The sequence below is a fragment of the Choloepus didactylus genome, chromosome 3 (assembly GCF_015220235.1).
Source record: "Choloepus didactylus isolate mChoDid1 chromosome 3, mChoDid1.pri, whole genome shotgun sequence".
Lineage (NCBI taxonomy): Eukaryota > Metazoa > Chordata > Mammalia > Pilosa > Megalonychidae > Choloepus > Choloepus didactylus.
Genome location: NC_051309.1, coordinates 49,681,482 through 49,825,660, shown reverse-complemented (window position 1 = coordinate 49,825,660; position 144,179 = coordinate 49,681,482). Strand labels below are relative to the sequence as shown.

The following is a 144,179-nucleotide window of genomic DNA, read 5'->3' as shown; positions in this document are numbered from 1 at the left end:
TCAAATCTTGTTATAAGAAAAAAATTAAAAAGCAAGATGATTGCTCAAATAGCACCGTTCACTGTGTTTGACAGCATCTTTTGCTTTCTTTTAAAGAAAGGAAGGAACAATCTATTGTTATGAAAGATTTTCACCTTTACCATCACAACTCTTCTTCCACAAAAAAATTAAAATATAATGTTAGCATCAGCAACAAAATTAACATTTGTACAATATAATGTACGTTTGGAATAGGAAAATATTCCAAAGGGAATGTGGCTTCAAATACTTTAAACTTTCCCTAAAAACACAGAAATAATCAAATCCAGACAGAATATTTGAACAATGCCTAGAAATATTTCTTGAAATTCCTATGGTTACAAATGGTAGTACCAGCAGTTAGTACACTAAATTCTGATATTGTGGAGAGGAAAGGTTGAGGACCCCAACCCCCAGATCCACAAAGTCATTGCTCAGGAGACACAAATATTTGTATTTTTATTTTAATCTCTCATTATGTATGTTTCTTTGTCTCTCTGTCTTTCTGTCTCTGTCTCACTCTGTCTCTCTCTTGAATTTCTCTGTGTTTCTCTTTCTCTCTTTGGTTTTTGTAAGCAAGGTCCTTAATGGGAAAACTTTCATTTTTTTAATAGAGAATAGGTTTTTTGTATCAACTTTTTTTTAATAATTTAAAGAACATTAGCATTTGTATATATTTTTAAATATAGGTTGGTGTATTGACTGTATTCATTTTCAAATTATGGCTTAGTTCTCAGCCTAAACATTATATAATCCCTATAAATTGTCTTTCAAAGATCAAATCCAGGCACTGGTCTCACTTGCTTGCTACTATCATGTTATCTCTCTTTGCACCGAGTGCTTTGTCTTCCTTAGCTTTAGCGTCTCCTCTTTACTTTTATGTCAACTTTTATTTCTGTTATGCTTTACAGTTTTGTCATATTTGTAATGTCTGGAAAAGAAAGGCTATTTTCTTTTGTGTTCCAGTGATATATTACTATTTTTTACTTAACTGTATTCAGAAGTATACAAAATACTTCCTTAGAATATGCAAAAGATTTTCTATTTAGACAAAAAGGAATTTTGCTAAATCTACTTTGTTCTCCTTCCTTCATTGCACTTTTTGAAATTTGTCTGTTTTTATTATTCTAAGTATATTTAGACACCCTCCTATTCTTCTGGTCTATGCATGCATTATGTCCCATTTTGTTTTTCTTTAAACTCATGTCTTAGACTTGGAAATTATACACAGGTTCACTCTGGAATTCTCTTGTTTCCAAAACTTCATCTGCTGAGAATATTGCTAAACTTTCAAACATTTTTTGGCCAATCTAAATTGCAAAACCCACTGTCATTTTACTTTATTTCTTTTATTACCTTTCAGTTTTAGAGTCTTTCTACAAATTGTACATTATTTATATCATTTAGCTAGTGAATTGTCTGTATCCAATTGCACACTGAATTTTTTTTTTTAAATATTGAGCTCTGCATGTATTTTTCTATGAATGTTTGGAAGTCTCAAATTTCTAGAAGCTCTATTCTTCATATCCTTTTAGGCCCCAACACATGCACTAATAAACCTATTTAGGCAGCTGCTGTAATAAATTTAAGAATAAGTTTACTATACTTAATTATGAATTCCTAGAATTGCCTCAGAAGTCCTTCTTGATCATTTATTTCTTGACTCTAATTTTGGGATATTATGAAGTTACAAAAATCTCTGCAGTAGCTTACTCTTGCACATTTTGCATTGTGGTGAGTTTTATTCCATTTTGCTCTTCATCCTTATGGTCTCAAAGGCTGTCCCCTGGAATCCCTATTCCAACTTCCTTCTGGTGTGTCTTTCTTTACTACATTTCCTAGAAAGCTAAAATTGCATTTCCCACATTTCTATGGTGCTAGGGTCCTGGAATATTTTCAACATTGCCAACCAGATAAATTAGTATGAAATTTGAATTTGTTAATGAGTTAAGTGGGGAGAAAATTGGTCAAAGAATCTAGTTTTACTTCTGGACAATCAATGACATTACTCTGGATCCAACATTCTGGAAAAAGATTCTTAATTCCTGGTTATTATCCCAAGGCAGTAGTTCTTGGAGTTGATAATTGCTGTGAGGGCTTCCTGATCCTTGAATCTCCTGATTGTTTCAGGGATCACCATTCCCTTGACAGATCAATTCTGTTTACAGCTTCACCTTAAGACAGTTCCTATATCTTTTATGTTTCACATCCTTAAAAATTTTGGAACAGTGCCTGGCACAAGTTAAGTACTTAAGAAGCTTAAGTTACTATTATTCATTTTTGTTTGTTTGTTTTTTGCTTTTGTTGTCTGCTTACTATATAGATAGTCTCTTTGAAAGCAAGAACTATGTCTAATTTAATACTCTGTAAAAATGTTCTTTGGGTGAATACAGAAACATAGAAGGAATATATGAAACTTAATCAGTCAAAATAAGGGTATTTATTCACAAATTTATACCATAAGATCCATCTTGGGTTTAAATTATTCATTTGAAATATACCACAGAGACTTTATACCTCTGTAAGTTATAACTTTGGAAGAATGTTTACCTTCCATTTCCATAAAAATGAAACAATAGTATGAAATGTATTCATCAGGACATACTATTAGTATAAGAGGCAGTACTTGAGAGGAACTACATATGCATGATTGCATTCATGCCAAGATTATAAAATAATAATATTAAACAGAACCTATATCATTTTTTAAGTAATGCTGAAACAGCTGTTGTGATTTTTAAATAATTTTTCATTAAGAATTTAAAGATATTTTTAACAGGAAATATTTACAATGCAACTTTCGTTTGCATTCATTAAATTTCTTACTGGCAGCATGAGTGTAGCACTATTTTAATTAGGTTAAGAAAATTGTCTTTATGAGGCAACTGAAGAGTAAAATACGGAATTTAAAATGAATCACACTTGAGAGGGAATTTTTAATATTTAATCAACTTTCTTATTTTATATACCTCTTTAGTCATTAAAACTCCATTAGACATTAAAAAGAAGGCACATTAAAAGGAGTCACACAGAATTGGAAGATTAAAAGCAAGTTTGTTTACTAAAAAGAAGTAGAGAAAAATTTTCATTCCTAACACTTTACTGATCATTTTAATTGTTTACCTATACATCAGTTTACTCAAGAAAGCCTGAAAATAGTTCAATCATAGCAAGACAGACATACTTAGAGCAGGACATGGTGATGGTATGCTCTTTCAAATCTAAAATATTTTATCATTTTCATATATTTAGTAGGATTTTTTAATAGTGACTCATGGATTAAGATAATATACTACATAACATGTTTGTTTGTTTGTTTTTAGGGTGCTATGGGATGAGAACAAAACAGTGGTGGAAGAAACAGGCAGGATTCCATAAACCATGCCTCTAATTCAACCAATTCAGGTCTAATTTTCCTGTTTTGTATATTGGGATTTGTGGCAAATTTTCATTTCAGAATAAAGCTCTTTAACTAAAACTTAAAAAAAATACAAAACACAAAATAAATGAAAATGTTTAAAAACAACTCATCTAGTTCAAACTCTAAATGTCATGTGCAAGAACTGAAACCTCAAAACATTCAATTCCAGCCAAAGTCACAACTCAAAACCAGTTCCTAATCCATGAACAGTCTTCTTTATGCAATGCCACATTGCTTGTCTTTTTGTTAGTCTTCATTTATGCATACTTAATTCTGTTCATTTCAACAAATATATTGAACCTCTCCTATATTCCAGGAACAGTGGTAACACTGGAGACATGAAGATGAATAATACATGATCCTCTCAGTTTATTTAGGAGACAGGCAATAGGCCTTTGCAGAATACAGGGGAAAGGCTTCTGTGTGGGTAGCATACCCAAATAGAATTAAGACTTGCTAAGGCAGAATTACTTGAAAAAGAGCTTTTATTTCTGGTTTTCTTCACTCTGGGTACCTAAATCTTCATTCCTACCCTCAGAAAATGTCCATATGGTTCATACGTATTATGGAACAGTATCTGGATGTTTAAATTTTTTTAACGCAGGAATTTTTGAAATTGGCAAAAGGTTTTATTGAGCATAAATCTATACAAAGTCTACTAAACTACACTCATTTATAAAAACTATATGGAATTAACTATACCATTAAGAATTATAAATAAGGAACTCAAAAGGATAATAGCTTTTGTTATCATTTCTAGTTCCTCTTCATTAAATAACAGGTGATAATCTCTAACACTTTAATAAAGGAAGAGCTCTGATCCAATCTGTTACACACATGCACACACATACTGGTTTACACATCTGCCAAATCCTGGAATGTTTATGTCTTGCTTCAAGGCCCTTGTTACTAGATTTTTGTCATTTATTCCCATCTGTAATGACTGTTCTTTCCAATCTGAATACTTATGTCACGGAAGTCTTCATTGGATTCATGTGTTCCCACAGTTATCAGTGTTCTTCAGTCTGGTAGCAAGATGGGTTGTACTTCAAAAATCCCTTTAGATACAAGACTTCCTCTGCCCAACTTAAAATGGAGCCCCTTTGCACAGATGACTCTCTCTGTGCATCATCTTCAACAAGAGCTGAGGGTGAGACTCGACTGCCAATATCACATGGATCATGCACCAGGTGAGGCTTACTGTGAGCTTAAATTATAAGAATTGGTGGGAGTCTCCACTGGAAACTATGTCCTACCTGGAAACGATGTAACTTGACAGGACTCTTCTCTGCCAAATTTAAATATCTTTGAGAAATTACCAAGCATCTATTTTACTATGGAGGGTGATTTACAGCTTCCGAGACCATGGCTCAATATTTGCTTTTGTGAATGATTTTTATTTTCTAGTATTTCGCTGTGGCCATCTTTACTGCTTATAGTTCTGTACCTGATAAATTATGCTCACCTCTATAAAACAGTAATCATTTAATCCTGTTTTTGAGCAAGCCTATGTTTTCCTTAATGAGAAGCCATAATAAAGATGCTTGAGCTGAACTCTGTGAGGCTGATTTCTTCATTAATAAATTCTGACATCCTGAGTTTAATTTGTAATCATAAAGTACTGGAATGAACCCATGCTGGGAGGATATATTTAAATTTAGGTGGGAAAAGTGGTTTTAGTTATTTTGGATATTCAAGTCTCAAGTCTTCTTTATGATTAGAGAAATTAATGTTGTGTTTTTTTTTTTTACCATTGTTTCCATTTGCAGTTTCCTTCTCTGATGTTTTGCCAGCATCAAGTTACTTAAATGAACCAAATATGTTCTTAAATATAGGCAGATATTTAAATCCTTTTGAAGTAGAGTAGAAGGATCAGGATTTGGCGGTTAGTAAGGTCTAACATTTAAATGCCAGATCTGCAATTCAGTAGCTGTGTAATCCTAGGCAAGTTGTTTAACTTCCCTGAGTCTACATTTTTCTATCTGTAAAATAGGTGTTAATACAATAAACTGGAAAATTTCTTCCAGGGATTAAATTAAATAATAAATCTATGCAAAAACACTTTTAACAGATCCTGCTAAAGAGTAATTGTTCATTTAATGGCAGCTCTTATTAATTTTATCTACTGGCACACTCCCAATTTTAATAGTTTCCTTTGCATATATAAATATTTTAGAATACTATTGTCAAATATTAACTATTTTTTGTTTAAAAAATTCTAGAAGTTTTCAATTAGTCATTAAGATATTGTTTCATTTCTATGTCTTAACCTTTTTTGTCATCTCTGCATGGACAGATATTTGACTAAAAGTTCAAAACTCTTAATGCTAAATCAGTGTTCCAAAGCCACTGTGTGTTTATGGTGACATGCAGAGAAGACATTATAGGCAAAGTGACTCTTTCATTACAGTAAAAATTGCTTTCTAAAACAGGTACTACAGAATCTTTAAACTATGAAATAGTCTAGAAACACAAAGCAGAACAAGCACAACACAACAAAACAGCAACAGTAAAATGGAGATGGAGATCCTGTAATTAATATTGAATATTAGCCCCCTTCTTGGACATTCACCAAACAGTCACTTCAAGAAATCCTATAGGAAAAAATTCTCCCCAAGTCTCTTTAGTCCAGCATTTTTCATAGTTATGAGACTCAAAGAACAATTTCTTGGCATAAATTTTTGACATCAGTAAATTCTCATGGAATTATTATTCTTTGTAAACACACTGGGAAAAACTGTCATAAGGCTTTGACAACAGTTCCTTGTGTGGAAACATGAGTTTTGATTAACAGGGTAGACTACCAATATTTGTGTCAAGTCTCCATGTACACCTTTTCTAAGATATTCATTAGCTGGACTGATTGACTTCTTTGACCCTCCTTATAAACCCATAAATCTCATCTTAATTTTCAAGATCTTAATGACAAGAATAAACTAATGGCAAATTTAAAGAAAAGGTGACTGGCAGGATAAGGTATGTTTATCTGTTGTTTTTGTTGTTTTTTTATTGAGATTGTTCACATGCCATGCAATTATCAAAAGATCCAAAGTGTAGAATCAATTGCCCATGTACCATCATACAGCTGTGCATCCATCACCACAATTATTTTTTTTTCAACTTTTAGAACATTTTCATTGCTCCAGAAAAAAAGTAAAGACAGAAAAAAGGAAACTCAAATCCTCCCATACCCCTAACCACCCCTCTTCCATTACTGATTCATAGTACTGGTATAGTACATTTGTTACTGTTGATGAAAGAATGTTAAAATACTACTAACTATAGTATATAGTTTGCAATAGGTATATTTTTTCCTATATGCCCCTCTCTTATTAACTCCTAGTTATAGTGTCATACAGTTGTTCTAGTTCATGAGAGAGATTTCTAATATTTGTACAATTCATCACAGACATTGTCAACCACAAAATTCACTGTTTTATACATTCCTGTCTTTTAACCTCCAGCTTTCCTTCTGGTGACATACTTTGACTCTGAGCTTACCCTTTCCACCACATTCACCACCATTCAGCACTGTTATTGTCATAACGTGCTACTATCACCTCTATCCATTTCCAAATGTTTAAGTTCACCCTAGTTGAACATTCTGCTCATATGAGCAACTGCTCCCCATTCTTTAGCCTCACTCTATATCTTGGTAACTTATAGTTCATGTCTATGAGTTTATATACTATAATTAGTTCATATCAGTGAGACCCTGCAATGTTTGTCCGTATGTGTCTGTCTTATTTCACTCAGTGTACTGCCCTCAAGATTTCTTCATCAACCCATTTTTTTTAAGATGGTTTTGTTCATACACCATACATTTTGTCCTAAGTAAACAATCAATGGCTCCCTATATAGTCACGTATTTATGTATTCACCACCATCTCCACTATCTATATAAGGACATATCCGTTTCTTCCACAAAGAATGAGGAAGAGTCAAAGAAGGTAGAGAGACAAGAGAAAAAGAAAAACGAAAGAGAGAGAAAAACAAAACAAAACAAAACATGACAGCTAGGAAGCAACAAAAGGAAAGATAACATTAAACTAAAGTAGCAGAATAAAGAGTCAGACAACATCACCAATGCCAAGACTCCCACACTCTTCCCCTAGCTGCCGCCTCCCTATATGCATTTAGCTTTGGTATATTGCCTTTGTAACATTTAAGGAAGCATAATACAATGTTTCTGTTAACTAGAGTCTCTAGTTTGCATTGATTGCATTTTCCCCCCAATCCCACCCTCTTTTTAACACCTTGCAATGTTGACATTCATTGGCTCTCCCTCATGTAAAAACATATTTGTACCTTTTATCACAATTGTTGAGCACTCTAGGTTTCAGAGTTATACAATCCCAGTCTTTATCTTTCCTCTTTCCTTCTGGTGTCCCACGTGCTCCTAACCTTCCTCTTTCAACCATACTCACAGTCATCTTTTTTCAGTGTACTTACGTTGCTTTTCTAGTATCTCCCAACATTACAAGGTATGTTTTGATATGAGAAGCAGATACTAGATTTATATTTTTGGAGGTAGAGGAATTGAGTACAGGAATAGTGATGAGTCCCTGAATTTGAATGGAGGCAGAGATCAAGAATCTGAGACCTAAGTTAATGGAATTGCTTTTAAATCACAGTGAGACTTTATGAATTTATTTTAAATGGGTAATTTATGTAAAGTATATAACAGTGTACCCAGCAAATAGTAGGCATACACTAAAGTATAGATTCCTTCATTGTTAGTAGCCTCAATTTTTGGTAATGACGATAACATAATTTTAGAGCAAGTTTCAAATTACAAAATGCTTTTGAATACCAATCATTCAACGTGTGAATGTGATTTTTATTGTCTCCATTTTACAGATGTGTATATTGATTTCTGCGAGTTTAAGTAATTTGTTACATTCACACATCTAGAAAAGTAGAACTGAGAATCCATAAACAGCTGTTTACAAGTACATTCCTCTTTCTACTAATTTTTTTTTCTTTTTTTTTTGAGAAGTTGTAAGTTTACAGAAAAGTATGAGAAAATACATAGTTCCCATAGACCCCACTCCACCCTGTTCTTCTTTTTTTTTTTAAAAGAAAAATAACATGTCATACAGTACAATATACTAGTAAGGACAGCAAATAACACCACTACCAAGAATCCCATATTCCTCCCCTATATCCCCCTCTCATATACATTTAGCATTGGCATATTGCCTTTGTTACATTTAATGGAGGTATATTACAATGTTACTGTTGACCACAGACTCCAGTTTGCTTTGATTATGTTTTTTCCTGAATACCATCCCCTTTTCAAATTTCTACATGGTTGACATTCATTTGCTTTCCCACATGCAAAAACATTTTTATATTTGTATATTTAGTAACAGTCATTGGCCACTCCAGTTTTTGCCACGTTATACAGTCCCAGTCTTTATCATCTATCTTTACCTCTGGTGTCATACATTCTCCTATCCCACCACTTTCAGCTTTACTCACAGACATCTTTGTTCAGTGTACTTACAATACCGTGCTACCATCACACAGTATTATGCTATCTATTTCTGGATCTATGCAATCAATCCTAAACATTCTGTAGTCCTTCAGCATCAAATGGCTGATCTTTGCCTTCTTTCTATCTCCTGTCCACCCTGTTCTTAATTAACACCTTGCATTAGTGTAGGGCATTTGTTACAAGTGATGAAATAATATGATAATTGTACTATTAAATACTAGCAACTATAGTTTATGGTTTAACGTAGGATACACTGTGTTGTACAGTCCTAGGTTTGTTTTTTTTATTTTTATTGTATTTTTTATTAACTTTATCAAAAAAAAAATCTTCAAACAAAACAAAGGAATAAGAAAATATCCTGAAATAACTTCATCGCTTCCAATATTCTCCTACCATGCCACAAGAAAATTAATGAACCATAGTCATTCCTGAGCATTCCCATATCATTAAGATTACCCTCAATATCTTATCTGTTCTTATTAGATTATGGCTCCCTGATTCACTTGCTGCTGTCTATATCTAGGTCCCCTATATTCTACAATAGAAAACAGTTGTTTAACATTTTTCACAGAGTTCATATAAGTGGTAATATATAATGTCTCTCCTTTTGTATCTGACTTATTTCACCCAACATTAGGTCCTTGAGGTACTTCATGATCTCGTTCCTTCTCACTGCTTCATTGAATTCCATGGTATATATGTACCACATTTTGTTTATCCACTCATCTGATATAGGACATTGCTTCCATCTCTTAGCAATTGTGAACAATGCCACTATGAACATTGGTGTGCAAATATCTGTTTGTGTCACTGCTTTAGGTCCTCTGGGTAAATACCAAGAAGTGAAATTGCTGGATTATAGGATTACTCAATACCTAGTTTTCTGATGAACTGTCAAACTGTGTTCCAGAGTGGCTGAACCATTATACAGTCCTAACCACAATGAATAAGAGTTCCAATTTCTCCACATTCTCTCCAGCATTTATTGTTTCCTGTTGTTTAAAAGCAACCATTCTTATTGATGTGAGATGATACCTCATTGTGGTCTTGATTTGCGTCTCCCTAATAGTGAAGATGAACATTTTTTCATGTGTTTTTAGCCATTCGTATTTCCTCTTCAGAGAAACATCTTTTCATATCTTCGTATTTCCTCTTCAGAGAAACATCTTTTCATATCTTTTGCCCATTTTATAAGTGGGCTATTTGTACTAATGTCATTGAGCTGTAAGATTTCTTTATAGATACAAAATATCAGTCTCTATCAGATAGATGTTTTCCAAATATTTTTCCCATTGAGTTGGCTGTCTCTAACTTTTGACAAATTCCTTTGAGGTATAAAATTTTTTAATTCTGAGGAGTTCCCATTTAACTATTTTTTCTTTAGTTGCTTGTGCTTTAGTTGTAAGGTATAAGAAGCAGCCTCTTTTTTTTTATGGACATAGAAAATTTAATGATTAACAAGCCTGACTTAATAGATATCTATAGAGCACTGCACCCATAAACTGCAGAATCAACATTTTTCCAGTACACATGAAACATTTACAAAAATCAAACATATACTGGGCCATTAAACAAGTCTGAACAAATCTCAAAGTATTAAAATCATATGAAATATGTCTTCTGGCCAGAATGCATTTATGATATAAATTAATACAGAAAAGGTAACCAGAAAATCTATTTATATTTGGAAACAAAGAATAATGCTTTCAAATAACCCACGAAATTAACTGACTATATACAACAATAAAGTAATGTTTTCTGTGGTTAAAAAGAAAAAAGAAGATAAAGTTAAAATATACAGCAACAACAGCATGTAAGTTGGCGGGTACTTCATTTTTTATTGAGATTGTTCACATACGATACAATTATCCAAAGATCGAAAGTGTACAATCAATTGCCCATGATGTCATCATACAGCTGTGCATCCATCACATTTTTTTTCAATTTTTAGAACATTTTCATTACTCCAGAGAAGAAATAAAGATGAAAAAAAAGGAAACTCAAATCATCCCATACCCTTAACCACCCCGTTCCATTACTGACTTGTACTATTGGTATAGTACATTTACTATTGATGAAAGAATGTTAAAATACTACTAACTGTAGTGTATACTTTGCAATAGGTATATATTTTTTCCTATATGCCCCTCTACTATTAACTTCTAGTTATAGTGTCGTACATTTTTTCTAGTTCATCAGAGAGATTTCTAATATTTATACAGTTAATCACGAACATTGTGCACCACAAGATTCACCATCTTTAACATCTTTTAACTTTCCTTCTGGTGACATGTGACTCTGAGCTTACCCTTTCCATCACATTCACAGACCATTCAGTACTGCTAGTTATTCTCACAACATGCTACCATCACCTCTGTCCATTTCCAAATGTTTAAGTTCACCTTAGTTAAACATTCTGCTCATAATAATCACTGCTCCCCATTCTTTAGCTTCATTCTATATCCAAGTAACTTATATTTCATGTCTATGAGTTTACAAATTGTAATTAGTTCTTATCAGTGAGACCCTGCAATATTTGTCCTTATGTGTCTGTCTTATTTCACTCAATATAGTATCCTCAAGTTTTCTTCAGTAATCTATTTTTATAAGACAATTTTGTTCACACATCATACATTCCATCCTAAGTAAGCAATCAATGGTTCTCTGTATAGTCTCATATTTATGTATTCACCACCATCACCACTATATATAAGGACATTTCCATTTCTTCCACCGGAAGGAGGAAGAGTCAAAGAAGCTAGAGAGACAAAAGAAAAAGAAGAAAGAAAGAGGAAAAAAAAAAAGACACAAAATAAAACCAAAACCAAAAAACATGACAGCTAGGAAGCAACAAAAGGAAAGATAGCAGTAAACTAAAGTAGAATAAAAAGTCAGACAATATCACCAATGCCAAGTATCCTATATCCCTCCCTTATGTCCTGCTCTTATATGCATTTAGCTTTGGTATATTGCCTTTGTTATATTAAAGGAAGCATAAATACAGTGTATCTGTTAATTATAGTCTCTAGTTTGCATTGATTGTATTTCCCCCCCAATCCCACCCTATTTTTAACACCTTGCAATGCTGACATTCATTGGTTTTACATCATGTAAAAACATATTTGTACCTTTTATTACAATTGTTGAGCACTCTAGGTTTCACTAAGTTATACAGTCCCAGTCTTTATCTTTCCTCTTTCCTTCTGGTGTCTGACATGCTCCTAACCTTCCTCTTTCAGCCATACTCACAGTCATCTCTGTTCAGTGTACTTACATTGCTGTGCTACCATCACCCAAAATTGTGTTCCAAACCTCTCACTCCTGTCTTTTCCTATCTGTCTGGAGTGCTCACTTCAGTATTTCCTCTAGAGCAGGTATCTTGTTCACAAACTCTAGCATTGTCTGTTTGTCCAAGAATATTTTAAGCTCTCCCTCATATTTGAAGGACAGTTTTGCTGGATATAGGATTCTTGTTTGGTGGTTTTTCTCCTTCAGTATCTTAAATACATCACACTACTTCATTCTTGCCTCCATGGTTTCTGTTGAGAAATCCACAAATAGTCTTTTCAAGCTCCCTTTGTATGTGATGGATTGCTTTTCTCTTGCTGCTTTCAGGATTCTCTCTGTCTTTGACATTTGATAATCTGATTATTAAGAGTCTTGGCATAGGCCTATGCAGATCTATTCTGTTTGGGGTATGCTGAGCTTCTTGGATCTGTAATTTTATGTCTTTTTTAAGAGACAGGAAATTTTCATTGATTATTTCCTCTATTATTGTTTCTGCCCCTTTTCTCTTCTCCTTCTGGGACACCCATGACACACACATTCCTGCATTTCATGTTGTCCTTCAATTCCCTGAGATGTTGCTCATATTTTTCCATTCTTTTCCCTATCTGTTCTTTTGTGTCTAGGCTTTCAGGTGTTTTGTTCTCCAGTTCCTCAGTATATTCTTCTGCCTCTTGAGATCTGCTGCTATATGTCTCCATTGTGTTTTTCATCTTTTGTGTTGTGCCTTTCATTTCCATAGATTCTGCCAGTTGTTTTTCCAAACTTTTGATTTCTACCTTATGTACACCCAGTGTTTCATTATAGTCTTCCTCTCTTTTGCCATATCTTCCCTAAACTTTTTGAATTGATTTAACATTAGTTGTTTCAATTCCTGTATCTCAGTTGAAGTGTATTTTCCTTTGACTTTCCTTTTTTTTTTTTCGTAGTGTAGGTTGTATTCTGTTCTCTAGGCATCTGGTCTCCTTGCTTACACCAATCAGGTTTTCCCAGACCAGAATGGGCTCAGGTGTCAGAAGGGGGAAATAGTATCAGGTTTCCCTGAGGGTGTGTCTACTCAACTGTCCATACACAGGATAAAGGGAGTGTTAGCCACAGGTTTTCACAAGAACATGGTCACAATATATAAGCTATATAGTTATACACTTGTCTTCAAGAAACAAAGTTATTGGGTTGCAGTTCAACAGTTTCAGGTATGTACTTCTAGCTATCCTAATATACTAAAAACTGAAAAAGGACAGCTATATGATAACCTCCAAAATGACATCTTGACTCAATTTGAAATCTCTCAGACCCTGAAACTTTACTTTCTTTCATTTCTCTTCACTCTTTTGGTGAAGAAGGCTCCCTCAATATCATGATGCTGAGTCCAGATGCATCCCTGAAGTCATGTTCCACATTGCCAGGAAGATTTACACCCCTGAGAGTCATGTCTCATGAAGGGGGGAGGGCAGCAAGTCCACCTGCCAAGTTGGCTTAGAGACAGAGGTCACATCTGAGCAACAAAAGAGGTTACCTGGGTGTGACTCTTAGGTACAATAATGTAGGCTTAGCTTCTCCTTTGCAGTAACAGACTTCACTAAGGCGAGTCCCAAGATTGAGGGCTTGGCCTACTAAATTGGTAGTCCCCAATGTTTGTGAGAATTTAAGGAATTCCTGAGGTGGGTAAATTTAATATTTCCACATTTTTCCCCAGTCCCTCAAGGAGGCTTTTCAAATATTCTTTATCCTCTGCCCAAATTACTCTGGGATCTATTGGTGCTTCACACTAATGTGTACGAACAAACCAGATCTCATTCCCTATCAAGGTCCCATGTAATTATGGTGCTGGAATAAACTGACCATAGAAATTAAATTATATAGTGTGCTACAAAAAATAAAGATTTTATACCAAATAAACATTTCAACCTTTGTTCTCTTTTTCAGCTTCTTTAACATTTGCTGTATGGGGTAATACCGACATTCATAGCTGATCATAATTCTAGCTCTGAGTCTCAGGTGTCACACAGATACCAGGGACTGACCAGGTTATACACAAGAGCTCAGCATTTCAGAATCTGGAAATAACCATTACATTTCAGGAATAGAGGTAACTGCTGTAAAACTTACAGTCAGGGAACCATTGCAATAAGCCTCCTGTCTTCCCGTGATAACCTATGCCCTCAGATTCAATTCTCAGAGTTTACACATTATAGTTAGTCCATATTAGGGTGATGTTATAATGTCTGTCTTTTTTATGTCTGGCTTATTTCATGCAACATACTGTCCTCAAGGTCCATTTACTTATTTGTGTTTCTTCAATTTTATTTTTTCTTGTAGACACTCAGTATTCCATTGTATGAGTACACCATAGTTCATCATTGCATTCATCAGTCAATGTATCCTTAAGCCACCTCCATCTACTGTGAATCATGAATACTGCCACTGTAAACACCAGTGTGCAAATGTCCATTCATGTCCCTGATCTCAGTTCTTCCAGGTATATAGCCAATAATGGGGTTGCAAGACTGTATGGCCACCGCATACTTAGCTTCCTGTAGAACCACCACACTGCCCTCCAAATGGACTGCACCATCCTACTCCTTCACCAGCAGTGGTTAAGTACATCCCTCTCTCCACATTTTCTCCAGTGCTTGTACCCCACAGTTTATTTTTTAAAAGTTCAATCCTAAGTAAATAATCAGTGGTTCCTGGTATAATCACATAGTAATGCATTCACCACCAAATCTATATGTGGACATTTCCATTTCTTCTGCCTAAAAAGAGGAAGAGGAGAAAGGAAAAAAAGACAAAAGAAAAAGAAAGAAAGGAAAATGATGCATAAAATTTAAAAGAAAAAATAAAAATAACAAAATATATTAAAAAGTTTGGACATAAACACCACCATCAAGAATCCCATACTCTCCCTTGTATCCTCCTCTTATACACATTTAGATGTGGTGCATTGCCTTTGTTACAATTAGTGGAGGCATACTACAATGTCACTGTTAACTATAGACTCTAGTGTGCATTGACTCTATTTTAACTCCAATACCATTCTATTCTCAACACTTTGCAAAGTTGACATTCATCTGTTTTCCCTTATGTAAAAACATTCTTATATTTATACATTTAATCACCATCACTGACCACTCTAGTTTTCACTAAGTTATACGGTCCCCATTTTTACCTTCTGTCTTTCCTTCTGGTGTCCTACATGCCCATAGTCTTCCTCTTTCAACCATACTCACACTCATCTTTGTTCAGTGTACTTACAATATTGTGCTACTATTGCACAGTATCATGCTATCTATTTCTGGATCTAAACAATCTGTGCTGTGGAACATTCTATATTCCTTCATCTTCAAATGCCTGCTCTCTACCCTCTATCTTCTGATAAGCTGTGCTCTCAACTTTAACCCTCAATGTTTGCTTATTAATGTTAGTTCATGTTACTGAGTCCATATAGTATTTGTCCTTTTGTTCCTGGTTAATTTCACTCAACATAACACTCTCAAGTTTCATCCACATCATTTTATGCTTTGTGACTTTATTTTGTCTTACAGCTGCATAATATTCCATTGTATGTTTATACCACAGTTTGTTTATCCACTTGTTTGTTGATGGACATTTGGGCTGTTTTCATCTCTTGCAATTTTGAATAATGCCACTATAAACATTGATGTGCAAATGTTCATTTGTGTCCTTGCCTTCATTTCCTTCAAATATATACCTAGTAATGTGATTGCTGGATCATATGGCAACTCTAAGCTTAGCTTACTGAGGAGCTGCCACACTGCCCTCCAGAGTGGTTGCACCATTCTATATTCCTACCAACAGTGAATAAATGTGCCTCTTTCTCCACATCCTCTCCAGGACTTGTAATTTTGTGGGTTTTTTTTTTGTTGTTGTTGTTTTTGATTATGTACCTTCTAGCAAGTGTGAGATGATATCTGATTGTGGTTTTGATTTGCATTTCCCTAATACAAGTGAAGTTGAGCATCTTTTCATGTGATTTTGTATTTCCTCTTTGGAAAAGTATCTGTCCATGTCTTTTGACCATTTTTAAATTGGGTTGTTTGCCTCTTTGTTTTTGAGTGTAGGATCTCTTTATATATTCTGGATATTAAACCCTTATCTGATATGTGTTTTTCAATTGTTGTCTCCCATTGTGTAGGCTATGTTTTTCCTTTTCTGGTAAAGTCCTTTGATGAATGAAAGTGTTCAACTTTTTTTTCCATCTTGGACTCTATAAACTCTTAAAAATTGAGGACTCCAAAGAGCTTTTGTTTTTTGTGGGTTATATTTATGGATGTTACTGCATAAAAGTGTTCAATTTTGAGAAGATTCCTTTTATCTATTTTTTCTTTCACTGCTCATGCTTTGGTTGTAAGGTCTAGGAAACCACTTCCTATCACAAGGTCTTTAAGTTATTCCCCTACATTTTCTTCTAAAAGTTTTATGGTCTTAGCTCTAATGTTTAGGTCTGTGATGCATTTTGAGTTAATTTGTGTATAAGGTGTGAGATAGGAATCCTCTTTCATTCTTTAGGATATGGCTATCCAGTTCTCCAAGCACCATTTATTGAAGAGGCTGCTCTGTCACAGTTGCTTGGCTTGACTCTCTTATCAAAGATCAATTTTCCATAGATGACAGGGTCTATTTCTGAACACTGAATTTTATTCCATCCATCAGTATATCTATCTTTATACTAATACCATGATACTTTGACCACGGTAGCTTTGTAATATGCTTCAAAGTCAGTTAATGTGAAACCTCCCAGTTCATTCCTCTTTCTCAAGATACTTTTGGCTATTTGGGGCAACTTGCCTTTCCAAATAAATTTGGTTATTAGTTTTCTGTTTCTGCAAAATAAGTTGTTGGAATTTTAATTGGCATTGTGTTGAATCTATAAATCAATTTAGGTAGAATTGACATCTTAACTACATTGTCTTTCAATCCATGAACATGGCATGTCCTTCCATTTATTTAGGTCCTCTGTGATTTCTTTGTTGTTTAACTTTATTTCTCAAAAAATTAAAAAAAAACATTCAAACAAAACCTAACAAAGGAAAGAGAAAAACAAATAACCTAAAATGACTACATTGCTTTCAACATGTTCCTACCATGCCCCAAGAAAATTAACAAACCATAGTCATTCCAGAGCATTCCCATATTGTTAAGATTACCCTCAATATCTTATCTGCTTTTTTTGGATTATTGTTCCCCCTTCACCAGTTGCTGCCTATCTCTAGGTCCCCTACATTCTACAATATCAAACCCTTATTTTACATTTTTCACAGAGTTCATATTAATGGTAACATACAATATTTCTTTTTGTGTATGGCTTATTTCACTCAGCATTATGTCTTTGAGATTCATCCATGTTGTCATATGTTTCATGACCTCATTCCTTCTTACTGCTGTGTAGTATTCCATCATGTGTGCATACCACATTTTGTTTATCCACTCATTTGTTGAAGGGCATTTGGATTGTTTCCATCTCTTGGCAATAGTGAAAAATGCTGCTAGGAACAATGGTGTGCAAATATCTGTTCATATCCCTGCTTTCAGGTCTTCTGAGTAAATACCAAGGAGTGAAATTGCTGGATTGTAGGGTAATTTTCTAAGGAACTGCCAGACTGTCCTCTAGAGTGGTTGTACCATTATACAATCCCACCAGCAATGAATCAGAATTCCAATTTCTCCACATCCTCTCCAACATTTATAGTTTTCTGTTTTTTTTTTTTTAATGACAGCCATTCTAATTGGTTTGAGATGATATCCCTGTGGACTTAATTTGCATCTCCCTAATAGTTACCAAAGATGAACATTTTTTTCATGTGCTTTTTTACATTTGTATTTCTTCTTCAGAGAAATGTCTTTTCATGTCTTTTGCCCATTTTATAATTGGGTTGTTTGTACTACTGTCATTGAGTTATATGATTTCTTTATGTATGCAAGGTATCAGCCTTTTATCAGATACATGGTTTCCAAATATAATTTAATTTCCAAATATAATTTCCAAATATAATATTTATCAGATACATGGTTTCCAAATATAAAAATATTTATATTTACATTTATATTTATCATTATATTTATATAATATTTATATTTATTATCTTTATATATGTTTATATTTATCCCATTGACTTGGCTGCCTCTTCACCTTTTTGAAAAATTCCTTTGATGCACAGAAGCTTTTAATTTTGAAGAATTCCCATTTATCTATTTTTTCTTTCATTGCTTGTGCTTTGGGTATAATGTCTAAGAAGGAACTTCCTAATACAATGTCTTGAAGATGTTTCCCTATATTATCTTCTAGAAGTTTTATGGTACTGTCTCTTATATTGAGGTATTTGAGCCATTTTGAGTTAATTTTTGTGTAGGGTGTAAGGTAGGGGTCCTCTTTCATTCTTTTGGATATGGATATCCAGTTCTCCCCGCCCCATTTGTTGAAGAAACTGTCCCAGTTCAGTGGGTTTAGGGGCCTTATCAAAGATCAGTTGACCATAGATCTGGGGGTCTATTTCCAAATTCTTAATCTGATTCGATTGATCAATGTTTCTATCTTTGTGCCAATAACATGCTGTGGCTTTATAGTAAGCTTCAAAGTCAGGAAGTGTAAGCCTCCCACTCTGTTTTTCTTTTTTAGAATGTCTTTAGTGATTTGAGGCATCTTTCCATTTCAAATAAATTTGATAACTAGTTTTTCCAAGTTTGCAAAGTAGGTTGTTAGAATTTTGATTGGAATTTCACTGAATCTGTAGATGAGTTTGGGTAGAATTGACATCTTAACAACATTTAGCCTTCTTATCCATGAATGCAGAATATTTTTCCATCTTTTTAGGTCGCCTTCTATTTCTTTTAGTAAAGTTATGTAATTTTCTATATATATATATATATATAGGTCTTTTACATCCTTTGTTAAGTTTATTTCTAGGTACTTGATTTTTTTAGTTGCTATTGAGAATGGATGCTTTTTATTGAGTGTCTCTTCTATTAGGTCATTTCTAATGTACCGGAACATTACTGACTTATGTGCATTAATATGTGTGATTTCTTTTAGCAATTTTTTTGTAGTTTCCTGTGTTTAGGTTTTTTTGTCCTTGGTTAAATTTTTCCTAAATATTTTATTTTTTAGTTGCTCTTATAAATGGAATTTTTTCTTGATTTCCTCCTCAGATTGATCCTTATCATTGTATTGAAACACTTGATTTTTGAGTGTTGACCTTGTACCTGCCACTTTGCTGTAATCATTTATAAGGTCTAGTAGCCTTGCTGTAGATTTTTCAGGATTTTGTATATATATAGGATCGTATCATCTGCAAATAGCGAAAGTTTTACATCTTACTCTACAAATTGAATACCTTTTATTTCTTTTCCTTGGCTAATTGTTCTAGCTAGAACTTCCAGAACAATGTTGAATTCAATTTTCAGATAATAACACATAGCTGTTACTAATGTTTCTGATGGAAAAAATATCACTGAGATAGATTAGTTAGAAAGATTTGTAATATCAATACTATTAATCCATTTGGGGAAAACATTTACAATTTTGTATGTATGTTTTATGTAACTCTGTAGATGCTTTCTCTTTTTCCTCTACTCTATTTGAAAAATGTTGTCACACGAATTTCACCTCCCTTGTTTCTTTCTGGTTTATGGACCTTGAAACCTGTTTCAGAGATTAATTACCCATAATCCTGTTCTTGTTTACTACCCTAATTCTTGATTATGTATTTATGACTAAAATGTTGTTCCTATTCCTGAAGACAGATAGATAGATCACAAATTCATTTTTTTTCATTCAGCAGTCACAATGTGCATACTATTGCTAGGGATTAGAGACACAAAGACAAAAGAAAGGGTCCTTGCCCTAGATAGCTTACTATGTAGTGACAAACAACACCAAAATATAAAATATTAAATGCTATAAGTGAAAACCATATATAGTGTATTAGGAGTACAGAAAATTAAATGTAGATATCTGATGATGATTACTACATATATGTAGGACCTGTCCATAAAGATTTATTTTAGAATACTTTTTATATTGTGAATCAAGCAATGAAGTCTTACTTATTCTCAAATATTTAGTTATTAATATTCTTGGAGACTTTTTTATTTGGACAGCTTTCAAACCACCCTTAACCTTTACAAAAAAGGAGATATCCTTCTTTAGATCTCTGTGGCTGGTGGGGAATCCAAAGTCATGATGGGTCAGCAGGGAAAACAGTTGAAGAGGAAAGTTGGAAATGAAGGGGTAGAAAATAAGGACAAACTGGAACCAGGTGTGTCTTTCATAATCTCCAGTCTTGACATCTCAGGTGACTTGAGAAGAAACTGGCATCCTTGGAAGTGGTCTTAGAACCTGGCATCCTTAGAAGTGGTTGATTCCCTTGGGGAATGTAACTGTATTGAGAACTAAATATTAGTCTCCGCTATTCAGAGGTGAAGCATTCATCAATTCAGACCAGACTTGGTGAGTAAAAGTTCATGTTAATGAATCCACGCATAATGTTCATTCCTGCTGCCATGCCCACTTTGTGTAGGAGCACATTGTATAAGCCCAAGGATGCCTGGAGAAAGAGAGTAACTGATCTCCACATATCAGATCATGTTGTCTACCTGACTATTCTTCCAAGGTTGCTCTTTGGTGGGAATTCACATACGGAATAAAGGTGTTTTCATACTCTGTGCCCATTAAGAGATATATATCCAAATTTCTCTTCCCCAGTTACTTCTTGTCATACATTTTCCAATTGTATGCTTTCCAAGTCTCTGATCCTTACCCATAGCCTGTGAGTCTATATAGATCCTACCTATGCTTTCCGGCCCACTCAGGAGTGGTGTCATATGCATCACTTTCCTTTAATGGTAGACTTCTGTCCATATACAATTTCATGGTTTCTTGGTCAGATAATACCAGTTCATGGTGGGCATCTCAGGTTGCTTGGTAATTTGGGGACTCATGGAAAGGGTTCAGTCTCTATCGGATACCAGCAGCATGCCACAGCTATTTCTCAAGAGAAGAATATTAATTTGAAGAGGATGGTATAACTGCTCTAAAATATTAAAAGTCTGTGCTTTGATTTGCCAATAAGGGTCTGCCTAAAAGTTCCATACAGGATCCCTGTCTTCTGCAATAATTGTAAGCATAATTGGATCTGTAGTATACTGCTGTCGAAGTGGTAGAGCAGCTTGTGCAGCAGTGTTCTAGTTTGCTAATGCTGCCAGAATGCAAAACACCAGAGATAGATTGGCTTTTAAAAAAGGGGGTTTATTTGGTTATTCAGTTACAGTCTTAAGGCCATAAAGTGTCCAAGGTAAGGCATCAACAATCAGGTATCTTCACTGGAGGATGGCCAATGGCGTCCGGAAAACCTCTGTTAGCTGGGAAGGCACATGGCTGGCGTCTGCTCCAAAGTTCTGGTTTCAAAATGGCTTTCTCCCAGGATGTTCCTCTCCAGGCTGCAGTTCCTCAAACATGTCACTCTTAGTTGCACTTGGGGTATTTGTCCTCTCTTAGCTTCTCTGGAGCAAGAGTCTGCTTTCATTGGCCATCTTCAGACTGTCTCTCATCTGCAGCTCCTCTGCTTTCTTCAAAGTGTCCCTCTTGGCTGTAACTCCTCTTCAAAATGTCACTCTCAGCTGCACTGAGTTCCTTCTGTTTGTCAGCTCATTTATATGGCTCCAGTAATTTAATTCAGACCCACCCTGAATGGGCAGGCCAACACCTCCATGGAAATTATCCAATCAGAGTCATCACCCACAGTTGGGTGGGGCACATCTCCATGGAAACACTCAAAGAATTACAATCTAATTAACACTGATAGGTCTGCCCACATAAGATTACATCAAAGATAATGGCATTTGGGGGGACATAATACCTTCAAACTGGCACAAGCAGTCTAGGTCTGTGGAAGAGTTTTCTCCTTTTCTGAGTTCTAATAAACTGCCAAAATAGTCAGTAAATGAGTCAGAGTAATAAACTCAAATCAGGTACAACAGTCTCCAAAATCCAGAGGACTAAATATTGTGCTTCTTCCTTAATATAGGAAAGAAAAGATGTAGCAAGGTGTCCATCTTATAAGGGATATCTAAATATTTCCAGATCATTGAATCCCTATAAAGTTCACCAACATGAAGGGATCCTGAATTTTTGTTGGGTTTATTTCTTAATGTATGCATCTTACCAAGTGTCTAGAGTAGTCCCTTTTTCCTGCTCACCAGGTCTAATCAACATGTCATCAAAGTAATGGACCAAAGTGATGTCTTACAAAATAAAGAGCAATCAAGGTCTCTGCAGACTAAATTATGGCATAAGGCTGGTGATTTGATTTAGCCTTCAGTTATGTCAGTGACTGTGTAATGCTGGTCCTGTTGGCTGAAAGCAAACATCTTCTAATGGGTTTTACCATTAAAATATTTGCTGCATATCAGGTGTCAGGAGATTGTTGATTATCTAAGCACTAAAACCACATCTGGAACACCAGCTGCAATTAGAATAATTACCTAATTAAGGCTTTGATAATCCACTGTCACTCTCTCATATCAATGGGCTTTCTGCACAGGCCAAATAGGCAAATTGAACGGGTATGAGGTAGAAAATACCACTCCTGCATCTTTCAAGTTCTTTGATGTTGCAGAAATGTGGTAGTTCTTATGTTGGTCAGTAAAAGTACTTTTTGTGGCTTCCACTTGCTTTTTCTAACATAATAGTTCCATGGGTTAAGGAACCAATGCAATATTTTGCCAATAGCTGAATATGTTTATTAAAACTATGCACTTTTAAACCTGGATATTAATACATGGTAGGTTCATGGACCCATAGTTCTATTGTGGAATAGATTCAAACCGTAATTCCATTTATCACCTTGTCTCCATAAGCCTCTCTTCTGACTAATGTACCACAGTGGCATTTTGAATCTACAGGGACTGCTGTCAGAGCTAAGGTGTTATAGTTTCAAAGGGTCTGGTTATTCCCCTTCCATGGTTATTCCCCTTCCATGATGCCCAATCACCCTGATAAATGGTGGCAGGATTCTTTAGGGAAGTCTGGGAGGTAGAGTTACAGTATAAATGTTTGGTGATGTATTAAAGTCCTTCCTTAAGGGAAAACAATCTTTTCTGTATTGAAGAAACCCTGGGTCCAGGAACTGGCTCAAGTCTGCAAACAGGTTGAGGGGCCAGGATTCTCATGCAGTGATCCAAATCACATCTCTCTTTACCAGACCAAGTGTTTTTCCTCTTATACAACACAGTAAGATTCTATAGGCTGCCTGTCTACTTCTGTTCTAAGGACTATTCGATCAAATAGCTAACACCAAGAATCTCTGCAGATCAAACTATGTTGATTACTTGGTTCTGCTGCCCATTACTATAACGGTATACAGTTTAACTGTGCTGAGTAAGTGCTGCCACTTGGCTTCTGCCACTCTGGGATCTCATTATGCCCATTGAATAAAGGGAGTCCCTGGGAACCCATTAGCCTCAATAAATTTAGGGAATCCAGTTTTATGTCCAACTTTCATCTTTGGCCTACAAAAAATAGCCATCACAGAGCTCTTCAGCATTGCTGAAACTCCCCTCAAGAACTCATTTCTCATTGCTTTGATTAAGGAAATGTCCTCGGACAAACTCAGGCACATAACTGAAAATTGGTAAGAGGTTCTTTTGGCTTAAATCCACTCAAACATTCACATCTTCTAAAACTTTAGATTCCTTTCTTTGTAGTACCAAGGATATTTCAACTTCATTATTATAGGTTATCCTTGACTAAAAGTTTTAGTCAACCATCCATGAAAATTTTTGGAGACACATTTATACTTGATTTAACAAACTGACCCCAGAATTTTTGCTTAGCGCACCCATTTCAACCAAATTTGTCCAATCTAATATTGTATTCCTTCCACCAGAATCCAACATACTTACAATCCATTCCCATGTAGGTTCCCCTGATTTCTGTTGATAACACCTGGCAATTATTTTGCTGTGCATGGCACTTTCTCATGGGTCCAATAGGAAACCTAAGCTATAAAATGGTTTCCCAGGATTACATGTAGAAGCTGTGTGCTTTGGCATAAGACCCACGGTGAGACAGATGAAAGAGGGAATATGCAAGTAGAAGGACGCTCTCTCCTTCAGGACCCTAAAGGCCATAGGAAATGATATTATTCTTTAGCTGCTAGTCAAAATCACATAAGCAGACTTATCACGTGTTATAAACTAGGTGAGCAGGGAGTTAGATGCTATATGGGATCCACTCAAAGATGCAATTGGAGGCACTACTTTAATGCCAGTTCTGCTAGCAAGGCATTTTAAAAATAAAAAATATTAGGCTATATATGAGGTGAATGAGTAATTGATATAATAAAGCTCTAGCAAGACCCTTAGAGTTTTCATTAAATGTCAGGCTTCCATAAATCTCCAGGTGCTGGACTTCCTTCCTCTAAGTATCTCATATCCTAAACAGGACTGTATTCATTTAAAACATGACTGCTTAAGGGTCATTCTTCAAAAACTCTTTCTCACTTTTGACATTTTTATGGTATGGGTCTTTAAAGTTAAGATATGAAATGTTTTCACACCAATGATACCCTACATAGTCCCTGAAATTATCCTCTTGGCTAACCTGAGAGGGAAAAGGTGGCCTTGGCAGAAGTGTGAACAATTTCCTTTAAATCAGAAGCCATGACTCATCTGCTATCCAATCACATATTGTCTGAAATATGGGGTCTGAAACCCAACTCTCTAGCTTCAAATCCTAGTCTAGCCATTAGTTGCTGTGATAACTGGGTAACTGGGAAAGTTACCGAATACCTGTTTTTAAGTTTCCTCATCTGGAAAATAAAGGAAAATTAATAATAACTGCCTTCTAGGTTGTTGTAGGATTTCAATAGTTTCAGACATCCAAATCCCTTATGATATCCAATGTCTGACAAGCTGTGAGGGCTATATAATTGCTAAATCTTGGCATTTTGTCTTTTTTTCATGCCTTCTCTAATTACTATCCTTTTGTACTGATCATGGAAAAGTAATAACAATAATGTCAGCACCTAACAATTCTGTATTTCTTAATTGTTTGCAACTAGCTATATGAAAGTTATTTTATTTGATCTTGCTGCTCATGCATTGTGGTAGGAATAAATCTGTTATGTAACTGAGAAATCTAAGTTTCAGAGAGATGTTGTATTTTGCTAATATCATAAAAATAACTAATATTAGCAGGATTTAAATTTATGTTACCCAACTCTACATTCCTTCTTTCCCCAGTATAACTCAATTACATGATTTATGATCAAAGGTTTACACTGCTGACTACAAATCCCTACCATTGATTGAAACCTGTTATGTGCTATGTATTTTATTTATAATATCTAACAATATCACATCAACTATGAAAATTTCATATTTATATCCTGCCATTATATAGAGAAGAAGCTTAAACTTATAGAAATGAGGTATAATGCCCAAAGTTTTAGATATGTTAAATATATAAATGGTGCAGGTTAGTCCTTCAATAATATATTCAAAATTGCTGTGACATTGGGGGCAATGTGAAAAAATTAAAAAGACAAGATCATTTGCAATCAAGCAGTGAACATTCTGAGAATAGACAAAAGTTAAATAGATGATTATGAAAAAATTGTTTAATGCAAATAGAATTTATATTATAGAAAGTTCAATAGAATGCAAGCTTCATGAAGACCAAATAAAATAAAGCAGAAACAACTGCCTGATTTGTTTACTCTGGTATGTTTAGTTTGTAGAAGAGTGCCTGAAAACCAGGTACTCACTGACTATTTCTTAAATTAAATAAATAAAAAAATATATAATATATGGTACGTGCCAGGAAGGAAAAGTCCAGAATACCATTAGATAGCATAATTGAGGACTTAATTTAAATTGGTGGACTTAGGGCTTTCTTTGACACTGTGACAGTTAATGCAAGACTGAAAAGAAAACAAGGAAATAGCCAGATGAAGGGTAAAGAGTGAAGTGAAGAGATTCAGACACAGGAAAATGCTCTGCCATGCCCTAAGTTAGAAAGGGGCATGGCAATGAAGGAAATGAAGGGTCATCATTCTGGCTGGACCACTGAAGAGGGAGAATATTGAAAAGATGGAGCAGGAGAGAGAGAGAGTAGAGGCCAGAAGATGGAGGGTCTTAAAGATAATTATAAGAGTGAATTTTGATCTAAGTACAATAGGAAATCATTGAATTGTTTAACCAGAACATAATAAGATTTCAGTTATTTAAAGACCATTCTTATAGACATATTAAGAATAAATTAGAGGTAGGCAAGATCAGAAATGAAAGATTATTATAGTTATCCAAGTAAGAGATAATGAGAGATTGGATTAATTGACAGTAGACATAGAAAGAAGTTGGATAATGAGAATAACAATACTAACAACTGTTAAAATTAACTGGAGCAAGTTGCTACAATACTGCATGGTGGGAACACATGTAAACTTTCAGCAAATAATCCCTGTATTGTACAGAATAAACAATTTAGAAGAGGCAATCTCTTTGTCACTTACATAGCACAAAGATTCCAAAAGAGTAAGGAAAGGAGTGTCATTAAGGCCAGAATCCCAGGGTGGCTGAAAACTGCTCTAGGTAAGGGTTGATAGATAGCAGCTCCATGTGCCCCACTTTGCTGCAAAGAAGAGACCCAATTCTACTGTTTGAGTGTGGCTTTTATCCACCTTGTGGGGTGAGGGTGGGTGGTGCAGGGAGCACTGCCTTTGAGAATTCTTGTTCTGATAAGCCTGAGTTTAAGGTCTGGCTAGTCCTTTTCTTTAGACTGACCATCTCCCCCAGGTTGTGGAATAGCACACAATTAAAAAAAGAGTTGGGGAGAGTGGAAGATGGGAAGATGGCCACTTAGCATGTGTCTGCGGCTTCCCCAGAGAATGAGGTGGGGTTATGTGTGGTCTAGGCAATGGTCACTTAACAGGTGTCTGGGATTTCCCTAACACTTACTACGTGCCAGTCACTGTTCTATGCTTTATATAAATTAGGTAATTTAATTTCCATAGCCAAGATATAAGAGCTAAGGCACAGAAAAATTAAACAAATTGCCTAGTTTTAAAAAGCTAGAAAGTAGAGTATCTTGGTTTTGAAACAAAGTTCTCTTATTTGTGAGCTCATGCTCCAATATATTTACACTGAGTAGATGGGAGATACATTTTGGGAAAATTGAAAAGAGTCAGTGAGGGATTACATAATTCAGGTGTCTAGAATAACTGTGAGTTCTCTGGTTTGACTGACTAGTATTACTTGGATATATGTGTCTGAAGCTCAATAGAAATTCCTGGACTTATAATACAATTTGAGGAGCTATCACTCAGTTTTTAAAATGTAATATATAGTTTTGAAAACAGATAAGGTAAAAAGAAGAGAGGTCAAATCAAATTGATTTTTAAGGAGCCCCAAAATATTAAAGTTAAGCCAAAAAAAAAAAAAAAAACAAAGCCTAAAAAGAATTAGAGATGCATAGGAAAAAAACTAGGAAAGCATATCATAACATCCAGGAGTGTTTTGAGAAGGAAAGATTGGTCAACTGCATCACATGCAAATGAGTTTCATATAAGGTTTGTATTGAATTTAGCAACATGGATGTATTGGTGTCATGGGGGCAGAATCCATATGAGAGAGTTTCATGAGTGAATGGAAGGAGCATAAGGAAGGTTGGCTGCTAATGGTAGAGAAGTGATAGGTATGAAAGATAGAGGGGGTAATGAGATTAATACAGTATATTATATTTTAATGTCAGACATTGGAGAATATTTGCAGGTTTGTAGACAAATCATGTAGAAATGAAAATGAGGAAGATACCATAACTGTGGAAATGACCAGTGGCAAAAGTTCTTTAGTAAAAGCTGGTAGGGATAGAATTTAGAAATTATCATAATAAAACAAAAATATTGGAAGGGATTCAGGGCCAGAGACCTAGATCCATTACTGTCTTCCCATCATGCACCAGCTTCTAGACTCACTCTCTTGGCTGCACTCTGAAGGCCAGGTACAGAAATAAGGAGGTAAGGCAGAATGACAAGGGAAGTGTGTCTTCAGTCTTTTAAAATCTCTCTGTGCTGGCCCTTATCTCTGTTTTATTTGTATAATAATCTGCTTGCCTAAAACAGGTGTCTGGATTTGTTAATTTTGGTTTGGGTAACCTGTAAATAATATAAAAATTAATTTCCATGGTGTGACAATAAGGAATAAGTCAAGTATCAAGATTGGGATTTTGGCTATTTAGAAACAGGCACTTGAGACCTGGGCTGTTGCATAGAGAACTCCATATCTCCAGAAACATACAGAAAGATTAAAGTATTTATTCAAGCATACATTGAATACTACAGATATTTACTGAAGGCCTCTTACCTGTGAATCATTGATTTGGACAAATGGGATAGAGTGGGGATGAAAAAAATGAAGTGCCTCTTTTTGTGGAGCTTCATTCTAGGGTAATAAAGATATTAATCAAACATGCATTTAATAGAATGCATAATATAGAAACACATAATAGAATATCAGGATTGGTAAACACTGTATACCCTTAGTATACAAAATTTAAAAATAGAGTTGACAGTTTGAGCAGAAACAATTTCCAAAATTTGATAAATTCTATGATACAGATATGAAAATGGTTGCTTTAAGAGGAAAGGCGGCTAGGTACACCCATAATCTAGAACTATGAAGAACAATGTCTGGGGGCAGATATTAAGCCATAAATATTAACTATCATTATGATAACCCTGTAATATAGACTAGCATGTAATGAAAGCTCAATAAAGACTTCATGGAATAAATGGCCCTTAAATTTAATCATGAAGAATGAAGTATTAGACAGATAAAGAAGAAGGGAATTCTTTATTTCTTACTTCCAGGCTGAGGAAATAGCTTGTGAGAATATGAGAAAGTATGATATTGAGTGATAAGTATAACATGGCTCAAAATATGTCCTTTTGGTGGAGGAGGAGCAAACTGGCAGCAAAGAGGTGTGTAATTTAGTTAGTCCCCTGGAGCAACGAATAAACAACCAGAACAACTAGTAAATAATCTGGAACAACTGCTGGGGGACAACTGTGACTGTCCACACATCGTACACCAACCTGAATTGGGTGGAATGGCTGAGATTGCACTATAAAATCTGTAAGTAAAAACTGTGGAATTGTGCTGGGAGCCCCCTGCCTCCATGGCAGGCTGAGCTGCAAGACCTCGCTGTGGGAGAAATCAGCATTCCTGGAGTGAGCAAATATAGCATAACCTAGCTCCAACTGGGGTTTTAATTAACAAATGTGGTCTGTTGAATACAAGCTACAGACAGACAAACCCCTAACAAGCAGGAAAGTACCCTGAGGTTGCTCCCAGTGGAGAGGAGGTGAGGCTGATGGAAAAGAAATACTTAGAAGAAAAAAAATACTGACCTTAGAGAGCCAGAAATACCTGTTCCCCAGGAAAGGTAGCCCAGAAGACTGGGTGCTCTCTCTGACTGACAGGGGCTGTGGACTGGTTCTGAAACGGGGCTTTGTTTCCCCTTTTCTCTTTCTCAACCAGAGAGGCTCATGGAGAAAGCCTCAGCCATTTTCAGTTCCCAGCACAATGGCCAAGAGAGGGGTGGAGTTAACAGAGTCAGAGAGACAAAGGAGTAATTCAAATGCAAAAGATAACTCCATAGGGGGCATATCTTCCTGAAGAGGAAGGAGGTGGGGCCCAGCTCTAGTGCCTGCTCTCCCTTCAGAACTCAGACCCCAGGGCCTGGGGGAAAATAGTCAAAACAGAAACAACCTAAGCTGAGCATTAAAGGGAACATACCTCTTTACACCAGTCCAGAGAGACAGACTGACAGGCACCAGCTGCTGGGCAGGTTAGGAAAAGCATAGCAGCTAGAGGCCTCACAGGAAAGTCTGTCTATTTTCTAAGACACACCCTCAGGGAAATTTGACACTGAATACAGCTCCATTTTGAGACCTGAAACTGTTCTGGTCTGGGAAAATCTGATTGGGATAACCAAGGAAATCAGATGCCTAGACAATGGAAAACTATAAATTACACTAGGAAAAATGAAGATACGGCCCCATCAAAGGAACAAACTTACACCTCAGTTGAGATACAGATGAGATTTTGCTTCACTTTCATGAAACAATCAATTAAAGATTTTGTAAGAAATATGCTAAATCAATTCAAAAACCAAGTAAATGAGTTCAGGGAAGATATGGCAAAAGAGTTGAAGGATATAAAGAAAACACTGGGCAAATATAAGGTAGAAGTCAAAAGTTTGAAAAAACAACTAGCAGAGTATATGGAAATGAAAGCCACATCACAAAAGATGAAAAACACAATGGAGACATACAAGAGCAGATTTCAAAAGGCAGAAGAAAGCATTCAGGAACTGGAGAGCAAGACACCTGAAATCCTACAAACAAAAGAACGGATAGGAAAAAGAACGGAAAAACATGAGCAACGTCTCAGGGAATTGAATGACAGCATGAAGGGCATGAATGTATCTGACATGGATGTCCCAGAAGGAGAAGAGAAAAGAAGGGGCAAAGCAATAACAGAGGAAATAATCACTGAAAATTTCCCATCTCTTATGAAAGACAAAAAATTACAGATTCAAGAAGAACAGCATACCTCAAGCAGAATAGATCGGAGTACACCTACACCAAGACGCTTAATAATCAGATTATCAAATGTCAAAGATAAAGAGAGAATCCTGAAAGCAGCAAGAGAATAGTGGTCCATCACATACAAAGGAAGCTTGATAAAACTATATGTGCATTTCTCAATAGAAACCATGGAAGCAAGAAGCATGTGGGGTGATGTATTTAAGATACTGAAAGAGAAAAAACACCAACCAAGAAACCTATATCCAGTAAAACTGTCATTCAAATATGAGGGAGAGTTTACCATATTCTCTGACAAACAAACAATGAGAGAGTTTGTGAACAAGGTTCCTATTATAAGGGAAATACTGAAGGGAGCACTCCAGACAGATAGGAAAAGACAGGAATGCGAGGCTTGGAACATAATTTTGGGTGATGGTAGCACAACAGTGTAAGTACACTGAACAAAGATGACTGTGAGTATGGCTGAAAGAGGAAGGTTAGGAGCATGTGGGACACCAGAAGGAAAGAGGAAAAATAAAGATTGGGACTGTATAACTTAGTGAAACCTAGAGTGCTCAATAATTGAGATAAAATGAACAAATATGTTTTTTAGTTCAGTTTTATTGAGATATATTCACATATCATATAATCATCCATGGTGTACAATCAAGTGTTCATAGTTTCATCATATAGTTGTGCTTTCACCAGTCCAATCTATTTTTTGAACATTTTCCTTATACTAGAGAAAAGTAAAAAGAAGAATAAAAAGTAGAAGTAAAAAAGAACACCCAAATCATTCCCCCAATGCTATTTTTCATTTCTCCATTTTTCTACTCATCCATCCATACACTGGATAAAGGGAGTGTGATCCACAAGGTTTTCACAATCACACTGTCACCTCTTGTAAGCTACATTGTTATACAATCATCTTTAAGAGTCAAGGCCACTGGGTTGCAGTTCCACAGTTTCAGGTATTTACTTCTAGCTAGCCTAATACATCAAAACCTAAAAAGGGTTATCTATATATTGCATAAGAAAGCCCACCAAAGTGACCTCTTGACTCCATTTGGAATCTCTCAGCCACTGAAACTTTGTTTCATTTTGCATTCCCCTTTTGGTCAAGAAGATATTTTTTCTCAATCCCATGATGTTGGGTCCAGATTCATCCCCGGGAGTCATATCTTGCATTGCCAGGGAGATTTAGACCCTTGGGAGTCAGGTCTCACATAGCGGGGAGGGCAGTGAGTTTACCAGCTGAGTTGGGTTAGCTAGAAAGAGAGGGCCACATATGAGCAACAAAAAAGTACCTAGAGGGAGACTCTTAGGCACAATTATAAGTAGGATTTGCCTCTCCTTTGCAGTAACATTCTCTATAAGGGCAAGCATCATGATAGAGGGCTGGGCATACCAAACTGCCAGTCCTCAATGTTTGTAAAAACATCAGCAACAATCCAGGTGAGGAAGTCCAACACTTCTGCATTTTCCCCCAGCCCCTCAGGGGGGCCCTGCATATATATTTTTATTTTCTGTCCAAATTACTTTGGGATGTGTCACTATTTCTCACTAACCTGTACAAACCCACCAGGTCTCACTTCCTTATTCAAAGTGCCATGTAATTATGGTATTTGAGCAAACTATACAAGTTAAGTTGTTTAGGAAATATAGATCCTGCACCAAATAAACATCTTGTCCCTTGGTCTCACATGGAAGTCAAAGTTCTAAAACATAGTCAGTAGCACCCGTACCCTTTGGCCCAGTTTGCCTGAGTTCTAACTAGATCTGCTTCATTCATATCTCTAATTGAAGTCTGGACTCTTTTACACCTTTTTTAACAGTTGCTGTATGCGCTAATACTGACAGTCATATCTGCCGAGCTCTAGCTCTGAGTTTCAGGTGTCGCACAGATACCCAAAGTTCCAGGGAACCATCATGTTATATACAAAGGGATCAGCATCTCAGAATCTGGAGATAGCCACTACAATTGAGGAACAGATGTGAACAATAAGCATTCCCCTGATAACGTGTGCTCTAAGATTCAATTCTGAGTTTACACATTGTAGTTAGTCCATATCGGTGAGGCATTATAGTGTTTGCCTTTGTTTTTGTCATATTTCACTCAAAATGCTGTCCACAGGATCCATTCACCTTGTTGCATGTCTCACAGATTCACTCCTCACAGTTGCTCAATATTCCATTGTATTCACACGCAACAGTTCACCACTCTGTTCCTTAGTTGATGTACCCTTAGGCCACCTCCACCCATTGAAAATCATGCATATTGTCTCCATAAACACCAGTATGAAAATGTCCATTCATGTTCCTGCTCTCAGATCCTCCAAGTAAATGCCCCCTAATGTGGTTGTAGGACCTTATGGTATCCACATACTTAGCTTCTTGTGGAACCACCACACTGTTCTCCAGAAAGGCTACAACATTCTGCCTCCTTATCAACAGTAAATAGGTATATCCCTCTCTCCACATTTTCTCCAGCATTTTTATCCCTACTTATATTTTTCCTACAATTTTATAGAGCTATGTTCACATACCATATAATTTTCAACAGTGTACAATCAGTTGTTCACAGTATCATCATATAGTTGTGCATTTATCACTAGAGTCAGCAATTGAATGTATTGATTACTACAAAAAAAAGCTGTCTTTTTTAACAAATAATAAGATAATAAAAAGAAAAATAAAATATCATAGAATACTTTATATATATATATAATAGTAGGGCCAGACAACAACACCACTACCAAGAATCCCATAGCCCTCCCTTATATCCCCTTTCATACACATTTAGCTTTGCTCAATTGCCTTTGTTACATTTAATGGAAACATATTACAATGTTACTGTTGACCATAGACTCCAGTTTGCTTTGATTATATTTTTCCTCCCATACCTTCCTCTTCTTCAACACTTTGCATTATTCACATTCATTTGTTCTCCCAAATGCAAGAACCTTTTTATATCTGTACATTTGGTCACGATCGTGACCACTCCAGCTTTTGCTAAGTTAAACAGTCCCAGTCTTTATCTTCAATCTTTACCTCAAGTGTCATACATGCCCCTATCCCACCTCTTTCAGCTTTACTCGTGGACATCTTTGTTCGGTGTACTCACAATATTGTGCTACCATCACACAGTATTATGTTATCTATTTATGGATCTATACAATCAATCCTGCTGAACATTCTGTAGTCCTTCAGCATCAAATGCCTGATCTCTACCCTCTTTCTATCTCCTGGTAGCCTGTATTATCAGCTTTTAACGCTCAAGTTTTGCTCATTAATGTTAGTTCATATTAGTGAGACCATACAGTATTTGTCCTTTTGTTTCTGGCTAACTTTGTTCAATGTAATGTCCTCAAGGTTCATCCACATTATTATATGTTCTGTGTCATTGTTCTGTCTTACAGCTGAACTGGGACATAACAGTCTTTTCAACAAATGCTGCTGGGACAACTGGATATCCATATGCAAAAGAATGAAAGAGGAACCCTTCCTCATACCTTATACAAAAATTAACTCAAAATGGATCAAAGACATAAACATAAGAACCAGGGCCATAAAACTCCCAGAAGAAAATATAGGGAAGCATCTTCAAGATCTTGTAGTAGGCAATGGTTTCTTAGACTTTACACCCAAAGCACAAGCAATGAAAGAAAACATAGATAAATGGGGCTTCCTCAAAATTAAAAACTTTTTTGCTCAGAGGATTTTGTCAAGAAAGTGAAAAGACAAACTACTTAATGGGAGAAAATATTTGGAAACCACATATCCAATAAGGTTTTAATTTATAAAATATATAGAGAATTCTTTCAAGTTAACAACAAAAAGACAAACAGCCCAATTAATAAATGGACAAGGAACTTGAATAGACATTTTTCCAAAGAGGAAATACAAACAGCTAAAAAGATCATGAAAAAATGCAAAACATCACTGGCTATTAGTGAAATGCAAATCAGAACCACAATGAGATATCATTTCACACCTACTAGAATGGCCAGCATATTAAAACACACACACACACAGAAAACTACATGTGTTGGATAGGATGTGGAGAAATAGGAACATTCATTCATTGCCAGTGGGAAAGTAAAATTGTGCAGCCACTGTGGAAGACAGTTTGTGGTTCCTCAGGAAGCTAAGTATAGAATTGCCAAATGATCCTGCAATACCTCTACTAGGTATATACCGAGAAGAATAGAGGCAGGGACTCAAACAGACATTTGCACACTGATGCTCACCGCAGCATTATTCACAATTGCTAAAATATGGAAGCAAACCAAGTGTCCCATGATGAATGGATAAATAAAATGCAGTATATAATACGATGGTATATTATTCAGCTGTAAGAAGGAAAGAAGTCCGGTTGCATGCTACAACCTGGATGAGCCTTGAGGACATTATGTCAAGTGAAATAAGCCAGACACAAAAGGACAAATATTGTAAGATCTCACTGATATAACTAATTATGTTAAGCAAACTCACTGAATTAGAATTTAGAATATAGTTTTCCAGGGGATAAAATGGGGGTAAAGAATGGGGGGCTGATGCTTAATTTGTGCATAATTTCTATTTAGGTAGATTTTTTTGGAAATGGATAATGGTTATGATTGCACATTATTGTGATTTTAATTAACCATGCTGAATTATGTTTGTGAATGTGGCTGAAAGGGGAAGTTTGGGGTCATGTATTTTACTAGAAGGAAAGCTAGAACATAAAACATGGAAGTGTATAAGATAGTGAACTTTGTGGACAATGAACTGTAGTTAGTAGTACAAATATAAGAGTGCGCACTCATGAATTACAAGAAATGTACAATAATAATACAAAGTGCTAATAATAGGGAGGTATACAGAAAAAACACCTAATGTAAACTATGGACTATAGTTAACAGTAATATTTTAATATTTTTAATCTATTTTATCTAATTTTTACCACACTAATTCACAGTGTCAACAGTGGGGGGTATATGGGAAAATTGTATTTTTTATGTCTTTTCTGTAAACCTACAACTTCTCTAATTAAAAAAATTTTTTTTTTTAAAAAACACTCTGCTAAGTGAAAGAAACCAGACACAAAGTACTACATGGTGTACGATTTCATTTATTTAAAATGTAAATATAAATAAATCTATAGAGAAAGAATTAGATTAGTAGTTGTTTAGGGCTGGGGAAAGATAAAGGGATTGAGAGGGGACTGCTAAGGGGTATGGGTTTTTTCTTTTTGGAGTAATGAAAATGTTCTAAAATTGATTTTTGATGATGAATGCACAACTCTGTGATTATACTAAAAGTGACTGTACATTTTGGATGGATTGTATGGCATGTGAATATATCTTATTAAGGCTGCTTAAAAACAATGCAGGGATGAACCATGGTGAAATCTAGCTTTGCCAGGGCCATGACTGCACATAAATAATCAGGTTATTGTCCCACTGGCCATTTTCTGAGATGATGGAGGGCAATGATTCTCAAGCTTTCTGATGCATGAGAATCTCCAGAGGTTCTTGCTAAATTTTATGACTCATTAGGTCTGGAGTGAAGCCCATGAGTGAAGCATTATTTATAGGTAACCCCAATCATTTTAAGACGATCTCTGGACAGATATTGAGAAAAAAAGAAAAACCTGCTGTGCATTATGAGTTGATAATCATTACAGTTAGATACAAGACTAATGGATAGTGGTTGTGGCTCAGCCTGCCAAAAGAAGGAGGATGGCAAAGTCAATGAGAATAGAAATCTATCAGCTGCAATGGAGTCTGTCTACTTTTCTTTTCACTCAAATTACAGGACTTCTCAACCTTGACACTATTGACAGTTTGAGCCCTGTCCTTCTTCTCATGGGAGGGCTTATTTTGGGATCTGTAGGAACAACTCTGGTTTTGATTTGCATTTCCCTAATAGCCAGTGAAGTTCAGCATATTTTCATATGTTTTTGAGCCATTTGTATTTCCTCTTCAGAAAAGTGTCTGTCCATGTCTTTTATTCATTTTTTAATTGGGTTATCTTTCTGTTGTTTAGTTGTAGGATCACTTTATATATCTGGAATATAATATATCTGATATGTGATTTCAAAATATTGTCTACCATTGGGTAGGCTGCCTTTTTACCTTTCTGACAAAGTCCTTTGATGTACAAAAGTGTTTTATTTTGAGGAGATCCCATTTGTCTATTTGTTCTTTGGTTGCTCATGCTTTGGGTGTAAGGTCTAGGAAACCATCTCCTATCACAATATCTTTAAGATATTGTCCTACATTTTTTTCTAAGAGTCTTAAGGTCTTAGCGCTGATGTTTAAGTATGTTCTAGTTTGCTAATGCCTCTGGAATGCAAAACACCAGAGATGGATTGGCTTTTATAAAAGGGGGTTTATTTGGTTACACAGTTATAGTCTTAAGGCCATAAAGTGTCCAGGGTAACATATCAGCAATTGGGTACCTTCACTGGAGGGTGGCCAATGGTGTCCGGAAAACCTCTGTTAGCTGGGAAGGCACGCGGCTGGCGTCTGCTCCAAAGTTCTGATTTCAAAACGGCTTTCTCCCAGGACGTTCCTCTCTAGGCTGCAGTTCCTGAAAAACGTCACTCTTAGTTGCACTTGGGATATTTGTCTCTCTCAGCTTCTCCGGAGCAAGAGTCTACTTTCAACGGCTGTCTTCAAACTGTCTCTCATCTGCAGCTCCTGTGCTTTCTTCAAAGTGTCCCTCTTGACTGTAGCTCCTCTTCAAAATGTCACTCACAGCTGCACTGAGTTCTTTCTGTTTGCCAGCTTATTTATATGGTTCCACTGATCAAGTCCCACCCTGAATGGGTGGGGCCATGCCTCCATGGAAATATCTCTTCAGAGTTATCACCTACAGTTGGGTGGGGTGCATTTCCATGCAAACAACCTAATCCAAACGTTCCAACTTAATCCCCACTAATATGTCTGCCCTACAAGATTACTTCAAAGATAATGGCATTTGGAGGACACAAACACTCAAACTGGCACAAAGTCTTTGATCCATTTTGAGTTAATTTTTGTATAAGGTGTGAGATAGGAGTCCTCTTTCATTCTTTTGGAAATGGATATCCAGTTCTCCAAACACCATTTGTTGAAGAGACTGCTCTGTCTCAGTTGCTTTGGCTTGACTGCTTTATCAAAGATCAGTTGTCCATAGATGCGAGTGTATTTCTGAACACTCAGTTCAATTCCCTTGGTCAGTGTATCTACCCTTATGCCAGTATCTTGCTATTTTGAGCACTGTAACTTTGTAATATGCTTCAAAGTTGAGTAGTGTGAGATCTTCCACTTTGTTCCTCTTTCTCAAGATATTTTTGGCTATTCAGGGCACCTTGCCCTTCCGAATAAATTTGGGTGTCATTTTTTCTATTTCTGCAAAGTAAGTTGTTGGGATTTTAATTGGTATTGCATTGACTCTATAAATTAGTTTAGGTAGTATTGACATCTTAATATTTAGTCTTCCAATCCATGAACACAGTATGCCTGTCCATTTTGTTAGGTCCTGTTTGATTTCTCTTAGCAGTTTCTTGTAGTTTTCTCTGTATAGGTCTTTTGTGGCCTTCATTAAGTTTAGTCCTAAAAACTTGATTGTTTTTGGTTGCTATTGTAGATGGAATTTTTTTCTTGATTTCTTTCTCTTGTTGTAGATTACTTGTGTATAAGAACACTACAGATTTTTGTGTGTTGATCTTGTAGCCTGCCACTTTGCTGTATTCATTGATTAGTTCTAGTAGCTTTTCTGTAAGTTCAAAACCATTGCGATAATGGAAGACAGAGGAGCTTTTTCTATCTTTTTCCAGTTGCTCTAGTACCTATGGCAAATTCTGGTCTTCTAAACTATAGTTGCATAAAACACCTGAGCTGTTTTCCCATGAATGTGCCCCTGTGAGACATTGTGGTGTATTTGATGAGTACAGGTCATCTTCTTGGCTTTGTTCAGAACTCAAAACATGTGTCACCCCCACCCTCACCCCCAGCTGGTTAATTATACAAATGAGACAGACTGTCAGGGTCAAGACATGGCTGCTATCCAAAAATCATTCCTTCTTCAGATTCTGGATGGCCCAAATCCCTTTTACATAGTTTACAAGGAATTATAATTAACTCTGACAGCAGATGAGGATCAGATTCTCAGAAGACACAATTTTATAAGAAAAAAAAAATCAAAGGAAGAGAGATAGAAATTTAAAAATCAGATAAAAATGCTTGAAAGAAAGGAATGGAGCATGATGGAAAATATTTCAGCACAAAAATACCAAAAACTGAAATTTTGGAAAATAGAGGAAAATTTCCCTTACTCCTCTCCTTTTCTCTTGTACAAGAATAAAGAGGTAACTTGTAACTACTGTAGAATTTATCTTTCACCTTTCCTCTCCATTAATTTCTCTTAATTGTTCTTAGCATCTTTCAATTGCATGTGAGAACAATAAAGAAAACCTTGTTTGGAATTATTGATGGAAGAACTAACAGTTACTACTTTATAACATTATGCAGAATTTTATTCCCACTAATATATGCAAAAAACCTTACCTATTCTTAGCAAAATGCAAGGGATAACTGGAAAAATTATTTTTATTCACTGCATACTGCCGGTGATTTAATTCCTAATTCACTGGCTGATCAGATCAGTGAATTGGTTTGCAGCCAGTGAAACAGTTAAATAGCTAGCCAATGCACATTCTTAATTGAAACAGGGAAAAAAAGGATTTTTTCTGATATCAACGTTTACCTAAAGTTACTTACCCTCAAATCTGTTATGATAAAACTTTAGTGTTACAAAAAATTTTTTGGTGTAAACTATTTTGACTAACATGCTTTGAGGAAGAGAATAATGCTGTCTAAGTGTAGTGAGAGAAGAAAAACAAGAAGGTCAGTATGTATTTTCAGAGGAGACTTAAAGGATGAAGAATCAATCAGAGAAGGGAGGAAAGTCCAACACTGTACCATCTGTTATTGCCAGCAAGTAAAGATCTGTAACCTTGATACCCCTATCCAGATCCTTTAAGTGATTTTGGAAGGTAGGATATCAACAGTTACCTTATCGCCATGCACACACACAGTTCTGGCTTGCACTGTTTGCCAGGAGACAAATACCCTCAGGTACCTAGATGGTGAATTGCAGTTCAGCTCGGAATCTTGACAAATTCCGGGTGGTTAAGGAGTGATTAATGAGTCAGCCAAAGATCCCCATCCCCAGGTGGCATGGGTGGGAAGCAGGGATTTAGGAAGGCATAAAGCTAGATGATGGTTGGGCAGAGCGAGCAGACACCCACCGCCACCGTCTTGGTCTGTACAGTTGTTCCAGCTACCAGGAGGCTTTCTGGTTGCCATGGCAACTGTTGGGCTCTGCTGCAAACTCAAAGCAGAGCCTCTGAAGTTAGATACAAAACACCGGAGCTCAACAAATACAAAGGCAAGTGGGGAGGGAAAAGAGAAGAAGAATTACCTATGTAATAGGTTACAACTTCTGCGGCAAGAGGGCCTTGTTAAAACCGGATTTTGTTTTTGTTTTGTAAAACGATGTAGTTCTTGCCTGGCATTATTCATTAGTTGCACAGAGGGCGAATGAGACGCAAAACCTCTCACTCTTTATAAAGGCGGCTGCAGGGAGGAAGAAACGTGGTTACCAGACATGTACCGAGCCTGCTCATTCATTCATTTATTATATATTCAATATCTTTCGACGGCCCCTTTGTGCCGGGCATTGTGCCAGGTGCTGGGTCTGAGAAAATGAGACACCGCCCGGCCCTGAAAAATTAACAATGATAATTAACAAAAATTAACCGATCCTTCTCGTGCCTGGGTAAAACAACCAGGTACTTCCCGTTTCCCTTGGGTTTCTCTTGCAAGACAGTTTCAGAATCCTAACACGGCAGTGGAGATAGGCTGTGGCCCCCGAAATAGAGTCAGGCAAGAGGAAAGGGTGGGGGGAGAAAGAGAGGCAGCTTTCCCTAGGGAGGGAATACGTCAAGACCACTCTAATGTTTCTCCGCGGCTTCACGGTAGAAGAGGTTTATTTTCCTTTTAGAAAGACCGAGCCCTTTTCCCTACTGGGCTCGCATTCTAGTAGGGGAATCCCCGCCTCTTTGGGCCACTGATTGGTCCAAATCTCTTACAGCTAATTTATGCCACCATCCTCTGGGTCTGATTGGCTCCGCTGCTCAATTCCGCTGGGAGTCGCATTCTACCTGGTCTGGAGGTGTATCGCCTTCCCACACTCCCTTCTAGTATTCACCCGGCTACTGCTGAGGTGGGAAAATAAGTCCTGGGTTGGAGAATTGAGCTATTGCAGCACAAACAGAAAGAGCGAAACAGCAAGCCTGATGGGTTCTTGGAAAGCTTTTGTCTTCTCGCCTTTTCTTCTGTGGAGTCAAAGTAGAGGGGTGAGGTTGATGTTCTTGTTACTAACCCTGCATTTGGGAAACTGGTGAGTAAACTCAAGGATCTAAAACTATTCGTTGGTATCAAATCCTCTCCCCTTCATTTCCCTTTCTTTTAAAAACATTGTAAGTTAGGTAATTTGCGTTTCGCAGGCACACGTGTGATATTTCACCATCATTTTATTTTCTGACTAGATGCATTTGCTTTCAGATTGAATGGAATTAGCCTATTTCTGAAGCAAGGAAGTTAGCTCAGCTGCTTTTGTATTCAAGCAGAGTATAAGCAAAAAAAGGTTCAGTTACTTTGGGGGTGGGAGGAGGTTTGTAGGAATAACATTGCTACCAAACGTAATGAATGAATGCCCATTAATGAACTCTAACTTTCTGGACGATCTTGCATTTTAAAGACAAAGTTATTTCAGAAACCTGTTTTCATACAGCCTGGTGTATATAATGCTTTTTTATACTAAAAATTCTTTTTCCGTTAACTTTTTTTTTCTTTTTACAACTTTGCTTTTCTGGGGGAAAACAATGTTTTACATCAAAAAAGATTATAAATAGGGCAAAAACAATCTATTACGATTGAAAACGTGTAATGTTTAAGTAAGAAAATAGCTATGTATGTTTTATTGGACCAGCTTTGAACGATATTTATTTCAATTCTGTCCACTGGAAATTAAAAATTGTGTGGTGATATGAATGTCCTGGATGTGTGTACGTGTGTGTGTGTGTGTGTGTGTGTGTTACCAATCCCAAACCCCGATTTAAGAGGAAGAAGATTGGGGTTGTAGACTTTTCAATAAAACTTTTAAATCTAGTAGAAAATTAAAATGCTCAATTATCTCACCGGGATTGTATTTAGAAGTAACCTGTGAGTAGAGTTAAATATATGGATTAAGGCATACATCTAAAAAGGTTTCAGACACACTACTCATCATGTAACTTTATTTTAAACAAATGTTCATTTAACATAACATATTCCATTATTTGTGCCTGCTTAGAATCAAGGGTCAAGTACAATCACTATGCAGTTGGAATCATGCCTTTACAACTATTGTATTATTGCTTAAAGGAAATATTGTTCATGATTTGATATTACCATACAGCTAGAGTGATTTTTTTTTGCCTTTACCAGCATATAGAACAACTATATTTTCTCTCAGAAAACAGAGAATTGCTTAAAGTAAGCTAAATAGTATTAGATATGCTAGAAAAATTTGACACTTAGTCTTTTTTTAAGTATTACAGTTTTAGTCCTTTCCCTTAGATTCTTAGATGTTCTGTATGGGCACAAGCAAAGTGCTCACATAATTACTTCTTGTGCATAAGTTGCATCATAATGGCTTATTTTTGAATTCATTATATATATATATCATAGAAGATACAGAGAAAATGTTCCAGCATTCTCATGCATCTTCATAATGTTACAAATGAATTTGTGCTTTCATAACTAACAACAGATTTGTCTAGCGGTTTTCTGAAATGACAACCTATAAGCTCTTTTATCATTTTACGTGCAAGTTTCCCTTCAACAAAATAGACAAGCTACTTTGCAAAGAATGCTTTATCTATTTAAAGAGATATTTTGTTTTGAAGAAATATATTTTGTTTAAGAGGATATTTGTATTACCATCATTCTAATTGGCTCCCAAACTTTCTTCGTGCTTCTCAGAGATATGGAGCTGTGTGGTATAGTGTACAGAGCATGGGCTTGGGAGTCTGGAGAGAGAGAGAAAGAGAGATAGATAGATAGATAGATAGATAGATAGAGAGAGAGAGAGAGAGAGAGAGAGAGAGACTGTTACACAGTTAAAATAGATGAATAAATCAATTTATCCCAGTAATGATAATCTTGATTATTTTTGCCAGTGAGTAAGTAATATTAAAAATAAAGTGTATGTTGCTGTTTTGATTAGCTCTCAGGACTTTAATTATGAGAGTCTCAATTTTTTAATGTAGTTACAGTTGTGGTAAACTCTACACCCTTTTTTTATGGACAATATTTAGCTAGAGATAATTGGCGTCAATATGTAAAAATCATATACATTCACATTTCCCTCTCCTCTTTTCCTTCCTTGGAGGAAACTTTCCAAAACTAACCACAGATGGGTTTGTTTATAAGAATTTTGGTATATCACACTGGTTTCTAAAATAAATCTTGCAAAGTAATCTATTTTGGGATTTATCAAATTGAAACCTATTACTCCTTTCACCTGATCAGAAGAAATGCTCTGTTTCCTCATTAGTTTCCATCAAGAGCACAAAGAAGAGTCACTATATTGATTTTTATATTGCTGAACTATGGAAAACTCTTCCATTGTTGGAACTAACAGCTGTAGTTATGGTTTCTGTGTTTCATTGTCCATGAGGCTCTATGACGTCTTGACAACTTAGTTAAAACCTCTTAAGCTTGATTTGACTCATTTGTAATGTTGAAAAATATGTAACTGTAATCAGGCTTTTAAGAAGAGTTGAAAAAGTGCTTTGAGATTTTAGCTGCTCTAAAAAATAACTTACAATGTGCTTTGGTTAAAAGTTGTATCTTGAGTGATCTCAAGGGAAAAAAAAAACTTTTTACTTTAAAAAAAACTTTTTTAATCAATCAAATAATTATACAATTTAACATTTAGTCATCTAAATGAAAATCTTCATTTTCAAGTAATTTCAATTATATGCTTATTTTGTGGGGATGGTAATGAGTAAATGATTTTTCTTTAGCCATTGAGTCTTGTTTTACATTTCTAGTAAAATACTGATGAAGACTATGCAAACTTGAGGACAAAATAGCTAACCAATGGTGTTTCACTGATACTTACATAATCAAAGAAGGACTGATAGACAAATAATTTTAAAACTAGAATGCAAATATCATTATTAATAAACCTATTGTGCATAGATTCTCTTTCATGTTATTCAACTAAATGATACCCTTATTCTATTTTATTCCATTATATATTATGAGACATAATTTTGGCTAAGCAACAAAAGAAAATGATAGGCATTTAACTGAAATATTATATAAATTAAACTATTTTATATTCATATAAAGTTGTTAAAATTTGTCTAAAAATATAATATTGAGGGAGGAGGTCCAAAGGCATATAGACAAGGCAGGCATAAAACTGATTAATGGCTCTTGAGATACTGAGAAAATGATGATTAAAATATAATAAATGACTGCCATAGGGAAGAGGGAGGAGTGGGTATAAATTTACTGTGTAGGAGGAAAATTCATTTATGGCAAAGATACCCAAGTGAGAAAACTGGCTTTACCATCACATCTAGGTTCTAGTTGCAACTGCACAATTTCCCACTAGGGTCATCTCAGGCAAATTATTTTCTGTCTTGGAGATTCAGATGCCTCATTTATGAAAAGTGTTTTCAGACCAAGTGAGAAAATTTCTGCAGAGTATGAAGCACAGAAATTTTTATCCAAAAACACATAATAAGAGACATGTTGTGGAATCACAGCAATTCATGTATTATTTATCTGGTTAAAGTGGCTTCAAGTGTAATAGAATGAATTCCTTTGGTCTTGGTATGCCATTAAATGTCTTTTGGATTTGGGATATATCATTCATTTATTGAATACCTTCTATGTGCTAGACAAAGTACAATAAAATGGATTTATTGTGATGAGTAGAATAGACATGGGTAAGAGTTTACAGTAACTGTTACAACCTAGATTTATAGTTGCAATCAAAGGAGTTGTAATCTATGCTTAGAATATAGTGTGATTGATATAGATATTTTAACAGTGGTGTGCTCATGGTGTGATTTGCTTTCCTGGATAGCTTTAAGGCCACTAGAATCAATCAAGGGTTCTGGCCATCAAGTTAAGGAAACATACTTTTAGAACCCTGTAAATAGAAGAATCTAAAATTTTCAGGATAGAGGATACTGATAGAAAAGATCACAATCAAGGAAAGAAAACTGGAAGGGTATAGACTTCTCATTAGCAATACCAGAAGACTATGGGGAAATACCTCCAAAATTCTAAAGCCAAATATTCAGCCTATAAGTTTACACCTAGCCAAGTACCAACCAAGCATGAGGGGAGAATAAAGCCTAGTTACTCTTATTCTCTTCGTTTTACAGATAGGGAAATCAGGTCGCAGAGATTTTTAGGAACATCCCAGAGATTATATTACTGACAAGTGCTCAGTTAAAGATTCAAAACTATGTGTTTTACATCCAGAGCCTGCATTCTTCACCACCACACCTCCTAGATTACAAATGCAATATAAAGCATCACAATTAACATGACTGCGGATGAAGGAGATAGGTGTAGGGAGGGAGAGAACAAAGGAAGCAGAACAAGAAGAAGAAAAAAGAAAGGGAAGGGAAGGAAAGATACTGTAACCTTGGATTAGTTGATAGAAACACAGTAAGTAGAATTATGTACTCTATACCTACCATATAATTTCTGGAACATTATCGCAGTGCTAGATTGTTTTAAGAGAAGCTTTACATGCTGGAGAGGTTGATTTAAAAAACACCATAGGGTAAAGAGTTTAAAATAAGAAATTTTAGTTTAGACAAGTTTTTTTTCAAAGAATTGAACAGCTACCTCATTTTAAGGATGCCCTATAAAATCGTGGTTGAATTTGTTATGGATAGCTGTGTCAGACAAACCATAACCAAGTAGTGAAAGTTACATAAAGCCATATTCTCTTTATATAAAAGTCTTCAAAAAGATAATGGATTCCCTCTGTGGGAGGCAGATGAGTTTTATGGTTTCCTCAAATTTTAAACATCTTAGCATCTAATTCTTTTAGTACTAAAATAATTTAACCAACTGAAATGCCATGTTTTAGGAAATGGTCTTAACTTTTAATTCATTCAATAAACATTTATCGATCATTACTATTCATTCAGCAAATATTTCCCCAGTACCTATTACGTGCTAATCAAGACTTCAGGAGCTGAAGAAATAGTACTAAGAAAGATGAAGTCCTTGCCTTAATAGTATTTGTATAGTTTTCTAAGACAGTGCATATGTTAGATACACAGGATAGAGAAGGCAACTCCCAGGGAACTAAAACTCTAGTAGTTTATGGGAAGATGGTTTAATAATGTAAACATGTAAAGACAATAAATTGCTGTAATTGCTAACTACAATTTTAGATGAGGTAGTGTTGGGTCATAAAGAAGGCTGTTAACAGTTGCAGCTCTGAAAAAGATTGTATGACCCCAGTTTTTGCATGTATTAAGTTTGGGTCAGTTTTAGTGAGTGATGGAGAGAGACAGGTAAAGTTACTATGCTGAGGTCAGAGGTATGGTCTCACAGTTTTATAAGCCTCTATAAAACTATGTTCCTATATCCATAAGTGATCCTTTACTTTGGTCATCTACTGTGTGGCTTTAAAACAGGAATATTCTATGAAAAACTTTTACATTAGCTTAATAGTGAACTTCTGAACTGTATGAATCCTTTCCTCCCAGATACAGTGTATTTAGAGATTTAACATTTTTCCCTGTATTTAGATGAACATATCAACTAACTAAAACGCAGTAGAGACTGCTAAGCACCAAAATTTCAGAGATAAACTAAATGTGAATCCTGCTTTGCAAGCTGAGGCTGGGATGGGCAGATCATAAAATCTATGCTTAGAATATAGTGTGATTGACATAAATATTTTGACAGTGGTGTTCTCATGGTGTGATTTGCTTTCCTGGATAGCTTTAAGGCTGCTAGAATCAATCAAGGGTTCTGGCCATCAAGTTAATCTTTGGCTATTTTTCTAGAACTGCCATTTATGGTTGTACAAGTTATGAGTTACACATGCCCAGGGACACTATTGACCTCTCAGTTATCCTTGATGTGTGTAATTATCAGAATAATTTTTCAACAAATGGAATAGAGTGTCTTTAGGAAGGCACAAGACAGTCATGTAGAATAGCACAAAATAGCTGAATTGACTGGGTTGAATTTAAGTGTTACTCAGGTGTCTGCATTCTATAAACTCATTTGTTACTCTGTGTAAATGGCTTATGAGTGTATATTTCTGTCATTTTCTTAGAAACAATTATTTTCTGAAAATCTTCACATTTTCATGACTGAAATAAGACTAGAAATAGTATTTAGTTGTTTCTGTTCTACTCATTTGTTATTCCCTCCCTTTTGAAGTGAATTGTCCTGGAGGCTCCCTTTGTCAGTGAGAATATATTCTCTCTGATTTTATGCTTCCAAGACATAAGAAAACTGGTGTATCTTCCTGTATTCAGAGGTATTTCTTTCTTCCATTTATTTTTAAGTTCTTTGGATATCTTTTATAAATTAATGGAACTCAATATTATGCCTCCACTTTGCAAAAAATTTAGCAGCCTTGGGGACTTTATCTGATGCATGTGAACATTTAATTCTTAGAGATTGTACATATCACATAGGGTTGTATTTTTTCTAAATCTAATTGATGTTCTCTTAGGCTGCATGGATAAAAACTGAAACAGTGGAAAATTTGATATTCACTAATATATGCTCAACTAAGTGGTCTCTTTTTTATAAAATGTAATGAAAATTATTATCTCTTTCCCTCTCTCCCCCCACAATACTCAAATGGAAATGCTCCTAAAAAATCATATACAATTTTAGTGTATTTAAAAAATATATAAGCCTGAAGCATATTCATTGGATGCATAGACCTTAGTTTTCTGAACTCTGTTTAAAGAACAGAGTTGCCCTGTCAAAACAAAGCAAATAAAACAAAAACTAAAATTCCCCCCGAATGACAAATTATTGTTTTATTAGTGGTATTTTTTGTTATATAAAGGAGCAAACAGTGAACTAGGAAGATTTAAAATCTGTGACCAAAGATTTTAAGAAAAAATCTCTACATTGTTTTATAATTTCTAAATTATATTCTAATTTATAATTTCTAACTCTATTTCTAAAAGAAAGCCCCTATACAAATTAATTTTAAAAAAAAAATCTGTTCTGATAACTGTTTCTTTTCTCATTAACCATTAAATTTTTACTTTCTTAGATCTACTTTAGTTGCTTCTATGTTCTAAGCCTTTTAGGAATTACCCAGATCCCTTTTATGTGATACTGACAATGAGTACTGTCTGCCAAAAGCAATATTTACTGCTGTTTATTTTCTTACTTCCTTATTGTAATATAAGTTTGGAATGTTCTATCTCTTCTACGTAGGAAACGATACAGAATTGATCATGTTTGAAGATGCCACATTTTATTTTTCTCTTGCAAGTCAATATTCCACACTGCAAATTGTGGAATAATTACCATAAAGTACAATTTCTTTTTGATACTGTAGACCTAAAATACTTAAAATTTTAGTGTTTCATCACCAATTTAAACCTTATCTTCCTTGAAATTTTTTATTTAATCATTACCCTGTTGTTCTTCTCCTCCTCCTCGTTCTCCTCCTTCTCTCACTCTCTCTCTCCGTAAACACACACACACACACACAAATATGAATATGTTACACACATACACATGAATTGAGTTGAAATTTTTGTTGAAATATATGGAAAATCCAAAAACTAACTTCCTCCCTAATGCTATAACATTTGTACTCATATAATGTAAATGTCAATGTTTCCTATTCCATTCCACCCCTCGAAAGCATTCAGCCTTAGCTATTTAGAGCCTCTTTTTCCAGGTATTTTCCTAAGTTAAGACATGTGTAGGTATTTATGTTTGTGTGTATACAGTCTCTTTTAAACAAATGAAATCTAATACTTGTTTTTATCTCATGATTAATATCAGAGATGTTTCTGATATAATTATTATATAAATATAATTATTATATTTAGTTTCACCTCCATTGCAATGATGATGTGCTATTCTACAATATAGAAGAATCATAATTTATTCAATTATTCCATATTAGGTTCTCTGTCTCTTCCTCCCATATTGCCTATTATGAATACAATTTTTGGGAATATATACATGAATTTATGCATGTCCTTTCAATTGCTTAATGAATATTACAAAATTATTGACCACCAAGCAATTTAGTTTCTCACTAATGGTTGCAAAAATGCATTTTTTTTCCATATATTCACCAGTTCTGGATGCAATGAAACTTTTTAAATATTTTGCCATTATGATGACTAAAAACAGTAACTTGTTTTTTTTTATAAGAGAAGTTGTGGTTTTACAGAAAAATCATGCATAGTATACAGGGTTCCCATATACCAACCTATTATTAACACTTTGCATTGGTGGGTACATTTGTTACAATTGATGAAATCACATTTTTATATTTTCACTATTAGCTAGAGTTCATGGTTTACCTTAGGTTCAATGTTTGTGTTCTGCAGTTCCATAGATATTTTAAAAAATTTTTATTCTAAATAACGTATACACAACCCAACAACTCAATTATATATTCAAATATATAATTCAGTTCTATTTATTACAATCACAATGTTATGCTACTATCAACCACAATCCGTTACCAAAATTGTTCTATCATCCCAAATATAAATTCTGTACATTTTAAGCCTTAATTCCCTATTCTTTACCCCCACCCATCCCCTGGTAAACTATATGTTAGATTCTGACTCTTTGAGTTTGCTTATTCTAATTATTTCATATCAGTGAGCTCACACAATATTTTTCCTTTTGTGTCTGGCTTTTTTTACTCAGTACTGTATCTTCAAGTTTCATCCATGTCATCTCCTGTATCAGAACTTCATTCCTTTTTAGGACTGAATAATATTTCATTGTGTGTATGTACTACATTTTGTTTATCCATTCACAGGTTGATGGGCCCTTGTGCAGCTTTCATCTTTTGTCAATTGTGAATAATGCCACTGTGAACATTGGTGTGCAAATATTTGTTCGAGTCCTTTCTTTCATTTCTTTTGGATATATTCCTAGAAGTGGTGTTGCATTTCCCTAATGGTTAACAATGTTGAGAATCCTTTCATGTGCTTTTTGTTCATTTGTGTATCTTCTTTGGAGCAATGTCTAATTCGAATCTTTTTCCCATTTGTTGTCTGTCTTCTTGTTGAACTGAAGGATTTCTTTACGTATTCTGGATATTAAGCACTTATTGTATATGTGGTTTCTAAATATTTTCTCTTACTGTATAGATTGTCAATTAATTTTCATGATAAAGTTCTTTGATACTCAAATTTTTTTTTCATGTATTTGATGAGGTCACATTTATCTAATTTTCCTTTTGTACCTGTGTTTTGCTTGTAAAGTCTAAGAAACCATTGCCAAAAACAAGGTTCTGAAAATGCTTCCCTATGTTTTCTTCTAGGAATTTTGTATTTTTGGGTCTTATATTTAGGTTGTTAATCCATTTTGAGTTTATTTTTATATATAGTATTAGGCAAGGATCCACCTTCATTCTTTTGCATATGGACATCCAGTTTTCCCAGCACCATTTGTTGAAGAGACCATTCTTTTCCAATTGAGTAGCTCCATTGTCACAATTATTCCTGTAAGCCATAAATGTGAGGGTTGATTTCCAAACTCTCAATCCAATTCCATTGTTCTTTTATGTTTGTTCTTGTGTCAGTACCATACTGTTTTGATTACTGTGACTTTGAAATAAGTTTTAAGATTGGAGACTATGAGTCTTCAAAATTTGTTCTTTTTCAAAATGGCTTTGGTTGTTTGGGACCCCTTTCCATTCCATATAAATTTGATGATTAGCTTTTCCATTTCTTCAAAGAAGGTTTTTGGAATTTTGATTGGGATTACATTGAATCTGTAAATTGCTTCAGGTAGAAATGAAATCTGAAAAATATTTAGTCTTCCAACTCATGATCATGGATTTATTTCAGTCTTCTTTGATTTCTTTTAGCAATGTTTTGTAGTTTTCTGTGTACAAGACCATTACATTCTTGGTTAGATTTATTCTTGGTATTTGATCCTTTTAGTTGCTATTGTAAATGGAACTTTTTTCTTTATTCTTCTGATTGTTCAATACTAGTATATAGAATCACTAGTGATATTTGAGTATTGATCTCTTACCCCACCATTTTGCTGAAATCATTTATTAGCTCTAGTAGTTTTACTGTGGATTTTTCAGGATTTTCCCTATATAGGATCATGTCATATCATTTGCAAACAGAAAAAGTGTTATTCTTGCTTTCCTATTTGGAAGCCTTTTATTTATTTTTCTTGCCTAACTGCTCTCGTTAGAAATTCCTGTGCAATGTTGAATAACAATTGGGAAAATGAGTATCCTTCTCTTGTTCCTGATCTTACAGGGGAAGATTTCAGTCTTTCACCACTAAGTATGAGGGCAGCTGTGGATTTTTGATATATGCCCTTTCTCAGATTGAGGAAGTTTCCTTCTATTCCTGGTTTTCAGAATGTTTTTAACATAAATGGGTGCTGAATTTTGTCAAATGCCTTTTCTGTATCAATTGAGATGAACATGTATGTTTTTCCTTTGTTCTGTTAATGTGCTGTATTACGTTAATTTTCTTATGTTGCACCACCCTTACATACTGAGATAAATCCCACTTGATCATGGTGTATCATTCTTTTAATGTTGTTTTGGAATCACTTTGCTAGTTTTTGTTAAGGAGTTTTGCATCTATATTCATTAGAGAAATTGGTCTGTAATTTTCTTTTCTAGTAGTATCTTTTTCTGGCTCTCTTACTAGGGTGCTTTTGGCTTCATAGAATGAACTATGTAGTGTTCCCTACTCTTCAATATTTTGGAAGAGTCTGAACAGGATTGGTATTAATTCTTCTTGGAATGATTGGCAGAAGTCATCTGATCCTGAGCTTTTCTCTTTTGGGAGGTTTTTGATGAATGATTCTATTCATTTACTAGTAACAGTTTGTTGACATCTATTTCTTCTTGAGTCGATGTAGGTTGTATGTTTCTAGGAATTTGTCCATTTAATCAAGGTTATCTAATTTGTTGGCGTACAGTCACACATTGTATCTTCTTATGATCCTTTTATTTCAATGGGGTAGGTATTGATTTAGTTATTTGTGTCCTCTTTTTTGCCTTCATCAGTCTAGCCATAGGTTTGCCAATTTTATTGATCTTTTCAAATAACTAACTTTTGGTTGTGTTATCTCTATTGTTTTTTGTTTTTCTCTATTTCATTTATTTCCACTCTAATCTATGTTATTTCCTTTCTTCTGCTCAATTTGTATTTCATTTGCTCATTTTTACTAGTTCTTCCAGTTCTGAGGTTAGGACTCTGATTTGAAATCTTTCTTTTTTTTTTAATGTATGCATTTAGAACTCTAAATTTTCCTCTCAGCACTGCCTTTAGCACATTCCATTAAGTTTTGATATGTTGTATTTTCATTTTCATACACCTAAAGATAATTTCTACTTTCCCTTGTGATTTCCTCTTTAACCAATTGGTTATTTAAGAGTACATTGTTTAATTTCCACATATTTGTAAATTTTCCATTTCTCTCTCTGTTATTGATTTCTACCTTCATTCCATTGTGGTCAAAGAAGATACATTGTATGATTTCAATATTTTTGAATTTATTGAGATTTACTTTTTGACCTACATACAATATAGTCTATTCTGGAGAATGATCCATGCACACTCAAGAACAATGTATCTTTGGTTTTTGGGGAGATGATGTATCCTATGTATGTCTGTTCAGTCTAGTTTGTTTGGAGTATCATGCCTTCTATTTGTTTATTGATCTTTTCTTGATGTTCTATCCATTATTGAAAGTGGTGTATTGAAGTGCCCCTCTATTAATGTAGAACCATCTGTTTCTCCCTTCAAGTCTGTCAGTATTTGTTTCATATATTTTGGGGCTCTGCTGTTAGATGCATATATATTTATAATTGTTATACTATAAAATATATATATATATTTATAATCTTCTTGTTGACTTGACCTCTTTGTCAGTATATAATGACTGTCTTTGTCCCTCCTCAGAGTTTTTTAGTTAATGTCTATTTTATCTGATATTACCATAGCTACCCTAACTCTCTTTTGGTCACTACTTGCATGGTATATATATATTTTCCCCATCCATTCACTTTCAACTGACATAGTCTTTGAATTTAAGATTAGTCTTTTGCACACAGCCTATAGTTTGGTCATCCTTTTTTGTCCATTCTGCCAATCTCTGCCTGAGAAAGGACAGTTTAATCAATTTACATTTAAAGTCCCTACTGATAATGCAGGACTATCTTCTGCCATTTTGCTTTTTAGCCTTTTTATGTCTTAAACCTTTTTTGTCCCTTAATTCTTCCGTTAATGCCTCCTTTTATATTTATTTGAGGTTTTGTCTTGTACCATATTAAGTGACTTCTCTTTTCTATCTGAATATATTTTTCATTTATTTTCATTATCATTACCATGGCGATAAACATTAACATCTTAAATGCATAGCAATCATATTTGTTTTGATACCAACTTAATTTCAACAGTATACACATAGATTTTCCTGTACCTTTCTGTTCCACTTTTTTTTTTGGTACTTATTACAAATTGTATCTTTGTACATTGTATGCCCAAAACCATAGATTTATCATTAATTTTTATGCATTTTCATTTTAGCACCTGTAGAAAGTAAGAAGTGGAGTTACATGCCAATAAATACAATACCATATTATTTGCATTTATAATTACCTAAATGGTTACCTTTCCTGGAGGTCTTTATTTCTTAATGCCACTTGAACAACCATCTAGTGTCCTTGCCTTTCTGTCTGAATAACTCCCTTGGCCCCCATAATTCTGAGGAAACACACCTTCTTTAAGTCTCTTCTGCCACTGTCTTGGCTGATTGCCACAGTGGCCACCTTCAGAGCTAGATCCCCAGTGATCAGAAGTTGCTAATCAAAAGCAGTGATTAGTAATCAGATCATGCCCTCTCCACCTCTCCCTGCCAAGATCTTGGAGAACTGGAGTTTTATGCTTTCTCTGGTGCCAGGAAGCTAGCCAGGGGCCTGACTCCACTGCTCCCTGCTGTGAGAGTGGGGGTGGGTGATGGGAACTGATGCACAGAGATTGCAGTTTGCTGGTATTAACTATAATTCACCAGCCTCTTCCCCCTCTTTCCTGGATGCTGAACAGTGTTCCCCTGGACTCTGGGGTTTCAGAATAGCTCATTCATATAGTTCCTGCCTTTGTTCTGGTGGAGGGATTGATTCCTGGAACTTCCTACTCTGCCATCTTCCTACAATCTATTATTGATTTTTAACTTATTTTTTCCTTGCTACAATAATTGTTAGTATGATTTTGCATAATTATTGACCTTTTTATCCTCTGAATGAATCGCTCAATCTTTTGTCTCTAGTCTTTGTCTAAAATGTCCCTTGCCATCCTGAAGTTGCTTCTCCTCCTCCTCCTTCTCCTCCTCTTCTGTTTTGCATTTTTTTCCTTTCCTGCTTTGGTTAACATTCTGTATAGAACGTCCTTCTTACTCCAAAGTTTGAAAACATATTTCCCATCTTTTCTTTAATTTTATATTATTTTATATTATATTATTATTATTTCTTGAAGTTAGATTCTAATACCTTTTCAATTTATTGTTTAAGATAGGAATCTAATTTTATTCTCTTCTAAATGGGTTATTAATAATTTCAATACAATTTGCTGAATAAGTCATCTTTTCATTTCCATACCGGTAGATCATGTTTATCTTATACCAAATTTTAATAGACATAGGTTCTTATTTTCAGTGCTTAATTTTGCTCTTAATTTTGATTTATTTATGCATTGCCTCACTAAGATTTGATTACACTACTTTTATTTTCTTTAGTTTTATTGCTGTACAGAAAATTCCAATTAATAATTATTCTTTTCCAATAATTTCTTGTAAACTTTCATATTGATTCTTCTATAGAAACTTTACAATGATTTTCACCTGTTACATACAAAATATAGGATTCTGATTAGAACTGTCTTAAAATTTTAAACTTATTTAGGAATGATACATTAACACTATTAAGTTTTTTAGCCAAGTCATTTATTTTCTCATTTTTTTTTCTGTCCTTTATATTCTCCTACTAACATTTCTCCTCCCGTAAGACTTATACCTTCCCTATTGTATTTCTTCTTAATCATTTTATAGATAGTGTTGTCATTGTGAAAGGAATCAGTTTTATTTTATGTTTTTATTTTTCATTATTAGAACTAGTATCAGAAAGCTATTGTGTTGTTTTAAATTGATTTTATGTTACAGTTAGGTACCATGATTAATTATCTTATACCCAATAGCTATATAATGTTTAGTTTAGTTATGTTTTTACTTTCCGGGTTTGCTCTAATTTTACCTGTGAATAACATGATGGTTGCTAGCATCATTTCTATTCTTTCATTTATTCAACAAATATTTTTTATTATCACCTACTATGTGTTAAGTATTGGAATATGTGCCAACAGTATCACAGTGCATACCTTAGTTCCTGCCTTTGAGGGTCGTAAACAAATCTGAAATGAATTAAGATACAATGAGATGAATTTTAGGAAAAGTTAAGCATCAGATGATTGGAAACACTTAGGGGGCACAATTAGCTAACACTCTAGGCTTGGCTCTCTTCTCTCTCCTCAAATTTCCAAACCATTTCTCTTTATGTGTGTTAAATGATGGGTTCTACTTTATTTATGCTGACAAAATAATTGCGGAATTGTGTGGACCATCTTTTGCCTCCTTAAAACTCTGGAAAGTTAAATCTATGCCTCTTTATCACTCTTTTACTTATTTCATTCCCATGACAAATTTTATGACTAATAAAAAGCATTCAGAGCTCCTAGGAAGAAGTTTTTGTGCAAAAGATATAGATTAAGTAGCTAAAATATGAAGGCAAAAAGAAAGTAAAATTTATATTTTAACTCCCAAATCTAAAATCAGTGCTCATTTCTATCTTTTTGAAGCTAGCTCTTATAGGCATTAATATTTGTGTAGCTTCTATTCAGAAGTATTAGAACAGATATAAATTTATTTCCTTGAAATTGCTACTTGACTACTATGCTTATAGATATGGGTCTGATATTTGTAAATACACCCTATTTAATTTGTCTTGGGCCTCAGGTCAGAGATAGGACCTGGCTTTGGAAGTAACATATATTTATTTATTCAACAAATATATATTGAGCATCTAGTGAATGACAGACACCGAATCTTTAGTGAACTAAAGAGACAAAACTACTCATGCCCTTTTGTAGTTCTCATTCCAAAAGGAGGAAATAGACCATCAACAATAAGCAATAGACATAATACTAGGTTAAATCTTATAAAAATACCTTCTTTTAGGTCAAAAATGGTCAAATATAATTTAATATGGTTGAAGCTAATTCATTAGTAACATAGAATTTTGGGAATCTGATTACAGTGCTATTGAAAAAAAAATGAACTGGGTAAAGTACGTGTGGATTTTAGGGGACAGGGCAGATTGCAATTTTAAATAGGGTGGTCAGATAGGCCTCAGTGATGAAGTGATATTTGAAAAATATTAACGGTAGGTGAAGGGGTTAGCTGTAGTGATATCTGGGGGAAGGCAGAGGAAATAGCCCTTGCAAAAGAGCATGCCTGGTGTGTTTAGAGAAGAGCAAGAGGTCAATGTGGCTGGTGTTGAGGGAGAGAGAGAAAAGTGTGAGATGGAGACCAGATTGTGGAGGCCTTGTAACCATTCTTACTCTGAGAGAAATGGAGAAAGCACCTGTGCCGGTTTGGATATATTATATTTCTCAAAAGCCGTGTTCTTTAATGCAATCTTGTGAGGGCAGACATTAATCTTCTGATTGAGTGTTTTCATGGAGCTGTGACTCAATCAACTGTGGGAGAGACCTTTGATTAAATTATTTCTATGAAGATATGGACCCTGCCCATTCAGGGAGGGTCTTAATTAAATCACTAGAATCCTATAATAGAGCTCACATACAGAAGGAGTGGAGAGCAGCTGAGAGAGGCTTTTGGAGGGACATTTGGGAGTTGATGCTTAGACAGGCAAGGAGTTGTGGACAGAAGGATGTTTGGAGATGCTGACCTAAGAGAAGAAACCCGGAGTATTCCCTGGAGAAGTGTAGATTCCAGTCACATGCCTTCTCTGCTGATAGGGGTGTTTCGGATGCCATTGACCATTCTTCAGTGAAGGTATCATCTTGTTGATGCCTTAGAACTCTAAACTTGTGACCTAATAAATCCCCTTTATAAAAGCCAATCCATTTTTCATATTTTGCATAATGGCAGCATTAGCAAACAGGAACAGCACCAAATAGGGATCCAGGATTTTGAGCAAAGAAATGGTATAATATTACCTGTATTTTCAAAGGATTACTCTGGATATTGGCTTGAGAATAAACTATAGGGATGTTAGGGTGGAAGTGGAGATGTCAGTTAGCTGTCTTATTCAGTAATCTGGGTCTTCTAAATTTTATCCATGCTACTTAATAATAGGAAGAATTTAGACAAGCTATTTAAAACCTCTCAGAATTTAAGTATCTTTATTTACAAAATTAGGTAATAAGACCTGCCCTAAAAGATACATATTCATTTATTCATGCATTCAACAAACAATTATTGAGTTTCTATTTTGTGCCAGGCACTGTTCTAGGCACTGGGGATACTTCAGTGAATAAAACAGATGGATCGCCCTACACTTGTAGGTAGTTGTGAGGACTAATAAGATATGCTCAAATCCATAGCACAAAGCTTTTCTTTTCAACACTGCATGAAGCTATGACATTCTCTAGTTTTGACAGAATTTGAGATCCTTGAGGGAAGAAACTCTGTCATTAGCCCCTAGTTGACTGGGACATGGCCTGGACTGTATCATGCAAAGCAAACATGAGTTGAACAAAATTGCTTGCTAGTTCAAGTGACTGAGCAAAACATTACTCCTCACAGGGAGATTACTGGCATACCTAGATATACAATATGTGCTAAAAACTTATTACAATCAGCATGCAGACATTTTTTAGAAATTGGCCTGACCCTTGCAGGCTCCACTGTTTATTTTCAGGCTTACAAATAGCACATGAAAAATATAAACTTGCTTCCCCTTGCTGTCTAAAACCTTTCCCAATATTAAATGACTCAGTATATTTTTATTCCATTCTCAATCACTGCCTTCCAAAGAGAATATTTGCCAAACATTCCAAGTATTTCCAGTTTACTGATAGTGAAAGTTTCCTCTCATTCTAAATCTACTTCAGATGAATATTTAAATATTTAATGAATGCTCTGGATGTATTAGGAAGTCTATTGATGTATCTTCCCATTAATTTTTTAGTTTTGACTTTGCTAGCAAAACCATTTTTTTCTATTGAATTTAATAAAATACTTTACCAGATATAGAATTAAATACATATTTTCTCATCAGCCTCATCTATTACAATTGAGTGTATTGCCACTTGTAAAATAGAATTCCTATAACATCCTATTTAAGCAAATAATTTATCATTCTTTTCAACTATTATTTTAAAGGCCGAAGCAGTTAGTAGCAATATTGTTCAGTTGTAGAACAATTGTAGACTGTGAGATTTTTGTAGGTTAAAAACAACTTTATTATTTAACAATATATTTTGAGGACAGGTTTGATGATATCTCCAAAGAAAATGTCAAGGTGATCACCATTTCTAGTTAATATTCCATAGCTGTACAATTTTTGGCCCACAGTCATAACTTTACATACATACAAGTTAGAAAGATAGATAGATGATAGATAAGATGATAGATAAATGATGGATGGATGGATAAATAGATAATAGGAAGGAATGGAAGGAGGAACCAGGTGTGTGTGTGTGTGTGTGTGTGTGTGTAGAATTTAGTATAATAGCATTGAAATACTAAATAGTAACATAACATACAGATTAAAGAAAACATTTTATACATTGTTACATTATATGCATTGTTACAGTATGTTCCATGGTAACATATATCAATCAATTTATTCATATTATTTCATAAAACACATTTAAAACTTGACTGAGAAATGACAAACTATACTAAGTGGCAAATTAATGAAATGTGAGAAGGGAAACATTCAAGAGTATGGAGCAGAGCATAGGTTGTTGTAAAATCATATTCAAAATAATGATATAAATGTGGTCATATTTGGAGCTGCAGGAATGAAGCAGGTGACCACTCAGTTATCTCCCCTCCCTTTATTTTCTAGCTGCATGACATTCTTGGTAATTTATTGTTTATAACTATAATCAATTATTTAGTTTTACTTACAAGAAACTTACTGAAAAAGAATTGTTTCTGAAATCAGAATAGATCACAAGAAGAGGACATGTTAGGTAAAAAAAAAAAAAAAGGAGTTGATATAAAATTATTGAGCTTAAAATATTGGTCCATCCTGAGCTTAATTAGTCTGTTAAGATCTTTTCATCCTAAATAGCAAAACCACACTTAAACAACTACTTAAACAAACCAACATAAATACATAAATGACTAATTATAGGGTATTATCCAGGCTCTGATGAAGGAATGAATAACCAAATATCTGGAAACCTGGTAATGGGGCAGATCTGGGATCCCTGTGCCTTCCTTCTTAAGCTATGCCTTTTACTGGGCTCCTCTTCAAACTAGCAATTTCTGCATTTCTCTGTTAAAATTTCTCTAGATAGAAGTGAAAAGCTGGCCTAGCTTGGGGGTCAGATAGCCACCATATTCTAACCAACTTCGCCTGAGATATAGATCCACATGGTACAAATAGATCTGAATAAGTCACATAACTGTGGACTGTTTCTAGGCAAAGTTGAATTTTAATTAAATGGGAAATCACACCCACAAATGTCTAAAAACTAGCCATTGTGGGCAGGAGAGCAAAGAGCCACTGGAATGTGGAGAAGTAAAGAATCCTGGCCAACTCCTTCCTTGAAATACATTTTTTTGTTTGTTTTTTAATGATCATTACAAAATGGAGGAACATGTTCAGAATAACCTGCAGGGTATAAAACAACTGCAGTATTTTCAGAAAACTGGAGGAGTATATGTCCAGAGATAGACAATATGATACTTATCAAATCCATATTTGTTTTTTACATTACTATGGATATATTAATATAATCACAGGTGAACATGTAGTATAGTGTGATAACTTTTTGTTTTGAAGTTTAAAAATAAAACTCAAGTTAAAATTTTTCTTGTTTTTAGAATTTCCTTTTTTGTGTGGGTACTAATTACAAAATCCTCCAAAGCTCTCTCCCAAATACCTACATGTCCAGGCAGACAAGATAGGCAGCCATGGGCTGCTCAAAGGGCACAGCCTCTCTCCTCCCACTTCAGTGAAGAGCAGCTGCTGCATAGATGGTGTGTCTGTGTTAGTCTACCTCCAGCCTCAGAAACTCGTCTTTTCATCTAGTTATTCATTCTTAGCAAGCCACTTCTAGGGAAGGCCCACATCTGCCTAGAGTGTATCAGTTTCCTGATCTTACATCTAAAGTTTGCCCCTCACCCCACAGAAGACCATACTGCCCGCTTTCTCAGATATCCACAGCCCATCCATTCATTTGGTGCTTTGGAGTTTAGGAGTCTCCTTGTTTATCAAAGATGGATTTGGGAATCGTTGTGTTCTCTCTCCTTGTTAATATTAGTCGAGTTATGAGAAAAGAGGTTGGGGGTGGGGAGTACCCATTTACCATTTTCAAAGTCCTAAATTACCTTTTTTTAAAAATTCAATTTTATTGATATATATTCACATACCATACAATCATCCAAAGTGTACAATTATTCACAGTACCATCATATAGTTGTGCATTCATTACCCCAATCTATTTTTTGAACATTCTCCTTGTACCAGAAAAAAGTGAAAATAAGAATAAAAAATAAAAGTAAAGAACACCCAAATCACCCCCACACCCTATTTTTCATTTAATTTTTGTCCCCATTTTTCTATTCATCCATCCATACACTGGATAAAGGGAATGTGATGCATAAGGCTTTCAAAATCACACTGTCATCTTTTGTAAGCTATATTGCTATACAATTGTCTTCAAGAGTCAAGGCTACTTGGTTGTAGTTTGATAGTTTCAGGTATTTACTTCTAGCTGTTCCACTGCATTAAAACCTAAAAATGGTTATCTATATAGTGCATAAGAATGTCCACTAGAGTGACCTCTCAACTCCATTTGGAATCTCTCAGACACTGAAACTGTATTTCATTTCATTTTGCATCCCCCTTTTGTTCAAGATGTTCTCAATCCCATGATGTCAGGTCGAGATTCATCCCCAGGGAGTCATATCCCACGTTGACAGGGAGATTTACACCCCTGGGAATTAGATCCCACATAGAGGGGAGGGCATTGAGTTCACCCACCGAGTTGGCTTAGCTAGAGAGAGGGGCATATCTGAGCAACAAGGAGGTACTCAGAGGGAGAGTCTTAGGCACAATTATAAGCTTCTCCTAGACAGCATCGAGCTTCATAAGGGCGAGTCCCATGATAGAGGGCTTGGCACATCAAACTGCCAGTCCTCAATGTTTGTGAGAAAATCAGCAACAATCCAGGTGAGGAAGTCCAACACCTCTTCATTTCCCCCCAGCTCCTTGAGGAGGCCCTGCATATACATTTTTATTCTGTGTCCAAATTACTTTGGGATGTGTCGCTATTTCTCACTAATCTATGCAAACCTACCAGGTCTCATTTCCTATTAAAAGTTCCATGTAATTATGGTATTTAAACAAACTGTGTGAGTTAAATTGTTTAGGAAATATAGATCTTGCACCAACAAAACTTGATCTCACATGGAATTTGAAATTTTAAAACTCAGTCAGTATTGTTCTTTACCCTTTGGCCCGATTTGCCCTAGTCCTAACCATTTCTACTTTATTCATATCTCTAGTTGAAGTCTGGACTCTTTTTCAGCTTTTTTAACAGTTGCTATATGTGCTAATACTGACATTCATATCTGCTGAGTTCTAGCTTTGAGTTTCAGGTGTTATACAGATAGCCAAATTTGTGGAGATCGATCAGGTTATACACAAAGGGATCAGTGTCTCATAATCTGGAGATAGCCATTACAATTCAGGAATAGATGTGACTATGCTGTAAGATCTTATAATCTAGGGACTGTTACAATAAGTGTTCCCCTGATAAGCTGTGCTCTCAGGTTCAATTCTGAGTTCACACATTGTAGTTAGTCCATATTGGTGAGGCATTTTAGTGTTTGCCTTTGTTTCTGGCATAGTTCACTCAAAATTCCATCTACAGGTTCCATTCACCTCATTGCATGTCTTACAGCTTCAGTTTTTCTCGCAGTAGCTCAATATTTCATCGTATGCACACACAGCAGTTCATCATTCTCTTCCTCAGTTGATGTACCCTTAGGCCACCTCCACCCTTTGAAAATCAGGTATACTCTTTCCATAACCACCAGTGTGCAAAAGTCCATTCGTGTCCCTGCTCTCAGATCCTCCAAGTAAATGCCCCCTAATGAGGTTGCAGGACCTTATGGCACCCACATACTTAGGTTTGTGTGGAACCACCTCACTGTCCTCCAGGAAGGCTATACCATTCTGCCTCCTAACCAACAGTAAAAACATACATCCCTCTCTCCATGTTTTCTCCAGCACTTTTATCCCTGTTTATATTTTTCCATACAATTTTATGGAGCTATATTTACATATCATATAATTATCCACAGTATATAATCAGTTGTTCATGATATCATCATACAGTTGTGCATTTATCACCACAATCAGCACTTGAACATATTGATTACTACAAAAAAAGTTTTTTTTTAATGAAAAATAAAAGTGATAATAAAAAGAATAATACAATATCGTACAATACAATAGTAGGGCCAGACAACAACCCCACTACCAAGAATTCCTTATCCCTCCCTTATATCCTCCTCTCATACACATTTAGCTTTGATATATTACCTTTGTTATATTTAATGGAAGCATATTACAATGTTACTGTTGACCATAGACTCCAGTTTGCTTTGTTTCTATTTTTTCCCCAATACCATCCCCTTTCCAACAGTCTGTATAGTTGACATTCTTTTGTTCTCCCACATGCAAAACAGTTTTATATTTGTACATTTAGTCACAATCATTGGCCACTCCAGTTTTTGCTAAGTTAAACAGTCCCAGTCTTTGTCTTCAGTCTTTACCTCAGGTGTCATACATGCTCCTAGCCCACCTCTGTCAGCGTTAGTCACACACATCTTTGTTCAGTGTAGTTACAATATTGTGCTACCATCACACAGTATTATGCTATCAATTTCTGGATCTATACAATCAAGCCTGCTGAACATTCTGTAGTGTTTCAGCATCAAATGCCCAATCTCTACCCTCTTTGTAGCTCCTGGTAGCCTGTGTTATCAGCTTTTAACTCTCAAAGTTTGCTCATTAATGTTAACTCATATTGGTGAGAACATACAGTATTTGTCATTTTGTTTCTGGCTAACTTTGTTCAACATAATATCCTCAAGGTTCATCCACGTTATTATATGTTCCATGTCTTTGTTCTGTCTTACAGCTGTGTAATATTCCATCATGTGTATATACAACAGTTTGTTTATCCACTCATCTGTTGATGGATATTTGGGCTGTTTCTATCTCTTGGCTATTGTGAATAATGCCTCGATAAACATCACTTTACAAATGTCCGTTCGGGTCTTAACTTTCAGTCTCTCTGAGTATATACCTAGTAATGGAATAGCTGGGTCATATGGCACATCTATACTTAGCTTCCTAAGGAACCTCCACACTGTCTTCCAGAGTGGTTGCATCATTCTGCATTCCCACCAACAGTGAATAAGTGTGCCTCTTTCTCCACATCCTCTCCAGCACTTGTAATTTTCTGTTTTTTGGATAATGGACATTCTGATTGGTGTGACATGATATCTCAATTTGGTTTTGATTTGCATTTCCCTAAGTCAGTGAAGTTGAGCGTTTTTCCATATGTTTTTGAGCCATTTGTATTTCCTCTTCAGAAAAGTGTCTGTCCATGTCTTTTGCCCATTTTTTAATTGGGTTGTTTTTCTTTTTCTTGTTGAGTTGTAGGATTGGTTTATATATTCAGGATATTAAAACCTTATCTGATATGTGGTTTCCAAATATTGTCTCCCATTGTGTAGGCTGCCTTTTTATCTTTCTGACAAAGTCTTTGATATACGAAAGTGTTTGATTTTGAGGAGATCCCATTTGTCTATTTGTTCTTTGGTTGTTCACGCTTTGGGGGTAAGGTGTAGGAAGCCACCTCCTATCATACGATGTTTAAGAAATTGCCCTACATTTTTTTCTAAGAGTGTTATGATCTTAGTGCTAATGCTTAGGTCTTTGATCCATTTCAAGTTAATTTTTGTATAAAGTGTGAGCAAGGAGTCCTTTTTCATTCTTTTGGAAATGAATATCCAGTTCTTCAAACACCATTTATTGAAGAGGGTGCTCTGTCCCAGTTACTTTGGCTTGACTGCCTTATCAAAGATCAATTGTCCGTAGATGCGAGAGTATATTCCTGAACACTCAGTTCAATTCCTTTGGTCAGTAATCTATCCTTAGGCCAGTACCGTGCTTTTTTGAGCACTGTATCTTTGTAATATGCTTCAAAGTTGGGTAGTGTGAGACCTCCCACTTCCTTCCTCTTTCTCAAGATGTTTTTGGCTATTCAGGGCACTTGCCGTTCCAAATAAATTTGGTTATTGGTTTTTCTATTTCTGCAAAGTAAGTTGTTGGGATTTTAATTGGTATTGCATTGAATCTATAGATCACTTTATGTAGAATTGACATCTTAATTATACTTAGTCTTTCAATCCATGAACACGGTATATTTTTCCATTTTTTAGGTCCTGTTTTGATTTCTTTTAGCAGTTTCTTGTAGTTTTATTTGTATAGGTCTTTTGTGGCCTTCATTAAGTTTATTTCTAAATACTTGATTCTATCGCTTGCTATTATAAATGGAATTTTTTTCCTGATTTCTTCCTCTTGTTGCACATTACTTGTATATAAGGATACTACAGATTTTTGCATGTTGATCTTATAGCCTGCCACTTTGCTGTATTCATTGATGAATTCTAATAGCTTTGCTGTAGATTTTTCTGGATTTTCTACATATAGAATCATGACATCTGCAAAGAGTGAAAGTTTTACTTCTTCTTCTCCAATTTGGATACCTTTTATTTCTTTTTCTTGCCTAATTGCTCTAGCTAGAATTTCCAGCACAATGTTGAATAACAATGGAGACAGTGGGCATCCCTGTCTTGTTCCTGATCTTAGAGGGAAAACCTTCAGTCTCTCTCCATTGAATACTATGTTAGCTGTGGGTTTTTCATATATCGCCTTTATCATATTGAGAAAATTCCCTTCTATTCCTATCCTTTGAAGAATTTTCATCAAGAACAGATGTTGAATTTTGTCAGATGCCTTTTCTGCATCAATTGAGATGATCATGTGGTTCTTTTGCTTTGATTGATTGATGTGGTGTATTACATTAATTGATTTTCTTGTGTTGAACCAGCCTTGCATACCTGGAATAAACCCTACCTGATCATGGTGTATAATTCTTTTAATGTGCTGCTGGATTTTATTTGTGAGTATTTTGTTGAGGATTTTTGCATCTATATTCATTAAGGAGATTGGTATATAATTTTCTTTTTTTGTAATATCTTTGTCTGGTTTTGGTATTAGGGTGATTTTGGCTTCATAGAATGATTTGGATAGGTTTCCCTCTTCTTCAATTTTTTTGAAGAGTTTCAGCAGGATTGGGATTAATTCTTTCTTGAATTCTTGGTAGAATTCACCTGTGAAGCCATCTGGTCCTGGGCTTTTCTTTTTGCGGAGCTTTCTGATGACCAACTCAATCTCTTGTGATTGGTTTGTTGAGGTTGTCTATTTCTTCTTGGGTCAATGATGGTTGTTTATGCATATCTAGGAAGTTATCCATTTCATGTAAGTTGTCTAGTTTATTAGAATCTAATTGCTCATAGTAGCTTCTCATTATCTCCTTTATATCTGCAGGGTTAGTAGTTATGTTTCCTTTCCCTTTTCTGATTGCATTTATTTGCATCTGCTGCCTCTTTTTTTTTTTTTGTTAGCCTAGCAAGGGGTCCATCAATTTTGTTGATTTTCCTGAATAACCAACTTCTGGTTTTGTGGATTCTCTCTATTGTTTTCCTGTTCTCAGTTTCATTTATTTCTGCTCTAATCTTTGTTATTTATGTCCTTCTGTTTGCTTTGGGATTAGTTTGCTATTCTTTCCCTAGTTCTTACAGGTGGACAGTTAATTCCTTCATTTTTGCTCTCTCTTCTCTTTTAATATTGGGATTTAGGGCAATAAATTTCCCTCTCAGCACCACCTTTGCTGCATCCCATAAGTTTCGATATGTTGTGTTTTCATTGTCATTTGCCTCCAGGTATTTACTAATTTCTCTTGTAATTTCTTCCTTTACCGACTAGTTTTCTAAGAGTGTGTTGTTCAGTCTCCATATATTTGTGAATTTTCCAATCTTCTGCCTGTTATTTGTTTCCAAATTCATTCCTTTATGATCTGAGAAAGTGTTTTTTGTAATATCAATACTTTTAAATTTGTTGAGACTTGTTTTGTGACTCAACATGTGGTCTATCCTAGAGAATGTTCCATGAGCACTTGAGACAAATGTGTATCCTGCTGTTGTGGGGTATAGTGTTCTATAAATCTCTGTCAAGTCTAGTTCATTTGTTGTATAATTCAATATCTCTATTTCCTTATTGATCCTCTGCCTATATGTTCTATCCATTGATGAGAGTGGTGTATTGAAGTCTACAACTATTATTGTAGAGTTATCTACTCCTTTCAGTGTTCTCAGTGTTTGCCTCATGAATTTTGGGGCCCTCTGGCTTGGTGCATAAATATTTATGATTGTTATGTTTCTTGATGAATTGACCCTTTTATTAATATATAGTGCCCTTCTTTGTCTCTTTTAATTGTTTTACTTTTGAAGTCTAATTTGTTTGATATTAATATAGCTACTCCTGCTTTTTTTCTGGTTGCTATTTGCATGAAATATCTTTTTCCAGCCTTTCACTTTCACCCTATTTTTGTGCTTGTGTCTAAAGTGAGTCTCTTGTAGACAACATATAGGTGGGTCCTGTTTTTTAATCCATAATGCCAGTCTTTTTATTGGAGAGTTTTATCCATTAATATTTAGTGTTATTACTGTAAGGGAATTACTTTCTTCTACCATTTTGTCTTTTGGATTTTAAATGTCATGTCTTATTTTTTCCCCTCTCTCTTTTACCCTTCCTGATAGTCTTCATTACTACACTCTTCTCCAAACCTGTCTCTCCAGTCTTTCCCTATCAGCCTGTAGCACTCCCTTTAGTATTTCTTGTAGTGCTGGTCTCTTATTCACAAATTCTCTCAGTGTCTGTTTGTCTGAAAATATTTTAATCTATCCCACATCTTTGAAGGACAGTTTTGTTGTAAATAGAATTCTTGGTTGACAGTTCTTATCTTTCATTTTCTTAAATATATCATTCTACTGTCTTCTCATCGCCATGGTTTCTGTGGAGAAATCTGTGCATAGTCTTACGGAGCTTCCTTTGTATTTGATGGATTGCTTTTCTCTTGCTGCTTTCAGAATTCTCTCTTTGTCTTTGACGTTGGCCAATCTGATTAGTAAGTGTCTTGGAGTAGGTCTATTGGGATCTATTCTGTTTGGCATATGCTGTGCTTCTTGTATCTGTAATTTTCTGTCTTTCATAAAACTTGGGAAATTTTCAGTGAGTATTTCTTCTATTATTCTTTCTGTCCCTTTTCTGCTCTCTTCTCCCTCTGGGACACCCATAATACCTATATTCATGCACTTCCTATTGTCACTTAGCTCCCTAAGACCCTGCTCATATTTTGCTATTCTTCTCACCATCTCTTCTTTTCTCTATGAATTCAAATGTCTGGTCTTCCAATTCACTGATCCTTTCTTATGCCTGTTCAAATCTGCTGTTGTATCCCTCCATTGTCTTTTTCATCTCCTCCATTATGCTCTTCATTCCCATAAGTTCTGCTATTTGTTTTTTCAAGTTTATGAATTCTTCATTATGGTTATCCAGTGTCTTCCTTGTATCCTTCATCTCTTTTGCTGTATCTTCCCTCAATTCATTGACTTGATTTTTGAATTGATTTAGGAGATTTGTTTGAACATCTTTAATTAGTTCTTTCTTCAGTTCATTGAATTGAGTTAGCATTAGTTACCTCAACTACTGTATCTCTGTTGAACTATTAGTTTGTTCCATTGGCTGATTCATACTTTTGTGTTTCCTAGTATGGCTCATTATTTTGAGCTGTCTAGGCATTTGATTTTGTTAACTAGTTTATTCTGGAGCTTGTTTCCACTCTTTACCTAGGGTTTTCTTTTTGGTTGGCTTTGTTTTCTAAACTTTGGTGTTCAGTTCACCATATTCTAGGCCTCTGACTTAGGTTCTATTTAGTTGATTGGGGTTTTTCACCTCTTGTTTTTCTGTTTCTTGCCCTGCCTCTATGTTGCCTTTTTATGTGGTGATCTCAGATATGGTCAACCCAAGTCAGGTTTTCCCAATGCAGAGAGGCCCAGGTCTCAGGAGGAGGGTATGGAGTTTCCTTGAGAATGAGACCCTCCTGTGAGGCCTTTAGACTCTGTGCTTTTCCTATGCTGTCCAGGAGGTGGTGCTCACCAGCCTGCAGCTCTCCCACCAGTATGAGGAGGTATGAAGCCTTTAGTTCTCCTGGTGACCCTGACCCTGTCAGGCACCTGGCTGACTGAGCTGGTTTCTGAATTCCAGCCCCTGGGGTCTGAGTTCCCCAAAGGAGGGCTGCCACTGGAGCTGGGCCACACCCCCCTTTTCTTGGGGGAATGTTCTGGTTTGCTGATGCTGCCTTATGCAAAATACCAGAAATGGATTGGCTTTTATAAAGGGGGTTTATTTGGTTACACAGTTACAGTCTTAAGGCCATAAAATGTCCAAGGTAAGTCATCAGCAATTGGGTACCTTCACTGGAGGATGGTCAGTGGCTTCTGGAAAACCTCTGTTAGCTGGGAAGGCATGTGGCTGGTGTCTGCTCCAGAGTTCTTGTTTCAAAATGACTTTCTCCTAAGATGTTCCTCCCTAGGCTTCAGCTCCCCAAAAATGTCACTCTTAGTTGCTCTTGGGGTGTTTTTCCTCTCTTAGCTTCTCCCAAGCAGAAGTCTGCTTTCAAAGGCCATCTCCAAAATGTCTCTGTAAGCTGAAGCTCCTCCCTCAGCATCTCCCTCAGCTCCTGTGCTTTCTTCAAAGTGTCCTTCTTGGCTGTAGCTCCTTTTCAAAATGTCACTCTCAGTTGCTCTTCAAAATGTCGCTCACAGCTGCACTGAGTTCCTTCTGATTGTCAGCTCATTTATGGCTCCAGTGATTTAATTTAGACCCACCCTGAATGGGTAGGGTAACACCTCCATGGAAATTATCCAATAAAAGTGACCACCCACAGTTGGGTGGGTCATATCTCCATGGAAACATCCAATCAAAAAATCACAACCCTAATGAAAAATATTAATCTATCTGCCTCACAAGATTGCAACAAAGATAATGGCATTTTGGGGACCACAATACATCCAAACTGGCACAGGGAAGTTATGGTCTTTAGCAAATTTTCTCCCCCACTAATCTCATTGCTTTGTCTCTCAGTGCTATCTTAGCTCTGCTCTTACCTGGGCCCAAATTGCAATTCTTTGCAGCTTTCTGTAATGGGCTATTTAGAATAGTTATTTGAAAAAAAAAGAAAAAAAGATTTAAAAAGAAAAAAGGAAAGGAAAAGCCCAGTATAGACTATTTAAAGAAAAGCCCTTTAATTCAATACTTGCAGTTCTGATGGGCTATTGAAATGCGAAAAGACATGGAGTTGAAGAGCAATTGAGTAGCAATGAAGAAACCAGAAAAAAATGGCTTTTCAGAGAAGGGCCTTGGCCCCCTGTGTTTGCATATGTGCCTGATTCTGTTTGAGCCCAGCCCTTCTCTGTATTATTTTCACCCCCAACTCCAAAAGGCTCTTTTTATTTTTATATTTTATTTTATTTTATTTGTTTATTTATTGTATTTAATTTAATTTAATTTAATTTAATTTAATTTATTTTGCTGTTTTTGCTAGTTCTATCTCCTCTCTGCCAGGCTGACTGCTTCCAGTTTCTTTGGTATCTGGTCTCAGTTTATCTATGGTTGGAGTTTTTTTTCAGCAGTCTGGGTTTGTAAATCAGTTCTGCAACTGCAGTTCTCCTTCCTGGTTCCTAGAACCAATGGCCCCTCCTTCCTTGGGATTGTGCCTGGCAGGGAGGGGCATGGGACCCCTGGTGGTGAGAACTTACAGATTTTGCTGATCTCAGCTGCTCCACACACTCATGAGTGTTGTATGATGTGTGCCCAAACTCAGATTCCTCTTCAGTGTCTGTTCCACACAGTTCCTGGCTATCTACCAGCTACCCCAGAGGAGTAACTAAAATCCACACCTCACCACTCTGCCATCTTGCCCCACCTCCCTAAATTACCTTTTAAAAAATGTGGTAACTTTTGATATTTATTTATCCCCTAGGGGTTTACAAAGATCTTTGTATAACTCTCAGGGCAACCATAAAAGCTTGAGGAGGAAATTGTAGTTCAAAGATATGTAATGACTTTTCCAAATCACACACTAACACTAAATGACTAGTTCTAATATCTAAGCTTTCTATCTTAATTCTGTGAGCTTTCCTCTGGGGGCTACTTTATTCATTGTGGCACCCCATTATCCAGCAAACTGCTTATCACACAATGAATACCTAATAGAGTTTGTTAAACATCATTAGATAAAAGTCTTGTTATATTTGTTTAAAAGCAATAATGAACTTCACACTTCATATCAAATGGCCAATAAATATGAATAGTTGTTCTATTTCCCTAATAATCAGGAGAAAGCTATGAAAATGAAAATAATATACTATTTCACATCCATCAGATTGGCAGAAATGAATTATTTGACCACATGTATTAACATTATGTCTCAATTTATTATGGCTACATTCTCAAATTCCCTTTTTTTTGTGGAAAATAAGGTATTTACAAAAGGATGCATAAGGCAGTTTACTTTATTTAAAATTTAAAAACATTCAAAGTGATTATTTCTATATTTAGAGAAACATAGGGATATAGTAAAAAATAATAACTAACATGCTAACATGTATGGAATGATAAATACCACATTCATTGTAATAGTTATCTCTTGAGAGGAAGGTTAATGTAGAGAGAGTTTTACTTCTTAGCTGGGTGTTGCATTCACAGAGAATTGATAATACTATCAACTGCACTTTTAAGTTCTTGAAATATCTCATAATAGCCTTTACCACAATTTGCCAGTATGTTTTAACTAGAAAACCTTCTTCTAAGCAAAGTAACTAATACACAATGCAGTAAGTATGATAATTGATAAATTTGGAATACTTTATTTAATCATTTTGCAGGTGATATAATAATGTGGAACTTGTTTGTAATTAATAGCTATATGACTCTAACAGAATAATTTAGATTTTCAGAATTCCAGTCTCCTTAATTCTTTTGCAAATAGTAGAACGTGACAATCTCTGAAGATGCTCTTATTTCAAGTATCCTCTGACCCTAGAAATGCTTAGTGTGTGGCTGACAATTTATAGCATCTATAAATCTTTTAGAGAAATTTAATCATGGAGATTGAATTAAGAAAACTTAATGAGAATTCCAGTTCTTGAATGATATTTAAAAACATGTAAAATATCAATTTTGAGATTTTACATGTACTTTTCCTTCCATTCTAATCATTATGCTTTTCCTTAAATAAGTAACTGAACATTAATGAGGATACCATAACAACCCTGCCAATTTTATTCAATTATGTTAAAAAGATAGGGATAGCTGTTGCAGCCCAAGAGGGCCATGCCAGTCCAAAGGCCAAAGAAGACAAGGAGCATTTTCTGATACATGAACTTATATTCAGCACTTACTGAGAAGTCATGTAAGAAGTGACATGACTTCTTACAGAGTGAGAAGTCATGGAGAGATCATGATAGCTCTCTCAGGCTGGGCAGGCATTGCGTTCACAGGGAAGACAATTGAGCGATGCAAAGAGGGCAGAAAGCCTTTTATAAGGGTTTAAGACAAAGGCCTTCCTAAGGGTGGGGGGAACATAGATACAGGAACAGGTCACTCTGAACTGAGGGGTGGTGCAGGAAGGACTAGAATAACACTTCAACAATTACATTTTGCTCTTTTTGTGAGACTAAGAGCCTGTCACTTCCTGCCTGCTTCCCATAAAGTTACATTTTAAGGTCAATTTACCCTTTTTCTCTTTACTGGCTTAGAAAGACAATAGGTTAAACATATAGTTGTCTAGGTCATGCAGACTGCTGTGCACCAAAGATCTGCAGGCCCGTTTTGCTCAGGCCATGGGTTGCCACAATAGCAAAACAAGCCAGCCAGCTGTATTCACTGATATTAAAATGTTAATAATAATAATGGTAGTTACTGCTTCTAAAAGTATTAATTTAATTATTTTTTGAGTGTAAATGGCAAGAATTCAGATTCCTCAATCAAGTATTTGTACCTATTAGCTGGGATTTTATTGAGCAACTGCTTAGCTTGTTATTAATATTGTATTAGTTATATTTATTTCTTGAAGATAAAGCTACGGTAACCTCAAATGAAAACAATGAGTAACCTTGTTGATATTTTCTTTTTAAGGTGGGGTCTTTTCCCTGTGGTGATATGATCAATTAAATCATTCAACAGTGTTGAAAAATATTTGTTATATTTTCTACCCATTGGTTTCCTCCCATATTTACTGTCATGAATTGAAATGTGAATTGTATCCCCCCAAAAGATATGTTCAAATATTAACCCCAGGTCCCACGAATGTGATCCTGTTTGGAAATGGGATCTTTGAAGATGCTAGTTAAGATGAAGCCAAATTAGATTAAGATGGCTCCTTATAAGGAGAGGAAATTTGGACATAGTAAATAGGAAACAGGAGAGAGAAATGACCATGTGACAGAGACAGAGAGTCAGGCCACAAGCCACCACCAGAACCCTACAGACAGCATATCCCTACTGACCCATACAGAGTTAGGAATTCTATCATCCAGGACTGTGAGACAACGAATTACTGTGGGTTTAAGACACCCAGTCTTTGTTACTTTGTGATAGCAGCCCCAGCAAACTAAGGCACTTAGTCCAAGTAGCAGCCACTTGCCTTTTTTCTTCCAATGAAACATAAAAATGGTTTCTTCAGTAGCACTTCACTTGCAATTACAATATATAACAGTTTTCAAAAAAAAATCTAGAAAAAAATCTATCAATATTCTTTCAGGGCTTAATTACATTTCTCAGGCAACTCATTAAGCTGCTCTGAGATTCATCTTTGCTGTCTTAACAGATTAATGGAAGAGGCTCCTCTAGTTGTCAGAAACAGAACATTTGCAGTCATCTTTATTGAACTATACACAGGGAAGCTATATAGTTTATTATCCAAATTAAGCCATTTTGTGAGTGAAAAGAGATGTTATTAATACTTATTTCAGGGAACAGGTGCAAACCAGGACTCTCTTGGTTAAAACTGAATATTTACCGAAGTATGAAAAATAATTTATATTCTTTGATAGACATACTACGGACATATTTTTTCTTTTATTTACTAGTGATACAAGTGAATTCTCTTCATTATTCTATGTCATGGCATATTTTGTCTTTGCTTAAACTATCTTTTAGATATCATTAGTTCAAAACTCATACTTGTTGTATAAAAGAAGAGTAATTTAGCCGCTAAATACTTCTTTTCACATATAGTTTATTTTATCATCAGAGAGCTTTGTATAGTGTATATTTAAAAACCAATTGACTTTAGTAATATAAAATATATTTGACTTAGCAACTTCCTTTAGCAGATAGTTGCAGGTTTCAATTGAAGAATTCAAGAACTAGAGTCGTGGAGAAGCGGATGCCAAGATGGGATTTGCAATGTAAGAGACATTTTAGAGAAACGCCTGTGAAAGGTAAAGGGAGGGAAGGGGGAGTAGGTAGAGAGCCTTCAATCAATGATGCAGGTCTCAGGCCAGTAAAAGTAGAGGGAGAATGAAGGGATTGTGATAGAAAACATCTCAGATGTCAGTGCCCTTCTAAGAAAGTTTCACCAAGGTGAATGGGGACTCCCCCAACCACTGTTGTCCTTCAGGGGAGTCTCACATCCTAAAAGAATGGGTCTTTACTTAATTTTAGTTACTGCTTGAAAGCCTGGGAAGCTTGGGTCTGGAGCAGATGCAGTGCTGATCCAGAGGACTGGCAGCTGGGCTGTCAGTCAACTATTTTCCCCCAGCAGAAGAGCTAAGTGGTGAATTGTCAGGGCTGCCACAATCATTTTATTGACAGAGATGCAACTGTTCTTCTCTCTATAAAAGCCTCTAATTAATTAATTAATTGTTTATGATTAGAAATTTATTTTAGAGCACTATTTGGTAGATAAGAAAAGTCAAGTTCATTTGTAGATTGATGTTAATGTCAAATGAGCTCCTCGTGCATTTATATTATAAATTCAATATAGAATGGTTTCAATGTACAGACATTTAAAAAATTATATAGCCTTTCTAGTGTAGAATATTTACTATATATAAATATTTATATGTATGTATATTATGCTTCATCCCCATAAAATATTTTAAACCATCTTATATGTATTTGGTTTCATGATGAAAACAAAATTATATGTTCTTTTTAATAAAACATTAAACTCTGAACATACTTTCATGTTTTTACAGATATTTCCCAACCATCAGTTGAATGCCTGCATACATTCCATTATATGGCTATATTATTATTTACTTAACCCTTCTGTTATTGTTTATAGTGTTTGCTACCTTGGCTAACACTATGATAAGCATCTTTGTGGATGATATTTTTCTGTATTATTTGTTTGAATAGTTTTCTCCTTGATTAGAAAATAAGATCATGTAGATTAGGAATACAGTTTAATTCGTCCTTATATTCCTAGCATGTGGAATATTCCAAGTACATTGTATTTCCTCCATAAATGAATGCATCATGTTAGACGATTGAACATATCTGTTGTTATAAAGTCTTTTTCACTAGAGTCTGTGAATCACTGAGATTATTATTCTGCCTTGTCAGGACTTAAGGGTGAAAACTAAGCATTCACCCCACTCACAATCCAAATCCACTTCCCATTACCTACCATAAATGTTGCCATGTTCTTATGAATTAGAAAATTCAAAACCAAACCACAGTGAATCATTCAATAAAGATAAGGTGAGATGGTGTTATGGGAATTTCAGAGGAAAGAGAAAACAAGTTTTCAAACTTAACCAATCTTGTTTTAAATTCTGGCTGTATTATTTAATAACTGTGTGTGTTAGATTTCTATAGACTTCTTTTTCCTCAACTGTAAAATAAGAATATTAATATTTATTCCATGGGGTTACTATGAGTCAAAAGCAGAAAATTTGGAATGAGCCTAACAAAGTTCCTAAAACAATGTAGGCACTGAACGCTAAATGGCATTCAGTCGCTGATAAGAGCAGCATCTAACATTATAATAAATAATTAGCAAAATTATATACTCAGGAGTCTAAAACTATTTCTACTAAGGATAAAATCATACTTAATAAAATTATTAAAGAGAAGTGCTTGTGCATGGATCTAGAAATTCTCAGAGTATTATTTAGGAAAATCATAGCTGCATTCCCCAAAGGAATAATTTTTCAAAATATTGTAAATATTACAAACACACCCCACAGTCTCAGAAAGGCATCACCATGTATACTACAAATACTATTTTTTTAAATTTTAGCAAATAAGTTTTAATCACCAAAATAAAGTCAAAATGATATCCAAACTAATTAATGATTATTTTGAAGGTAATTTAGAGATTTTGGAGGTAGGTATAGAAAAATTAAGTATAATGAAGTCTCCTTTGTGTTATTTGCTCAAATGAGGAAAGATAGCTTTGTAATTTAATTGAGGTTGATTTTTATATTACCTTTGTGCCACCTGGGAAAAGAACTGTAAATCATTATGAACATGTGTTTTATGGATTACCAAAATGTTGCTACTTTTAAAAAGACTTTCCTTTTTTTCTGAGAATTCCATTTGACTATAATCATATAGTTTGTGGAAAGATCAGCTGCTTGTATCTGCAGTAGTCCGCCTCTAGTCACAAGACACTTTACCTATAAAACTGGGATTTATTGCTGAATGGATATCTAAAACCTGGGTTGTTGTCAATATCTCAACTAGTCTAAATGAGGTAATAAACATTCCCTGAGGACACACCAGCAGTAATTCTTATTACTACAGTTTTTTCAAGGCTTTAACTTACGTATGTATATATGTATGTATTTTAATTTAGAGAAAACAAATTATTTGAGAGAAATATAGGTACATTTCAGTAGAAGAAACTTTACAAAGTTAAACACAGCTAAACAATTAACATAAAAAGAATACTTAAGTAAAAATCTGGTAACTAAATATACCCCAGGAGTTTACATAGGTATAAAAGTTGGTCTTTTTATACTTTGTAGCAGTCAGTGCTTCTTTAGTACAATATCATTGCCTTCACATTCATCTTCAAATTGCTTCAAATTGAATACAATATTATATTGTCCTCATTGTATTGTGTGAATGTCAGAACCCCGGATCATCGACCTGAGCAATCCTACCTTGGTCAAGTTACTTAACTTCTCAGTTTCCTGATCTGTAAAATGGAAAGAAAATTACAATAGTGAAGTAGCAATGACTTTAGAATCTGGGTTAGCCTCTGACTGTACTATAAAGTTTTTATATGGTGGTATAGCAAGAAATTTTATTTACTTGAGGTATGTTTATTTGAGGTCAAAGGCTAAAATTGTGTTGGCCATAGATTTTACTAAGGGTGTATGCTTAATTGAAGTGGCCTTGACAGGACTAACTGATGAGGTTTTGATATGGTAGACATTAGGCATTTGTAATTACATCTCTCAAGTCATTTTCTAAAATGTTAAATGAAAACAGTATCAGCCATGCAGAGAGTATAAGTCGGAATATACTACATTATGCTGTGGTAATTAACACTCCCCAGACCTCCGTGGCTTGCAACTGAATGTGTAGTTCTCAGTAATGTGTGGTGTGCGTGTTGTTCATTATAGATCAACTTTGACCCTGCTCATCATCACTTTCATTCTGAAAGTGACTTGATGGAATAGCTTCTGTCTGAACATGGCTCATCTTCTGGCAGAAGGGCAAGAGAGACTTGGTGAACCAGGCACTTGTGTTAAAGCTTTTGCTTAGTAGTGACACACTGATACATTTTCCTTCTGCTCAAATTCCATTAGCCAAAGCCAATCACAGTACCGCACCTGAATTCAAAGGACAGGGATATATTATCCTCCCACAGGAAGGGAAGTTACAGATCACAAGATCCAGCCAGCCATCAGTGTTATGAGAAGTGTAATTCCCTGACAGGAAGGAAACATGGATAACAGTACATTCTAACAACAGAGCTATCGTGAAGATCAAATGAGATGGTAGATACATTAACAGTTAAGCCTTAATTTATGATTTTAATTTGTACTCGTTAGCAGTAATTGCAGTGGGTGGGGGAGAGTGGGGACTGCATTGGCTAAGCAAATATGTTTAGTTCCAAAGCGAAAGAGCGCTGAATGAATTAAGTGTAGAAAGATCAACTTAAGATGTAAGATAAACTGTAGGATATTTGCTGTCAGAAATCTCTGCAATATATGTAAATAACCTCATATACAGTGGATTTTCCTGATTTTGTGAGTGTGTCTAGTTAGTTGGACCCTTTTTCACTGTAGCACCAAGAATTTATTAAAATATGGTGCATTTAGTCCAGACTTTCACTAAAATGAAGATGGGATTACTTATGGGTAATAAAGAGTAGTTTGTTACTTTTCATATATATATCCAGGAATTCTAGAAAAACATCTGTATTGCTACCACAATTCAGAAGTAAGCTGAACATATATGTTTCTTAAGCATCCAGGTGTAGTAAGAAGCATTACCTGTAGATTGAGGATTTTATACTCATTTTGTTAATAAATAGGTTTGTGCTTTGACTAGTTCCCTATGACTTCAGTTTTCTTATTTACAAAACAAAGATGTTGGATTATTTTATCGCTAAGGTCTTCTTCCATTCCTAAAATGGAAGGCATACCAAAAAAAAAAAAAAAATACATGAGGAGGATGAGTCACTCATTCATGGTTTGAAGGTAAGACAGTCTTGGATGAAGTTCTTATAGTAAGCTATCTGTGTTCTTCTTCTTACTTGAAAGAAAGACACATGGATGTATGCAATATTTTGTATTCCTTTCACACTTTTCTTCAATCGTCTCTCCTCAATTCCTCTTCTTTACACAGTTATTCCTTCCATATCTTGTGGTTAGGGGCACAGTGCCTCCGCAATCTGGAAAATCCGCATAAAAATTTTGGCCCTCCTTTTGTACCAGAGATGATGTCAGACTTTTTTTTTTTCCCCTTTTATGGGGTATTTGCATTGGATTTTTGTAAAATTTGGGTTAAGGACACGTGTTTCTTCATTTTCAAGAGGCAGCACATGAACAGGAAAACCATGTAAAAACCAAAGACTGGACACCTTGTCTGGCCATTTCTAAGCCATTCCTGAAAAACACCATGTCATTAATGTTGCTAGCAGGCAACACACCCAGCCACCACCTGGGTCCACCTCCAGCAGCAGCTGCTAGCAGGCAGAAAAGCCTGGAAGGCACCAAGGCCACCAAGGAGTTACCACTGGCCAGGCTGCTCCCAGGGCCATTTGCACTCCTTAAGAGGAAAGCGGTGGGGGCCCTGAGGGGGAGAGGGCTGGGGCCAGGGGGTGATGAGGGAAGGTGCATCCATCTGGGAGAGGCTTCACACAGAATCAGGAAAGGGCACATATACAAATAATGTGTCCCACTGCCTTTCTGAGTTTCTAAACATTTTCTTTGTCATCTGCTGGCCTTTGCTTGTTGCCTGTGGCTTCTGCAGAACTCCTAAGATATTCGCATTTAATTTCTTATGACTATCCATGATACATAAACAGAGATAGGAAAAATAACAGTATGGAAGGGATAACAATACATCAGTTTTAATACATTTACAAGACTAATTATTAGAACTCTTTCTGTAGTAGTGTGCCTTTTAATTTTTATGTTTGAGTGAGGTCACGCAGATGGGGTATGGCACAACTCTAGAAGGTTCCACTCACATGCTCAGTACACAACCTCTGTGGTCTTTAATGATAATTCTGGGGGTGGTAAAGGTTTATTTTATTACTTTAATATTTTTGCATCTTATATTTTGTATTGATTTCTTAATTGTCAAGTATCGTATCAGGATAGTTTATATAATGAATGTTTATTTCTACTGAATATAACATGATATTTGCAATGCTTATTTTCCACTCATTACTCCCTTAAATATTGTAATAACCTTAGACTAAGGTTTTTTATACATACAATTTGGTTGCGCTTCCTATCATCCAAAATTTTTTTGAATTATTTAGTGTTGATAAAGCAGATGATGAAGATGATGAGGACCTAACAGTGAACAAAACTTGGGTCTTGGCACCAAAGATTCATGAAGGAGACATCACACAAATTCTCAACTCTTTGCTCCAAGGCTACGACAATAAACTTCGCCCAGACATAGGAGGTAAGCCCGAGTTATCAATCTGGGATTTTGATAACTGTGAAATATTTTTAAGTATATGTGAAGCAAGTTGCTACAATGATGTGCCATGGGAACACAGGCTCAGGGCACAACAGAAACTTTCAGAAAATGATCTCTTTCTTACTTGCACTGTGTAAAGAGTCCAGAAAGAGCAGATAATCTCTTTGTTACTTACATAGCACAAAGAATTCCACAGAGCAGGGGAAGAAATCCCATCATGTCCAGTCTCCCAGGGTGACAAAAACTGTTTGGGTCAGTGTCAGTAGATGGCAGCTCCACATGCCCCACTTTGTGCTGGAGAAATGTGACAAATCTATACTGTTTGAGTGTGGTTTTTTTAATCTACATCAGGGATAAGGGGCCCTGCCTCTGTTCATCTGGGTTGTGGAATGGCACACAATAGAAAAGGAGGTGGAGGTAGCTGAAGGCTGGAAGATGGCTGCTTAATATGTATTTGTGACTTTGCTAGAGAAAGAAGTGGGGGTAGGTGATATCTGAGTGATGGTCACTTTACAGGTGTCTCTGACTTCCTTAACTGCTTATATTTTAAGTACTTTAACCACTTCCTGGATGTGATGTCATGGATGTAAAGGAATGCCATGTTTTTCCAGCTTCAATGATATTATTATAGTATTTACCTGTATTCCTTCAGTGTTTGATGTATGGCATGACTCTACTGGGTTTAAGGAATGTTAGGTAGAATGGTCACTGTCTTTGAGGCATTCATCAGAAGAAAGCCATATAAACATTTTTTATGCAGTTATTTTACAACTGTAGCAACAGGGTGAAACAGCAGAGTTTTTGTTAGAACTGCCTGGAGAACTGAGAATCATATCATAGAAGAGCTAATATTTGAAATATAAGTGGGAATTCTAATCTTTTGCCCATGTCACAATGTTTTAATGCAGAATTTTAATTTCTTGATAGTATAGTGCAGGTAATCCAACACTGTTTTTCTTCAAGATTGTCTGATATTCTTGCTCCTTGTCATTTCCATATAAATATTATAATATAATTAACTTGACAATTTCCCCTTGTGACCCTTTAAAGCAAATAAGCAAAGAGACATATAAATCATCAGGGATTTTGATTGGAATTACATTAAATCTGTGGTTGATGTAGGGAAATTGAAATGTTTACTGTATTGAATCAATTCATGAGTATAATACATTCTTTCATTTATTTATATGTGTAATTTTTATTAATGTTTTCTTTGAAGAGGTGGTGCATCTGTTTGGTTGGATTTAATTCTAGATTAAATCCAGATATTTGGAAATTTTTATACAATTGTAAACAATTTTTAAAATTTTATTTTCTAAGTTTTTGCTGTCAAATATAGAAATGCAACATATTTTTTTGCATATTTATTCTTTCAGGAGCTTTGCTAAATTTGTTAATTGACTTACTTATCAATTATTAGGTTCATCTGGATTTTTTATAAAATATAAAATAATAACTATATTCACAAAGAATGATTATTTTCCAAAAGTGAATATTTTACTTTTTCACTTCTAATCTTAAACCTTTGTATTCCTTTTATCACGTTTGTTACACTGGCTCAGACAAGAGTAAATACTGAATACTCTTGGCTTTTTCCTGATATAAGGAAAAGCAATTGAACTTACACTGTTAGGAGTGTGATGTTTCTTTCCTTCCTCTTTTTCATCCTTCTTTTATATTTTTTATTTTTTTAGATATTCTTTTCTAGTCCTCTCTATTCTTATTTGGCCAGGGCTTTCTCCCCCTAGTGTTTCAAATGTGTTTTCTTTTGTGTGTGCATCTACCAAAATAATAATATTGATCATAGTTTGCCCTTTATTCTATTTACCATTTACTCTTTAAGTTTTTTGATTGATTTTTGAAACTTAAACAAAATTTACATTCCTGTAATAAATCCCATGTGTTTACAATGTACTACATTTAAAAAAATATTACTGGATTCAGTTTGCTTATATTTTGTTTTGGAATTTTACGTTTGTGTTCATAAAAGGCATTGGATAGTTATTTTCCTTTCTGTATTGTATTTTTAAGTTTTGGAATCAAGATTGTGTTAGCATATGAGTGAGTCAATAAGTTTTCCCTCTTTTCTCTATCTGTGGAAGATTTTGTCTAAGACGGATATTATTTCTGCTTTAAATATTTGGAAGAATCATTTGGTGAATTCATCTTGACCTAGAATTTTCATTTTAGGAAAATAAAGTTAACAGTTCAGTTTCTTGCAAGTGGGATTATGCAGATTTTCTATTCTTTGTCAGTATTGACAATATTTCAGTAAGTTCAATTTTTTCAAGGGACTTAATGTAGATTTCAAATTTGCTGGTATTAAATAATTTCATAATATATTTCTGTGATATTTTAATTATGTTAGGACCTGAGCGATTTTTTCCCTTTGTCCTTCCTGATTTTAGTAATCCTTATATTCATTTGTTATTAACCTTCCTTGAAGGACTTTTTCAATTTTATATGCATTTTAATAGAATCATATTTTGGCTTTGTCAGTTTTCTCTGTTGAACATTTAACTTAACTTTCATTGTTTTACAGCTTTTCTATTGTTATTCTCTTTCTTCTATTTTCCTTGGCTTTAATTGTACTGGTTTGTTTTAGTCTTCTCATTTCAAAATAAATTTTAGACTTACCACAATGGTATCTATACACTGAATTCTATAAACCATTCAACCCTAATGTTAACATCTTAATCATAGAGCAATTACCTAAACTAAGAAATTAATATTGATGCAATGCTATTAACTTTATTCAAATTATTTCAATGGTTTCAGTACCCTTTTTTTCTCATCTGGAACCAAACCAAGATCACACATTGCATTTTGCTCTCATGTTTCCTTAGTTTCTTCCAAACTGGTATAATTCCTCAGTTTTTCTGTTTCTTTCAAGTTATTCGAATTATTATTCTTAATAATTTTAAATGGTACTGGCCAGTTAACTGTCTCTCAGTTTGAATTTGTCTGATATTTTTAGGATTAGATTGAGGTTGTGCATTTCTGCCACGACTACCACAAAAGTAATGTTGTAACCTTTCACTGTGTTATATCAGGAGGGACATGATATGAATATACCTTATTAATGCTGATGTTAGCTTAGATCACTTGGTTCAGGTAGTTTCTGTCAGATTTCTCTACTGTAAAGTTATTATTTCTCCTTTTCACTTAGTACATATGTTGTGGAGAAACACGTGAGACTATGCAATGATTTTTTTGTATCACATTTTTGCTGATTAATCTGTTACACATTAATGATTCTTGACTCCAATGGTTACTACACCGAGTTTGCCAGAAGGTGATTTTCAATTACCATATTTCTTCTACATGTATTAATTGAATTTCTACCATAAGGAACAGCTATATCATTTTCCTCCATTTACCTGCTTATTCAATTATTTACTTACATCATTATGGACTCATATCTATTACTATCATTGTATATTTTGTTGCTCAAATTGTCCCATATTTGGTCACTGGTACCTCCTATACATTGTTTTCTATGCTATTTCTCATATCCCCATCATTTTACCAGCACTTGCTTACTTTCTAGCACCAGTCTTATATTGAACTTTCCTTTATATAGCACTGAAATTCATTATTTATCCGAGGATAAATGTATCTATATGAGTGTGTAGTTTTGTTAGATAGTAACAAATTCCCTTCCACAAAGATTGTATCACTTTTAATTATAACAATATATGAAATTGCCTGTTTTCCCACAATTGAACACCAGAATCTATTGTCATACTTAAAAATTTTGACAATTCTACTAGCTGAGAAATGCTGACTCAGTGTTTTAATTGTATTTCTCTAATTATGTATGAGTTGGAATGGTTGTCATATGTTTAAGGGTCAGTAAATTTAATATAATTTTGTGAATTTTTTGTTCACATTTATATCCCATTTTCACTGGGTTTTTGGACATTTATCGTACAATTTTTAAAAGTTTTTTTATTAGGAAATATAATGAGCCTCTAAAAACATATGTCCACATTCTAATCCCTGAAACCTGTCAATGTCACCTTATTTGGAAAAAGGGTCTCTGTAGGTAAAATTAGGTTAAGACATTGAGATGAAGAGATCATCCTAGATTAGCTGAGTAGGCCCCAAATCCAATGACAATTGTCCTTATAATAAAGAGACACAGAAGAGAGGAAGACAGACCTGTAGAGACAGATGCACAGAAGGGTAGGTGAGGTGTGAAGACAGAGCAAAGAGAGGTGCAGCCACAAGCCAAGGAATGCTGATATTTGCCAAAAACTGGAAAAGGTAAAGAATTGATTCTCCTCAAGAGCTTCAAGGGGAGGGCAACCCTGCCAACACCTTGATTTCAAGCCTCTGGCCTCCAGAGCTGTGAGCGAGTTAATTTGCATTGCTTTAGTGAGTTGTGGTAATTTTTTACAGCAGGAAACTAATGCAGATTTTGGTACTGGGAAGTGCGATGCTGCTGAAACAAATAGCTAAAAATGTGGAACTGGCTTCAGAATTGGGTAATTGGTAGAAGTAGAGACAAAGAATTTTGAGGCACATGGTAGAAGCAGCGTAGATTGAACAGACTGTGGGTGAAGCATGGATGTTAACAACTCTGGCTCCTAAGGAAATGAAGACCATGTTATCGGAAATGGGACGCAAATTCTACAGCTGTGTGTCAAACAGAAGTTGTAAGTGATGAACTTGGATATTTAGCTGAGGTTTCCAGGCAAAGTGTTGAGTGTGTGGGCTGAAATCTTCTTGCTGCTTATAGTAAAATACTAGAGGAAACAGATAAATTGAAGAAGGAACTGATCAAAAGGAATGAGAACTTGATGATTTGGAAAGTTTTCAGTCTACTAAGATTTTAAAAGAAGCTAATATAGAAGGTTCACAGTTAGGTAAGTGTGCTTTGGAAAGAAGCATGAGGGTTGTGACTGCACAGATTTTTGCTGAAGAGATTAGGCACATGATTCATGGTTCCTCTCAACTTTCTCTGCAGAAGTCAGGAATAATGATGCAGAATTCTTGGAAAGATCTGTGGAGGTCCTTCTTGTATAATGGTGTGGATCAGCATGGCATGCACAGTAGATCCACAAGGATTTGAGAATATTGTATTAGCAGAAACACATTCAGTCTAGACTGAAAGCATCAAAGACAGGATAATGTGAAAGACGATGGCTAGACTTCCAAAATTCTACAGGAAGAAAATGGGCTGATAGCACTACTCGGTTGTAAACATGTGCTACCCTTCAAAATACAAGTGAATGACTCTGAGGGCACAGAGGCTTAGGCCAGAGATACAGGTACAGAGGCAGAGCCTGGAGAAGCCATAGGTGCAGAGTCAGAGGGAAGAACTGAGGGCCCAGAGAGTGAAGCCACAGCCATGGAGGGTGGAACCTTGAGCTTCACAGGATTATTCCCAGACCTTGAAACATAATGGAATTTGCCCTGCTCAATTTCTGTATTTCTTGGGACTGGTGACTCCTTTCTACCTTCCATTTTCTTCTGTGTGGAATAGGAATGTATATAACATGCACTGTGCCTGTCCCACCATTGTACTTTGGAAGCAGATCACCTGTTTTCTAGTTTCACAGGTCCACAGGTGGAGAAGAAATTTCCCCCTGGATCTATCATACCCAAAGACTTACCAACACCTGAGTTAGATGATTTCAATGAGGAGATAGGGAACTTTTGAGCTGGGGATAGTTGGATAAGACTTTGGGCTTGGTGCTATAATGGATTGAGGTTTGGGGGGTTGTTGAGATAGGGTGCATACATTTTGCACATGGTATGGATATGAATTTTGGGCAACCAGAGGGCAGACTGTAGCAAGCTGGATGATGCTGCCCCCCCACAAAAGAGATATATGTACATATCCTAATCCCTGGGACCTGCGAATGTTATTTGAGTGAACCCAAATTCAGTGACCAGTGTGGTTGTAGGAAAGACACAGACAGAAGAGGAGAAGACAAGATGCATGGAGACAGATTCACAAAGGGGAAGGTAATGTGAAGGTAGAGCGGAGATAAATGTAGCCACAAACCAAGGAGTGCTGGCAGCCATTAGATACCAGGAGAGACAAGGAGTGGATTCTGCCCTAGAGTCTACAGAGAGAGTTCAGCCTTCCCAACACCACACTTCAGATTTCTGGCCTCCAGAACTGTGAGAGAGTTGTGGCAATTCATTATAATAGCCTTAGAAAACTAACACAGCCACAACCTAGCCCTTTGTCTCTGATATAGGTTGCAAACATGCTCTCCTAGTTTGCCAGTTTCTTTTTGACTTTGTTCTTGGCAGATTTGTTTGGGATTTTGAAAATTTATTAACAAGCCAGACAATCTTTGCCTTTTAAGTAGAGTTGTTAGTGATTATTTAAAAATTATTATTATATATCTTGCTATAAATCTGTTGTCATTCTATTTATTTTCTGATTTTTCTAACTTTTTAATCTGTTCTATGTTGCTTTTATTTTTCTCCATTCATTTCATCTTTTAGATTCAACTGTATTATTTTATTTTCTCTTATTATGTATAGATTGTTTGTGAATTTTAGTGACAGGAACAGTCTTTATTACCTTATTAGATTTAATTTTAACACACTTCAAGATCCCTACCAAGCTATTTACACTCTAAATTCATAAACTATTTCCAGTCCTTTGTTTTGCTTTAATATCTGTGTATTTTAATTACACATTTTTTAAAATCCACAAGACATTATTATTATTGTTTTAAAGTGTTTAAAATAATTAACTTTTACCACGAAATTACTTTTTTTGGTGTTCTTTCCCTTTTTGAATACCATATTTACATTTATAAACATATTCCCTTTAATATTTCTTTCAGTATATGTCTTCTGGCAACAAATTATTTCTGTTTTTGTATGAAAATGTCTTTGTGTTGCCTTCAGTTTTGTATTATATTTTCAATGGGTATAGACACCCAGGATGGTTTTTATTTCCTTCAAACTTTAAAATGTGATTCCATTTTCTTATTTATGTTGAAGAGTTACTTTTCAATCTTAGTATTGCTATTTTGAAGCTAAAAGGTATTTTTATCTTCAAAAGGCTGTTTTCAAGATTTTCTTTGTCCTAGGTTTTCTGCAGTTCATTATTATGTCCCCAAATTCTTGTGTTTTTTTTTTTTGGTATTTATTTTTGGGGGTTCTTAAAGCTTCTTGCATCTGTAGGTTTAGAGTCTTTAACTGCCTTTTGAAAATTATTGGTCACTATTTCTTGCAATATTGTTCGTGTCTCAATTTCTCTGGGACTGCAAATGTAGATATGTTTAACATTTCACCATGTCCATTAGGTGTCAAATAATCTTTTTTACAATTTTTTTTCACTCTAGTTTTAATCTATTATTTTTTATTGACTTCTTTTCCAGTTTAAAAATTATCTGTTCTTGTGTTCACATCTGATTTTTACATGAATTTTAGGTATTTTATCAAATTTGCCATCTTTTCATCTATTTTCTTGAATATATTAGGCATAGTTACTTTAAAGTCTCTGAGAACAGCGATATCTTGATCATTTGTGAGCCTGTTTCTTTCTTTCTTTTTCTAATTTTATTTTATTTGATTTGATTTTTTACTTTTTCTCTTGGTTTAAGGTGATTTGGTTCAGTTTCATGAAATGTGTGCTAATATTTGATTGAATGCCAATTAGGTATATGAAAAATAATGGAGATTCTAAATAATGTTATTTCCATTCAGAGAGGACTTAATTTTGTTTTGGCTGTCAGACTGAGGAAGGAAAATAACCTTGATCTGCTCAAAACCAGTGGTTTTTCTTTTGTAAAAGTTTCTTAGGGCAAAGCCATTTTATATGTCTCAACTGATAGCCTGAGATGTGTACCAGGAACCCCTTTCATTGGTGGGTCCAGAAACTGCAAAAATCACTATATATTTTTTTAGATGCTTAGCCATTGATTTGAGTTTGGTTTCTCTGCATCTCACCATGCACATGCACATTTTAGGAATCCACAAATGCCTTGAGGAGGAAGTGGCATGCAGAATGTCTGATTAAATTCCCTGTAGTTTTCTTTATTCCAGGGCAGTCTCTTGCTGCCTTGACATCCTTTACCTCCAAATTTTGTCTCTCTATCCCAATGAGACAACTGTAAGCTCTAGGCCACGGTGTTCTATTCAATCACTACTGCTGTGCAGTGAAGCAGCAAATGCACCAATGGGAAAAAGCAGCCAAACAATAATGTAGAGCTTGCCTCTGTGCATTTTCATTCTTTCCAGAAAAGTGTTACATAAAATCCTGGGTTACTTACTCTGTGATTCTTCCAACCATCTGTAATTTTTAAAGTAAATTTCATAGTTGTTTTCATTGGGAAGTTTAATTTGACACCAATTACTCATCACAAGAAGTAACAGAACTCTGTACTTCCATTTTACTCATCATACTTCACTATACTTCACTACATTATATGTATGCATCTATGACTTTGTTTATAGTTTAATTTGTTTAATAGTTTAGATTAAATTTGTCCTAGATACTGTGACAATTTGCCATGTATAATTGCATTTTATCTGTTTATCTCAAAGTGTGCATAAGTGGTTTAATTGTTGATGAGGTCTCTGGAGGCATTGTTTCTGACCAAAATTTTTATTTCATTTTCTCTTTTGTGGTTCTATGAAAATTTATGTACCATCTTATTGAGGACTTCTCCATTTAATGGGGAATTATCATTACAGATCTTGTTTTCTAGTACAGCTTCAACTGCTTCATGTTGAATCATCTTTCTCTATTTCTTAATAACTTTTCAGGTAGGTTCTATTACTTTCCAACCCATGTCAGTTACTTAAATGATTCAGTGTAATCTAAAACTTTAACATCCGTACAGATTTAATGTTTTCCCCCTCTCTGGACATATGCTAGACAAGTGCCTCCAGAAAGGGACTTGGCTGAGTGGGGGAGTGAGAGATGTGGTCTGCTCTTTTATACCGTCTCTTTAAATCTCCTAGGTTTCTGGTGTTGGGGTTTGGAAGAGAGATGAAGGGGTAATTTTCTGTGACTCCATTTAACTGGGTGCAGTGGAAACCTGTCTTGTTAGTTGTTTGGGGGCTAACACTAATGTGACCTTTCGTGTAATTGAGGGGCAGATATATAAATAACGATTCTATTATTGGTAGGAGATATATGAGTGGTTTTTTTATAGGCATTCTATGCTGCTTACTTCCCTGACATGGGAAATTTGGGTGTTTCTCTATATCTTCCACCCGTTAGTTCCTTTTATTGACAATCTAGTTCAAAGATATGTGCTACTGGTGGGCAACTTTCTTGGGTCAAAAGACTGGTGAGTTACCTCTAGCCAAGTTATTTTCTTTGGGCATTTATTATACTTACAAGAAAATAAAATATCCTTGCCAGGCCAAAGAGTATGTGAGGAGAGTACTCAACTATTTTTACTTCTTAAGATTTAGCTGCTTCTCTCTTATTCTCTTTTCCCCTGGTCAGATATAGCAGCAGGAGCAGGAGCAGGTTTCTAAGTCTACTGCCTAACAGCTATCTCACTATAGAATGAGAGTCAAGTCTTCCATTCTTCTGAGAAGCCATTCCCAATAATTAAAAAATAATTTTTTGACTGTGGTAACTGCAATATCTGGGTCTAGGGTACTGTGTGTTTTTGCTTGTTTTGTTTTGTTTTGATGCCAATGGTAGGACAATAAGAAAAGTCTTCTGTAAATTTTAATCCACCTCAATGAATGTTAATTTCTGAAAGTGACCAAAAACTATGTAATTTGCCAAAGATGAGAGTAGAAGGTTCAAGAAAGCCTGGTCAAAACAAGTATGGTGAAAAAAAAATATTGTAAAAAATCCATTTTAGTTTATAGCTTCTTATTAACAAACCAATTGCCCACGTCTGAAGTTGGCTCTCTTCAGTTTTGCCTCAGTTACCTGGATACTGAAACTGGAAACTACACTGATCTCACTGCTTTCTTCTTTTTATTATTAGTTTTTTCTTTCTCTTCATATTCTCTGGGTATTATTTGCGTTGCCCTGAACCCCTGTCTTTTCTATATACTCATTACCACTGGGAGTTTACCTGCTTGCATTCGGGTAAGATACTTAAAACAAAGTACTTTGAATCAGAACACAGAAAAGGGCCTCACAAAAATAATCCAGTGCCTTATCTACCTGCTGTCTGTATATCGAGAATGTGATTTGCTATGACAGTACATGGTTTGCTCATCCATTGTTTCATTCTCACAAAGAAAGAGATATTTGAACTTTGTGTGTATTAATGAATTAAATGCAGTTTGTGTGCATTAACAGACATAATTTAATGAGACTGGAGTGACAATTCCCTTTTATTCCCATTATTGAGTTTTGAATTGAAATCTGATATTTTCCTTTTAGAATATTACTAAGATACTGCAGCTGAAGACATTTTGGTTGGAGAAAATCTTAGGGCTATGAAAGAGTACTTACACAATTACCAAGAGGCCCATATTTTAAGTAATTTCACCCATAAATATTCTTCATAGTATTAACCATTAAAATGGTAATAAGTCATTATTAGGTGCAATTACAAATTGTTTTTGCTTTCTTCTTTCTTCTATATATTTTGAAGCATAATCACTAATTGTGATTTAAAAATTAATTTTAAACATTTGAGTTCACTTTCAGGTTTTTTCTTCCTCAGATTTGGAGGCTGTAGAATAAAGGACTTGATCAAATACTGGCAGCCCAAAGTTATAAAAAATGGGGATGAAATAACTCAAAAAAGACTCATAGTTTGCAAGCATATATTTAAAATTATTTATTCTTTGCCAATAACAATGTTCTACTTTGAAGTTACTGGTGCTACTCTTCTTTAATCCCATCCCAGCTAAAAATGCTTTATTCCCATCATGAAATACTTCAGTGTCCCCAGTGGCATTGTGGCCCATACCCTAATTACAGAGTTAATATTTTTCTAGCACACATATTTTCTCCTTAAAATTAGCTTAAAAATATTAATCAGAAAACTAGAGTAACTCACTCCTGTCTTAAGTTTTCTACGTTGTAAATTTGAAAGATATGTCCTGTCAGTCAGGATGTCCTTGGACATCATTTAACTCTCAGTGTAGACAAATTTGTGCAGCCTTGAGAACTGCGATATAAAGAACAGGCATGAGTGTTTGCTAATTTATCAACTTAACTGAAAACAATCTAATTATATGAGTGTTATATTTCACTACATTGCTTATAACTGATTATAAATATACTTACAAGTGGAATTAATAGGCCTATTGTCTTCTTAATAATTTTCTTTCATAAAAACATTCTGTAAATCTAGCCATAATTAGCTTAATTATATGATATTTATTGGCTAGTCTGGTATAAATGGCAAATGGTTAAAGCCTCTCTTCTCAGTACTCATCAGCATATGATAAGCTATAAAGTCTTCTGTAAATCATATGACCTACTTTTATTTAAGAAAGCTAATTGTTGGTTAGCAGATCAAATAACATTTTCATGCATGTAGAGGCCCAGAGACTACATTGCATACTAAACCAATTTTGAAACTCTATTTTTCTAGCTTAGAAAATATGTATAACATGTAATAAAATCTTTACTTAAAGAAATCAAACCATGTAAAATTTTTGTATGATTTCCTAAGTGGAGATTTTTTTTTTTAATTGCAAGGTATAAAAAGAACTATTGTTTTCAAATTACATAGGCATTGTTTTTCATAATGCCTCAAGTTTTCCATTGAAAATTGCTAGCCTGGGGGTTCTACCAGCTTGGGAATTACCAAACATGGAAGACTCAGGCTGGACAGATACCCAGGTAAGGAGACTCAGCTATGTATTAGAGAAAGAGGTGTATCTTGCCATCTTAATCATGGTGTTTGAATTGTAACATAACAATAAATATTAGACCAGAGTGGGAAAGCAGGTTAAAGTTTAGACAGGAGAACTGAGCACGTATTCCTAAAAGCATGCTACTTGAACAAAGAAACTTTCAAATCTTTAGACTTATTAATCTGCTTCATCTCATTTACTTTATCTCCATAAAATTTCCTGTGAGAGATTTGGCAGATTATCTTCCTGGAATGTTTTTATTTTCCTTCTTGTACAACTTGTGGACTTTTTACGATATACCTATTCAACAAGAAATATTTTTTGAATCAATAAATGAATCTTTTTATATATTATTTGTTGCTGGTAAGGTAATAAAAGAAACTATGTGAAAGTGTTTTTATGGGAAACAAAACCATATGAATCATTATTTTTATTATATTCAATCTGATTACAAAAAGTCAAAAATACCCAACAAATGTTGAAAGCCTAAATCACAGTAAGGTATGGCACTGTGACAGATATTTGCTATCATTGGTTTAACTTAAAAATCTGAGCTGTGCTAAAAGTTCTGATAGAACATAAAAGCACTGTATATATAATATGAAAACTAACTGGGAAAACATGAATGGTTACATACAAAACACAATAGATGAGGTCCATGATGATGTGTATGAAAGATGCTCTGTGAGAATTAGATCCAAAGATATCTTACACTGGAGCCAAATATAAACAACTTGAATGCATGTCTTTCAGGAGCGTGGTTAACATGGAGTCCTGAACAAGTATTTATTAGGCTCCTCATACCAGCTAGTACATAGTTTACACACATTATGTTCTTTAATCCTCATAACTATACTTCAGGTTCTCATGTTTGCTGGAGCTGGCTCATAATGTTTTGAAGAACCACTGATATAGTCCCAAGTCTTCATTCCATGATATCAAATTGGGAGCTTGAAATCAGCCATTGTGGGAGTATTTACATTGTAGAAATCAGCAAAAGTTACAAAACAGCCTGCCACCCCTACCCCACCCGCCTTTCAAGAGCAAGGTTGTTAAACATTTAACATCACACCTGTGATGTTCATATGCATTACATGGGAATACACACTATTTAAGCTCTAATATCCATTTTGATCTTAAAATTCTATAATTATTTCAGATCATTGTATGTAGCAATTGTCCTTGAATTAACTTCTTTAATTTTTGTGGATGATTTGGAAATTTTTAACATTTCCGGGTTGTCTACTAGAGTTTTCTTAGTCAAAAATTTTATGTTTTAGTTAAATGATCAATTTGTAAGCTGGAAAGGTGTTTGTGCTTCTTTTAATGGTCAGGTTTTTGCATTCATAGTGAGGAATGTTTTGTGATTGAAATGGCACCATTTTATTAGTTATTAAGATTTAGTTAAAACTACGATTTATTTAATGCTTCTTCTGACCATATCCTTGACTATTCTGTTTTGGTATTTTGCAGTGAAGCCCACAGTAATTGAAACTGATGTGTATGTAAACAGCATTGGACCAGTTGATCCCATAAATATGGTGAGTAATGATTACTGAAAATAGTTACCCAGCATACAATTCTTGAAAATGTACCTGAAATAATAGAATAAATATGTGATTAATTTCTGATAGCTAATTCTGAATGAGTTAAGGACAACATGTGCAATCACTCTGTGTCAAGTAGTAGAGGCCGGAGATAGAATATCCCCATTTCTAGAAGCTTGTATCCTGTTATTCCAATGTGCTGTGTTTGGTAGGAACTATGTTACAGCATAAAACATTGTCAACTGATCCATCAAGAGTGGGTCCCTGAAGACTTCTGGAAAGAGAGAACCAGAAGGCTTGAGGGAAAATTAATCAGGGATGGAAAATGACTAATTGGCAGAGGTAGCAGCATGCACAAAGGCTCAGAGGAAAGAAGCAGCCTATTAAGATCAGCAGAACTTCAAGGAATTTATTGTCACTGGAATGTAAAGTGCAAGGTAGGGATTAAGGTAAAAAAAACATTTAAGAGTCTTATTGGGTGTTCTTGTTACTCATAATAAGGAGCTTGGATTCTGTCCTCTTGGGTAAGAGAAATGACTGGAGGTTGTTAATCAGGGGAGTGTCTATAGACAAATTTATCTTTTCAATATATCACTCTTACAGCAGTATAGAAGATGAATGTGAGATGCCAAATCCAGGGTTAGGGAGATAAGCTAAGAAGTTGTTACATTATTCTGGGTAATAGATCTTGAGAGCCTTAGAAGACAATAGCACATTTAAGAAATATTAGGTGAATTTTTCATGTTTGGTGATTTATTGGTTGTGACTAGGCTGACTCCAGGTTGTATCCATTAGAAAGACTTTGCTGATGGCAAGTAACTATGTGAGATAGGGAATATACAGGGGTGTACTACAATGCTAATGGGGCATTCAGGAGACGCTTTCCAACAGTGATTTGATAATGAAAACTGCTGTTGAGGAAAGAAGCTAAGAGTGAATATAGATGTAGGTTTGAATGGGAAGGGGGATGAGCAACATATAATATACTTTATAATCTCAAGACTATTTGAGATGACCTAAGGAAGGTACAGGTTCAAACGAGCACAAATCTGCAAAATAGGTGGTATAATAAAATCAATGTACATAAGATACAGATAGAAGAAAGAAAAATATACAAAAGTGACATAATCAGGATCAATCAGAGGGGTAGGATAAGAAGCAAAAAAAAAAATGGTGTTTTGTAATCTAAGGCATTAACAAGGATGAAGAAGGATGGAATAACTATACATTTCAAATGTATATGAGAAATTTGATAATTAAATGGATAAATTTGGACCTGTTTGTTGGCTTTGGCAATAAAATGGTGCTGTTTGTCTCAGCTAGATGAATTTCAGTGGAATGGTGAAGTTAGGAAAGCACTAACAGTTAGATTGTCTGTCCCTCTTCCATTCTCATGATTGGTCCCATATGCAAACTTCTTGCCACAGAGCCTGAAGATGGATAAGTGTTCTGCGGGCATAGTCACGTGATTAGGTACTGATTTCAGGGGGATTGGGAGCATATGGGAGTTTGGACTTAATTTTATAAACTATTATTTTGAGAAAATTAGCTTAGAAGAGAATGAGATAATTGAATGAAGGGTAGAGAGGGTAGACAGAGAATAAGAGAAATAAGGGAGGGATATAGAATGTGAAAAAATATCAAGGAGGGCCATCAGGATGGGAAGATGATAAAGTGTTGTATGATAGAGTATGTTTTATCTTTTATGTAAAAGATAAATAATCTTGTATTACTCTTTGAAGAACATAATTAGCACAACCAATATTACAACAGACATTATTAAAAATAAAATCAAATGTTCTGTTACAAATCCCAATAATCTTATTTTTGCAAGTCCAATGACTGGGTCCCATGCAATAGACTCAATAACCTGCTATATTTGTCTTTGTTTTTGCCATCCACAGATAATTCTCTAACACTTTACTGATTTTCTCCCTCAGTTCATTTGTTCAAAATAACCGCAGTCAAATCTTTTCTTTATATAGGCTTTAAGTTCTTTATGCCTGGAGAACCATCATAATATGCTTAAAAATGTTCTGTGTCTGCATATTCTTATAATAGTATAGCCATTTTCAGTTTTTGATTTTTCTCTTTTCTCTTACTCAACACAATGCTCATATGACTGTCTTTAACTTTCACAGCATTTTGGCCTTAGAACTGATATCTTTGTTACCGTAATGCAAATGAATAGGTGCTGGATTTGCATAAATTAAATTTGAGAGGCTGGTGGGATGTCCTGGTGGACTGGACTAGCAGTTACCCTGAAATTACAGGCTAAGACTCAGGGAAAAGTCAGGGCTGGAGCCAAATATTTTGACAGGAATTAGCTAAACTTCTGTGAGAGGGGAAAAACAGTCTTAAAGTAGAGAGAATAAATAAATGACTGAATATCAGATCTTAAGGAACACATACATTTAAGGACCTGAAAGATGAAGATGAGATAGTAAATGAGAGAGTAAGATTGGCAAGAAAATAAAGAAAAAGCAGTCCCACAGAAACCAAAGAAAGAGGAAGCTTCAAGGAGGTTTTTATTGTTGTTGTTTGTTTTTTAGTAATAGCTCTGCCCAAAACTAATTCCTATACAATCAGTTGAACATAGATTAAAACATTCTGTATATGTGCGTGTATAAAGTTAACATTTTGAAATGAAAACATGAGATTTCATAAAGTAATCCATTATAAAAATGTTGATTTTCTCTTCTTTAGGAGACTTTTGTACTGTTTAGTCTCTAACCAAGTCTTAGAGAAGACAAGCCTGTTTGAACACATGGAAATGTCTATGTTGTAGTGAATTGTATATTTTTTGTTTGGGACTTTTGTTTTCAATTTGCATGAATTCATTAAAGAAAAACATGACCATTAAAATAAAAAGAAAAGGAATTCAAGGTTGTTATATTATTCTAGAAGCACTTTGACAGGAATGGCTACCAAGAGACTTCTAAAATGATCTTCCTTTGTAAAAAGATTCATGGTATCAAACATTTAGCTTTTCCATTGAGAGAAATTACACACTTGTAAACTTAGACAGTTATAATAAAAAAAAAGCTAACTAAATGAGATTGCTATTTAAACTAGTGATACTAAAGCACATATAGAAATAAATTGATGTTCTTTTTCACTTTAATTTTTATTATTATTTTTGTGTGTGTGGTAATGAAAATGCCAAAAATTAATTTTGGTGATGAACACACAACTGTATAATGGTACTGTGAACAACTAAATGTATGCTTTGTATGACTGCATGGTATGTGAATATATCTCAGTAAAAATGAACTTAAAAAAAGAAATAAATTGGAACCGTTATTAAGGAGAAGCATTGTCATACTAGGCATAAACAAGTAGCAGCTTATATAAAAGCCTATTTTAACTATACAATGCAGGAAAATTAGAATTCAGTTTCATAAAATGAACAAAATTTCTTTGAATGTGAATGTAATCAATCAAGCAAACATGAGTGTAATCAAGCATGCAAGGTGGTAGCATTTACGCCTCTGTTAACTACTCATGTAATTTAAGGTACTAGTAAGGAACAAAACTAAAGTATTGGTTTAACTATTTTTCATTTTAAAAAAATTAGCCAAAATGTGGTTTGCTGCAAAAAGGTTGTTTCTTTTCAAGCTTGGCTGCATAAAATAGTATCTTTGCAGATGGTTGGTAACAGCTAAAACATTATTCCACAATAGGATGTGCCTATCTTTTTTTTTCCAGGGTTAGGTTAATGGTTTCACTGTTGGTACCACTATTGAAAATAGGGTATATGTTCAACTTTGTTCAGATCTCATATTGGGTCTTTGATGTTGAATGAATAAATCAGCCAATAAATAGATTATTGCTATAGTTTCCATTTTGAGATTTTACAGTCAAAGTCAATAATAAGTTCACTGATGAAGATTGAAAAAATAGAGTAACTTGGAGAGAGGCTATTCAATTTTCTACATGATCTGATTATCTTAAGTCTAAACAGAAAAAAAATACACAATCAAAAATGAGGCAAAAAATGTTAATAGTGGTGTATTAGACTGGAATTGAAAATTTTTTACCTCTTTATTTTTCAGGTTTGGAAAGGCATATGCATTTTCACTTTTTTAAGTAGAAATGCGTTTTCAATTGTTTCATGATAGTAAAATAATAGTAGCTTATCATTCTACAACCATTTACAGCATTGTAGCAATTCTTCAAATCAAATCAAGATCAATGAAAGATCTAGAGAGTCCAAGATGATATTATGAGTAGTCTAACAAGAGGCTAAAGTGCAAGGTTGGTAAGCACAAGAATAGATTGAAAATTCCAGGTCTCATTGGTAGGTTTACTTACAGGAACTGGGATACTTCTGTATAGTCTAATACTAAGAGATTACCAACTGGGGACAATCAACTTATAAAAACTGCTCAAAAATAAGATCCTAATTCATGTCTGGGGAACTTAACTTATGCCATCATAATAGCAAGAATGATATGCCACACAGCGCTAGCATATGGTTCTGAAACTGGTTAGATTCTTTCTGCTTGAATTTGATTGGTCTTGGTAATGGAGACAAGAATGAGGAACAAGGGCACCAGTTATGGAGAGGAGAACTGAGAAAGGAGCTGGGGAACCAGCTGGGTTATATTCCAAAATAACTACCTGTGGGAGGTGACTACAAGGGGGCGGGCAGTACACACACAGGATTTAGTAAGTTTAGCAAAAGTCAGGATGCTTTTTTTCTGGCTGGTATAGAAATATTTAACAAAAATCCCACTTTTCAGACTCTTAACAGGAAAGGAAAATCATTCCTTACAAAAGAAAAAGAAAAACAAAAAACTCCTTAAAAATGCGTATCGAACTACAAAAGTCATAAACATTACTCATTATTGAATGAAAATAAAGAATTTTCTCAGCACACAAATTTTGTTCTGTTCATTTAAGTGAAATGGCCAAATATCAAATGTACAGTTTATGTGAGTGTATGTGTGTGTGTGTGTAGTTAAAAAATCTGAAAGTGGTGAGAAACAACTTTCAAGTCTTTCCTACTTTATCTTGTCTTACCAGACTCATTTTGATAATAAAGTATACAAACCTAACTTGTGCTTAAATACAATGAGAAGGCTAGTACTCATAGAAAAGATTTTCTTCATGATTTTTTCCTTTGCAGAGAACATATTTCTCTAACAGAGTTCATGCAATTCGTTCGAATGTTCAAAATGTTGATCTCCCTCTCTTCCTCTCTTCCTCTCTCCCTCTCTCCCTCTCTCCCTCTCTCCCTCTCTCCCTCTTTCCCTCTCTCTCCCTCTCTCCCTCTCTCCCTGTTCTCCTATCTCCCTCTCTCTCTCTCTTATCTCCCCTCCACGTTTATACTGCTGCTTCTGGATTTAAAGAGATAAAGTGTTAGTCATAGCTTCTACATATCAAAGAAAGCCTGTTTATTTTTTTCACTATTTTAACACAAAACAATCACTCCTTACCAGGTACCTTAAGTAGAGGAATTGTGAAGCAGCAAAAGCAGGGAAAGAAGATATTTTTCCTATCTAAATGATTGGGGTGAATATACTAATTGTGGGAAAAAAACAGGATTTTAGTCATCTGTGATAAGACAAATTGAAGTACGTGAAGAAATGCATTTATATTTAAATTTTTAAGGTTTTTTTTTTGGTTTATACAATATTTTAAAGCTGTTTTGTTGCCATAGTTTTAATTTCCTTCTGTATATTATGTTAACATATATATGTATATGGCATTACATACTCTAAAATCTATTTTTTCTGCAGGTCATATATTAAAAAATATAAAACTTCTGGCTCCATTTTGAGTCAAAATTAGCAGATACAAAATTAAAATTTTTCAATGAATGACAGTTATTTTAATCTGTATGCTTCTTTGACCCAGTATGCTCATTTCTCCATAAATACGAAGATAAATATCTAGTGATTAGGAATCTCCAAAATTCATCAGAGTTTTTTTTCTTTTTAATTTCTTGATGTAAACACATGCATTTTTATTTTCAGTTTTCAGTTTTTCTTGTTTGCCTTATATTAATTTGCTATCAATATTGTAAGAGTTGGCACATTGCTTAGTAAGTTAGAAAATATATATAAATACGTCCTCCTTCTCTCAGAAAAGCATCAAATCTATTGGGGAAGATGGCCCAAAATATTACAAATAAGATAAAGACAGAAAGGGAAGTGAAGGAAAAATGCTGTGTGTGTGCCCACATGTATTTTAAGTAGCAAAAGCTGACCCTTGTTCATTTTGTTTCATGAAAATATTATATTTCCTTATTATGAGAGAAATACATATTCATTGTGGAAAAAATTAGAAATTTAAATTGGGCAAAAGAAGAATTAAAATTAAAATATTGTGGAATATCATTATCCAGAGGTTATCATTGTTATTATCATTTTAATAACCTTATGCTATGTAAATAGTTTTACCAGATGCTATGATCATATACATACTGTTTTATAATATTCTGTCTTTCCATTCATTATATCATTTTTATCATTCCACTTACTTTTTATAGAACATCATTAAATGTTGCATAATATTAAGGGGTCTATTCGTACCATAATAGATTTAATAATCCACTAACATTTGGGCTATTTCCAATTTGTTGTGATTAAGGGTAATGTTCTATTTAAAATTTTCTTATCCCCCATAGTTATTTCTTTAGGATATGTGTACACACACTTCTGAAGCCTTTGAAATACTTTGGTCAGCTTTTGGAGGTGTCTATTTTCAGTCCTATTCGATGATTTGCATCAAGGTAGAGAGTCCTAGTTTAGTTACATTTTCGTGTCCCTTGTGTGGATTAGTAGATTTAGAAAGCTATACAACAAACCAGTACAGCTTAGAAATTCTGATCTCAGGCTAGGTTTGAGGGGGAAGTTCTGGCAGTTGTCCAGGCCGGTGTGTGGATGGCTTAGGTAGTTTGTTTTATTGTATGACTTTCATGGGCGTGGTTAAAATTGGATTTTAGCCTTAAATTCACCCTAGCTGTTTCAAGGCCCTATTTTGTTTATCAAATGTTGTAGCAGATTCAAACATGCCCTCATGATTCTTCATATTTGCCACTTTGTTTAAATTTGAATTACTTGCTTACATTGTATTTCCAAGGGTCTTCAGTGCTGAATTTAAAGTTACTAGGCAACCACTTTGATTATTTTATTTCTTAATATAAAATTTATCTACAGGAGGAGAATTACAAGTGTTAATGCTTAGCTAATAATATAAAAACACAGAAAAACAATAAAGATGTAAGAAAAAACAGTTTACCACATATAGTATTATTCAGAGAGTTAATATTTTGCCATTTTAGATTACTTTTTAAAATTGTGTAAAGGTAAATTTATTAGTTGAATGCTTAAAAACAAAACACCATTAAATACACACAAACACACACACATACATCTATTCTCATATAGTGTTTAATATGTAGAGCTAGTGTTTATATTGATGACAGCTGCATGGCTCAGTAGGATGAGTACTAAGCAAGTCTTCCTATCTAGAACTATTAATTCCAAAATTTCTTAAAATATCCTAAAATTCTGCCATTAGATGTTAATTACGTTGGATAGCTAGGGCTTTTAGTCTCTCTCACTTCCTTTCTTCCCCCTCCCTCTTTCTTTCTTCTTTCCTACCTCCCTCCTTCTTTCTTTCTCTTTCTTTCTTTCCTTTCTTTCTTTCTTTGTTTTTCTTTCTTTCTTTCTTTTTCTTTCTTTCTTTCTTTCCTTCTTTCTTTGTTTCTTTCTCTTTTTCTTCTTTCTTTTCTTCTTTCTTTCTTTCTTCTTTCTCTTTTCTTTGTCTTTCTGTCTTTCTTCCCTTTTCTTCTTGTCTTCTTCCTTCTCTTCTTTCTTTCTCTTTGCTTCTTTCTGTGCTTTCTTTTCATCATCTTCATCTTGCTTCAGCTTGCCTTCTCCTCTTTGCTTCTTGCCTGTCCCACTCCTCCCACACTTCAGCCAACTCACTTCCTTCCTTCCTTCCTTCCTCCCTCCCTCCCTCCCTTCCTTCCTCCCTTCTTTCCTTCCTTCCTTCCTTCCTTCCTTCCTTCCTTCCTTCCTTCCTTCCCTCCTTCCTTCCAGAAACCTATTGGATATAAACAGTTGAGGAAAAGATAGAATCTTAAGCCAAAGTTTTCCATACCTTTTATGTGCCCAAACTGTATCTAAAAAATTGAAATTTTTTCTTTGGAAACAATATCTAAATTCTCAGGCATCATTCTAGGAAATTTTGATTCAATAATCTTGGACAGGGTCTGGGAATCAGATTTTGAAATAGTCTTTAGGGAATCCTAATCAATCAGGTTTGGAGTCACGACTTTAAGCCATTTTCAATTATAAATTCAAAAGGAATTAGGTGGGATTAAACAGGAGGAGTAAAACAGGTAACTACCTATAGGTTGGAAGTAAGAATTTTTAAGAGTAAGGGTCATTGGGAGATACCAAGTACATTTTAACTTCTGTCCTGGTTTATGTTTAAAGCATTTTTAAAAGTTAATTTCTAGCATTTTTATAACATTCTCATAATCCCAGAGCCTTTGAGCTGGAAAGGTCATAGTGATGATCTTATCTGTTTCCCACACTTTTCCAGTGACAAAGTTTAAGTAACTTGGTCAACATCATACTCTAATCAGTGACAGAATTCACAGTATGACTTGATTTCCAGGCTCCATCCAACCAGACTTCTTTACGCTCACCATGACTTTGCACTACAGCACAATCTATGTACTCAATATTCATGTCCCTTGATGGTCTAAAAAGTATTTTAAATTTTTATATATAGTTAACAATTTCCTATGCCCTTATTCAATATGTCACTTTTACATTTTTCAGTGCAGACTTTAAATAATACACAAAAGTTTTAGGTCTTCCTTAGATTCACAATGTATTTCAATGAACATGAGTTGCTAAGCAGTATAAATTGAATTGTAACATAGAGAAAATGTATTTAAATATCTTTACTTTTGAAAGATGATTTTTTGCTACAATGAAAATTGTGCCAATTGCATGGTAGGTTTTGTATTTCTAGTAAGAGCACTCAGCTTTGTGGTCATGCAAAATAGAATCCAAACTTCTGAAGTAAATACATGAAGCAAGTGCTTCCAGCAGCAGTGCAAACAATGCCTGCTAGCAGCATACTTAAAATGTAGAGCTCTTCATTTTCTGCATTAAGAATAAAGGATGGTGGTAAGAATTCTATAAAGTAGTAATAATATAAATAATTTAAAATACAAGTTATGCAGACTTGTTCTAAGTATACCATCTCCAAATATAATGTTCTGTGATGTTTAGGCAGCCTAATTCAGATGAGAAATATCTTCTTAATTCAGTGCAATCTCAGATGCAGAGACACTTTCCTCCTTAGATCAATCTATGATAAATATTACACAAATGGATGGAGAATACATGGCCTATTAGTGCTTACATATGTTTAAAATCTGTGGCCCCAGTGAAATTTATCACTGTCAAAAGCATGCTATGGACTTCTCTGCAATAGATGCTTGTTCCTCAGGTGAGGGCTCTGCTTCCCAGAGATACCTCATAACAATGAGACAGATGTCATTGGAACAAAATGTATGAGAGAAAGGCAAATAGAAAATAAATGAGCAAAACTAGTAATTGTGAAAATACCGAATTCCATCTACTTTAGTTTACAAATTTGCATCTTACAAGGATAACCTGTGATACATGAAATGGTTACAATTGTGGAGTTTGTGTTCAGAATTCATTATGTGTTGTATGAACCTGGGAGATTACTTGCTTGGATCTCAGTAATAATGGGGAAACCAGGAGAGGATGAGAAGATAAGAGTTTGAAAATACAAAAATATTAATTGAGCAAAACTATTTTTCTGGAATCTAGAAAGTAAATGAGAATTCTGTGGTGGACATTGCATTTAGTTTCATCTTCTTAAATGAAAGACCACTAAATGCAAATTTGAATAAATTAAATAAAGGTTTATGAAAAATATTTCTACTGTGGTAAAAGGAGTGGCCCCAGTGTAAATTTCATATTGGTTTTGAATAGGTTGCTAAAATTATTTCATGTGGCATACTAAAACTCTTGACAAACTAATTTCCAGAAATGACTTTTGTTTTGCTTGATTGTTGGATTTTAAATAAAAAGCACATTAACTATGTCTAAAATCTGTCCAATATTAGTATTTTTACTCAGAACTACTTTATTTCAAGTCAATATTGAATTTCAGCAAACATGCAGTAAGTTTAAAATAGATTTTCAGATAAATAAATTTCTGTTGTATTTAGTTTAATGGCTCATTGCATGTCCAAAACTAGTATCCTGATGGCTTTTCAGTCTTCAATATTTTCCCTGAGCTCCTCTTAATAGCTCATTTCTTTACTGCAAATCACTTCTTTCAAGAGGTCATGCTGTGTACTTACATTTTCCCATCTAGGTTGTAACTTTCTCATGTGTTGCCATGTTACCAGTGCTTTATCTAGATTTGTATAACCTTTTAGTTTAAGTAGAAGATCTACAATTATAAATTTAGCCATAAATTTATTAGATTTTGCTCTTCTTCTTATAGATTAGTTCAAATGTATTGTGGATTCCAGGGATTAATTTTATTCATAGAAACATATTTATTCCACAAACAACTATTTATTGAGCTGTGCTGTTTATAGGATCTGTGGCTTACATTCTAATGAGGAGGGTGAGATGGACAATAACAATAAATATATAATATGTCAGGTGATAACAAATGTAATGGAAGTAAAGCATAATAATGGAAAAGGATGTTCTTGATCACGGTGGAGGTGTATTTTATATAGTGGTCGAGGAAATTGTCACGCAGGTGAAATTTGAACAGAAACCTACGGGCACGGAGGGAGCGAATCTTGTAGCTATCTGGGGGAAGAGTGCCTTAGCATGATGCAAAGGGTCTGAGGTAAGAACATCTATGGAACAGCAAGGAGACCAGTAGGGCTTGTAGTAGTATGAACAAGGGTAAAAAGGAGTAGGGGAAGAAGTTGGTGGAATTCAGATAAATAGAGTTTTAATGACAGAATATTGATTTTTTTCTTGATTAATACGGGAATTCACTTATAAGTTTTAATCCATATTCAATGGGATCATTGTACAGCTGAATAGAGAACAAACTGTAGGAGGCCAGCAGTGGAAGCAGGGAGTGTATGAGGGTATTGCAATAATAAAGGAAGAAGATGATGATAGTAGACCTGGTGAAAAGTTGTTAAATTCTAGAAATAATTTGAAAGCAGTTACAACAAGATTTTATGAAAGACCAGTGGTAGAGTATTAGATAAAAGAGGAATCAGGGATGTCTCCAATGTTTTTTTTTTTTTTTTTTGCTTGAAAACCTGGAAGGATGGAATTGTTAGTTAAAGAATGGAGAAGGCAGTGAAAAGAGATTTCTTTAGGGTGGTGGTGAAGATCAGTAGTTCCATTTTGGAACTTTAAGGCTGAGATGTCTATTATCTCTCTAACTGAAGATATTAAAGAGGTAATTGGACATGTACATTGGGTTTTCAGAGGAGGAACTGTACTTTAGATATAGCTTTTGGATTTATCGGGCTATATAGATGATATTTAATGTTATAAGACTAGATGAGATTATTTGGGGAGTGAAGAGAAGAGGATTGAATATTACACTCTGGAAGCATTCCATTGCTTAGATGTTTGAAAGTTGTAGAGCTAGGAGACTGAGAAGGAGTGGCCAGTGAGGTGGAAGAAAGTTAAGAATCAGTGATGTCCCAGAATATGAGTGCAAAAAATGTTTCATGAAATAGAAATGAATTAACTGGGTCAAATTCTGAATGGGCTAATTATATTGGGATTTAGAATTAGTGGCTAGTTTTCAAGAAGATAGAGAATGTTTTGTTGTGGAGGCTTTTGGAATTTGAACTGGTTGTACCTATATATGAACAAATTGCTTGGAAGGTAAAAGATATATCCATAAAATGACCATCTCTTCCAAAAATGGCATTCAAATTGGAGGGTTTAAAAAAGCCCAGTGATCCCATTTTAGAACCATGTGAAAGTTTTCTTTTTATTGTTATAATCATAGTATTATTGAATACTTACTATGTGCCAAGCATTGCCTTAGGTAATTTGCATTTAATCTTGACAAGAACCTTATGAGCTAGATACTGTACTATCCCTAGTTTCAGGATGAGGAAACTGAGTCAAAAAGAGCTTAAGATTTTCTCTTTCTTTTTCTTTTATCTTTTTACTCTTCTTTGCTTCTTTCTCTTTCTTCATGGCTGTATTTTATCTTATTTTTATTTTTCCTTTTATCCTTTTTATTATTCTTTTGTTTCAGTTCTCTTTTTTTGAGTAATGAACATGTATAAGTGCTAATTCTGGTGACAAATGCACAACCATATTATGATACTGTAAACAATTGTTGGTACACTATGGATGATCACATGGTATATGAATATATCCTTATAAAATTGCAGGGAAAAAATAGACAGAGGGACACAAGTGCTGGAGGGAACTTGGAGAGAGAGATGTATGTATTCACTGTTGGTGGGGAAGTAGAATGGTGTAGCCTATCTGGAGGATAGTATGGTGGTCCCACAAGAAGTTAGGTATGTGGGGGTTTCAAGTTCCTGCAAACTCAGTATGGGGTATATACTTGGAGGATTGGAGAACAGGGACATGAATGGACATTTATGCACCAGTATATATGGCAGCAGTATTCACTATTTGCAATAAACAGAGGTGGCCTTAGAATGCATTGACTGATGAACAGAATGGTGAACTGTAGTGCATGCATACAATAGAATATTGAGTAGCTAAAAGAAGAAATGAAGCTGTAAGACACGCAACTAGGTGATGGATCTTAAGTACAACATTTTGAGTGAAGCATGCCAGAAACGAGAGGACAAACACTATAATGCCTCACTAATATGGACTATCTATGATATGTAAACTGTGAGAACTGAATCTTAGAGCACGTCTTATCAAGAAAATGCTTATTGTAATGGTCCCTAGATTGTAAGCTCTTACAGCAGTCACATCTGTTACTGAGTTGTAATCATTATCTCTAAATTCTGAGATGCTGGAGAGAAAAAAAAAGAGCTTAATAAAATTGCTCAAGGTCTGATAATTGGTACTTGCATAGCCTCCTTCCCCAATCACTAAGGAAACAGCCTCCTGGAAAGTGCTGGTTGTTCTTTGCATATGACCTCATATACTCAGAAGAGGCTAATTGCCCTCATTGAGAAACATTTGAGTTTTTCTTGATTACTCACCTGGCTACTGCTTTTTCTCTGGCCATTTATGGTTCAGTCTCTCTGCTTGATGCAGTCCTATAATGCATCATGAAAGCCTTTCTTCTACCTTTTGGATTGTTTTTACCTCACTTCAGCTCTCTGTGTGGCAGCTGTCAAACACCCCATGGGAACATCTGTTCTTTTTTTATCTTGCTTTCCGTGTAACAGGATGATGGTAAACATCATTTGATGTCTGGACATTTGGGAAGTTCTTAGAGTGTGTTCAAGCTGCTGTCTTCCCACATGATATTTGGTATCAGCCGGGCATGGTTTTGATGAAAATTCTCAAGACATAGATCATTGTGGCAGGTTAAATTGACACAGTTATAAGTGTTTAGAAGACCTAATATTGTTTAAAATTTCAGGGCATGAAATAGTGGGTTTTTTATGGTAGACCAATAAAAAGATGTTGTTTTGACTGGATCCTTTCTCACCCTTGTTGCGGATAGCCTTATGGACCATCTACATCTCCTACTCTACCATGAAAGATATGGGGACTAGGTATCTGGTATCTTTGATCCCATGCAGTAATCTTTTTTTTAATTCAATTTTATTGAGATATATTCATATTGAGATATATTCACATACATGCAATCATCCAAAAGTGTACAATTGTTCACAATACCATTATATAGTTTTGTATTTATTACAATTATTTTTTGAACATTTTCATTACTGCAAAGAAAAAAATAAGAATCAGAATAAAAAGTAAAGTAAAATAAAACACTTAAAACATCCCATCAACCCCATCCCTCCACATTATTCATTTACTTTTTGTCCCCATTTTTTTACTCATCTGTCCATACACTGGATAAAGGGAGTGTGAGCCACAAGGTTTTCACAATCACACAGTCACACAGTGTAAAGTATATAGTTAATACAATCATCTGCAAGAATCAAGGCTACTAGGTTGCAGTTCAACAGTTTCAGGTATTTCCTTCTAGCTATTCCAATACACTAAAAACTCAAAAGGTATATCTATGTAATGCATATGAATGTCCTCTAGACTCCATTTGAAATCTCTCAACCACTGAAACTTTATTTTGTTTCTTTTCTCTTCCCCCTTTTGGTCAAGAAGACTTTCTCAATCCCATGCTTCCAGGTCCAGGCTCATCCCTGGGAATCGTGTCCCACATTGCCAGGGAGATTTATACCTCTGGGAGTCATGTCCCACGTAGAGGGGACGGCAGTGAGTTTATGTGCCAAGTTGGCTTAGAGAGAGAGAGGCCACATCCGAGCCACAAAAGAGATTCTCTGGGGCTGACTCTTAGTCACAATTATAAGTAGGCTTAACCTCTCCGTCCATGCAGTAATCTTAATGTAAGTAACATTTTGGAATGGCTTTGTAATTAATCATATGGATTATTATTCATTTTAACTTGTCTAGAAAAGAAACACAGGCATAATTTTTGTTAAGGCTTTTCAAATCCACAAATGCCCATTCCTTAGTGTTTTAGCTCATGAGTATCTCTCTTACCCTAGATCTCATGGCAATTTTTATATATACCGGGAAGCTGATTCTTTCTTCTCTTTTTGGAATATAACCTTTGAAGGACTGGGAGTTCATTTTGTATTTTCTTGTAAGCTTTTTAGAGTCAAACCTATGATCATATTAAGTTTTGATATTTTAGTTTATAAAATTGTATATAGAAAATGTTATAGAATATATACCCAGTAGGAAATGTATGATTAAGCATAGTACAATTTATTAACAAATAAATATTAGCGCTTTCATACATATTGCTCAGTTCAGAAGTGCATGAGTACAGAGTCCTGTCTAGGTTCCAGGATCAGTTATAGGAAATTGGTATTTTTAGATATTTGTCAAAAACTCTTCCAGTTGCAGAATATTTTGTTTAATTGAGGAATGTACATTCTCTGACATACAGAAAATGCACCGTTTATTTCGTTTTATGTGGCTTTCATTCTATTTTTCCCCATTAGACCCTGCATTTTACTGCCTCTTTACTTACCCCAACATTTATTCATTAACTCAACAGGTATCTAAATGTCCATAAATCCTTCAAGTTTCAGGTTAAATAGCACTTTTGTTGTGAAGTCAATTTTAATTTCTCCTAGCTGGCAATAATCTCTACTGTTTCTATTATACTTTGTGCCTCTCTTAAATTGTATAAATTTCAAATTTATATTATGGATAAATCCACAGCAGTCAGGCTCCTTTTTCATCTTCATAAACCCAGAGCAACTGGGACTAATTAGAACACCCTACAAATATTTGTCAAAAAAGTTAATTGATGAATCCACATTTTGTTACATGACTTGGGCAGTCTACACTTAGCAAAATAGAAACAGCCCAAAGAGTTACTAGCTGAATCCAGGACTCTTGTCTACTTTTCAAATGTCTCTTAATGAATCGCTATGTCCTAAATTATATAAGTGGCTGACATAACCTCTTTGTTCCTTTTTTTTCCCATTTTAAAAGTAGAATAATCCCCAATTTTTGACTTACCTTATTGTGATAGTATCAAGAAATTGATGTGTTTATAATAATTGAGCAAAATAAAGCTGATCCTTATAAACTTTTGGCATTAAAACTATTTATGCTCTGGATTAGCTACATTTGTACCTCTTTTCTGCATGTCTATAGACTGAGCATCTGATTTACTACTAACATGATTTGGCCCTCTGCTCTATTGTGACCATGTGATAAATAGTTAGGGGAAGGATTAACGCTATTATTGGGAAGGCCATGTTAAAGCAAATTAAATTGTTGAAGAAATTACACACCTACATTAATTGCTTAGGCAGATCTTGCATTTTATGTGAAGTTTCTCTCATCAATAGAAAGATGGAAATATTGAATTAACATTACTTTACAGTGTGAGATTCAGTGCATTGTTGCAAAGCTGACAACTTAGTAGGATGGCTGCACTATGTACACACTTTCATCAGTTATGGTTTGATTTGGTTGAGTTAGAAATCAGAATGGCTCACTTCTTCACTAATGCTGTTTTGTCAGATAAATTGCAGGAAGATTCAGCAAATCTCATAACGTACACTGGATCTCGAACATTAAATGCGCATTTCTTTATCTCAAAATGTTCATCCTAAAAGCTGTTGAACTTGTGGTTCTGAGTAAATGGCAGCTTCTTTTTATGTTCCTTTTGCTTATTTATTATGCAGATAATTATAACTTCTGAATAGGAACATGAAGTACAAGAACACAGTTTGATCATTTTCTGGAAATCATACTAACACAAATGAATAAATGAAATCAGATTTTTCTCTTGCATGTAAAATGGCCCAAATTTTAATGACCTTCTTATCTCAGCGAGGCCTTTTTTAAGGATTAGCAATTTAAAGGGACTTGGGAGCATTAGCCTCTGCAAAGGGTCTGGGAAGGGTGGATAATCAAGACATAGGCTCTCTATCTTGTGCTACCTTTAATGCCCCATTAGGAATACTTACAGCCAAGTACACCTACCAAGGTAGCATGAGGTTCTATCTACCAAATAATAACCAACACTGGATCTTTGTCAAGTCATAATCAGGGCTGATATTTAATCCTCATTCTTTTTCTTAAGCAGTTTCTTTCATACAAAAAAATTCTGGACAAAAGTGTTGATTAAATACTCTTTAAAGAATCTTCCATAGAATGAGTATGAGCCTCCTTCCTCTGATCATTTGCCATTAAAACCAGAAGCCATGTCATTAACACAGGTTACACTATTAGACTGAGTGGTTAGATCATTTGTGTCAGGTGAAGAGATTGCTTTTTCAAACCATGAGAGAAAAGACATCTGCCTGAGAAGCAGGAGGCCAGAATAGGATTAGCTAACTATAGTGAAGCTATCTAAGTATTTTCTGCAAAGTTCAGGGAAGAGGTATACCAGTGATACTTTATATGGTTCTCCTAGGTACATGCCCATGTTATATACCACTTCCTTAGTATAACTCAGGATAGTTAAGCCTCTATAGCATAAATATGCTTCATTATTATATATTATAAGGTGTTTTGCATTATGACTTGGCCTTGAATTACAAATACTTCATACAATTGCATAGGTTGTGGCTATGGGATTTATAAGGTTTACATGACTGCAAAAGTACTTTTTCCCTATATTCTGCAGTACAATTTGATTCAAAACCATACCATACTAAGGTGGAAGAAATACAATTTAGATATCTCCCTCTCTCAAGAGTACTGGTGACTCCACGGCAACCAAAAGCATATAAAGAGGGGGTCATTATGCAAGTATCCTTGTACAGAAGGAATTCATGGCTTCACACACAGAATGACCGACATGCCGTAGACATAACATAAATAGGTAATTATTGATTGATACTGCATTGCATCGCTATACAGAAAAATCATCCATAGCAATTAATCTATGTAGCTTAATCCACTTATAAAACATACATCCCATCTCAATTACATAATGTCTATGCCCTTTTTGGAGTTTAAATAATTATTAATATATGTGTGCTTTTCCCAAATTGCAGTGTTATTCATCCAAAATAGATAAACTGTGGTTTCACTCTCAATTTTTTCTCTATATTCCAGTCAAGGAAATCATAATTTAAAATATTCTGCCTGACAACTAGGATTCGATCCAACATATTTTTTAACAGTTGACTCCTAGTCTGTCAAATTATTATTCTTTGGAACATTTCTTCTATTCTTCATTCATTAGGCAAAGGCAAATTGACCAATTGTTAACATAATACCTAGAGCAAGCAACGAATCTCTCCCACCATGGGTAACTCATCTAATAACTCATTTAATACCTCATATTTTTCAATATAGTTTTCTTCTTTCTCTTTTAATATTAAAGTTACACACACATGCAAGCACAGCATGCACATACACATGTATTCACCTCCTTTCCCCAATGGCATTATCTCCACATTTTTATTGATTAATGTTATCAAATAGATTTTTACTATTTATGACAGGCATTTTGTCAGAATACTAAAATAGATAATGTCTAATCACCAACTGCTTAGAAGTCTTTTATAACCATGCAATTTCCTATTTACAGTCATTTGCTGATTATGGAAAGAGACTTTACTCTAATCTTGGCATCCATCAGGTCTCATTAGGACTAGCATTATGTGCAGCAGTTAGTATGGACATGGACTCGGGAGTAAGCCAGCCGTGGCTCGATTTCCACATCAGCTACTTATTGACAGTGTAGCGTGGGAAGAATAATTTTACCTGTCTACTACTTAATAAAGGTTCCTGAAAAATAAAGATTATGGCAGTACGTCTTTCAAGTACCAGCCTCTTTAGGGAATTCCTGAGTATATTTAAGGGCAGGGGACTTCCAGGTTGTAGTAAATATTTAGTGACAGGATATAAGCAAAACTCTTAGCACAGTATTTGGCACACTGTAAGTACCCAATGAAGATTTGTTTGTGATTGCTTTAAAACATTTGATAAAATGGTTGTAAATTTTTGGCATTAATTTATCTGACAAGAGACAATGTGTGGCTTGGATAATCTGGTGAACATTTGCTTCCTTATTTTGTACTTGTTATTTTCTTGTTAGTAAGCACCATATAATATCATAAATAATTAATACAACTGTTCATAGTAAAATCGTTTTCTTTATATTTAATGGCTACATCCTACATATTACAAAGATGACTAAAATTTACATTAGAAAGAATAAAATCACAGAGAAGAGCAGTAATTGATGGAAATTTTGGAGTTTATTTTACATAACTCATATGAACAAGTAAAAAAGAATGTTTAAGAAAATGGCATTTTTTTTCTCCAAAAAGACTGAGTGGTAGTGTTTTTACTTTAGAAAGCATAAATTCAAACTTCTGAGGAAAACACCTAAAGTAGTGACTTTATTAATGTAAGCTATTTTTTTTTTTTTTTTTTTTATCTTTTAGGAGTATACGATAGATATAATTTTTGCCCAAACCTGGTTTGATAGTCGTTTAAAATTCAATAGTACCATGAAAGTTCTTATGCTCAATAGCAATATGGTTGGCAAAATTTGGATTCCTGACACTTTCTTCAGAAACTCAAGAAAATCTGATGCTCACTGGATAACAACTCCTAATCGTCTGCTTCGAATTTGGAATGATGGGCGAGTTCTATATACTTTAAGGTAAAATTGTTTGAAAAGATTTGTAGTTGTCCCATTTTATTTTCCATACTAATATTTAATTAGCTCCTATTTTTTTTTCATTTTCAAATTTTCAAAGAAATAAATGTGAAGCTATTTTCACACACTAAAATCTAAAATGGTGAAATATGTTGTAGATGTATTTTCAAGCTCAGAGTTACCATTATGTGAAAAGAATGTAAAGCAGAGACAAAAAAAATATTTTGAATACCCTCTTTAAAGCAAAAGAGGTTGTGGCATATACACTGTGCTTTTTACTCTATAATGTAAAGAATAGGAGAAGATAATCTTTGGGAGCCCGTTTAGCTATAAAATTTTACAGTATTTTAATTTTTAATGTTGTCATAAAACATCCTTATGAAGGAATCAAATGAAGGTTGATGTATAAAATTCAAGTTCATTTAATTAATTGCCTTGAACCTCTCTGCCTATTAAGAGTGCCCTAATGGAAAGACGTTTATGAGGAATTAAGAGAAAACAATATCAACTTACTAAACATGTGTTTGTTTACTCTGTGTGTGTTTGTGTGTGTGCATGCACATGTGTATTTGTTGACATCCTGAAGTAGAAACACAAAGGTCATACTGAAATTTATGCAGAGGTGGCTTAGTTGGCTGGAGAGGAAAATATTAGATTTTTTTAATTCATAAATATTACAATGTTACCTTTTAAGCCTTTGAGAGTTTACAGTCATTATTATTTTATAATATATAGCAATTCATTATGGTAGGCCAAATTATGATTAAAAATTAGGCAAAAGAATTTTAATGCTTGGAATTATTTATCTGTTTAATACTTATTTATTTTTCCATCTAAATAGGTTGACAATTAATGCAGAATGTTACCTTCAGCTTCATAACTTTCCTATGGATGAACATTCTTGTCCACTGGAATTTTCAAGCTGTAAGTGATAAAATGCTTGGTAATTTCATGTGATTGTAGCCTCAGAACCTAGTGTATTTAATTAAGATAGAATGAAATGAGAGAAAATGCAAATTCAGAAGTGTGAATTAAGTTCATGCTCTTAGATAAAATAGCTACATATGTTGTATTTGCTTCTTGCTTTTAAACTGTAAAAAGATAACAAATTCATAATGAATGTATACATTTTATTATATCATTCTTTGCAAATTTGGTTTTATTCAAGTGCTCCTTACTTATTTTGATAGAATTAAGAAGTACTGAAGGCAGGTTTGTGTTCAAAAATTTTTTTACACAGCCATGTACAAAAAGTTTATTCAAATTGTATTCATGTTCCTGAAGGCAATATTTAACTTTATGACATTGGATTTTTAAATCTGTTTCAAAAATTGGTTTGGTGAAAAGCATTTGCTATGTGAGAAGCAAATAGTAAAAAGATTTTAATGAGCTGGAAAAGCCACGGTAGAAATACAGTTTCTTTTATTCAAAGGGAAGAATGAAATAGAGAGAAGAGGTTAGAGTTTAATAATTTGAATGTAAAAACCTAGTATGTTCTGAGGATATAGTTAGAATCGTTCTATAGCAATATAAATTTTATTTCATATTTACATATATATTTATATTCACATATTTTATTTAAAAATTTCTCCAGTTAATATGTAATTTAGTCTTAATTATATGTAAAATGAATTTTATAATGTTATTTCCTATACCCAGAAATGTACTGATGCAATTTTCCTTAGTTTGAAATTCAATTTTTTTCATAGATCACATTTATAATGTATTCACAGTACAGTATAATGTAAATGTTGTAAAGATTACGCTGCCCCTTCATTTACTAAATTCTCATGTAATTCTTCTTGCCCTTTGTTAATGATTTACTTGACTTTTCTTAAGAATTTCTGTCTCATTAAAACATCTGTTTACACTCATGTTCTTATATCTCACTGCTGTGATTTTCCAACATTAAATCCTCAATGAATAAAACAGCCAAATCACAACAAAGACTTGATTAATAAAAACACTCAAGAAATAGTTGGTAATGCAAATACTTGCAGATGTAGTAATGACTGTATTTTTCTCTAGATGCTACACCTCAGGTCTTGATGGTGACATCTCTTTAGCTTTGATTGTTGTTATTGGGAATTCATTATCTATTCCTGTGATTGTAACTGAGTATCACTGACAAAAATATAAGTTCTTTTCAGGTACTCTCTATGAGTTCAGAAAAGTATTAAGCCTTTTATATCTAATATTTTCCAACAAATATTTATGTAAGATTTTATTACAGCCCCCATTCTCAAAGTCACTATCACAAGACTCAGAGAGATTAAGGAATTAGCTCAGTTTTTATTTGTGCCCATACTCCTATACACTCTGCCTGAATTGTATTGCCTGTATATTTACAAATAGTAGGAAATATAGTAAAGAAAGACGGCTAGAGCTCTGGAGAGCAAAAGAAAGAATATGCTGGAAAGGAAAGAAAAAGCAGATTTTTTTATCCAGGTCAGCAGTGATAACAGCATTTTATTGCATAGCAGGTAAAAATGACAGGCTGTTTTTGAAAATTTTAAAGTTGATTAGTGAATTCTAGTTCTGTAATATGGTAGAACAACCCTCCTGTTGAAAGCAATTTAAAACTTTGGATTAAATGTATTATTAAAATCATCTCAAAAACATATAGGTGGTTATAAAGAAGAAAGAATTTTCAAGCACAAAATTCAAATAAAAAGGTGGAACCTAAGGTTTGCAGCCAGTTTTGACCTGAGGAAATTTGCCAAACTAGGGAAATGTGAGCTTTGGTGATGACAGCCTTCTGGGGTTGAAGTCTAATGGAAGATAATGCCCTCTTGAACCGAGAATACCGAAGGATGCAAATATGGGGAAAGGTGATGTGGCTCCACCTTCTTGCTCACAACACACACACATTCATAGACACAATCTTTCAGGTCTAAAAGGAAAGTTGCCCTGAAATCAGCACACCAGGGTGAAATAAATATCCTTGAGGGAACATAATCACAAGCCCACCTTCTCCTGGATATGCAGCCCAAATTTCCTTTACCCAGTTGGTTGGAAAAAGACCCTCAGTACTTTCCACATGTGACAGAAGCAAAAACCCATCCTCTTTGAGGAACAAACCACCATTCTGGACAGTCTCAGAGTAGGCAAAGACATTTTCAACACAAATAACTAACAAAATAAAAATATTCAGAATATATTAAATATTCATTTAAAAAGACAGAAAAAAAAGAAAAGAAAACACAATGAAATAATGGTCAGTTATGGAACAAACAATTCCCTGAAGAAATCCAAAAATCTAATAACAAATGAAAAACTTACTTAGTATCATTCATTATCAGGAAATCTGAAATAAAGTACACTTCACAAACTAGTAAAAATGAAGAAAAAAATCAAGTTTTGAGGAGAATGTAGATCCATGTGCACTTTAACACTGGCTAGAGAATAGATTGGTATACTCTCTATGGAAAAAAGGTTGGCAATATCTCATAAAGTTGAAATTATATGAAATTCATAATCTAAAAATTCCATGCCTAGTTATATATCCTTGAGGAATTCTTGCATATATGTGTTTGGGAGGTATGTACAATGATGTTACTAACAACAATGTTTGTAACAAGACAACATGAAACATTCCTAATGTCTACAGCAGTAACATGCACAAATATACTTGGTACATCTTTACAATGGGACAAATTTGCTGAAGCCACATAGAACCGCATGTCACAAATATAAATTAAAAGCAGTCAGATGCAAAAGAATGTGTACAGTATGGCAATGATCAAATACAGTGCAAAACTATATTTTTCAGAGATGCATAGAGAAAAATTTATAACAAAAAATGTGGGGGGAGAAGGATTAACACAGAAATCAGGATAATGTCTACCTCTAGATGAGAAGGGAACTACTCTACTTGTGGGCAGATGAGCTTTCCTGGATGCTGGCATGGTTCTCTCTTTTTTATTTAAGTGGATTATTTTAGGATTGCATAGATTATTATAATTTACCCCTGCATGATTATTTTAACTATACTTACATGTTTTATGAATTACTTTCTATATTTGACATGTCTGATTAAAATAAAGTTCAAAGAGTTTATCTTTTGATAATGTTGGTGTTGTAATAGTAACAGATACAGATCTTTATATATATATGTGTATATATATATATATATAAAATTGTATTTTTTTTCTCTAGATGGATACCCTAAAAATGAAATCGAGTATAAATGGAAAAAGCCCTCTGTAGAAGTGGCTGATCCTAAATACTGGAGATTATATCAGTTTGCATTTGTAGGGTTACGGAACTCAACTGAAATCTCTCACACAATCTCTGGTAAGGAAAAAACACAAATCAGTGAGTGATGGGAGCACTGAATGCATTGGTATTTAAATCTATAGATTAGGATCTATACTTTTGTATTTTTAATGGCCCAAGTAAAATGTATTTTGTTCTTTTCTTCCAGGGGATTATATTATCATGACAATTTTTTTTGACTTGAGCAGACGAATGGGATATTTTACTATTCAGACCTACATTCCATGTATTCTAACAGTTGTTCTTTCTTGGGTGTCTTTTTGGATCAATAAAGATGCAGTACCTGCAAGAACATCACTGGGTATGTCATATAACATTATGCTGTAGTATGATAGGACTTCTAAATACATTTGAATGTGATAAAAGTTTATAGGTGAATGTATCTGAAAATTTCCACTACGATCAGGCAAAACTTAACAGAAACTGTAATGTATCACCATGTTGAAAAGAATATATGATAAACAAGTAGGAAATAGAATTCCAAAGAACTTGAAATTTCAGAAAATTCTTTGTTTTTCCTGCTAATGGAGGTCAAGGGTAGCACAGATATTTACTTTCCCAGCTGCTAAAACAATGGGTCGACTTAAACAATGAGAGTTTATTGGCTAGTGGTTTTGAGGCCAGCCAGGAGAAGCCCAAATTTGAGGTATCAGCAAGACAATGTTTTCTCTCCTAAGAATGGCATTCTGGGACTGGCTGCCAGCTATCTTTTGGCCATTGGCTTTTTGGTCACATCGCAATATTCTTGCAATGTCGTCTTCTTTCTCTTCCAAGTTCTGTTGACTTCCAGCTTCTGACCCGACCCTAGTAGTTTCCGACTGTGTTTTCTCTATAAGGTCTTCAGTTAGAGGGTTAAGACCCATCCTGATTCAGTTGGCCACACCTTAACTAAAATTACATCTTCAGAGGGTGATAGGTACAATCGGTTCACAGCCACAGGAATGGGTTAAGATTAATAACATGGTTTTCCTGGGGTATATATTTCAATTTATCACACATACAGAGAAAAAAAAAATCCATGGAAATCACACATAATCCCTGCATTTTATTTTGGCTCATATTTCAATCACTTTTCCCAACAAGTTTTATTTTTTTTTAGCTGAATCAATAATAAGCAGCATTTATCGGCAGGTTTGTGTTTGGATGGTGCTGCTAATGGTCATAAACTGTTCCAAAGGCAGCTGAAAGGACTTGAAGCTCCCAGGCTTCTGTAAAGTATAAAATATGAATATTTGAGAATTACGTGTATAATACCATAGAATAAAAAGGTAATTTGTAATTCATACTTGGTAAAATAGACTTTTGCTCTCTTTCTTTAATAATCTATGGCAGTAATTTAAATCATTTAAGAAAATAAGTGCTAATTATATGCATATATTTAAAATAAAATGATAACCTATATATTGATTCATATTATTGATATAAGAGGAAAAGTTATTGATCAGTTGATTCATTCCCATATCAATATGAGATATGAGCCATATTACTGATAATTGCATCTTAAAAAATATTTAAAGAAAGTTGGGACAGTTCCTATTTTTAACCATGAAATACTTTTCATGTGGTTTCTGTGATAGCTGGTGAGTAACTATTTAACAAATATAGTACAATGCAAATCACAGAAGGTGGAAAGGATAAAGCCTGAGGCACCTACCTTTGTCCTTGGAAATGCAACTCCCTAGGGTATCTAAACAGAGGTGTGGAAGTAGCTAGTGGACAAAATCTATTCATACTTGATACTTTCCATAATTATTTCAAATGATTTTATGTTCCTAAGTGTATAAATTATTTTAGGTTCTTTGTATGCTACTATGAATGTTACTTAAAAATTATATCTTTGTTTTTAAACACTATCCCCATATTTATTTATTTATTTTTGGATTATGGATTTTTTTAAATTTCTGCATGTCCTTAGAATGATGTCAAAATCACAACAATTCAGATCAATGTATAGTGTTATCTGTGGAATCCCTAAGATTACTACAGTATCTTTCATAACAGTTTCATATTTTTATTATTCTCTGACATTTCTATCCAAAAATCATACTTCTTTCTTTAAATAAGTAAATCTATTTTTATGAAGCATCTATCCAAATATGCAGAAAATGAATACTGTGAGATAAGGAATACATTCAATATTTTTCTTGATTGACACCTAACTGGTTTTTTTGAAACTAGAAATGTGCTATTTTCTTATGTTGGTTTTTATATTCAATGATGTATGCAAGATCCAAATTCCAGTTGGCTCTCTCCACAGCTGCTGCAGGCCACTAAGCTGAGCAGTAAAGCAGTCCGAAGTCAGATTGACGACTGACTCAGCAGTTCATGTGGAAGGTGGTTTTGTGGGGCAAAGTGATGATGGTTGTTCTTAACAAAGACCAGCTTAGTTCTTCCTGGTCGCTGTATAATCCACGGCCACATCTTGAAAGCAAATCTGGTCAGTTAACCACAGAGGGAGAATTTGACTGAATGGACTATAAGTGTCCATGCTTCATGTCAATGAGAATTTTACCACCATCACGTTCTAAAGAGTCAGTGAGAGATTCTAGAACACTGCAAAATGCTTCTGCAGTGAGTTGAAGTTCTGTTTGAGTATATCCACCATCTTTGAGAATGCTTTCTGGCTGGTTAAGAATCTTGTGTCTGATATATGCGGCCAAATGAGTTTCAGTAGACCCACCTCCCAACAAAACTTGATGGTTGCTTGATTGTTAACTGCAAGACATGCAGGGCTGTTTGACATGAGAGCTTCAGCTCATCCCGGGCAGTGTCATTTCTGCCTGGGATGAGCTGAAGCTCTCAGACTGCAGACAGTTACTTCATTAGGAACAAGATGAAAAAAATGTTTGGAGCCAAATTTCGCAAAGCACAGATCTTTCAGACATCCACAACTACTAGAAGAGACTGAGTTCAGGGAACCAATAGGCTGTGTTCCTGTCATTTTCGTCATGGACTCCATCAGGGCCACTCCTACTCTGTCTATGGCAACAACATGATGTGTGCTGAGAAGCTATGGGTGCATGATTTTTTTTGGCACATGGCAAGATCTACATGGTCACTAACCAGCTGTCTTCCTAGGTTAAGTAACTGGTCCAGGACTGCATTTTCTAGAGAAACTCTGTAACTGAGCACCACAGTTACTTCTCCAGTGTCAGAAAGGTCTTCAGTTAAAGATGCACAGGAGAGTGCCACCTTGAGGGCACTTGATTTTTTGATAGGTAACATCCTCATCAGCTGAACTTCTGATATTGCAATGAGTATTCCTGGTAACAGTGGAAACTATAACTCTTTGACCTTTTAAAGGCACAATTATGCTCCTTCCTAAAATGATGTGCTCTTCAGCCTTTTCTGGAATTGTAAGCAAAAAGGCTTTCAGAATCAAAGTACTGATGTGATCTATTTCCTTTGTGGTGAACATACAGACAGTTTTACTCATTGATGTACTATGTACCAAACAAAGGATGTGCGTACTACCAAAGTCAACTGGGATTCGACAACCGCAGACCTCAGACTTAAGATAATTGGTGCAGAGGCTCAAAAGACGCTTATTTAATCTAATGACAGTGGTGAGTGGTAAACCTATTCTCTGAACATTTTCAATCAGGTTGCAGCAAAGAATGACTGTGAATAAGCCACAGTCACTGAAGCTTGACATGTGATTCAGGATGGAAGCTGTCAGGGTCTTTAATATGGGATGGGTGACCGAAAGGCAGCCAAGCAGGGCCGACGACTGTGAAGTTGTGCACACAGAACCTCCAATGCCGTTGTGCAGCTGCTTCAGCCTCCCTGAAGGGCCACAGCATGACGTCATGATTCCTTTGAAGAGAGAAAGTGTGGCTCAGATTCCCTCACTTGTCAGTGGTTCACTTTTACACAAGGGCCTTTTAGCTTCTAAATGTCACATCTTACTTCAGGTGGTAACTTGTGAAGACAGCTTTTATTTTGTTAACCATACATCCCATGCATTACATTGTCATGGGTTTTTACATTTAAAAAAATTACTCTTCAAGAGTGAAAGTCTGAATGTGTAACATTGTGGTTATAAAATTAAATAGATTTGTGCTTATGAAGCTAATCAGCCCATAGTGATTTAATGACATATTAGTAACTCAAAATATTTAATGACATGTTAGTAACTCAAAATATTTATTTTATTTCATTCTTCAGTTTGCTTTTGTTTGCCTCTGGACTGAGATTTTTACAGACTGTTTTGCAGCCCTCTGTATTCCCAAGATGGATGCCTATGAAAGATACCCCAGCTACTCTTTTTAATCCAACTGATTTCCATCTCTTCTTTTAATATCAAGATCAGATTCAAAGCTGCTTCTTTCTGAAGGTGGCAAGCTGGCTAGTTCCCTTGTGTTTGGCTCTTCTCAGGATTTGCAAGGGCTCGAGAATGTTGTCCTTACTAGGTATTTGGAAATAGAGCAGCTTTTGATTCTGTATCACCCCAAATGTATGAGCCCAACTAAAGGTGCCATAGCAACCAGAACTTCGTAATTTCCCCAGAAGTTCTGAAAGCTCATACTTCAGCATCAGAGTGCAGCTGCCCACCGGCTGCTGCACTTTCCGAAGCCACCACTACCAGCAGGCCTCAGAGGCCGAGCCGCTGCCACCGCTGCCACTAATTCCAGCAACCCCTATCCCCAAAAAGAACTTAGATGGATATTTCTACCATGGGGTTTGCATGAAGCCATATATCTCAGTGTCATGAGAGAGGAATTGTGGAATTGCTGTTTCATAAGAATTCATTATTTTAAAATTTTAGTGTGTCAATAGTAAAAATAAGCTACAGCTAAATATAACTTGAAGAATATCCCCTTTAATTGTTGACTCTATACAGTTGGAGAATCAAGATATTTTTTAAAAGTATACATATATACATACATATATCTTTGAAGGACAATTTTCCATGTCAGATGCTTTCTATGTAACAGGCATTGTTCTAGGTGCTTCTGGTTAGCAGTGCAGAACAAATGTAAAATCCTCGTATTTATGGTGTTTACATTTTAGAGAAGAGTACAAGTAATGTATCAATATAAACATCATAATAAATTTGACATCTAACATGATGTCAATGAGTAATAAACACTATGAGTATGGTTAGAGAGTGGCAGGGTTGTGGGTAGCTATGATGTTGGTTATTTTATATTGTGAAGATAGGCCTCTCAGAGTACATGGCATTTGAACAGAGACTGAAAGGAAGTATGGGAGCTAGCTTTGTGGATATCTGGTAGAAGAGTAGCCCAGGCAGGGGAAATTGCAAATTCAAATGTTCTGAAGTGGGATCTTCCTAGTCATGTGTTTGGTTCAGAAAGAAGACAACTGTGGCTAGAGCTGACTGATTAGTGGTAGAAAATGAGACGGGAGAGGTGGTTAGCTCATGTGAGTCTTTGATGGATTTTATTCAAAATGCAGTGGGAATCCATTGTAGGATCTTGAGCAAGAGAAGCCATGGAGAGATATTAATGAATCCTCTTAATATCCCAGATGTTTCCCTATTACCATAGACTCAGCTAGTTTAACAAGAAATCCAACATGTCCTTTTTACACAAAACACTGTACTAAAAATTGCTAACTTAAAGAAATAAATGTCTGGAGTCTTAAGTTCTACTGAAGTTTTCCTTGTTTAATGAAAATAGAAATGTAATATTATTTTAATAAAGTAGAATTTAATATAATCATTGATAATGAAATCAGGTCACCCATTGGCATTAAGATTTTTGTAAAGAGGGATGGGCATAATTGTGGAAGCCAGGAAAAGCTTTGGAAATCTTTCTTAGTCTTACTTAAGAGAATATTGTTGTTTAAAAGTTCCCCTGAAAAGGTGTGGAAGATGATGGAGTGGGAAAACATGCATTCATTGAAATTGTTTAGCACTTACCATATGCAAAGCCTTTTCAATGTAATTTTGGCTTCAAAGTACTTGAAGTAAAACTGTCAGTAAGACTGGATGATAGACAAATCTCCATTCAAAATTGGACATTTTTAATATAGCTCTCTCTTTCATTCATAGAATAACTACATGAAAAATCAATTAGAATGCAGGAGATGTGAATGAAATTATCAACTATTTGTCCTGATTGATATTCATAGAACAGTATACTCAACTTTTTTTCAAGATACACGTTTTTCAAGTGCAAATGGCACACTAACCAAGATAGATCATATGCTAGACTCCAGAAAAAAACCTCGATAAAATTCAAAATATTGACATTTGCCAGAGTATATTTTCTGACCAAAAATGAATTAAATGAACAATTAATAAGATACCTACTAAAATCCCCACATATTTGTGAATAACAAAATAATCTTTTAAGTAACTCATGTGTCAAATAAACCAAAAAGGAAATAAAAACATGTCAAACACTTTGAACAAGAACTCATCATAGATTGTGGGATGCTGCTAAGGAAGATCTTAGAGAGAAAATTACAGCTTTAAAATGCTTATGTTAAGAAGGAAGGAAGACTCAAAATAAGTAATTGAAGTTTCCGCTTTATGAACCTGCATACAAACAAGTACAGTAAATACCTTTGAATGTATTAATCAAAAGTACAAAACGAGATACTATTGTACCAATTGTTTGGATGAGAGACACTCAGAAGAAACTTTACAAGGGTCAGAGAACTAACGTGGAGCAGTTGTAGTTTGAACCTAAGGATGCCTTTACTACTCCAAATCCATCACACTTATGTAATTTTCTTTTCTCTAAATGATATAAAAGTAAAATGATGTGCTTGAGAGAGGAACTCTTAGGGCACATTTCAATAGAGACATGAAAATAGATTGTTGCTGCACCCCCTTTCATGTTTTTCATCTCAGATGTTGCTGTTTTATAAATTTTGACCAAATTAAGATGCATTTGACATCCTATTTAGTACTTTTGGGAGAGTAAACAAATCTACTCATGGGCCCATAGTTGGTGGGACACACAAAGAGAATTATGGCAGTTTATATAAAAAGAGACATAATATAGGCATCTGTAAGTTGCGGGGGGCTAAGATTAACAAGAGGTAAGAATCACGAGAGCTGCAAGAATATACACATGGGTTATAAGAAACATTCCTCTCCTCTTTCCAGTCTTACACTCTTTGAATAAGTTTTAAATATAATCTCCTTCATATTCTTGTGAATAAGAAAACGTGCATGTAGAAAGTTAAGTTGCTCCTGATCATTTGATTACTAATTAGTGGAGGCAGAAGCCTCCAGATTTTTTGACTCCTCATAAGAATTATTCTTTTCTTTAGATCTTTTAGATTATAATATTCTGGGTGTTGTTTATTCATGTGTGTGTGCATATATATGTGTGTGTGTGTGTGTGTTTGCTGGGGCCCTGGGGGGATATCCCAATTATATATTACATATGCTGCATTTTCAAAATATGAACATTTACTGTATTCTTTAAAATGATTCCTTAATATCACTTTGCCATATTTTTACTTAATCTTTGTTATTAAAAAAGTATGTGTAATTCAAGATCTCATTAAAAATTATGATAATTAGTTTTAATTAATTTTAGCTGTGTAGGTCCCAGGTTCCTTCTAGCTTTCTGTTGTGTTGTGCTTCATTTCCTAAGTTCATATAATGGTCCAAGATAGCTGCTGGTGCTCTGGCCATTGGATTCTAGTCAGAAGCAATGAAGAATAGGAGATAAAGGACATTCCCTGTCTCTTTAATGCCAGCTTTTGGAAGTTGCTTACACCTTTGACTTACTTCCCCTTCACTAGATCTCAGCCAGGAACCATACAGAACTGCAGAGCAGGTGGCTAATATTTGTTCTTCTGGGCAGTCAAGTACCAGCTAAAACTAGGATATTCTATTACTGTAGAGGAAGGGAAGGATGGGTATTGGAAGAAAACTTGCAGTCCACAGTAATTTAAATGATAAAAATGTTCACACAGACACAAAGAGCACAAGGAATATAATGTAGCTATGGTTACCAGTAATTCTTTCTGTAAATCACTGGAAATCATATCCTTTTGTTTCCATTGTTTATTTCCCCTCACAATATTACCAAATCAGATGAAGGGATAAAAGTGCAAGCTGTTTTTATCTGTTTTTTCTCTTTCTCCATAGGTATCACTACTGTTCTGACTATGACGACCCTGAGTACAATTGCCAGGAAGTCCTTACCTAAGGTTTCTTATGTAACTGCGATGGATCTCTTTGTTTCTGTTTGTTTCATTTTTGTTTTTGCAGCCTTGATGGAATATGGAGCCTTGCATTATTTTACCAGCAACAAAAAAGGAAAGACAACTAGAGATAGGAAGTTAAAAAACAAGGCCTCGGTATGTAAAAAAGATCTCTATTTATTTAACCCCAACTTACCTAGAGATGCTGGCTTGAATATAGTTCCTTAGATTAATATAGATGCTTGAAATGTCAAGGCCATAGATGAATGAAATTAAGTTGAAAATGGATTACCTAGCATTACCTACCCAAAAAAAGTAGATTCGTATTTTAATGCTTAAGAAAAGACTATTGAATGATACTTGTAAAGAACTATTTCTTATGCTATGAAATTTTCCGCAAGTGGTAGATTCTATCTAAAAAATTATTTAAATCTCACTATGATTCTATTTTTATGTTACAGTTTGGGCTTCTGTCAATGGGTGACCCACAAAATTAACTTACTTTTCAGACAATAAAAATCCTTCTTTACTGTCAGAGTCCAGATACTTTTGTATGTCACAAACTATGAAGTTGTTTTGATTTTCATATGCTTGTTCTCCCTTACTCTCCCTTTTCAATTATATATCTGCTTTAACTTATATGGTATCGAGTTGATATATTACAAATGATTCTATTTATTCTAGTTACTTAAATATTAGATGACTAACTATAATTTCTTTTTATTACGGGAATTTCAACAATCTTAAATATAGTATATCACACATTATATGTGTCAGGCATTCCTCTAAGCATTTTATATATGTGATTTCATTTATAATTATTGCAACCCTATGAGTACAAGTTAAGTAAGTTGCACAAGGGTAGTCTTTCTAAGTGAAGGATCCAAGACTCAAACCCTAATCTATTTTGTACCAAAGTTCAAGATTGTAACCTCTTCTTGACATTGCCTATTCTCATAGGGTTCAGATATGTAGCCTTTTGTTTTCCACAATCACCAAAAGGCACATCATGACTAATTCTAGTAAATGCTTGCAAGACATATTTGTTCCAAACTGTTCAAGTAATGAGAACTAAATAAAACAGCTATGCATGGGTAACGTGCTTGTAAGCCTACTGTGGTTCATATTGTTGAGGCAGATGGTCTTCTGTATTGCCTTCCTGCTTTTGTTTGTAAGTTCTACTATTCAGTGCTGCCCCATATTTTACATTATATTTTAGCATTTCATGGTATACCTCTAAGGACCAAACCCTTGCATTATATTTTGCCACCAGTTTCTCATTATGTTTCCAGTGCCCATTGCTAGCAGTACAAATTTGAGACTTGCAATGTAGAATTAATTTAAGACTCTCTCAAATTGACATTATTTTTCTTATACGTAATACATGCTGTGGTCACTGGATGGACAAACCATAAAGGAGCAAATAACGTTAATATATTGCTAAATTTTTAGGTAAAGAAAAATGGCAGTTTTTTCCTGCTGTTTTCCTTAAATCAATACTAAGCATTCTCTCAAGAGTTTCTATTTCATCATTTACTCATCAACAACTCTGTTAAATTACTACCTAGAAACTATTACTTCTGAAAATTTTGTATGAAAACTTTCAGAATGATAATAGTTAACATTTATTGAAAGCCAGACAATGTATATTTTTACACGGATTCACTAATTTTATTTTAAGTTCCTATAAAGAAGTTACTATTATTATATTCCCTAAGGGCACACAGACAACAATGGCTACTCTAGGACTGCAGCTAAGCAGTTTGACTCCAGATCATGTATTCTCAACCATGATACTTACTGATACTTACTCAGATGAGTTGAAACTTTGGGGCACAAATTTTTAAATTAGGATGTTTATTCATTCATTCATCAAATATTTATTAAGGGCTTCCATTTTCTAGGCATTGCTCTAGAAGAGTTATTTACGGAAAAAATTTATATATTGAGCATTTAAAATTTAGCATCAAGCCCAGGAAGTGAAATACTGAGATGAAACATAAGGAATAAAGGTAAACTAATAGCTTTGAAGCACAAAATTGCAAATATCCCAAAGTGAAATTGACATATTATAACTGACTTACCTGGTGCCAAAAAATATTTTCTTTGGAATTCTCTAAAATAAAGCCTTAAATTCTTTTTCACCTGTTCACTTATGTGCTTTATGAGCTCTTTCAGTCTCAAATGGCACTTTGAGTGAGAAACTGGAATCAGTAATCAAATCTGACTCCCTGCCTGATTCAGTGTTCAGCCATATGGTCTTGCTAATCAGGTGAATCAAAATGCACTTTTCTGAAGAACAGCCAGCTTTGCTTGCTGTTTTCTTAAACCATCTATTTAAGGGCTTTATGGAATCTGCATTTTCCTTCTGTTCTAGCCAGGACAATACAATCAAATGCACACTTTAGAGCCAGAAAACTTGCTTTTACACCTGTTCTGATCATGATTTCATATTCTCCCTCTTTCCCCTTTTCTCTAATCTCTATTTCTATCTCTATCTCTCCGTCTTTGCCTTCCTGTTTTCCTCTTTCTCCTTCCTTCCGTCTCATTTTCTTTTATAGGCTTTAACTCTGAGTAGTATAAAATTCAACATTTTCCCTTTTTCTCTAAATTATTTATGCCAATAGTCAGTCAGGACTGAAGACCTTGGCTAGAATCATTGAAAGGTCAACATATCTATAATTAAGCATAGCTAAAATTTCCTTCTTGACATATCTGTGACTGCTTAGCTGAGAACCCCAGAAATCTCCAGTTTATTTTTGTCAGGAACGGATGATATTTAACACAATTGAATTTCAGTTTCATTGAATCCTCTGGAAAAAAAGTTGATAAAGATGCTTTTCTACTTTCCACATGGCATATTAGGCTGTTTCTTCCTTTCTTCTTTCCTTTATGTTTTTTTTTATTCTTTCTTCCCTCTCTCCCACTTTTTCTCTCTCCCTCTCCCTTCCTGCCTCCCTTCCCTGCCTCTTTCTATTTATTTCTTTCATATTCTTGTTTTTTAACTTAGTACATATTCTCATCCAGTATATATTTTTGTGTTTTTATTTCTCAATATGAATGTCATTCAGGTGTATTAGTGTCAATATATGTTTTGAGGAAAATCTAAGGTTAGGTTAAATGTGTTTGAGCATTGAATCAAGAGCCATTATAGAACAGGTAAAGGTCACAGAAAAGCAAGAGTAGTGAGCCAGTCATTGCTGACTAGAGGGTAGTTCACATTGAAACTTGGATATAGATGATCAGGAATTTCAGAAAACCATTCTATTCTCATATCAAAAGGCCTGGTCTGTAGATTTGAGGGTAGAACTTACTTATGTGTAAACCATCAATTTTATTAAAATGTAAAAGGTTACAAATTTATTTTACCAGTCACAGACAAGTTACTTTGGAGACAAAGAAGCAAAGGTGTGATCTCTGCCTTCAGAAATCTTAAATCTCATTGTGGAAAAAGACATTAGATACTTAAAAGTACACTAAGAAGAAGGAAGAAGACGGCAGCTTAGAGGGGAGAGGAGGCTAGTTTTCTCCCCTGGAACAACTAATAAACAACCAGAAACAACTAGTAATTAATCCAGAATAACTGCGGGAACATAAATGTTACTGTCCACTCATCATACACCAACCTGAATTGGGAGGAATGCCCGAGATCGCAGCATAAAATCTGTAAGTAAAAACTGCGGATCTGAGCTGGGAGCCCCCTCCCCCTACGGCCCCAACTGCTAAGCCTTGTGGTGCTAGAGAGCCCCACTCTCCAAACAAGTGAATATAGCTCAGCTGAGCTCCAACTGGGGTTTTAATTAACAAATGTGGTCTGCTCAGTACAAGATACAAATCCCCAACAAGCAGACAGAGGCTTTTGGTGATGACTGACCTTGGAGAGCCAGAGGGTGGCCATGGACTGGCCATGAAGGGGTCTTTCTGTCCCTTTTTTGGCTCAGTGGAGAAAGTCTCAGCCATTTTCAGTTCCCAGTGCTCTCACCCAGACAAGGGAGGAGATAGCAAGGCAGGGAAACTATTCAAATGCAAATGACTTCTCCCTAGGGGCTGTATTTTCCCTAAGAGGAAGAAGGTTGTGCCAAGCTCTACCATGTAGAACAAACAATGTCAACATTGCAAGGTGTTAAAAATAGGATGGGATTGGGGGAAAATACAGTCGATGCAAACTAGAGACTATTAAAAAAAAAACAAAACAAAAAGTATACTAAGAAAGAATAATGCACTATATAAAGATGCTGTAAGGGAGTGAACAAGTAGATGAGTGGTTTTTCAAACTTTTTTTCAGAAGCAGATTATTTTTCTATAGTGAATATAAATCATATATAAAGCATTTTATATATTATAAAGGAGCTATTCCTTTTGAAATAGGGTCAGATACCACAAAACCCAACCCACATGGCCTATCCTTTGCATCCAAGACAGTTTTGCACAACCTTGTAACACAGTCTGTGAAAACACTGGTTTAACAAGTACATGGTGTTAAGAAGGGGCTTATGTCAATGTGAGCCAGGATGGAGTGGGAAACTTCCTTTCATTTCAAGTGTTAATGATTCACTCACAAAGCATGTAAACTGCTTCTTCCAAGGTAAGTTAGGCAGAGAAAATTTCAGAGAAATTGTGACATATTTGAAGTAGTTCCTTGACGGATAAGTTGAAGTTTTAGGAGAACAAGTTAGGAGGAACATTTAAGACAGGGGTAAACATGAGCTGAGTTCAGACTTACATATGAGAATGAAAATTAAACTGGTATGTTTCTCGAGCTGTGTGGTCCAGTATGGTAGCCACTAGCCATATATAGTTATATTAATTTAAAATTAAAATTTAAATTTAAAATTTAAAATTAAAATTTAAAATTTAAATTAAAATTTAAAATTCATTATCTTGGTAGCACCAGGCACATTTCAAGTACTAAATAGCCATATATGACTAGTGGTTATCCTATTGGAAAGCCCATCATCACTGAAAGTTCTGTCAGGCAGTGCTGGTCTGGAGAATAAAAATCTTAGGAAAGGAAATAACACAGGTTGAGGGAAGAATATAGTTTATGGCTAGGCTATACAAAGTCTTCAGTGTCATGCAAAGAAATTTGGATTTTGTCATCACAGGCGTGGTGAAGAGTGAATGTTTTTAAGCAGAATGGCATATTTAGTTCTATATATTTGAAAGATAATTGAAAATGACATAGAGTATATACTTGAATGTCAGAAGAACCTGGAAAATAAATTTGGAGACTGTCACAATAGTTTACGAAGCAATGTATTACGGAGAGCCTAAATCAGGGCATTAAGGTGGTGATAATATGTAAGAGAGTTTTCTTAATCCTGCAAAGTCCCCTTTTCTGCAAAGATCTTATTTTCTGTCAGTGCATTTTTATATGAATAAACATACGTCTACTTTTCAGAGTACCAGAATAATGAAAAGCTGTTATCAATAGTTTCAAAAATTATAAAGCTTCTTTCTTGTAACGGTATTTGGCAAAATCCCAAAAGGGATTACGTGATATTGGTGTGGTGTGTGAAAGATATCAAGGTGGTTATTTAAATAATTGTGGAGTCAGTGGATGGTGGGATGTTTTCAACAAAGTAACCATTGAATATCAGTGGTGACAATGGTCGTGTGATGTTTCTCTGGAGCTGTACGTGTACCACAAACTGTATTTATTTTTCTACCTTCGTTTACAAATATTGCTCCTTTATATTTCTCTTCCTACTGAAAACACCACAGATTATTACAGCTTAAAGGGACCTGTGCAGTAATTGAATAAAACTCTCATTTAAAAAAAAAGCAAGTACTTTTAATAGTAAGGCATGCATACGGCTGCGAAAAATAGACAACACCAACAATATATACATATATTAAGAGTACAAATGAAAAGAAAAATTCTCCACTCCCCACCATTGTTCCAGATCTTCAGAATTAACCATGTTTTAACCATCTGTTTTTATTTTTCTCTGAAGATTATTTCAATTGGACTTTAATTATTAGAGTACCAAATTTCAAAGTATCTATTATGGCAAGAAAGATTGAAAAACCGTATCTTCTATCATTTCATATTCTTTCCTTCAATATATTATCTTGCTGTTGAAAATTAATATTTTGGTTAATTTTTGAGCTTTAAGTGATACTCTTGAATCTCTATTTCTTATTTCATTAGCATGACTAATTCTAATGTCAATCTGATTTTATACTTTGTAGGTAAATCTTTTTATATTCTCACATGAAAGTTTTCAGCAGCATGTGTTTCTCCATGGCAGAAAGAATTTTTTAAGGATCAGTATGCATTTTTTTGTCCTCCTTTTTTACTTAATGTTTCTATTTTTTATTCCTAAGACTATGAATAAAAAATCAATGTTTCCACTGAATACTGTTTCCTCTTCCAAAGCATTTATTGGATGATTTTTATACCTCTTAAAATAATAATCCACGTATTTCAGATTTTCTTTTTGTCTTATCGCTCATCTAGTCATTTATTTTTTCTAACTATTGTGGAAGATTTTCTCAAAATTTTATTTTAAGTTTTTGGATTTTTTATTTGCAATAATTTTTTGAATTTCTGAGAGCTCTTAATTTCTACTTGTTTGTTCTAATTTTTTTTAAATGGCTGCATTTCTCCTCAAGTATGGCTGAGTGGAAATAAGTGTTCTCTTGTTCCCTAAATTACTGGAGGCAATAACTGTTACTCTTCACCTTATTCTTGATGATTCCTCCCCAATAGGCTCTGAAAACTTGTTGTGTAACCGTCAAGTTGTGCAGTTATCAGATTTCACTCTCATATGAGGCATGGGGAGCATGGGTTCAGATTGCTTTCAACCATGCATGCATGCACTCCAAGTGATTGGATGATAAGAGCTTTACTAGAACTAATGGGGCATTACATTACCAACATAAGAAACCCTAATCTTCTCAGGGGTGAAAGCATAAAATGTTTGTTGTTGTTGTTGTTTTGAGAAATTATTCTAACCATGAGCAAACACCAATATGTTAGCATCTCTACTTCTCTCTGCATGCACAGTAGGAGAACAGTAGTTCCAACAGACTGTTCTAGAGATGGACATTTAAGTAATGCCATGTTTTCCATTTCAGTTACCATTTCCATTCTCCCTACTTTAGAGTGAGTTTCTCTGTGGCCTTCCTAGGAAAAAATGCTCCCACACTCATGTTCCCATTTCCTGAGCTGCTTCTGAGCTGTGGCTTCCTTTGATCTACTCTATCTATTGGCCTATTTGCATCTGTTCTGTCTTCAGAAATTCATCACAATCTCTGACATGCTGATTGATAGCCCCCAACACCCAGATTCACTCCTCCACTCCATGTCTATTTGTGACACTGATGTGGAATTTTTAACTTTTGCACATCCTTATTGATATTTAAATATTATTTTATGAAATAGAGATGGAACAAACCTAAACCTGTGCTTAGGCTGACATTTTCACATTCAGTGTTTCAAATGGAAAATTAATAAGAGCAATATTAGTCAATATTTCATAATATTAATGGCATCTTATAATGTTTGCTATTTATATTACTTATACTTAATAACCTAGATGATATTATATAGTGTAAATAGTAAATTGTAAATGTATATAAAATACACACCTAGCAATATTATTTCTATGTAAATATTTTATTTACCATTTAATAATTGTATGACTTTAGTCCATGTCATGATGTTTAAATATATTTTACATATTTAACTATATGTTTATATATAAGTAATATAATAGTTAATGTAGAACTTCACACACGTATCTTTAATAGCGAGAAGGGTATCTATTTCTAAAAATATTGTATGTCTCTTAAAATTATTTTTTTCAAGTTGTTCAGTGTTTCCTACTTTTTGGGTGAGCAGGGGCTGTACTTGAGAAATTTCTAGATGTGTAATATAGGTTGCATTGCTCCTCAGATAAATAAGGTTTGAAATATGTATATTCTTCCAATTAATCTTTCAGTCATTACCAGGTCACAGATTTGTGTGTCAGCAATCTTTATTTTATTGATATTGAGTCAGCACTTTGCCTATTTATCACAACATATGTAAAGTTCATTTCTGTTCACTTCAGTCATTCATTGAAATGCAGTTTCTCTCAAGGTATTAATTTGTATTTGGTTTTCAGTTGTTTTATTTTAGTATTTTTGGAGGGGCTCTTTAGTTTACCAGAAAGCTGTCGAACTGTCACACCAATATAACCTTTCTATGATATTTGACCACTAGAGATTAGTCTATTTTTAAATTGAACCACATTGGGTTTTTCTCCATTTTTTGCACACTTTAATCATTCCTCTCATACACAACTGATATCTTCTGAAAACACACTGTATTTTCATTTATGGCAGTGCTGAATGATATATAGAATATATTTTAAGCTACATAACCTTGAAGTTGTCAAACTAACAAACTCATATTTTAATCATTTTTCACTGTGGTATCATTTGAACATATGCTATTTCGGTATTAAGTGACAAGGAAGTGAATTCCAAGTTGTCTGTCTTTTGGTGTGTGTAATTTTAATACTCCACTAAAATTTAGGAAATAATCCAGTCAAGTGTTCCCACATGCCATCCTCAAAAGATGTCATTAATCTTTAATAATATAGTGTCTCTGTATTTTATGATACATCTAAACAAGTGTAGGAATGGATTTATTTGTATTTAGGGCATTGCTGCTTATCTTCTGGCTGCACATTTTGTTTGTTATACGGACATGTTAACCTGCATGATGCTTTTATCTTTTAAAAATATCCTAAATGTGTTTTTTACTTCTTTTTGTATCTACTGAATTTTTAATATTTGGTGGCTCAGATTCCATGTTTCTTTCATAGAAATAAAATGGGTTTGAATAAAGGTCCAAATTTCAAGAAATTCTTTAATGATTTTTAAAATATTTTCCATACAGTGTTTAATTTTCATTGCTTTAAAGTTTATCCATTTGAAAACTTAGGATGAAAAAACTGTTATAAGCATTTTCACTAGAAAGAATTTATTATCATCAGGCTAAAACAACTTTTATAACTTAAACATATTTGCTGTTTGTATTTTTAAAAACACTGGTTATAATGAGCATAATAAGTTAGTAAGATTCACATATTAAAATAATCTTTGACATATGCAAAAGTTCTGAAGGATGAAGTATTACTAAGCTTACAATATTCATTCACATTTTTCTTGTAATTTTATCCAAGAGTTCCTTAATGTTTTCTTACCAGTAGCATTTTTTATGAGTTCCAGATTTTGTTTGTTTTTTTCATGCTATTTGTTTATTAGCACATTTTTTTGTAGCCAATTGTAATATATCCTCTTCAGCAACCAAACAGTAACCCTGACCATTAATCACAACAGTAATCTACTGACAATAGTACCTACTGTTTCAAACTATGATGCTTTTGAGCATCGTCTCATTAAATCACCAAACAAATCTAGGTTGTTATTATCATGAGTGTAGTGCAGCAGAAGTCACAAGGGCAAAGAGCAGTCGCGTATCCTGTCCAAGTTTACATAATTCTATTGGGCAGATCTAAAATTTCAGTCCAGGCCTGTCTCCAAAGTGCTTGCCTGCAGTACTCTGGCACTGCCTTCAACTACTTCATTTATAATAATTTTTAAAAATTATTTAAATTATTATTCAGAACCCAGTAGCATAAAAGATTAATTTCAATGAGTAGAAAAACGGGGGCAAAAAAAAAAAAAAAAAAGCACCCACTGTTCTTTTTACTTTAATTGTTCTTTTTTTATTTTAATTTTTATTCTTATTACTTTTGTGTGTGTGGTAATGAAAATGTTCAAAAATTAATTTTGGTGATGGATGCACAACTATATGGTGGTGCTGTGAACAATTGTACACTTTTTATGACTGCATGGTATGTGAATACATCTCAGTGAAATTGAATTATTAAAAAGAAAAGATTAATTTCATGTGTCCCCAATAATCCTAACAATAATAATATCTATTATTATTGGTTGAGATGGAGCATGGAGCATTTTACATGTTATAAAACATTTTCACCACAGCCATCACAAAAAAGAAGGTGCCAATATTAATTTCAACAATGAGTATAGCTGCAGCAGTAGAATGAGTAAAATTTTGAAGACCCATTTTCTCCCGAAGTTGAGGTTTAAGTCCCTCACATTCCCTTTCCCAAATATGGTACCTATGGCTATCTCCTACTACAAAACCCATAACTTTTTTATCTGTTCCCACAGCACAGCTTCTCAAAGTTTTTCTGCATTATCAAAATGTACTCTTGCTTGTTATTTTCATTACAAATAAAATAAATAAATAATATAACATAACATATAATGGCAAACATGTCTCTATGTATATATCATGGTAAAATTTCAGCATAAACTATAGAAAGATGCAGTATATTCTCAAAATATTGCCAATATTTTGGTGGACTAAGCTTTCTAATATTAGAAGATATATTGCATTTTGAAGCAGTATTTCTTTTCTGCATAAGCTCTGGAAAGTAACAAAATTAAGTTAGATGTTATAAAGTAAATGATAATCTAAAAGAGTTTAGAATTGTAAAGAATACTTGATACTTGGTTTTTGGAAAGTGGAATTATTTTTATTGCATGAGTCTCCCTAGAGTTTGCCTTGAGGGGACAAATTGATGTTTCTTCATGCCATTTTTTTCCTCAAGAACTCGTTTATCATTTTATCATTTTATTCAGGTGTCCTCTGGTCTCCAGCCTGGATCCACTCTGATTCCAATGAACAGCATCTCTCTGCCACAAGGAGAAGATGATTATGGGTATCAATGTCTGGAGGGTAAAGATTGTGCCAGTTTCTTCTGTTGTTTTGAAGATTGCAGAACAGGATCTTGGAGGGAAGGAAGGATACACATACGCATTGCCAAAATTGACTCCTATTCACGAATATTTTTCCCAACAGCTTTTGCCCTGTTTAATCTGGTTTATTGGGTTGGCTATCTTTACTTATAAATTCCATTTCCTAGGCAAAAATCATAAATCTAACTGAATCCAACATTATCTATTGTATTTCAGTTAGCATGAAGTTTAACTTTAAGATGCAGTAAACCATGGTTAAGATATGAACAATAATGTTACTATTTTAAGGCTTTCATAGGTGGATAAAAGAGAAAACTTTAATTGATGAAGTTTATACAAACAAGATTAGCTGCAAAATACAGTATATTAAAATACCATTATATATATATTTTTTACTTTAATTTTCTTTATTTTACTTATTCCATATTAGGATTTTTAGTTTATAGGTTCTGCGTTTCAAATTTTAATACATGTTTTATTTTAATATAATCTATCATTGTTTGTAATGGGAAACTAATCCTAAGGCCTAGTATTTGTGTAGGAATTTTACATCTAGAAAAGACTATTAATTTGCTTTTTGTGTGTTATGTTTTATTTGCCTGGCCTGTTTGGAATACAGATAGTTAAAAATATAAAGCCATGATTCTCTTGAATTTATCTGCAAAATGTGTTCCTCCCAAGATGAAATTTATTTATTTGTCAGCCCTCTATCAATTAATGGCTAAGAAAAGATCAATTTTTACCTGTCTTTTAATCTAATCCATTTCCTGATACACTATTAAATAGATGTTCAGCTACATTTAAGTTGGTGATTTACAAACTTGGAAGGAAACCACCAAAGTCTTTTATTTTAAATGCAAGGTGAAAAAATACATACAAATCAGAAAGAATGCTACATTTAGCCTTTTTTTTTTCTTATTCATAGCAATTATGAAGTATGAAGAGATAAATACTGAAATGTTTTAATTAACCAACACTGAAATTAAATGCAGAGAGAAACAAAATTTTTCTTTACACTCTACAAAAGTGTTACATTCCCTAAATTAACAGAAAAAAAAATGAGGAAGAGTGCTTGTGTTTATTCATTATAGTTAAAGAATTATCTGACATTTTGATTTGGAGATCTTACACATGTACTGTTAATATTTTTTGGACCAGAAATTTTCTAGAAACAGTTTTAGAACTGTGTCATAAAATGTCTTTTCTAGCTCTTAAGTTTTCTGATCCCAATCAGTTTTTACAGCTACCTTGAAAATGGTTAGATGTTCTCTTTTCTAAGAAATGGGGGCATGTCTCAAAAATCATATTAAAGGTAGAGCTTTGTTGGAGGACCGTTTAAAGAACCTGAGTGAGGGAAGTCTCTAAATTCTCAGAGATGGGAGCAATGAAAGTCTCAATATAGGTAAAGTTTTTGGGCTAATAGTTTCCAAAATGTCTCTTTTGCTAAGAGAGGAGCTAAATGTAGGTTTCACTTATTGTATTCTTGTAAGTAGTTTGACATATAAATTGTTTACAAAAACCACTAAGGTTAGCATGAAGACATGTGAAGACAACTTTTAAAAATTATCATCTACAAGAGCCATTGTTGTGATCAAGGTGTTGTGATCAAGCCCTATCTTAAGGTATGAGGAGGAAGTGATCACCTCTGCTTGTGATACTCTAGTTTTTTATATGATAGTCCCCCCCAACAAAATAATAAGAAAGAACAGCAAATGGGCTCTTGCATGGTTATACTTACGTTTTTGAAGTACAGTGGTGGTTTTTATTTAACTACATATATTTCTTTCTGTACTCCTGATCTAAATCTGAATCTTTTTGCTTTACTTATAAATCTCTGAAAATATTGGTTTGAATTGGACTACAATACCCAAATATCCACCGACACTACTTTTTTGAATGGAGAGCCAAATAAAAATTTGGCCATGTATATATATATATTCTTTTACAGATTACCCGTGCATTCATTTTTTAATATTGAGAACTGATGATTGTTCTTCAGGTGAGCATCATATAGCATGAATGAAAGAAGTACCCATGAAGAATGAAACACTTCACTAAACAATGTTATAGCCATTTCTGTGTTTTAAGCTATAACTATAGCCTGCTCATTATTGTGGTGGCGCAATTTTGATTTGGAGACTTTTTCAAATATTTCTAAGCATGACTACATTTTAGAATACTTAAAAATGCTTAACATAAACAGCCTTAATTTTCTCATTAGTATTGTTTAACTTGGTTTTAAATGTTGACAATATTTACAAGTGGAAATAAAATTAATAAAAAAATGAAATATCCTTTCTAAATACAATTCATTGTATATACCATGAAAACAAACATCTTTATTTCAAAGCCAGTGGTATTTTGAGCAGTTTTATTTAAATATGCAGACCAGGGAGAGAGGTGTACAAATCTTAATAATTTCTAAGGATGAGAAGGAAAAGGTGAAAATGCATTTAAACTGTCTTTATAGTGTCTATTTTCAAATGGGATGCTGTTTAATTCTTGTTCATCTCTTCTTTCAATGATGAGTTTTACTATTTTCAGAGAGGATTTTTAAAAATTAAAAATAGAAACCCCCTTTTCTCTGGTGAGTCAAGGCTTAGTTTACTGTATTGACTGGGACTTGTGTTTCCTGTCTGCTCTAAATGCTGTTAACACTAACGTAGAACAAAAGAGTATGAAAGCACAATGGGAAGAATAATTGGGAGCAGAAAGATTTTAGACTATTTGGGAAAATATTAGTTCCTATAGACCCATCCTTTGAATATGTGATGAGAATACAGAAGTACTGAGAAGAAGAAATGCAATTGGCATGATTTTATTCTCATGGAATTATAATGACATGGGGGTATCAAATTTATTCTTGAATTGCATAGACAAAATTAGGCTCATTTAAAAATAAATCCTATAATGCCAAATTTTCTGGAGGAAAAAAAACAGAGTTCAGATTACCTGAGAAATCAGTAGGAAGTGATCAAAATATCCCAGAAAAATCTAACTAAATATAAAATTAACATAAGTGGTAATAAGCAGATGATTCATTGGGCCCATTTTATTTTAAGTTGAAAATATAGATTTCATTAAGGATATTTTTAAGTGATTAACTTTAGGTTAAAGCACAGTATATATGTGTAAATACACAGGCAATCGTCAGGTTCTTTTTTCCTTTAGTTTGTTCTCAGATTCTGATCATCAATATTGGGCTATAAAATAGATATTTTTGCTTAAGTGAAAGGCTGAAATTAAGGACTGGATTCTTGCCAATGATTTGGCATCAAAATGCATGGCTGATAGTTCTATGGATCTCAAACCAAAGGGCCCATAACTATAAAAAGTGAAAATGCATTTCAAGTCAGTTATTGTGACTAAATGCATCACGTACTTAGACTTTAGGAGAGGTGCTTTAGAGGGATGATTTGTCTGACAAAAATTAAGCCTAATAACCTAATTGAATAAACACCTACTAAATGAATAATAACAAACCTACTTTTATCAAAGATCTATATGAGTGCCTTTTTTCACTTTTACAAAATTTCCTGTAGCAAGATAACACATTCACAGTTATTTAATTGATCTTAGACTTGGGGTTGTAGGGACACAATAGATACTTATCATTTAGGGTTTGTCTGATTAAATGATTTTGAAAATAATTTCTGGCTAAGCTACTTTCCCTTACATCATCGCATTTATTGGGGGAAGCTCCTCAGTATTATACCAAATGAAGGACAGACATACTAGCTATTAACTTCTGTTGCTCATCCTTCAATGCAAGAAAGCCCTTAACAGGCCATTATAAAGTCACAAAAACCATTACCAGGTCTCTGTGAAAGACATTCCAAACGGAGTTTCCAAACACTATTGACTGCATTGCTATAGTAAATGTAAGATCAGTTCTGCCTTTTTGTGTTTACACTTTAGAAGTAATACAACCCAATTAAAATATTTTTGGAGCAGTTTCTATGTACAAAGAACCATCTAGGTAGAACTCTCAAGGAGCTTATAATATGAGCGTATAAAAGTCAGGCTGATAAGAAGATTATTCATACAGTTTAAGGAAGCAAGGATATCTCTGTAAAGGTTCCTTGGAGGACATGTGTTTGGAGAAGATAGCTTGTAGGATTCAATATGTCCATAGGTGATGTTAACAGACAGAACAATTTGCAGTGGAAGAAGAACCAGCTTGAACAAAAAATCAGAAACAAATAAGAATTCCAGTTTAAATGGAGGTTAAGATTCACGCAGAAGACAATGAAAGGTGAGGCTAGAAGGATAATTTGAGGTCCTTTGGTAGAGAGACAAGAATTCTAAGTTCAGAGGACTGAGTTATAGTGTAAATTCATAAAGAGTTCACAAAAATACTTGACAACAAAAGAGCTATGCTTAAAACCACAGGAATTTCATTTTATTGGTATGTGATATTTGGAATAAGAGAAGCCAGTTAGAAGCTGCTATAATATAGAAGATGAGAGAGGATGTGGGTCAGCACTTTGGCAATAAAAGTTAAATGGAGTAGGAGGAAAGATGTTTCCTGAATAAGGAACAAAATGGCAGAACTCAAGCTTTGATCAACAAGCAACATTAACTGAATGATAAAGTAAATGTGTGTTGGAGGGATTTCGGTATTGAATCATACATATTTGTGTGTGAATAGACATTAAAATAGAATAAGGAAATTCTGGATGCATTTATAATCTTGTTTGCTGTTGCTTTGGACATTTTAATCATTTAATGCCTGTTTTTTCAGTGCATTGACTTATGTTTTCCCCACATTAGGGAGGAAACAAAAAAAAAGAGGATAATCTCCTGAAGTGCAAATCATAAGACAGGTTTCTTTGGATTGAAAAAGAAAAAAACAATTTTTCCTCATTAAAAGGGATTTCATTTCAAATATTCTCTGCTAACTTTCTAAAGAAAGAAAAATAAAGAAGGGAAGGAAGAAAGGAAGGAAGGAAGGAAATTAATGTATTTGAACAAAAAGAGAAAGAGAGGAGAACTGTGAAGTGGCACCAGACAAATACTAGAAGTTGATTGATCCCCATCCTCAAATAATCTCTGAAATATTTGACTAGAATGAATATTGAATTTTTATTGTTGGACAAAGAAATGTACCTGGATCCCTTAAGTCTGAATAGTAAAGACCAGTGCATGATAATTGGAACTCAGTGAAGCAGAAAGGGCTAATCCGTTGACTTTAATGACATAGTTTCTCTAAATAGAAATCATTCAGATTTCAGTAAATCATTGTAATAACAGTTATTTGCACCCATTAAGTATTTGTAGTAACTTTGTATAATAAAGTTTTATTGCTTGTGATTGTAATGGCTTCTGTTCTGCTTCTGCCTTCTTGGTGAGCATTTTGTGTTTGTGGCAAAGGTAACTTGATTTTACAATGTATCTATATGTTCATGATTCTAAGTGCGAAATAAACCCAGCAACTTGTTCTGAAATAAAGGGTTATGTTCTCTTAAAATGTGTCTTTCTTGGATAGTTTTAATAGAGATCTGTACCTTTATTGTTTCAGAGTATGTGATCATGACGTTGGTAGGCAAGTTAATTTCTCATCAATGTTACCCATATTTTTCCAATTTAGAAAATAAAGTTCAGAATTTTTCCTTGATAGAGAGTTTTAAAAAGAAACTAAACTATAAAAGGATAGGTAAAGATTATTAATGTTTATGCATGGTTTTCACTGCCAAGAGTATGATTTCTGGATTATTCTAAAAACCCGTGATTTAAACCTAACTGCCAGATATTCTTTCCCAGGTGAGACACACTGATAGCAATATGTACTACTTTGGATTATACCTGGATCATTCCAAATTACCCCGAGTTATCAAAAAAAAGTCTATTTTCTTCTGAGGAGACAGTTACTGAAAGAAAATAATAAACCAGATATTCATGAAAGAAAGTATATTCTGCATCTCCCCCACATCATTTATTTTACCCTCCCCTCCAATAGGGTACAGTATTAAAAAAAAAGAAAAAAAGGTTTGTGATTCTTCCTTCAGGTTTCTATAAAAAGCTGAAGAAAGTGGGGGAGGAGAGAGATTCAGTGTTTTTTGAGTACCTGCTATAGGCGTAATGATTTTAATGCATTAATGCCTAATGCATTAATTCATTAATTAAATGCATTAATGATTTACTTTTCAAAGCAACAGATCTGCAAATAGCTCCATTTAATTGGTGAGAAAACCCAGGCTCACTGTATTAGACACATTCTCTACGCTCTTATACCTGTAACCTAAATTAAATTTAGGTTCATCTAGTTGTAAAGACCCTTATCTTTCAATTATACCAACCTACTCTGATGGGAAAGTGGTTGTTCACATTCCAACACTAGAACATGTCTCCTTCACACAAGACAAGTTTAGACCTACAAAGTAACCTCATTTCTCTATAGCACAGAAATGCTATATTATTCAGTCATAGCTGTATCTTTGTTATCACTTACATGTTATTTCCCATGTGGACTTTATTTTAAACATACACTAAAAGTATATCCAATCAAATAAAATAGAGGATTGACTTTTTAGAACCAAGATTGGCAAACTACAGTCCACAAGCAGTGGTTATTGGGACACAGCCAAAGTACGTTCATTTACTATTGCCTATGGCTGCTTTCATGCTATACTTTGTAGCACAAAAAGTTGCCTATGTACAACAAAAATCAAATGGTCCACAAAGCCTAGACTATTTTCTATTTGGCCCTTTGCAGGAGTTTGCCATCAAACTTAGAATAACTTCATTGCGCCATTATAAAAAGCACTCATTAAAGATTGCATCTTAATTGTTTTCATTTTAACTTTAAATGTTAAAGATCTTGGTCAGAAAGAGTAGTACATGGAATAATGCAACTAATTGCTCTTCACTATACATCATACCATCAACTCCTCTGAAAAAGACATTCACCAAAAGTATGCTCTCATTTTTAGAATCTGTAAAAAAAAAACTGCAGATCAGATTAGTTAATGAAAGTACATGATTCTTCAAAATTATTTCAATATTTGAAGCAGATAAAGTAGGTTAAGCTGAAGAGAAGGTTGCTGTTACCACCAAAATCGACACAAGATGCTTTAAGTAAAAGAAAAGTGATACATGCAAATATCAAAGTAATTTGAATGATTTTCATCCTTGAGACATCATAAATTATGTTTCCTCATTAAAATTGTTTGTGTCAATATAACATCTGGCTTTTGATCAACATTTTTCATGGTACTAAATACCCAAGCAGCACTTTCTGAATAATTTCATTTGAATAAATATTTAATTCACCTTGCACATTACTCATGTGCTTTCTCTCTGCATTTTGGGATGTGCATTTCAATTATTAAAATTTACATTTCAAGTAGTCACTAAGAGTATTTTGTTAAAAATTGTACTCTGAATAAAATAGGGGAGATTTTAAATGCTATTACTGCAAAGTAAGTAAGTTTAGCAACGATATACTTTACACTTAACATAAACCAAACATCTGATTATTGATTCAAGTATACTATTATGGTTTCCTAACATTCATAGTAAGTTTTGGATTATTAATTTTTAATTATTTTCTTACTTATCTTCAAATTATTGTGCTAAAATTTTAATTCTTCATTCTGGCTTTTATTTTTAAAAGATGACTGGTGTAATAAAAAAATTAAAACCTTGAAAACCTTACTTTGTATTAATAACATTAATTACTAATATTAGCATATTATTTTATATACAAACAATTTTACATAAACAATCAGAGTTGACCATTATTAGCAAAGGCTATGAGGTAGGAGGGATCAGTAAAAAGCTCTCCATTTGTCGAACAGGCAAACGGTGAACCAGAGATTTTGCCTGATTTATCCATCATACTTATCAAACTCAAGCCTTTTGCAATAAAAATCCTGGGTTTTAAGTTGTGTGATAAAAACATCTGAACCATTTGAACTGCATCCATAATCCCATCCATTTCCCTGCCTTTATCCTCTTCAAGGAATGAGTAATAAAGGTAAGAGCATCTAGTCTCATATTCTCATCCAAGATATTTTTTTATTTTTTTTTCTTCATTCAAGATCCCAGAAGGAGAGAACTGGGATGTTAAAATCGTGTAATTTGAGGAAGATTTAATTAACAGACATTGAAGAAAGGTAGGGGCAAGAGTTAGGAAAGCCTCAAAGGATCTTCCAGTATCCTGAAACTAATTTCATTGGATGGGTAGAAAGGGTGGGAGGAGTGGGGTAGGACAGAGCTAAAGGACCAAAGGGAAGGGAGCAGTTGCAAGAAGCCAGAGAAAAATAGCTGTGGGAATATGAACACCAGACAGCAGCTGTGACCTTCAGTTGAGGGACACAGCTAACTTGTGGCAACCCTGCTGGAGGGGACCTGTAGAATACATGGTTATGACATCACTTCCTTTCCCCCTGCCAATCTTCTGCTAGTGCTTCCTGTTGGGGAACTCTAACCGACAAGGCAAAGGGCAAGGGTGCCAATGACCCAGTCCATACAGGCCAATTTCATGGGGTGCAGATCAGAGGCCAGAAGGAAGGAGAGAAGATTTGGAGGGGAAAATGGAAAATAGCCAAAATAGTGTTCGAGGACACAATTAGGACTGGAAATTGATC

The 144,179-nt window shown here is 34.6% G+C and overlaps 1 protein-coding gene and 1 pseudogene across 2 annotated transcripts; one reads left to right on the top strand and one right to left on the bottom strand.

The window, feature by feature from the left end:
* Positions 1 to 41,012: 41,012 nt before the first annotated feature.
* GABRG1 (gamma-aminobutyric acid type A receptor subunit gamma1) lies at positions 41,013 to 141,034 on the top strand. Of its 2 annotated transcripts, XM_037829717.1 has the most exons (9): positions 41,013 to 41,266; positions 79,596 to 79,744; positions 93,005 to 93,072; positions 112,172 to 112,392; positions 113,231 to 113,313; positions 116,548 to 116,685; positions 116,816 to 116,968; positions 124,745 to 124,956; positions 135,472 to 141,034. In XM_037829717.1, exons 1-9 carry the CDS (start codon positions 41,163 to 41,165, stop codon positions 135,739 to 135,741), a joined length of 1,398 nt encoding a protein of 465 aa, XP_037685645.1. In that variant the 5' UTR covers positions 41,013 to 41,162; the 3' UTR covers positions 135,742 to 141,034. The 2 variants fall into 2 exon arrangements, with proteins under 2 accessions (XP_037685645.1, XP_037685646.1); XM_037829718.1 differs by lacking the exons at positions 79,596 to 79,744; positions 93,005 to 93,072 and having other exon boundaries at positions 41,139 to 41,266.
* On the bottom strand, positions 118,842 to 120,571 carry LOC119529037 (annotated as a pseudogene).
* Positions 141,035 to 144,179: the final 3,145 nt, after the last annotated feature.

Coding starts and splice junctions, on each gene's coding strand:
- GABRG1 (XM_037829717.1), top strand. CDS start 41,163: ATGGGTTCTTGGAAAGCTTTTGTCTTCTCGCCTTTTCTTCTGTGGAGT. Junction 113,314..116,547: donor TCCACTGGAATTTTCAAGCT/GTAAGTGATAAA, acceptor TTTTTTCTCTAG/ATGGATACCCTAAAAATGAA. Junction 116,686..116,815: donor AATCTCTCACACAATCTCTG/GTAAGGAAAAAA, acceptor CTTTTCTTCCAG/GGGATTATATTATCATGACA.